The sequence below is a fragment of the Tamandua tetradactyla genome, chromosome 16 (genome assembly GCF_023851605.1).
Source record: "Tamandua tetradactyla isolate mTamTet1 chromosome 16, mTamTet1.pri, whole genome shotgun sequence".
NCBI lineage: Eukaryota > Metazoa > Chordata > Mammalia > Pilosa > Myrmecophagidae > Tamandua > Tamandua tetradactyla.
In genome coordinates this window covers 7,230,940-7,375,118 of record NC_135342.1, presented here as the reverse complement: position 1 = coordinate 7,375,118, position 144,179 = coordinate 7,230,940, and positions in this window count along the sequence as shown.

Here is a 144,179-nt window from a genome sequence, read left to right as displayed (position 1 = left end):
GCTAGGGGAGGTGGATTAGTAGGAAGGCTGGGGAGAAGAAATGGCCTACTGTACAGGATTTCGAATGGGCTGAGGCCTGTGGGCTCCTACAGGGCAGCATGAATGTGAGTTAGTGCCAAGGGAAGAAGCTCAGGCCAGGAAAGTTTTATCTCAACCGCTACTTTGGTCAGGTGGGTTTTGATGATCTCATGTGTCTGCTCTACCTTTCCCAATGATTATGGGTGGTAGGGGATGTCGAGCTTCCACACGATTCCCAGCGACTGTGTTACATGCTGAATGATGCAAGAGATGAAAACTGGCCTACTGTCAGACTGGATGGTGTTGGGTAGACCAAACTGTGGAATAATTCCTTGGAGTAGAAGGGAAGCAGCTGTTTCTGCAGTCTCCTTGGCAGTGGGGAAGGCTTTGATCCAACCTGAGAAGGTATCCACAAAGGTTAAGAGGTAGTGGAATTTTTTGTGAGTGGGCATGTGGGTGAAGTCTAGCTGCCAGTCTTGTCCAGGGAGGTGGCCCCATAACTGGTGAGTGGGTAGCCCTGGTCGAAGGGCACCTTGGAGTGTAGTTTTAGAGCAGGTAAGACAGGTCTTGTGTGCTCTCCTGATAACCTGTAGTAGAAGGGGGGAGGAGAAGAGTGGATAGAGAAAGCGGTGATGCGTCTTTGGCCCATTGTGCAGGGACTGGTGGATTTCAGTAATGAGAGGTAGTAGTTGGAACTGAGGGATAGCAATTTTTCCCTGGAGGAGGACCCACCCTTCCTGTGATATAGTGCCTCCCCTTTTTAATAGGTTTTCTTTTTCAGATTCAGTGTAGTGTGGCTGTGTTTTTGTTTGTAGGAAGATTATAGTAGAAGGTTGGGAGGGTGAGGTAGTAAGAGACTTGGCTACTGCATCAGCTTTAGCATTACCCCTTGATACTGGGGAAGTTTGTGTCTGATGTCCTCAGCAATGAATAATTGCTGCTGCTGCTGGGAGTTGCAGCACTGTGAGCAAATCTGAGATTTGGCTAGAATTTATTATGGGAGATCCTCTTGTGGTGATAAGGCCTCATTCTTTCCATATAGCTGAGTGACAGTGTGCAATAAGGAAGGCATATTTTGAGTCTGTGTAAATGTTTACCTTTTTCTCTTTTGAGAGGGTCATGGCATGGATGAGTGCAGTCGATTCTGCTTTCTGTGAGGTATATCCTATGGGGATTCTCTTGGCCTCTATTATTGCAGAGTCGGTAACAGTAGCATAGGCAGCTATTTGCTGTCCCTTGGCTGTGATGTTGGCACTGCCGTCTATATACAAGGTAAGGTCTGGATGGGGCAGAGGCTGATCTGAAATACATGTGTATGGTTTGGCTAGACTATCTAACACTTCTATGCAGGAGTGAGTAGGGGAGGATGCCATAGGCAGGCCCAGGAAGAGGGCTGAATTAAGTCATGGTGAGGTTAAAAGGCTTATGGCTGGGTGTTCTATGAAGAGGAGGTGAAATGTTTGGATGTGTGAGGGTCCTAGGTGGTCTAAGAATTTGTGTGCAAGTAGGTCAGCTAGCTGATGAGGTGAGAAGACAGAGATGGGTTGGCCAAGGGTGAGTTTAAGTGCCTCTTTGATAAGGTCTGCAGCCGCTGTAAGTGTGCATAGACAAAGTTGTCATCCCCTAACCGTGGCATCTAGTTGTTTGGACAAGTAGGTTACAGGTTGGTGCTTTGGTCCTAGGGGCTGTGCTAAGACCCCAATAGCTATTCCCTGTTTTTTGGTTGTAAAGAGGTGAAAGGGGCATTGGGGGTTCGGCAGAGACAATGGTGGAGCTGCTGTTAATGCCGCAATCAGAGAGCTGAATGCTTTCCGGACAATGGTTGGTTGAGAAAGTGGCCCGGTCGGCATTTCCCTTGCTGTGGCATAAAGGGGCTTGGCCTAGAGCACAAAGTTGGGGACCCATTGGTGGAAGAATCCCACAAATCCGAGGAAGGATAGGATTTCATTAGCCATGGTGGGTGGTTGTGGAGCCATAATGGCTTCGCAGCAGTTGACAGTGATTTGCTTGGTGGTAGACGTTATTGTTAGTCTTAGGTAAGAGACTGAGGCTTGGCTTATTTGGACTTTGGCAAGAGAAACCCAATACCCTTTTTTGCCTAAAAAGTTTAGAAAGGTAGCCATTTGTTGCTGAGAGTGGGATAGGGAGGAGCTACAGAGAAGGAGGTCATCCACATATTGTAAAAGAGCACTTGGTTGGAGTTTGCAGCTGAGTAAATCAGATGCAAGAGCCTGTCCAAAAAAAATATGGGGGCTGTCCCTGAATCCTTGGGGGAGGACTGTCCAAGTGAGTTTCTGGGACATGTTGGTGTGGGGATCTGTCCAAGTAAATGCAAATAGCAAAAATGAGTCTGGGTGTAACGGTATAGTGAAGAAGGCATCTTTGAGGTCTAGGACAGTGAAGTGAGTAGTTTGGGGGGAATCTGTGATAGTAGAGTGTAGGGATTGGGAACAATGGGGTGGAGGGGGACCACAGCTTTGTTAATGAGGCAGAGGTCTTGGACTAGATGGTAGTCCCCATTTGGTTTCTTTACTGGTAAAACGGGGGTGTTGCATGGAGAGTTGAATGGAATAAGAAGTTTGCGCTCCAATAGGCAGTCAATGATAGGTTTTAGTCCCAACCAGTGAGTTTCGGAGATTGTGAACTGGGGCCATGATGTAAAACAGGAAGACTGTTTGAGTTTAATAATAACTGGAGCATGATGTGTGGTTACTATAGGTTTTGAAGTGTCTCAGACCTTGGTGTCAACTATGTCTGATGGGAGCGGCAGAGAGAGAGCCTTTTCCAGGATGAGGGCTGCTAAAAAAAGTCCTGCCCCCGGGGAGGGGGAAGGAGGGCTAAATTGGACAGAGGCTCCCAATTTTTGGAGAATGTCTCACCTTAATAATGGAGTTGGGCATGAGGGCAAAAGGAGGAAGTAGTGAGAAAAGGGGGTTTGGTCAAGGCTGCATGACTGCAGCAGCATTTGCCACGGTCGGCAGGTTTTGCCATCAATGCCAATCACCGAGACCTGGGAGGGGCTGCTAAAACCAGAATAAGGCAAAACTGAGTAAGTGGCCCCCGTGTCCGCCAAAAAGAAAATGGACTTACCCACCACCTGTAGCATTGCCCTGGGCTTGGCAAGGGTGATAGGGGTCACTGGGTCTGGGCTGCATCAGTCATCAACCAGGCTGAGGAGTTCCAGCGCTGGTGCCTCGCCAGTTGGCTAGCTGACACTCTGCATTGAGGTCCCAAGGGTGAGCCAGTTTGCTGGTTTGGGCAGTTACTGCACCAGTGCCCGTGCCACTTGCATTCTGGGCATGGCTTGGTGGGTGGTCCGGGGTGTGGACACTGGCAGGACCCCCCTGGTCATATTTAAAACATGGTCCCAGCGGAGTGCTCCTTGCCATTTTTGGTGGACCCCTTCCTCCTGGTTGTTGAAGCTTTGCTGCCCTCCGGGCTGCTACTAGAGCCTGGGCTTGTAAATTTACTTCTTGGTGGAGGTAGGCCTGCCGGGTGGCTTCAGCCATGTCTTCCAGGCTATTAAAGACTTTAAAGGCCATGGTGACCAGGTCAGTGATGGGTGTTTAAGGGGCATTCTCAGCCTTTTAAAATTTCTTTTTAATGTCTGGGGCAGACTGGGTTATAAAGCGAGTGGCTAGGACTGAGGTTCCGATTCGAGATTCAGGGTCTAGCCTAGCGTGCTGAATCAGAGCTTCAGTAAGACAATTTAGAAAAACTGCAGGGTTTTCTGAGGGTTCTTGGGTAACTTCCTGGAGTTTATTATAATTAACAACTTTTTGGACTGCCTTTTCTAATCCTACTAATATACATTCAATCATTCGGTCCTGGCACTTGTAACCGGCCCCTCCCAACTGATAATCCCAGTTTGGTTCCTCCATGGGAACTTCAGTCTTACCAACCAGTATGTCAGGATTGGACAGGTGTAATTGATCTGCATGCTCATGGGAGGCAGCTACAATACAATTGCACTCATCGGGGGTGAGAGTAGAGAACAAGACTACATAAACATCATGCCAAGTAAGGTCGTAGGCCTGGGTTAGTTGGTGGAATTCTTTAATATATGCTGTAGGATTTGCAGAGTAAGATCCCAGGCGTTTTTCGATAGTCGCCAGATCAGAGAGGGAAGGGAACGTGAATGCGGACCATGCCCTCAGTTCTCGATACTTCACAAAGGGGACAGAGAAGTGCAGATGATGACGTTGGGGCAAAAGGTGGTGCTGCAGGGCTATGTGACAGAGAACAAGGGATGTTGAAGATGGCGCCAGAGGGTCATGTGATAGAGAACAGCAGGGCTTTGGAGGGTCATGTGATTGGGGAGGTGCCCGGACTGTGCTTTCAGCTTCCACGACTTTGCATAAGGAATTAAGGGGCACGGAGGGTGGCACCTGAGCAGAAGGTGGCACTGGAGGGTCATGTGACCAGGTATGTGAACTGACTGGAGAGGCCAGAGAGTTCGGGGTGTAGGGAGGGGGAGGGGGTTGAGCAGGAGGGGCTGGCAGAGAGGCCAGCTCTTCTGGCTCTTTGGAGAAAGCAGAAGCCAAGGGAGGGGGAGGAGTAGGGGAAGGAGCGGGTGAGGGTTGTTTCGCTACAAGGAGAACTTGAGCAGTATGGCAAGTAGCACATAAATTGGGCCGGGATCTCAGATGCCAGAAAGCCTGGACATATGGGACCTCCGACTGTTTGCGGGTCTGTTGGCAGAAAGTGTCCAGATCAGAGAGGACTTTGAAATCTAAGGCACCTTTGGGCGGCTAAGCTGACCTGTTTGGGAGGGGATACTGGGGCCAGGCTGCAGTAGACAGGAAGATAAGTGGTTTTGTTTTTATGGATATGTTCAATTTAGCCCGATTGAGAATTAAACATCTGAGTGGGGTTTTTGGGTCTGTGCAAGACTCCTGGTTGTCCATAGTTTAAGTCAAGTCCGGAAATAGTCAGACCAAGTCACAGCATCGACCGGACTATTGGAACAGGGTCCCCCTGGGGAACTGGCAGGGAGGAGTGAGAGTGAGGACGTCTCCACACCCCACGTCCCTGGAAATGGCAGGAGACTGAGAGGCCTTCCAGGTGTACCTGGAGGATGACTTGGTCAGAGAGGGGCTCCTGACATGGCCGCAATTACGGACAGGTCCCTCCAGAAGGCAGGGACAAGACCAAGGTATGGGGAAGGGATGACTCACTGACTTGGAAGGCACAGGACAGTACAAATCCACTTGGAAGGTACAGGACAGTAAAGTCTGCTCAGAGAACAGGCCAGCCAATGGGCGGTGGAGGGGTCCCAGGTCCATCTGGCACGGAGGTGTCAGTTCCCCCGGAGTGGATTTGAAACTCCTCCCAGATTTTCAGCACCAAAATGTTGTTTTTAAATGGTAGCTGACTGAAAAATCAGAGGAACTGAGTCCGAGTTTAAAAAAAGTTTATTGTCCTGGGGCGAGGTTCCCGGGTCCAGGTGCTCAGGGTGTGGGCTGGGGAAGTTGTGCCTCCCTGGGTGTGGTGGGGCTAGATATAGGCTAGTTAGTGGGGTGCTGATGATGCCTACGGGGCCTCCCGTGGTAGGTTAGGAATTTCACACACTTTAGGTCTGGGGGCATAGCTACAGACCTTGGAAGGGGGGCATAACTATGGGCCATGCCAGTGGGCATAGGTATGGGCTGTGTGCAGTGAGGGTCCTCTGTTTGTCAGGCTAGGTCCTGATTGGCTGAGTTTGAACAGCTGTATGACCGGATGTGCACTAGTTTTAGTTCAGGTGGGGGTCTTCCAGCCAGAGGCTACCAGAGGCCAGGCCTTACAACTGAATTATGTGTTACTTTGGGAAGACAGACATGCTTGTTCCAACTAGAGATACATATCACTCTCATATTTTATTGTTCCATCATGTCAATGTGGAATAGTTTATAATTCTCTTCCTAAACCTCTTCTGAGCTTAAGACTAGAGTCAGACTCTGAACTGTTAAATTTTGGGACTGCTTTCCCTGATAGTCCATGCTCTTAAGTGTATATTGTTGTTTTCAAATAAATGTAAATGTCTTTGATTTTGGTGAATTGTTTTTATAGTCAGGAGTTGTGTGAAATTCTGTTCTTCAGAGTCTCACACTTCGATTAGTTTTGCTTAGATTTACAAGTAGATAATTTTATCAATTGAACACTAATGAAAACCTCTAATAATTATTTTATTGCTCAAAAGACTGGCTGTGTCTGCCAGTACAGTGACAATGAGAATAAGGATTTTATGCCTCCTTCTGGGTTGACCTGCTTTTAAAGTTATGAATGTATTACCATTACTCATAAGATGTGCCTAAGACTTGAGCACAATTACCCTTTGATTTTCCTTATGAAATTTATGGTTCTTTCTCTATATGTAAGTTTTAAAATCTGCATATATTAAATGAGAATTGACTCATTAAATTGATTATGACAGTAATCACTATGCCAAACCTAAAACTTTACTGAATAATTGTAATGTAGGAAAATTTTTAGGTCTTGGGCCAATAAAGCAACAGAATAAATTTATGGTTGTTTCTGTTTTAATAGTGTATTGGGAATTGCTTTGACTTTTAAATCCGTGACTTTTAATGAAGGATTAATTGAGAGCCAAAACATTCATGAAATAAGAAGTACTTATGAGTGAAATGCTGTAAATCAAATATTTGTTTAGATTATCCCACCTCCTTCCCCCCTGGTCAATGGAGATGAAAGGAAAGAATGATACAAGATAGGCCAAATGCTGTCAGAGTTTCTCTCCTATTTATTTAATTTTGTGAATGGATAGAATTCCATTTTTAAAGCTTGAAAATAAATAAACATATCTTCCATGAATACGTTTCCAACAATTATTTATATGTCATTGTTAGTGTTGTTTTCTTGACAATGTGTGGTATTTTTTAAATATCTTCACTGACACCACTGATGATAAATTTTCCTCATGTGATAACCAGTGTTTTCAGACTTTGAGTTGACTCTCCTCTTAATGCAAGCCTTGGAGTTGACCTAAAATCACACCCTATGATTGGGGTTTTGATCTACACTTACATTTTGAGGGTAAGGTTTCCTTTACCTTATATTGGCTGAAATTATGGGAAACAAGATGATTAAAAATAGATGGGCAGTACCCCTCACATATAAAGGGAATGTTTCAGATTTGTGTTTACTATCTGACATGCTAATGGCCCTCATTCTCATTTCATGGTGGAGGATATTGCAGAAGAGCTGGAGGCTTTGGACTGTAGATGAGATTGGGATGAAACTCTGACATATTGCCTCTCCTGCCCACTGGCTCTGTTCTCCTGCCTTTTGATATCATGACTGGACCCTGCATATCTCTCACTTTGTCTGTATCTGGCATCCACTATGAGCAAAATGAAAAACTTTACAATCACAGATCAGTTGAGACTCTGAAGTGTGGGCAGCAGGGAAGACGTGGGCAGAGGAATATTTACAACCAATCAGAACAAGCCACACAAAGTTGTCTGAGAACCTAATAAAAAGCAGGTCCTTCAGGCCACTCTTCATTCTAATCCTGGACCAGGAAGAGAGAGGACCTTTCTGGTGGTCTCAAAGATCGGCATTGAAACTGGAGAGTGAACCCTCCTTGACCCTCCACTGAACAGCAACCTTTCCATCTTAGCTCCTTTAGGAAAAGCACTGAGATATGGAGGAAAAATTTTCTGATAGAGAAGACAAGAGAGTCTCATGCAGGGCAAGGGAGTGTTCCATTCAAAGACAAGGTAGGGCCTTGGAGTGCTCTTACAAAGTTGGAAGGAGGGATGTAGGCAAATATGCAGACTTGCACATGTTTGCTTGGGTTTATTTTGGGGGGGGAGGGATGGGACAATGATGTTATGGGCTTCAGGGTGCTTTAAGAAAGGTAAAAATCCTGTGGAATGCTATGTTCCTGCTTCAACTATCAGGAAGAATGAACAGCCTCCTTGAGAGAATGACCCAGAGATCTGGAACAGGAATTGGCTCAGAGCCTTGGTTCCCTGGAGAGTCCATTAAGGAATTATTTTAAGAAAAGCAGCCTCAAAATGAGAAATGGATTCATAGGGGTTTCAGTTAGAATATTATTCTTCTCCCACAAGAAGGTCCATGGCCTGAGGTGACTCAGAGTCCTTAGGCATTTAGCTTGGAGCTCACTGACAGCCAGGGGTTTGCTGAACCTGGACTCTGGAAAGAAGGTGGTTACTGAGGTTCATGTGCAACTATAGTGACTTGGCTGTACCAGATGAAACAGGTTTTTCTGCAGTGTTCACTTACAGGCATTCACCTACTCTTTCCTTTACCCACAGAATCTGAAGGGGCTCTCATGGAGTTAAATCCAGGAAGAGGAAGGCTCCAATGAGATATATCAAGCCTGGTTAGCCAGGTAGGAGCTTACTTTTAGGTGGTAAGGACTACAGGCAGGCAAGCAGATGTATCTATCCAGGGCAATGGTGGCTTCAGTGAGGTTTTAAAGATGTCAGAATCCAGGGAGCATGGGGGACTGAGAATGGGTCTTGTCACTTTCCAGAGTCTCTGGTACCAGGAAAGGCAGGGGATGTTTCTGGAATTTTGCAGAAAACTAGCTTATGGCAAGATAACTGAAAATGGAGTCAGGCCATTGACACATATGCTTTTCCTGCAGGGTCTTGGTCTGGTCACTCAACACAGCATGACTTTTGGAAGGAAGAAAAGAAAGGCCTCCAATTATGGATACTACAGCATGATCCAGAAGAGGCAGGATGCATGCCAGACTCAACATTCAAGGTCATCTACTGGGCACAGCACAGTGCCTGAATCCCAGACCCTAGGAAATCAGCTGCCACCTCTTAGGAAGAGGCTGGTATCCTTCCTGTGGGCCCTGTCTGAGGGCATTTATCAGGAAATTGTAGATTTATGGGCCCAGCCAGTACATTCCACACTGACCTGGGAGTAGCTCTCTTCACTCACATATTCCTGGGGTTCTCTGTGCTTTGCAGCACAAAAGTTCAATGCCATTGCCACCCAGGCAGCGTATGGTTTCCCAGCCGAAGCCTGACTCATCCCAGGCCAATTGTTCGATACTCAGGTTCCAGTGAAGGATAGAGATGTCATTGAGGTCTCTTCTGTGGGACAGGGGGTCCATTTCTTCCATAGAGAATCAGGAGCCAGCAACACCAGTGGATCTGACTAGGCTTCAGCAGAGATGCATGCAACCCTCATCCCCAGTCAACACAGCTCCTGCAGTGAGAAAACACTCTGTGCTTGCTCAAAAATACACAGATGTCCCAGGGAAGAGTTTAGACAAATTGCCTTAATAAATTACAGAACTCTAGAAAAGGGTCTCTTTAATTTAATACCAATAGTGGTCATTTGTCTAGGTTTCAAAATTTTATGTACACCAGAAAAGCCATGTTCGTTAGTCCTGATTGTAGGGATGGGACATTTTGATCAGATCATTTCCACAGAGAGGTGCTGAAAGGTTGCTAAGTTTTAATTAAATCTGGATGTGACTCCACCCATTCAGTGTGGTCTTGATTAGTTTAGTGGAGTCCTTCAGAGCACACATGGAGAAAGAGACAAGTCAGAGCTGACAGAAATGCAGATATTTGGATTGGATTGGAGAAAAAGAGATCGTTAGAGGGGAGGCCACTGGGACCATTACCTTGCCGCAAAAAAACCAGGAGCCATAAGGAAGCAGGCATGGCCATGTTCCCATGAGATGCTTGAAAAGCTGGAACCCAGAGTTTTGCCTGGCATAATGAAGTAAGGACCTCAGATGCCAGCCACATGGCTTCTCAGCTGATAGGGACATTCCAGAGAACATTCAGCCTTCCTTTGAGGTCAAACTGTCCTTTTCTGGGTGACTCAGTTTGGACAATTATAGGCCCTTAACTCTGTAAATGTGAAACTGGATAAAGTCCTTTAATAAAAGCTGTTCCATTTCTTACAAATTGTGTTCTAGCATCTTTAACAAACTAAAAGTCATGGTCTTATTTCTATGCTAATCTTATGGCATTTCTGACTATGTAACATCCATATCAAACTATGACATATCGGCTTAATTTGCATAGTATAGATTTCATCATTGTTTTTTTGTTCAAGTGGAAGAGTTTGAGAAATATGTATAGTGCTCCAACCATCATCAGAACTTAGGTATAAAGATTTTTCATGACCCCAAAGTTTTCCTCCTGTGTCTTTGAAATCACGATCTCTTCCCAACCTCATGTCCAAGGAAACTGATCTGATTTTGGACATCATAGGTTTCTGTTTTTCAGAATATCATATTAATTTAATTAATTGTGCAGGATGGACCTATTGATACTAGTTCATTTCACTACAAATGTTGCCTATGATATATACTCATGTGCTTAGAAAGACCACAGGGTAATTTTTTATATCTTAGTGGTATTTCATGGAAAGCATGTAGCATAGTTTTTGTATATATATCCTGAAAAATCCATGTTTTAGTATGGATCCAACCTTGTGGGAGATGCCCTCCTTTTAAACCCTTTGTCACATTATAGGTTGCCAATTGATTAGATTATCTCAACAAAGATGAGGCACGCTCACTTGTGGGAATCAACTTTTGATCAAATGAGATGAGATTAGACCCCATTCAGGTGTTTTGTGATTAGTTTATTAGAATCCTTCTAAAGTGAAAACATTTGGGGGAAACCTCAGATATGACCCAGCATACAGAAATGAAAGAAGACTCAGACCTGAGAGGCACTTCACAGGGGGGGCTTCAAGGTGTGAATGCTCAGAGAAATGAGACATGGATATTTGGAGGTGTTTGGAGCCCAGCATAAAGTGCCATGAGATGATAAGCAAGCCAGAGCCTGGAGAGAGGCAAGAGAAGCCAGGAGATGAAAGCCATCCCCGGAGAAGCAAAGTGAGGAACTTGCAGGGGAACAGAGCCTGAGAGTCATGGGGCCCAGGAGGAAGGGTCTAGAGTGACTTCTGAGCTGACAGACATGTTATCGATGCTTCAGCCTTGCTTGAATTAAGATCTCTGTCCTTGGATGCCTTAGTTTGGACATTTCCACTGGCTTCGAACTGTCACCTTGTAACTTATTAACATCTCCGTTTCCAAAGCCATCCCACTTCTGGTGTATTGTGTTCTGGCAGCTTACAAACTTAAAGTTTGTTTAAACATGCCTTGTTGTTAGACTGTGTCATTTAATGGTTTGGAGATTATCGTATATTGTGTCACCACCATCATCAAAGTAGGATTCAGACACATCCTGATTTGGAGGTGAAAAATTTTCATGATTCTTTTAATCATTTGAGACATTGTTAAAAACATGTATTGCAATAATACATTCCTGAAGTTAACTTTTACACACCATTTTAAATGAGGTCTTAGAGTCTTACACCCTCTTTTAAAGGTGTAAAATATAAAACATTTGATGACCAAGGATCTATCACATAATCCCACAATTCTCTTATTACAGAATATGCAACTTTAAGCCCTACATTTACAGGGAATAATGACACTGCTAAAGTGGTCTCTAATGGACCATCTGGACACTTTCCTTGTTCTCACTCCTGAGCTAGTGATCCTGGTAAAGATGGAAATCTTAGATTAAGAAGAAGAAGAATATGGACTATCCATTGTCACCTGTCCATAAACAGTTCTCACATTGGGGTGAGGGTAAAACAGGCAGATTAGATGAACTAATGCATCAAATAATTTGGAAATAAACTTAGGAAGCAGCTATGTCATAAAATACAAGTTGTTCTGGAAGCACATGGCTTTGAAATTATCTTGATTATGCTGAGCTTCTATCATTTTCTTCAATTTGTCTTTAATATACTATGAAACCTCTAACTGGTCTTAAAGGGCTCTTGTGCCATAAGGATAAGCATAGAAATAGGTACATGACTTTTAGTTTGTTAATGATGCTAGAATGCAACTTATAAGAAATGGAACACCTTTTATTAAAGGTCTTTATCCAATTACAAGTTTACAGATGTAAGGGCTTAAAAATGTCCGAACTGAGTCACACAGAAAAGGACATCTTGACTTCAAAGGAAGGCTGAATGGCCTCTGGAATTTCTCTGCCAGTTGCAAAGGCATGTGGCTGGCATTGAGGTGATTACTTCACTCCAACAGGCCAAACTCTGGTTTCCAGCATTCTGAGCATCTCATGGGAACATGGCTATGTCTGCTGCCCTTTAGCTCCCTAGTGGTCCCAGTGTCCTCACCTTTGACCACCTCTTAGTCTACAACCACTCCAAATGTCTGCATTTCTGCATTTCAGCTCTGACCTGTCTCTTTCTCCATGAGTACTCTGAAGGACTCCAGTAAACTAATCGAGACCCACCCTGAATAGATGGAGTCACATCTCCATTTAATCAAAGTTAACACCCTTTTGCACCTCTCTGTGGAAATGATCTGACATAAATGTCCCATCACAACAATCAGAAGTAAAGAACAGGGCTTTTCTGGTGAACATAAAATTTTGAAACCCAGAAAAATGAACATTAACAGTATTCAATTAAAGAATCTCTTTGTTAGGTTTATGTAATTTATTAAGACACTGTGTCTAAAGTTTTCCCTGGGACATCTGTATATTTTTGAGCAAGTGCAGAGTGTTGTTCTTACTGCAAGAACTGTGTCGACTGGGAATGAGGGTTGTATGCATCTGTGCTGATTCCTAGTCAGATCCACTGATGTTGCTGGCTCCTGATTCTCCATGGACAAATGGGCCCTTTGTCCCACAGAAGAGGCCTCAACTACATTTCCATGGTGCTTAGATACCGAGTATCTGGCAGTTGGGCTGAGATGAACCAGACTTCGGCAGGGAAACCATAGACTGGGTAGCCATGGCATTGAATTTCTGTGCTGCGAAGCACAGAGATTCCTGGAAATAGATGAGTGCAGAGAGCTGCTCCCAGGTCAGCGGGGAATGTACCGGCTGGGCCCACAACTCTACCATGTCCTGATAAGTGCCCTCATTCAGGGACCACACGTGGGATACCAGGCTCTTCCTAAGAGGTGGTGGTTGATCTCCTGGGGACTGGGATTCAGGTGCTGTCCTGTGCCCAGTGGATGACCTTGAGTGTCCAGCCAGGTATGCACCTTTGTTGTTCTGGATCTTGCTGCAGTCACCAGAATTGAGGGCCTTTCTTTTCTTACTTCCATAAGTCATGCTGTGTTCAGTGTCCAGAGAGGACACTATGAGAAAAGCATATGTGTGTTAATGGTCTGACTCCACTTTCAGTTATCTCACCCTGAGCAAGGATTTATCCAAAACCCCAGGAACACTACCCCTTTCCAGGTACAAGTGCTTCGGGAAAGAGGCAAGACCCATTCTTGGTCCCCAAAATCCCTGGATTCTGGCATCTTCAAAAACTCACTGAAGCCACCATTGCCCTAGGTAGACATATCTGCTTGCCTGCCTGTGCTCCTTGCCAACTTAAAGTAAGTTCCCACCTGGTTGCCCAGGCTTGATGTCCCTGGTAGGGGCTCTCCTTTTCCTGAATTTTGCTCCACGAGAGCTGCCCTCTGATTCTGTGGGTAAAGAGAGAGTAGATGAATGACTGTAAGTGAATACTCTAAAAACCTGTTTCATCTGGGACAGACAAGTCACTGTCATTGAAAATGAACATGAGTAACCACTTGTTATCCAGAGTCTGGGGTCAGCAAACCACTGGCTGTCAGTGAGCTCCCAGCTCACTGCCCAAGGATTCCAAGTTACCTCAGGCCATGTACCTCCTTGTGGGAGAAGAATAATATCCTAGCTGAAACCCCTATGCAGTCATTTCTCATTTTGAACCTCCTTTTCTTAAAACAATTTCTTAATGACTTCCAGGGAACCAAGGATCCAAGCTAATTCCTGTTCCAGATTTTTGGGTCTTTCTCTCAAGGAGACTGTTCATAATTCCTGGTAGTTGAAATGGGAGCATAACATTCCATGTGAGGATGCCCACCTTCCTCAAAGCACCCTGAAGACCCTAACATCATTGTCCCATCCTCCTCCCCCAAAATAAACCCAAGCAAACATGTGGGAGTCTGCATATTTGCCTGCCTCCCTCCTTCCAACTTTGTAAAAATGCCCCAAAGCCTTACCTTGTCTTTGGATGGGGCGCTCCCTTGGCCAGCATTAGACTGTCTTATCTTCTCTATTGGGTAATTTTCCCCCCATATCTAAGCTCTTTTCCTTAGCAGAGCTATGTTGGGAAGATGGCTGCTCTGTAGCCCTTTGGTGGAGGGTCAATGAGGTTTCACCTTCCAGTTTCCAAGCTGATCTTTGCCCCAATGGCAAGATCCTCTCTCTTCCTGGTCCAGGATCAGAGTGAAGGGTGGCCTGAAGTACCTACCTTTTATTATCTTCTCAGACAACTGGGTGTGGCTTGTTCTGATTGGTTTTTAAATTCCTCTGCCCATGTCCTCCCTAACCCCCACTCATTAATGCCCCAGCTGCTTTGTGATTGGAACATTTTTTTTTTGCTCATAGTGGACACCAGATGCAAACAAAGTCAGAGATATAAAGGGTGTGGTAATAATATCAAAAACCTGGAGAACAGAGCCAGTGGGCAAGAGAGGCAAAATGACAAATTCTCAACCCAATTTCATCTACAGTCCAAAGCCTACAGCTTTTCTGTAACTTCCTCCATCATGAAATGAGAATTGAGGGTCATCAGCATGTCATAAAGCAAAGATGCAAATCTCAAACATTTCCTCTATCTTAGTGGAGTACTGTGCATCTATTTGTAATCCTCTAGTCTCCCATAATTTCAGGCTATATAAGGTACAGGAAAACCAATCCTCAAAATGTAAGTGTAGATCAAAACCCCAAAAGTTGGGTGTGATTTAATGTCTACTCTAAGGCTTGGAATAAGAGGAGAGTCAACTCAAAGTCCAGAAATACTGGTTATCACATAAGGAGAATTAACCATCAATGGTGTAAATGAACATATTTCAAAAATACCACACATTGTCAAGAAACAACACTAGCAATGAAGTATAAATAATTCTTGGAAACATATTTGTTGTTGAGATATGTTTGTTTATTTTCAAACTTTAAAAATGGAATCCTAACCATTCACAAAATTAAAGAAATAGGAGAGAAACTCTGACAGCATTGGCCAGTCTTGTATAAGCCATTCCTGACATGCTCATTGGCCAGGGGTAATGGAGCTGAGATAATTTCATCAAATCCTTGATTTATGTCATTTCACTCACAAGTACTTCTTATCTCATGAATGTTTTGGCTCTCAGTTGATCCCTTATTAAAAATCATAGACTTGAAAGTCGAAACAATTCCCAATACAGTATTAAAACAGATAAAGCTATAAATTTTATTCTGTTGTTTCCTTGGCCCAAGACCTAAAAATTTTCCTACATTATCATTATTATTTAGTAAAGTTTTAGGTTTGGCATAGTGATTACTGTCATCATCAATTTAATTGGTCAATTCTCATTTAATAGATGCAGATTTTAAAATGGACACAGAGAAAGAACCATAAATTTCAAATGCCGCACAAAAGGATTATGGTATTCAAATCTTAAGCACACCTTATGAGTCATAGTAATACATTCATAACTTTAAAGACAGGTCAACCCAGAAGGAGACCTACAATCCCTTTTCTCATTGTCACTATAGCCAGTCTTCTGAGGAATAAAATAATTATTGGAGCTTATCATTAGTGTCTGATGATGTAATTATCTACATGTAAAAGTAAGCAAAACTAATCAAACCCAGTATTTTTAAGAATAGAATTCCACACAACTGCTGACTACAAAAAACAATGCACCAAAATCAAAGACATATACATTTATTTCAAAACAAATAATATACACTTAACTGGATGGAATATCAAGGAAAGCATTCCCAAAACTTAAGCAACTTTAGTCTGGCTCTATTTTTAAGCTCAGAAGAGGTTTAGGAAGAGAATTATAAACTATTCCACACTGACATGATGGAACATTTAAATAACTTGAGAGTGACATGTTTATCTAGTTGGAACAAAAATGTCTGTCTTCTCAAAGTAATGCATAATTCAGTCATATCCAATCAAATTATTTTTATAAATATGACAATGCAGTTGTAAAATTTTCAAAAAGATGCATGTAAAATAGCAAAGAGAAATTGGGGAAAAATTGCATGAATGAATACTACCAGATACAACACTCTATTCTAATAAACTTCAAAGAAGAAAATGGGAATGGCATAATGATGAATGCAAAAGGAAAAATAGCCCTTAGAGTGATGTTTTTACATGATAAATATGGAAATGTCCGAGGTAGCTTGACATGTCTGTAAGGTAATATTGAATTGTTCATTAAACATGGATACAGAGAATTTCAATTATATTCTACATCATATCATTTATATACAGCAATTTCACATATATCAAGAGGCAAGAATGAAACTGGCAGAGATGAGAACAGGCCGTCGAAGTTTAGAACTTTATATTAAGTCAAAGATGCATATTTCTTTAAGAATATAGAAATGTCAAGGAGGAGGGATGGTGCAATGGGGACTCGGTGGCAGATTTCTTCCCTGCCATGCTGGATGCCTGGGTGTGATTCCCAGAGCCTGCCCATACCAAAAACAAAATCCACAGATGAAAACAAATCTTGGAGCTCTGATAACATGAGCACTAGGAAATGCTGTCTGAAAATATACTTTAAGGATACAAGAAAAGGAAAAAATATATTTCCAATGTCTGTCTCCCAGACAGGAAATTCCATAGAGATAAAAATGAATTTCTACCCATCATGAATGAAGGAATGTCCCACAAATAAAGTAATAAAAGGAAAATGGGCAGGCAATTTGTAGACCAGTAACCTCACAATGTGAGGAGCAGGAACAACCTATTCCTGCTCGCAGGCCACAGGCTTGGGCTTTCTAATCTGAAGCATTCCCATAACTACAAGTTGAGCTACCTTCTCATGTTTCCTCCTGTCACTGATCTCATCCTCTGGGCCATTGGTCCTCAATTTAAGTACAGGCATGATTGTATTGAAAAACCCAAACCAGTAGCAGAAGTCTTCTGTTGGTCCACACTTCTCATTTCATCGGTGAAAATTCCTTGCAAATTTTTAATCTGATTCTATCCTGAGATATAGTATTAAACAATTAACATCTTAAGTAATGCTAAAAACCTTCCCAAAATAGCTATCTGCCATTTACTTAATTCCTGAGCAATGAACTGTGGAAGTTAAGGGAAGGAGAAAATGTTATCCACACCTGTCTTCAGAAACTGAGATTATGGAAATTGAACAAATCCATAGATTACAGTGGGGTTGCCAGTAAGATCCTGAAAGGGGCAGAGAAAATGGGAAACTACATTTTCAAATAAATTCGTGTGAATGAATAAAAATTAGTTGGCATTGAACTTTTCAGATGAGTTCCTTACTTTTTAATACAAATAACGGGCACCATTTTCTTCCTTTTACTTGTATCACTTTACAAATATTTCTTAGGTATGTGGTCTGATTCCATTTCTCAGGTCATAAAATATGATGAAGTTGAGTGTACTGAGGATTTGGAAAGAGCTCTATGCTGCATGGAAGGACTTCTCAGGGAAGCAGGGCCTCCAGTGAGATGCACCTACCTTACTGCCTGTTCCTCACACCCAGACCTCAGCATTACTTGCAACCTCCATGTGAGACTCTGTCAGCCTCCAGGGCATGCATGTAAGAAAGACCCCCTCCCAAACCCTCCGAATTGTCTTTGGAGATGTTATGTAGGAGTTTGTAATATTTTTCTATTAATTAGCAACTGGGAAAATTTTTTTTCAGAAATATCTTCATCTCCACAATCCTGCAGTCTCATTGCTGCTACAGGTGAAATGTTAATTACAGTTATGTGGGTAGGTGAGATCACAGAGCCATGAGCACTTATGTCATCATCATACTGCCCTTCTGACACTTGCCTGGCTCAATTGGCTGTCACCCTGAGCCCACTGGCTTGGGCCCAGAAAGGAGTAGGGTGAATATTTTGTACATCAGTCCAACGAGCCTCTGTAAAGAAAGAAGACATATGAGGAGTCTTTGAAAGCAAACCATATTGGAGACAAAGGAAATCTACTGGGGTTGGAACTGATCAGTGCCAAAGTCACAGGGACAGAAGAATCATTCCTGAGGCCTGGGCTGAGAAGGTATAGAGAGATGGGGGTCCCAGACCAGCACCAACCTCTGAGGGCTCCTAATCAGATTTGGTGTCATCCTCAGTAACAGTGATTCTTGGTGTGTAATACAAGAATAAGAGAACTCGACCTTGTAGATTCTTAAATGTGGCAATTCTGAAATATATCTACTATTGTGCCACCATTATCACACCATTATCACTAACAGAGACAAAATATTCATGATCACTAGAGAAGAGCATATAGCATATTCATGCATACAATACAATTTCAGATGAATCTCCAAGCATCATTTAATCCAGGGTAGAAACAGTTTAGGTGAATGGCAACTGCTGGGATGGAAATGTTTTCTCTGAGTGTACAAAGTACTTTTTGAAGACAGTAATTGTGTCTTCACTGAAAGCAAATGTAGTCTGTGAATTATGGGGAGACTGTTTTCCCTATTGAATTAGGGAAGAAGTATTTACGAAAAAGGAAAGTTAATAAATATGGGCTTCATAAAGCAGTTGTCATGCTCAAATCTTCCTTGTAACATGCTCTCTGTTTTAAAATATTCTAATATCAACCTTAAATACATCATTTCAATGTTAAAATGCACAAATTCCATGACTTGTATATTCAACTTTTCATATGTTGTCTTAAGGTTTTAATAGTATTCTCATCTCATTGCAAGTAATTTCAACTCACTTATTAGTAAACTGATTAATATGTGAATTGCAAAGTGTCACGTTTGGTTTCTTGCCTATGCTGCTACATTTTTTCTTTTTTTGCATTTTTCTTTTTTACATTTTAGAGTTTCAGGTCCTATAGTTTAGGGCACGATATTAGATTGTTGAACAATTCTGAGATAGAAACTGTCATATCTTTGCTCTTGGCATAAAAGCTAGTGAGTCTTTCTGATGCCATCCTAATATTGACATAATCTTGCTTTCTGAAATCTACTTTGTTTATGGGACAGGTTCCTGTAGTACTTTATACTGTAAGCAGGGCTTCTACAGTTTACTAGGATCTTTAAAGCTTTATCTATAATTAATTTGGCCTCTGGGTTGCATTTATATACAGTACTGGAAGTTTGCTACCACCAAAATGGTGAAGTATGATGTCACCAGTGTAAAGTCAAATTAGAAGGCATACAAATAGAACTCAACCTATATCTGTATTACTGCAAGAACATGGTTAACTAGTTTTGTTAATACAGCATGGGGACTAACTCCCATGACAGGTTCAGGTCTCCACTTTCCCCTTAGCCAGCATGTGAACGCAGACAAACCTCCCTGTGCCTAAGTTCTCATCATCTTTATAATAAAACAACAGTAAGGACTAGGGTGAATGGATAGTTAAGTGATACAATGCTTTCCAAAAACAATAGTAGTGACTACCACAAGGATTCCTGAAGAATAAGGGCATTATTACATGTACAGTCTTCATAGCAGTGATTCATTCATTAAAAATACTCTTTAGTTCAATTCCCAGTGCTGGCCCATGCCAAAAAAAAATAATCCTTAGATGTTAAACATTCAATGATCACAAAGCTGGTAATTAAAGACAAACTTTAAGTAATTCTTTCTTTCTGGGCACTAATGGAAAATGGAGCCAGCAAATGTACTTAGGAACTTTCAGATTAAGCTCTTCCCACCTGAGAAGGCATAGCCCATGTCTCCTATTCCTGTGCAGTGTCTTCTGACTCTGAAAATATAAATGACAGGGTCAGGTACATTTGCCTCTCTATATCCATGTGTTTGCTCTTCTTCATGCTGGTAAATATAGTTTTTCCTGTGTATGTGACCAGCAATTGGAGAACTAATACCATCAAAAAGAGAAAAGACTTAACGTACTGCTCTTCTGTAGTTCAAGGCAAAATCATGATCACTGCACATGCCTTGTGTTCCCTGCGTGCAGAATTGTAGGAAGGAACTGCAGTTCCAGGATTTGCCGGGACAGAGAATGTGTGACACTTCCCCATGGGACAGTCATGGACCTCATGTGAGACAATGCTCAATGGTTTGTTCTTAGATCTTGCCTAACTTGCCCACCTGGGGACTTTCTTTGATTGTTTTCCTCTTTTAAAAGATCTGCACATGCTTTGCCTGTAAGCTATCAGACTTTCAGACCACCTGTTACCTGGTTTGCTGTAGAAACATGGTGTGCTGGTTTGAAAGGATGTATGTACCCTAGAAAAGCCACGTTATAATTAAAATCCCATTTCATAAAGGTAGAATAATCCCTATTCAATACTGTATGTTTGAAACTGTAATCAGATCATCTACCTGGAGACGTGATATAATCAAGAGTGGTTGTTAAGCTGGTTTAGGTGATGACATGTCTGCACTCATTTGGGTGGGTCTTGATTAGTTTACTGGAATCCTATAGAAGAGAAAGCATTCTGGAGAATGGGAGAGATTCTGAGAGAGAATAATGATGTAGCCACAAGAAGGAGAGTACAGCAGCCAGTGACCATTGGAGATGAAGAAGCCTCCCATGGAGGCTCATAAAACAGAAAGCCAGGAGAGAAAGCTAGCAGATGATGCCATGTTCCCCACGTGCCTTTCCAGATGAGACTGAATCCCTGACTGGGCTCGCCATGTGCATTCTCACTTGAGAGAGAAACCCTGAACTTCACTGGCCTTCTTGAACCATGGTATCTATCCCTGGATACCTTCGATTAGAGGTTTTAATTGGAACTTTTTCTAATCTTAGAACTGTAAACAAACAACTTGTTAAATTCCCCATTTTTAAAGCTGTTCCATTTCTGGTATATTGCATATTGGCAGCTAGCAAACTAGAACACATGGTCAGGTATTCCACAGACCCCCACAGCCCTTCATCAATTAATGCACAAGGAGGCACTGACAGTAACTGGAGGGGGAAGAGATATCAAGGTGGGAGACCCTCCCTTGCAAATGGTCATGGATACTGGCTCAGGTAACTCAAACTCTCCCATGTCATCCTTTTAACCCCAGGGAAGGTGTCTCTGTGTGTGTGGAGAGTAGCTTCCAGCTGGGCTAATTATCGCAAAATTTCCTGTGAGTAAAACCTCAGAGTGGATTCTCTTCCCCCACTGGGCCTTAATGAACAAAAAAATGACATAAAATTAGTGTCTCATAAATAATGGCACATTAAATTTAATGAATTAGCATATGTAAAAATTCTGGTAAACAGAAGTCTGTTTATTTTGTTATGCCTTATGCTATATATGCTATTTCTAAACAATTTGATTCAATTATGTAACAATCTTTATAGAAGTATGGTTTACTGAGACATAATTTATATCATGGAAATTCACCCAGAGCATTTTTTACCTTTCTATTAGTTTTGACAAATGTATATAGTCATGTAACCACAACCAGTAGCTAGCTAGAGCTTTTTCAGTACTCCAAAGATTTCTGTTCTCTCTGAAATCAATACCCTCCCCTTATATCACAGTCTGGAAAACTTTGATAAGATTTTTTTTCTTCATGTCTTTAGTTTTTTCAGAAAGTCATATAAATACAATCATATAGTATATGATAAGTTGAAACTTATTTCTTTTACTCAGCAAAAAATACTTTTATATTCACCCATGGTGTTACATATATCATTATTTTCATTCTTTTTATTGCTGAGTAATGGACCCTTTGTATGGATATAGATTAGTTTATTTATCTATGATGGTTAAATTCACACATCAACTTGGCTATATTATGATGTCCAATTCTTCAGTCAAGCAAACACCTTTATTGTTATTGTGATATTTCAGACAGATTAAACCATTATTCTGTTAATTGCACCTACCACTGACTATGTCTACAATCAGACATGAGTCACCTTATACAATCAGTTGGAAAGCTAAAAATGAGAACTGATGATTGCAGCAGTCAGAAAGAGGAATTATTATGTCTGCTTCAAGCATCCAGCATCTCCTGGGGAATTCAACATCACTTTCATCAAGTTTCTAATTTGCAGACTGCACTACAGAATGCAAAATTATCAATCCTCATGGTGGTGTTGCTTTGTTTCTACAACTATCTCTCATCATTTTCACAGGCGTGTATCTCTATATCTCTCTGGGAATCCTGACTATGCTGACTAATACATCATCAGTCACTTAGATGTTTTCAGTTATTTTCACCTTTGTAAACTTCACTTTAGTGTTATAAGATTTCCATATAGGCCTTTTCTGGGTTAGGTAATTTTTTAAAAATTTTATTAGGTATAAACATTTAATGTACACTAAAAATTGCCTGCAAGTATTTACAAAATAGATTAGAATTTCAGATTCCATCTAAATCAGGTCACAGTATTTTAAAAATTCTTTGGATACAGAAACAAAACATTTGAGGCATACTGATATATAACGAAAATAATACACTTTCTGCCGTGAAAAACGTGTAGCTTTAAACCCCTGCCAAGTTGAGAGGATAGTGGTGCTGTTGGAGAAGTAGTCCCATGTTTTTCTGAGTAAGAAGAATGCCTCTGTGATGTTAGCAGACACAGACAAGTCCCAGATTGGAGAGTAAGATAGAGAGTTATTAAGGATTGTATGGGGTTCCCATCCTCAGTGTCAGAAGGAGAGACAGTAGTTCCTTGGTATGAATCTCCACACTGACCAGAGGACAGGGCAATCATCAGATTGCCTGCAATCATGTGATTGCCTGCTTTGTGAAATTTGAACAAAGTGACATGGGGTTGAGACACAGCTCAGCGTGGCTCACTGTGCATGCATTCAATTAAGGATGACAAGTTGGCCTACCAAGCCTCTAAACACTATATGTTTTCCTCATGGGCGTAACTTATAATGATGGGGCTGTTTATCTCACTGGGCATAACTTCTGAAAACACTGCTGTTTTCCTCGGTGTAAAACTTACTGTTTTACTGGTAGGGGAACATCTCTAGGGCCTGTGGGAAAGGGATGGGCTGGGGGATACTATAAAAGTTCATGTATTTTATACATAGGAACTTGCTGGGTTGTCTCTTACATGTTTTTAGCTCAGTGATTTTTTTGATAGAAAAACACCTTGGTTTAATTAGGAGGAGAAAAATAATGGGATGGCCTTTATAAATACCCCAGCAGCAGAACTCAAATTGGTGTAAGGGGTAATGGAAATACATGGCATAGACATATTAATAAGTATCTGTGTTGCTTACTGGAAGAGATAATTCATGATACCATTTGGATATTTTTATCCCACTTCAAGTTAAAGTGGAATTTTAAAGGGCAAAGGTATACAATTAATATTTTCCCAATGTAACTCTACATTTGCCTTATCCAGCATAAGGATATCCTTGAAAGCATGCAAAGTCATTATACTTGATAAATATTGATACATGCAAATAAGGAATGAATGAAAGAATAGAATGAAACTTATGGTACTGGATTAGAATCAGAGACATCAGGATGAAGGCATATAAAACCACAAATGCTTAGATCCAGAAATAATTATACAATTAATGTATATACACATTTCAAAGCTCTGTTGGCTTAGAGGGCATAATACCAGTGACAGCCACTAACAGTGAATACATTTAGAACTAGTAATTTATTTCTAATACCATTTTTTAATCAAAGGTTTCCTAGAGAAAAGGATGATTACACTTCTGGAACAGGAAAAATAAAAATCAGCCTGAAATATATTGTATTCTCAAAAATAAAGGAAGTACTCAAAAACCAAAGCATTGAGGTTATATCAAAGGATCCAGGTTCTATTGTCAAAGATTCCCAATGGATAAAGCAGAAAATTTTTGTAAAATAAAATATGGTATTATATTATAACTCAAAGGATAAAGCAAATGTAGATAAGTCCCACCTAAGGTCAATAAATAATTTAATAAATGAGCAATGGAGATTATGTCCACATAGGAAATCAAGTAATACATGTGTATATTACTTACCCAATAGGAAGTGTTCTTAAATCAATGACCATCAACCCTTGTCTTCCTAGACTCTCTTCTCCCTGGCTGAGTTTGGGCTGATCAGAGTGAATTCTTTCTAAAAATAGAATAAGGAAAGGGAAACATTAAATTTACAATAGAGAAGCCTGGCAAACCTTATGTCAACAAATTGGTGGGGTTTTCATCACTAGTTAAGAATTATACTAAATGCATGAAATCCCAGGTAAGATATTGCTGGAGAATGAATCATGTCCCCACACAAAGGCATGTTCAGGTCCTAATCTTTGATCCAGTGGATTTAAATCCATTTGTAAATAAGGCCTTTCAAGACTTCATGAATTAAAGCATGCTCAAATGTGGGTCTTAATCCAACAGGGCTGACATCCTAATAAGCACAGAAAATTGGATAATGAAAGAAGGGCCAAGAGGAGCAGCCAATGGAATCTGGAAGAAAAATAAGACATTTCCATGTGCATTATCATGTGATGGAAAAGCCAAGGGAACCAGAAGATTGATGGCCAGCCAAAGATTTTGAACCCCAGTTGGAAGCAAGTATTTCACCCTCTGAAACCATAAGCCAATACATTACTGTTGTTAAACCAACAATTTTACGGTATTTATTTTGTAGCCAGGAAAATAATATAGATATGATGTGATGAGATGAAATATTCTCCCTCAGAAAAACAAGAAATTCAGTCTAATCATGAGAAAACATGAGCCAAGCCCAAATTCAAGGATTTTCTAAAAGTTCCTGCAAGTATTTGATCAATCTGTGAAAGTCAAGTAAAGCAGGGAAAGACAGAGAAACTGTCATGGTGCATAGGACATTTGGGCTGCGTAATGGCAAAATAAAATATGGTATCCTAAATCGGATCCTGGGATGACAAGAAAAAGGACTTGTGTGTTAAAACTGGTGAAATCCAAATAAAGCCAGAAGTTTATTAAATAGTAATGTACAAATATTGGTTTCCTAATTTTGCCAGATATACCAGGGTAATGATATCATAGTCAATAGAGTTAGGAGTAAATGTATTCACTTTGTAAATTTTCTGCAAATCTAGAATTATTCCAAAATAATAAGTTTACCTTAAAGTTAGAATGTTCAATAATTTAAGTACTGCACAGGGAGTTTTACTAAAAGTATTTTCTATGTTTGCATTTATATCCAGGTTTTGTTTTTAAGGGTATCCATTTTTATTCCCTTGTCATTTTCAAAAGCAATAAAATTCTTCATTAAAAAAGCTTGATTCATGTCTTTCACTAGTCCTCTACTCCTTAAAGTCTGATGAAGACACCTCCATAAACTTGTTTCTTCAGATTGGAAGCATATCAGAACACCCTGAAGCTCTTTTATTTTCATTACAGCCATTTGTCCTTAAGCCATAAAACAAAGAAATCTGCCTTCTAAAATCCCAAATGTCTATTTATTTGTTGCTTCCCATCTTATATCCTTATATGTTTTCTTTCAGTGCACTTTTTCCATTGTTTAATGGATGATATTTGAATATGCTACTCTTTTGGCATAAGCATTGTGTTTGTTTCTTGAGGCTACTATAACAAAGGGTCAAAACTGGGTGCCTTAAGCAATAGAAATGTATTCCCTCACAGGTCTGGAGATGAGAAGTCTGCTATTAAGTTATGAGGAGGGCCATACTTCCTTGGAAGTCTCTAGGGAAGCAGATTTGCCTTTTCCCAGCTTCTGGTAGCTGTTGGCTCTCCTTCATGCATCACTCCAAACCCTGCCTCCATTGTCACATGGCATTCCCCCATGAGTCTCTGAATGAATTGCCCTGTCCCTACAAGGAAAGAGTCACATTGTATTAGGGCCTACCCTCATCCGGTATGATGTATTTTAACTTACTTATGCCTGCCAAGAACCTATTTCTACAAAACATTGCATTCACACATTCCAAGTGGACACAAACTTGGTGGGGGAGCATATTCAGCCCACTTCATGCATTATTATATTGCAAATGATCACCATATTTCTTAGTATGTAATATACGAAATTCTGATATTTGCCTCTAATTCTTTCAAAATATCAGCCTACTATTTCCTCCAGTTTTACTCCTGATAACTTATATTCTGATACATAGCCATGCCTCCTTATCCCCCTGTTTCTGAAAAGATTGTCCCATACGCTATTCCTGTTTTTATTGAACTGTTCTAAAAATACAATAAGGAATTGATTATTTGGAAAATTTAACAGTAGGATAAAATTTTACATATTCAAATACAATTCCAGTGCTTCCACATTACTTCAGGATTAACTATTTTATTACTGCATGGAGTCTGAATTTCTCCATTACCATTACTGATAAATATAATTACAATAAATAGTTTTATAATTATTATATCACACTTCAATTATCATTGCTTCTATTATTTAATATATGTCTTTGGGGTAAAATATCAGTCTATCTTATTCACTTGTCTCTGCAATGAGACTTCCTTATAATTGTGCTTAAGATTCAGTGAGAAATGAATTCATCAATGATTGAACATGGAGCAAAATAGACAACTTATATTTTTCTGATGAAGTGAAGGAATTGCGCATTCCTTCCACAGCAGACAGCAGAGCTTGTAGGCAATGGATTCATGGCTCTTGAGAATAAAGGAGCTGATTGTTGTGGAAAAGCCATTAACTACTGCAGAGATGTTCACCAGCCACAAATTGGAATTACCAAAAAAACCACATAAATAAATGATGAAGGAGAGGGCATACCATGATATAAAGCTGTCTACTAGGGGTAGAGTGCTCAGGGTGACTCTGTTCTCAAGGAAAGATGTTGTGGAGATATTTTTCCTATGAATGTGTTGGACTTGTTGCTTGTGCCTGTACAGGATAAAAACTTTGGACTGGCCAAGATCATGAGTCCCAAGCATAAACCATTATGGAAAGAATAATGCTGCATACAGTGATTTTGAAAGTTTATTACCAATTTGAGTAGGACAGGGTCCCAAATAATTTTTCTCTGTGATGTTTTTATTAGTCCATTTGCCACTTACATATGTGTGAAGTACCTAACAGAGAATATTGGTGGAGCCAGTGTGCTTTTGGGCTTTTAATTGAAGCTGTGCCCACTCTGAGTTCACAGGGTGGTTGTGATGGCCTGCATGCTACACAACAGGCAGCTTCTTTGAAGGAGCACAACTCTTGTCACTCTGTGTACATATAAAACAAGTTTGCATCCAAAATAATTGAGGAAATGTTTCATATCAAAAGCTGCTATTGTGTCTGGTATTCCTCTAGAGAGAATGATCAAAGAGTTGGCTAATTACAGGGACTTGATAATCAAATATGTTATATCAAATATGATAATCAAAAAGCAGGCCTTTAACCTACTTTCACTGAAGGAAAAGAAGATGTAATTGTACAAGAGTGAGAAGTTTCCCAGGACTCCAGTGACTCTCTGGAATAGAAAGATGGTTCCTATTTTCAAATCTATGGCAGCCATTCAATCATATTCTAGGACTTGCCATTCAAATTCATAAGCAGAAGTGTCTGCAAGTTCATGGAAACATGAGTTGTCAGCTACATTTTCACAAAAAAAGAAATCCAAACCTTTAATTTCTAATGTGTATTTTGCTTTTGTTAAAGGATTCCTGAAGTTTTATGTTTTCCTTTTATAGCAAATACAGTGTAATGATCACTTTTATATTTCCCACTTTATAGGTTAAAAACTAATATAACATTCCTTTTCATATTCAAGTAGGACTTAGCCATGAGTAGTCTAAACTATTCATCTAAATAGGGGTAGAATCAGGATTTGAAATTGCATGTCCTGTCTACAATGATCCTGGTGTTTAATATTCTGCTAAGCTAACAACTATACTAAAATATTCCTCAATATATCCAAATACATGCAACTTTGTCATATTTTAATTTATTTTATTTTAAAAGCTTAGCTGTGATCATTTTTCTAAGTATTCGCAAACCAATATCATCTATGAATGAAAATTCCAAACTTTTAATACAATGTAGATGCCTCAAATAATTTTCCATGACCCTATTGGATTTTTACTGTGATTAAATATTAGGATATAAACAGATATAATCATTTCCTTTTTTGCCAGGAATTAAACTACAAAATATCCATCATGAAAGTCATTGCACAAAATTTTGTTGTGCACTGAACATGGAACCTGAAACATAAAGAAGTAATTAAGTACTTTTGAAGTAGGGAGAATCTGAACACTGAGAAAGAAAGCACCTGAGCCTTTGAGAGTGGAGAAGTGGAAAAAAACTTTTATTGCCCTGGAAGACTCAGAGAACTGCTGTCCAAAGTCTGAGACCCAAGCATTCTTTGTCTTAAGAGTTTATAGTTTAGCAAGCAGAATAGGAGTTACTATGGGAACAGGCTGTAAGCACATCACATTTAAATTACAGAAAAGTAATTATATTCTGATTGCCACTTAGTTGCAATATTTTTGCAGGAACTAAGTAATTTAATGAGTTCTATCATACTCATTATCATTCATTATTTATTAAATTAGCATAACATGCTTATAGAAATAAACACAGTACTGAAGAGTTCTCTGCAATTTTGGCACACCATATTGAAGAATGGATCAATTGCAAAACTAAAAATGTGAAGCACCTTAACACTCAGATTTTAATACCACTTCGTTCAAACACAAAGAACATTTTTAATAAGGATTTCATGAAATTATATTAGGAGCAGTCAAATGTTGGTACAGGGTGCTGTGCACTGAATGGTGGGATCTGAAACATAAAGAAGTAATTAAGTACTCTTGGAGTAGGGAGATTCTGACACCACTGGTGTCTCCCCAAAACATGTCTCAGGAATTATCATCCTTATTGCTTGAAATTGGCATTTGAAAAATGTCAAGTCCAAAAGAATCCATTTTCCAGACATTATCAGGTACCCAGCCCCTTATAAATCTCTTACCCTTATGGTCTTTGCCTTTCATGTCAAGATAGAAAATACTCATATGACGGCTATCTATGACCATATCAGTGGCCCCAGCAATGGTCACAACAGCCAAGGCATGTGTGGGAGGGAGGAATACAGACTCTACATCTGGGTCAGGTATTCTCTTACCTCCCCTCCCCTCAGAACCACAATCATCATTTCACCTGTAACAACAATGACAGCCCATGCCTGGGGAGCTAAAAAAATTTCTTAAAATCTTTGACCTACATTTCTTCTTTTTGCATGGGCAGGCACCGGGAATCAAATCCAGGTCTCTGGCTTGGCAGGTGAGAATTCTGCCACTGAGCCACTGTTGCAATGCACTGACTTACATTTTAATAATAAAGTGTGTATTTAGCTTCTCCATAGAGACATCTGGAATTTTCTGGAGAGACTTTTTCTTTTTTAATATCCTTGGAGACAGACACGGTCTCACATTCAGGGAGCAGGAAATGCTGAGTTTTTGAGCCAGGAGAGACTGGCAGAAAAGTAGGGATAGCTCTAGCATTGGATTCTCTGCTTCCCAGATAAGATCTTCCACCCAAATTCTAACACTACTGTTCAGACCCTGGAGTGTGAAACTAAATTTTCTTTTAATTTATGGGAAGGGAAATGGAATCACATAAAAATATCTTGGAAGGATTTTTAATGTGTAATTGCAAAAAACAGAACATAGCAAAAACAGAAATTAGAAAATTTTTGCCTCATTTGTCTAATCAAGATGAAATGGAACATTTATAGGGAAAGATACTATATGGATATTGACTTCAGAAGATGTAGAGATATAAATAGATGAGAAGATTACAAGTACCTTGCAGATAAAAGCAACAGGTTCACATTGTTTATTAGGAAGACTCAGCAATCCCTTTAAATATAATATAAGTAGTACCATTCAATTCAATGTCTGGAATAGAAGTAAAAACTTAGAAATGAATTTTAAATAAAACAGAATACTTTCAACAGATTTAAAAGTAAATAGAATACTACAGAAAGACTGGCAATCTGCCTAATGATGGAAATATCTAAAACAAAATGTAGCAAAAAGACTGTAAACAACATTCAATCTGGTGAGCAAGTGCAGTTTATAACTGAATTAAATAGTGAATCAATTTTAGGAAATCCATTGATATAATTTAGCATATTTATAAAGATAGATGAAAATCAAGGGATAATATTTTAGTTACTAAAACATCTATTTAGCAGATCTTAATATATATTGAGGTCAAACAAAATGCTAAAAAGAAAGAATTGATGGAACTTTAAAATTATTGTTCATTTTATTAACTATAATTTAATTAAGATATTTACACACAAACAGAAGTTAAAAAGGGCCAGCAATTTCACATTGTTGATAATTAAGTTATATGCATCTTAGATGTGACTCATAAATTTAACCACTATGATTTTGTGGATGATTTAGCTACATATATAAACAATTTCTGCAGGAAAGAACCATTTGGCAGCAGTTGCAGGACTCCATATGTACTGTGAAAATAGAAAGATGCAGACTGAATAACTGATTCAAATTTACATAAAAACAAAGAATATTTGCAGTATCTTTCTATTTTTCAACAAATATTAATTAAGTGCCCATGTTCCAGGATGCATTTTAAATTGCAGTGAACACAGGGCCGAATTAGAGAGATGAGATTAATTCATTCAAAGCAATATGGCATGATGAGAAGCACAGACACAAATTCAAATCACTGATTTTTAATTGAGTGCTTCACTTATTTCTTTTCATCTTTGCTCAGATAAGCATTGTTATTAGCAATATGGGGCTAGGAATAATACTATGTCCTAGAGCCAACTCAGGTTTAAATAAACATATGCAAGACCCCACACACAAAGTCAGAATGTCATCAATGCTGTCCTTGTCTTATTTCTTATTGTGGTCATAATGCAAAGTGATGACATGCATTAGCTCTGCAACAGGTGGCTTGGGTTTGAGCACAGCTTCACCACACAGGGGCTGTGTGGCTTTAGGCAAAATATTTAACTACACTGTACATCATTGTCTTCATATGGAAATTTATTAAAGAGACACTTCTTTCCAAGTGTTTTTGTAAGGTGTAATGAACTAATACATAAAGAACTCATATGAATTTCAGACGTGTAATGAGAACTATTATATATAAAATAACAATATAAAATGTATCAACAGGTTTTATTATTGTTCAATGCTACTTGTCTTATAGTTATGGACAGATGTTAGTAAATAAATTAACTGAAGCAATAAACATAGCAATTAAATATATTATTGCTATAAATGCTTTGTGTAAAAAATAATATGACTGAAAGCTACTGGATGGTATAACATTTAATTGAATAGTCATGGTGGGTGATCTCCTTATTGATATCTACATCAATAAGGAGTCAGCAAGAATACCATGATGAGTAGTATTCCAGAAGGAAGAGCTAATGCAGGGTGAAGAGGCATCTTCCCTGAAGATGGGGAAAACTGGAGAGAGATAACACCAGTTATGTCATTGTATCCTAAGATGAGGACTGTGGAATTCACATTATAGGTGATGCAAAGATGTGAAGGAAAAATTCACTCTGTTTTCACTATGGGGAAAAGATTTCAGTGAAAGAATAGGGACGATGGAGACCTGTGAAGCAGATATTGCAATAATTAAGAGGTATATATTTCTTTTACTGTTGGAAATGAAGAGAAGACCAAAGCAATTGTGTGTGATTCTTTAAATATTATTTCTCAGTGAGTTTTTCCCAGGCCCATCTTTCTCACATTGAATCCCTTGTGCACCTACAGTAACCTTTCCATTTTCACTTCCACCTTCTCATCCATTCATATGTCCAAAGCAAAATGGTACTCTGTCGTGTCTTCCCATCAACATATTTGCCTCCACTGTAGTTGTCTCTAATAGTAGGAGTAAGACTTTTATCAAATTATTTAATTTATCAGGGATGTGGCTCCCTTCCTTAAAATATAAGAGTACATTGTGGCCACTTCCACCACCTGTGTGTCAAACCCCAGTATTAAGTGCAGTTCACGTTCTGCACACCCACCACATCTGAGGTAACATTGATCTTGCAGAGACAGCTGTTCCCTCCACTATTACTGTCCTAAGTCCTTAAGTTGGTTCCAGATGCCAAGGAGAGGCTGGCATCTGAATCATCCAGGCCATGGAGGTTGTTCTCAACCCCAGTTATTATCCTCAGTAAAGGGGACCAGGAGATGATCATGTACTCACTGGGACATGGGGACAGTGTTTTTCAGACTCTTTTCTGACAAGAAGTTGTAACTATACCCTGGAAACATAATTAGGAAGATGCTTTAAATCTGAAGCTCTACTATATTTTATCCAGGCTGCTGCTACCATGATGAGATGCTGTCCAGGAAGATAGCTAGATGGTGGAGGTTGAAGTACAGTACGGACCTGGAAAGGATTCAGGGGATGTGTGTTGGGTGGAAGATTGAGATCAACAATCGACACTGAGGAAGGTTTCTTATGGGACACTTGGGCTGACCTTTCAGTTACAGGTTGGGATGTCCCATGCAGTTTCTGATAGAAGTGACTAGCCCCAGGTCTTGTTTGTGAGTGTTCTGTGCAGGGTCTGGAAGGGAATAGGTCTCCTTTTCTTTAGAAGATGCTTGCATGTCTGGATGGGAATCTTGGAAGTCCTCTTGTCTGGGGCCTGGGTATAGAATTTGGGGTTCTGACCCATCTACATGTGCTAAACTTTATCCTGGTTTTGAGTTCAAACCCTGATGCTTGCCTTGGGTCTGAATGTTTATTCATGGCCCATCAAAGTATTGTTGAAGCAGACTGGGGAATATTTGAGTAGCACACATCAGGCCTACTTGGCATCAGTTGTAGGGTGCTAACTTGAGTGATTGCATGCTGGCTTGGGAGAGGCAAGGATATTCAATTCCTGTCACTTTGTTCATGAGATGAGATGAAGCCCAGTTCACATATTTGGAGGGAAAGCCCTACAGTTCACATGGATCCCATGTCTGGTCGTTTTTCACAAGGGGCTGTTTGGTAAAAATAGGTTCCAGTAGACATAATCGATATGACAACATAAACACTATGGAAAATGTCTCCTGGGAAATTCAACAAAAAGAAAAAAATTCTGAATTGCTCATTAATCTAGAGGATGATCTAGAATGTAGAAGGGCCCTACAAATGCTGAATTAAATAAATAGAACATCAGGTAGGAAATTTCTCCCCAAAATGGCTAGTCCTTTCCCCTCCTCCTCACTTGGTATCACACCCAGCTGGGAAGGCAAACCAACAGTGGCAGGAAACTGTACCAATGGGGTCACAGAAAATGAATTAGCTTACAGCACTGGGACAGAATATCACCTTTTGTGGACCCAGGGAACAGGAGAAAGCATTTCAAGGCCCAGGTCAGTGAGAGACAGTCTAATGAATCAAGGACTGATGATGTATTTCCAGCATTGAGTCTGAAAGTACTATCCTACCTCTGTGAGAAAAGGCAGTAGGAGACCTAATACTCACATAGGGGAAGGCTAAAGACTGGCACTGGGGGTGTACTCCACCACAAATAATGTGGAGAACACAGATCCATATTGAACCTCATTTTGACTGGGAAAGGAATGGAACAAGAAAATTTCAATTTCAGCAAGACCTGAAGAGATGTAACCAGAGCACTGTGGATCATTAGGTTTTCCTACAGTGCCACATACAGAACAAAAAGTGTAAGGGAATTGAAGGGCTTTTTTCAGAGGAAAAAAACCAGTTAAAATATGACTCATACTATGAAGAATGAATATATGGCTCAACCAAAGGAGCAAATGGACACCCCAACTGAGCTGCAGGATTTGAAACAACTAATTAATGATGTTCATAAAAATCTTTTAAATCAATTCAACAAGTTGAAGAAGAATATGGGAAAAGTGATGAAGAATATAAGGAAGACACAGAATGCCCATAGAGAAGAACTTGAAGGCTTGAAAAACAAATCAGAGAACTCATGGAAATGAAAGGTATGATAGAATTGTTCAAAACAAAATGGAGACATTGATATTGAAGTTCCTCTGGTAAAAGCCATTAAAAACATGGAGACATACAACTGCAGATTTGGTTAATAAGAAGAAAGTATCAGTGAACTAGAAGACAGGACATTTGAAATCCTTCACATAAAAGAACAGATAGGGAAAAGAATTCAGATATTTGAACAGGTCTCAGGCAAAGTGAATGGCAACATGAAACACAAACATATACATTATGGCTATCCCAGAAGGAAAAGAAAAGGAAAGGGGAAGAAACAATAATGGAGGATGTAAGCACTTAAAATTCCCCAATTCTTATGCCAGACATAAAAGTATAGGTCCAAGAATCACAGCATACCCCAAACAGAATAGATTCAAATAGAAATATGGTAAGAAACTTACTAATCATATTATCAAAAGACAAAAACAAGGAGGGAATTCTGAAAGCAGGAACAGGAAAGTAATCCATCACAAAAACGGAAGTGAAATAAGACTAAGTATTGTTCCCTCAGCAGAAACCATGGAGGTAAGAAGGCAGAGAAATGACATATTTAAAATATTGAAAGAGAAAAACTGTCAACCAAGAATTATATCCAGCAAGACAGTCTTTCAAACATGAGAGAGACTAGAAAATATTTGCTGAAAGACAAACACAGAGAGTTCATGAAGAAGAGAGCTGATCTAAGAGAAATGTTAAAGGGAGCACTGTAGATAGATAGGAAATGTCAGGAGACAGAGGTTTGGAGAAGAGTGTGGAAATGAAGATTAGTAGGAAGGGTAACTAATAGGGCTAAACGATATAGAAAAATAAAATATGACAGATCAAATCCAAAAGAAAATATGACTGAAGAATGTACAGCCTTCATGATAATAACATTAAATGTTAATGGCTTATACTCCCCAATCAAAAGACATAGACTGGCAGAATGTATCAAAAAAAACAGGATCCATTTATATGCTGTCTACCAGATACTCACTTAAAACACAAGGGAAAAATCAGGTTGAAAATGAAAGTGTACAAAAAAATTAATTTCATGCAATTAATAACCTGAAAAGAGAAGAACTAACTGTGTTAATATCTGACAAATTAGACTTCAAATGTAAAAAAAGTAAAAGAGACAAAGAGATGGGAAAACTCATCAAGAAGACATGACAGTCTTAAATATCTATGCACTGAGCCAGGGTGCATACATGCAGTGAACACTGGCAAAATCAAGGGAGTATGCACTTCTCCCATTGGAGAACTGTAGACTGCACCACTTTCATCAATAGATAAAACATCTAGTCAGATGATCAATAATGAATTAGAGATCTTGAATAATACTATAAATGAGCAAGACTTAACAGATATTTATAGAGCATTGCACTCTCCAAAAACCAGAATACACATTTTCTCAAGTACTCATGGATCATTCTCCAGAATAGAACACATGTTGAGGCACCGAGCAGGACTCAAAAAATTTCAGAAGATCAAAATCATTCCCAAAATTTTCTCATGTCATAAATAAATGAAACTGAAAATCAATAACAGGTGAAGGTGGTAAAATTCACAAATACTAGGAAGTTAAACCACACACTCTTGAACAACAGGTGGCCAAGATAGAAATTACAAGATAAATCAGCAAATATGTTGATTCAAATGAAAATTGGATCACAACATATCAAAATTTATGGGATTTTTGCAAAGAGAGTGCTGACAAGGAAATTTACTGTGTTAAACAATTGTTTTAAAAATTATGAAAGGGAAAAAATTGGGGAATTAACTGCCAGTCTGGAAGAACTAGAGCATGAAAGGAAAGCTATCTGTCATGGTTAGGGACAGGTGCCAACTTGGCCAAGTTGTGGTACCTGTTATCTGCTTGGGCAAGCGCTGGTCTGCCTGTTGCAATGAGGACATTTCACAGGATTAGGTCATGATCACATCAGCTACATCCCCAGCTGATTCCATTTGTAATCAGCCAAAGGGGAGTGCCTTCTGTAATTAGTAATGCTAAATGTAATCATGGGAAGCATTTTAAAGAGGACTCAGAGGAGACAGGATCCATTCCTGCTTTGACTGGTGAGCCTCTCTTGTGGACTTCATCCAGGCCATCCATCAGAGTCATCAGCTTCACAGTCTGCCCTGTGGATTTTGGACTCTGCGTTCCTACGGTAACATGAGACACTTTCATAAATTTTATATTTGCAAGTGTTCCCTGTTGATTCTGTTTCTCTAGAGAACCCTAACTCATACACTATCCCAGAAGCAAAGTCCAGGACCAGATGGCATCACATTTTAAATAATTTCAAACATTTAAAAAGAATTAAAACCAATCCTGCTCAAACTCTTCAAGAAAATTGAAGAAAAGGGAAAGGTACCTAACTCATCACCATTGTACTGGTTTGAAAGGATGTATGTGCCCTAGAAAAAACATGCTTAAATCAAAATCCCATTTCATAAAGGTAGAATAATCCCTATTCAATCGTGTATGTTTGAAACTGTAATCAGATCATCTTCCTGGAGATGTGATTTTATCAAGAATGTTATTAAGCAGGATTAGGTGATGACCTGTTTCTACCCATTTGGGTGGTCTTGATTAGTTTCTGAAGTCCTATAAATGAGGAAACATTTTGGAGAATGAGAGATTCAGAGAGAGCAGAGCAGAATGACTTAGCCATGATAAGTAGAGTCCACCAACCAGGCCAGTGACCCTTGGAGATGATGAAGGAAAATGCCTCCTGGGGAGCTTCATGAAACAGGAAGCCAGGAAGAAGCTAGCAGATGATGCTATGTTCACCACATGCCCTTCCAGATGAGAGAGAAACTCTGATTGTGTTCACCATGTGCCTTCTCACTTGAGAGAGAAACCCTGAACTTCATCATCTTTCTTGAACCAAGGTATCTTTCCCTGGATTCCTTTGACTGGACATTTTTATATACTTGATTTAATTGGGACATTTTCTTGGCCACAGAACTGAAACTAGCAACTGATTAAATTCCACTTTTAAAAAACCATTCCATTTCTGGTATATTGCATTTTGGCAGCTAGGAAACTAGAACAAATGTTCACATTGAAAGGTGTTGATAATGGGATGGTTTGCAGGGAAAACACAAGGAATGCGAGTAGAATCTATAGTTAAGAGTAATCTTGTAATATACTTCCATTGAATGTAACAAAGGCAATATACTAAAGCTAAATATCAAAAAGCAGGGGTTGCTTTCTACTTTTGCCATAAAACCAAACTCTTACTCTATCATCCCTGCCATCTTATCCTTGGTTCTTTTCCCACTCAATCCAGTTTCCTAATCCGCTTCCTTACTTGATCATCTTGCTCCCATTTTGCCTCCTAGGTCCCATTACATTCCCAATTCCATCTCAGCTTCCAAACCTCTATCTGTTCCTTGGGACACAAATAACCCTCAGTACCTGCCTAGCCCACCCTTTCCCCCTCTACCCTTAATATTTAATTCCATGTTGATATTAAGTCTCTCATGCCTTTTAGCCACCCCTGCTCTTCATCAGCCTTTGCTCATTATCTCAACATCTGCAGGATCCCATGCTTCCCCATGACCTAATGTCTTCAACATAAAAAACTTGAGTGTTCCCTTAAAGTCCTTGGGCACTTTTCCCACTCTTACCCTTAAGAGAGAGCACTTTAACCTATCTGGACCTTATCTCCTGACTTCTAACCCTCTGTTTGTCTTTCCACATCATCACTCACTATGCTTCTACATTTTAAGGTTCTCAGATTCTCCCTCTTCTCTGGCCCTCATTTTACCCAACTTTATCACTCTTGCACTGCAATTTGAACCCCACAACTTTTTCTCTTGGCACTAATGCTCACAGCACTTTTTTACATTTTAAACATTACAGTACCATCCTTGAGAACTGTTTGATGGGGGCAAGAGTTTAAAGGTTGAATTTATAAGAGAGACCTGAAAATATCACTATTCTCCCACATATGAATATGGTATTATTCTATACATGTTAATGCCACATGCAGACAGTGAATGTGAAACTGATGAGAGTAGGACTGTGTGAGGTTGTGGAAGTGTGAGTTAAAGTATATAAATGTATGTGTGAGATTACAGGTGGCTAGTGTGTAGATTTGTGTATGTTTGTGAGGAAATGTGTGTGTGAAGAAATATGCATGTGAATATATAAATGAGACATGTTTGAGGTATATATATTATATACATGTACTCACATAGGTGAATGTGTGACATGGTATCTGTGCTTGAGCATGCATAAGTATGTGCATCTGTGTGTAAGTGTGTAAATGAATGTGTGTGTGTGTTTTAAGAGTTGTTCATTATTAGGGCTCTAATTCCTGACTTGGGAACTGAGAAATATATGATAGCAGACCTGGGTAAAAGCAAGAGTTTTTGAAGATATAGCCAAAGGGTTAATTTGAATTCATATTTATTGATGACAAAAGCAGCCAGTACTGGAAATTCAGCCAAAAATAAGAATAGAGAAGTTTGTTGACTATACAGTGCTCTCCAACTGAGGAAGTAGCATTGGCTTATCTAATCATTAAGTGTATGCCTTATTAAAGTATCTGATCCTGGCATTTTTAATTCTGAGACTCTCATAACCTTGTCTCTTTCTATGGTTATTATTCTATTTATGCTTCCAGTCATTACTGAGCACTCAATTTGTTAAGGACATTTTTCCTACAAAACTTCGATATAATCTCAATTTCAAATTAGTTGCCATTGAATACTAGGCATCGTGTTCGAACTTTGACTTGATCTCTGAAATAACTTATGTTAACTTTTGTCATGTCATTATTTGTATAAAAAATACTGATTTTTCTCCTGGGTATCATTATACTTGCAAAAAACTGTTTCCTTTCTTACCCTAAACCAGCTGGCTTAATCTATTAATCTAAGTAACATTACTGTAAATGAATCTATTACTGGTTGAATAATATTCAAATCATATAAATACCTAAATTCCTTTAAGTCAAAATATTTTAATGCTTTGTCCAGTGTTTATATAAATTATGTATGTATAAACTAAATGTATCCCAAAATAAACATGGCTTATGTTGGGAGCTGATCAGATTCGAGGGCTGAATGCAATGGAAAAACAAACCTGTGGAGTCTGTTCTGTTGACCTGAGGTTGCCATTACATGTAACTGATGTTGCTATCACATGACCTTGGTAAGAAAACAGTTAAAATGTGCACCCTAGCTGGGAGGACTGGCTATCCTCCCACAAGGAGGTGTACTTTAATAAAGATATCTAGATCCTAGGAAGCTCCTCTGAGTCCCTAGCAGTTCCCAGAGAACCCAACTGAGCCCAGTCGTGTAAGCAAATTGGAATTTGGCCACTATTGTTGAAAATATCATAAAAACTGCATGCAATAAATTAAAAATTACCAAAAATGCACAGCCAATTGTAAAGAATCCTCATTTGTGCATTCCTTTTCAATCAATCCAATGGCTCCATTTTACAAAATCTGGTCATTTACTATGGATACATGTTGCTACTGACATTTACTCTGCTTTCATTTTTGCGACCTGCCACTTTAGGGATTCCTAATTATACGTTACAGAACCTGTTTGATATTTTACAAGGAGATTCTGATTTATTATGCAAGAGGCAGTTAACAGCTGTGGCTGAACAAAAATTATAATTAATTGAACAATGCATTCAAGAAAGACAGCTTGTTCAAATAGATCTAGAAAAGCCTGTTGATTTTATTATTTTCTTTACCTTGCAAACTTCCACAGACCTATTTTGGCAAGATGGTGTTTTTGAATGGATTTCTTTACCAAACAATCGACAAAAACCTTTAAATACATATCTATAAAAAATCATTTCTTTAATAGCCAAAGGTTGCCAATGATATTATCAATTGAGAGGTCATGATTCTAATCACATAGTGTCTGATCTCACAAAGGAAGAGATTCAAAGTCTATATCTTCAATACCTCATGACAAATATCATTAAATAATTTTAAAGAACAAAATTGATAATTGTTTGCCTATATCAAAACTTTTACAATTTCTAAAAAGAAGGCAATGAATGTTGCCAAAAATAATTCAGGCTTCCCACTAGATATTGCCATTACCATCTTTACTGATGATAGTAGTAATGGATAGGCTGCAGATGACACCCCAGGGGAAACAAAAGTTGGAAAATGCCACATACTTCAACCCATCACACTGAATTAGTAGCTGCAATTCAAGTATTGCAAAAATTTCCATAATCTCTTAATATTATTTCTGATTCTGAATATGTCTACCAAACAGTTACTTACATTGTGAGAGCTTCTTTGTTTGAAGGAGATGAATTGTCCCAAATGTTTCACATTTACTAGTTCAGAAGTTGAATTAATCCCTTTTTATCATGCATATAAGAGCTCATACTAATCTTCCGGGTCCTTTGTCATTACAAAATCAGCAAGCAGACGCTTTTGTGGGGGTAATTCAGGATCCCACAACATTTCAAAAATGACTCATATTAATAGCAAAGAGCTGTGAAAGAAATTCCCATCTTTATCTAAACAGCAAGCTCAGGACATTGTTCAGACTTGTCCAACATGTGGACCTTTATATGCACTCCCATTTGCATCAGGGGTTAATTCTTGAGGTCAAAAAGCAAATGAATTATGGCAAACGGATGTTATTCATATTTCACATTTTGGTAAAATGCAATATGTGCATGTTATCATAAACACCTTTTCTCATTTCATATGGACCACCACACAATCCATAGAATGTTTCTGCCATGTTTGATCACATTTACTTAATGCTTTTGTTGTTATGGGATGCCATTAATCTATTAAAACAGAAAATGGTCCTGATTATACGGTAAAGCAATTTTGTAAATTTTGTACTACTTTTCATATTACTCATATCACAGGAATTCCACATAATTCCTCTGGGCAAGGAACTATTGAAAGAGCAAACCAGATGCTACAGTCTATTTTCATGAAAAAAAAGGGGGAGATGATGATCAGGAAGATGATGTTGTGAAAATAATAACAGCAAAAATCAAACAGCAAAAGCATTGTTTACTTTAAATTTTTAAAAAATTTATGATAATTAATCACAGACTCATACAGAACAACATTTTAGTAATTTGGAAAAGAAAAGTGATACAACCCAAAGAGGACTGCATCTGCAGATGATCTCTTGGGAAAATGTTTAGGATGATTTATGGAAACCAAGCATGATAAAGGTGTCGGTATGGGAGTTGCTCTTGTCATTACAGATGATGGAATCTCAGTTTGGATTCTCTTGAAGAGAATAAAACCCAGACATGTCAACCCTGATGAAAACAGTTAAATGGATTATCTACATTATAGTTCATATAACTTTGATTGCTGAAGGACAGGGGCATAATTATACTTATTGGGCTTATATTCCTAACTCACTTCTGCTGCAGGCCCTAACATGGGCAGATGTAACTTTACCAATGTATCTGAATACTAGTTTAGGATTCCCCAGTCCAGTAGATTCATGGATTCCAAAACTACTTAAGGAAGATGGAAAAATGGTGTCAAATTTAACTGTTCCATTTTTAGAAAGCCCCATATGCATAGACAATGAATTACCATGTGTGACAATAAGTAATCGAACTACATGGTTTAAGATCAAGAATGATTCCCATAATTACCTATACATATATCCCTCTTTTAACTCTATGGAATCAAATGGTACTTGCCTATTAGGTGGGAGAGAAAGTTAGAATGGATGACAGCTATGTTATAGATTGAGCAGTTATCATAATTAATGATTCATATGGAATTGTAAGAGGTGTGGCACATGTGGGGCCTATCTCTAACTTGGAGATAACTGAGACTATATGGACAGGCAAGTTATATCAGAGTTTGATACATAGAGGATGATTTGTGCCAATTCCATGGAATGATAAATATAACATTAGTCAGAGAAATTTATGGAAAATCTTCCTATGACTGGGATGAATTTTTATAGAAAATTCCAGTAACTATAACTTCTTTTTAAATAGAAACAATAAACACTATATGCAAATATGTGCTAGAGATCTGTATGTGTTTGTTAAAGTTCATATGCAAATAAGAAATCAAACTTTTCATTGTGAGAATTGCTCTCTATTCACTTCTGTCCAAGCATTTATGTTGCATGAAAATGAGATGATTATAGCAGCAAGAAGAAGTATTTGGCTGCCAGTGCAGATGTCAAGATTTTGGCAATCCTCTCCAGAAACACAAATCCTGATCCATTTGGCAAAAGAATATCTGAAAAGGACTAAGAGACTAATTGGACTCATTATTGCAGCTGTCATTGGAATCATTGGAATTATCACGGTGGTTGTGGTCGCTGGGACTGCATTGCATCAAACTATAGAGACACAGCATTATGTTAGAGATGGCATAAAAAAGTCAGTAAACTGTGCCATAGTCAATCTCATATTGATGAGCAAATTAATAATAGACTATATGATATAGAGTCAGCATTGGTTCATGTTGGAGATCAAATGTATAATTTAAATTTTTTATGATTTTTAAAATGTAACTGGAATGAGAGCAATTTTTGCATTACCCCTTTAAGATATAATCGTTCTGAAATAGAATTGGAAAAGATAAAAAGGCATCTTTTGGGACATTCAGATAGTTTAAGTCTCGATGTCTTAGAATGACAAAAAATGATATTAGAATTATCTCTGAATAATTTACATATAGCCTATGGAGATGACGTTATAATATCACTTACCCAAGAGCTAAAAAATCTTAATCCTACTTACTGGTGGAAATCGTATCAGTTTTTGACTACTATAGGCTTAGGTTTGAGACAGTTTATATTCTTTCTCTCCCTCCTCAGCTGCTGTAAACAAGAAATGTTCAAAGTAGCAAGCCACACCACTAAGCAAAGCTGTGCTAATAGCGTGATTCTGGCAAAAGCCCTGGGCTCCCTCCTGAATCAAAGTCAGAGAGCTTGACTTGTAGCCAATTATGGGTAAGACCATTCCTTAAGAGCTTTATGGCTACCTAAGACAGGCACAGTCACCTCAGCTAGTAAAATAAAAAAGGGGAAATGTAGGAGCTAGGGTTAAAACAAGACCTGAGGAATTTGTTGGGAGCAGCTGGCTTCAGGGTCGTGGCAGCAGTAAAGTGTGAAAATTGTTATCTGCTTTATTAGAACAGTCTGAGAGGAAGAGAATGTTTACCCCAAATGGTTATGTTAAGTATGAAGGAAGAGAGCACTGAAAGATAAGCGCTCTGTTCCCTCAGGAAATGCATGCATGCCTTTTGTCACCCTGCAATACATAAGCAGGAACTGCTTAAGGATAAAGTTCACTGTTGTCTGTCATCACTGATATTCAAAACCCCAGATCCCATCTCTTTCTCATCATTCCTAAATATCCTTTGAGCTCTGCCTGTAGGAAGTAACAGCTTTTAAAAAGGAGAAGTTATTAAGTTGCAAGTTTACAGTTCTAAGGCCATAAAAATGTTCAAGTTAAGGCACCAACAAGAGGTAACCTTCATGAGAGTAAGGCTGATGGTGTCCAGAGTTTCTCTCTTCGTTGAGAGGGCACATGAGAACGTCTGCTAGCTTTATCTCCTGGTTTCCTATTTCATGAAGCTTCCCCAGGGGCTTTTTCCTTCATCATCTCCAAAGATCTCTGACTCTGCAGGTTCTGTTGGTTCTAGTGGCTCTGTCAGTTTTGATATCTCTAAATCTTTTTCCAAAATACTTCCCACTTAAAGGGCCCCAGTAAATAACCCCCATATGAATGGGTGAAGACAAATTTCATTGGGAACTGTCTGATCAAAAGTTACCACCGAGCCTTCTGTGGCTGTTTCTACGGAGGCTTGGTGCCTCTGGGCTCAGCACTGGGATTACACAGGTTGCAACTGCCCCAAAGGCAGAAACAGGCTTATTTCAGGGCTCTCTACCACCTGAACCTTCCCCACAAGAGGAGTGAAGCACATCTCAGGTGGAATCCTTCTCTCAAGGAATTCAGATCCCAGGACTTCGCAATTTGAAGCAATTAAAACCAGCCTATAAACTTTCCTCTGTCTCCACCATGCACACAGCAGGGAGAGCCTTCCAAAGTTAAAGGAGCCACAACATTGTTTGCTGGTGGGACCCACAGACACACAAGTGCCACATACTGGGCAGGATAAGAAAAACAGAGCCCAGAGACTTCACAGGAATGTCTTTCAACCTGCTGGGTCTCACACTCAGGGAAATCTGATTAAATGTCCAGACACCAGCAAAAAATAACAAATCACACCAGGAAAATTGAAGATATGGCCCAGTCAAAGGAACAAACCAATAGTTCAAATGAGACACCAGAGCTGAAGACAACTAATTCTGAAAATACGAATAGATATGGAAAACCACTTCAAAAACCAAATCAATAAATTGAGGGAGGACATGAAGAAGGCAAGGGATGAACAAAAAGAAGAAATGGAAAGTCTGAAAAAACAAATCACAGAAATTATGGGAATGAAAGATACAGTAGAAGAGATGAAAAAAATGGAAATCTACAATGGTAGATTTCAAGAGACAGAGGATAGAATTAGTGAACTGGAGGATGGAACATCTGAAATCCAAAAAGAAACAGAAACTATGCGGAAAATAATGGAAAAATTTGAGCAGGGGCTCAGGGAATTGAATGATAACATGAAGCGCACAAATATACAGTTGTGGGTGTCCCAGAAGGAGAAGAGAAGGGAAAAGGAGGAGAAAAACTAATGGAAGAAATTATCACTGAAAATTTCCCAACTCTTATGAAAGACCTAAAATTTCAAATCCAAGAAGTGCCTTGCACCCCAAAGAGAATAGATCCAAATAGGTGTTCTCCAAGATACTTACTAGTTAGAACATCAGAGGTCAAAGAGAAAGAGAGGATCTTGAAAGCAGCAAGAGAAAAACAATCCATCACATAAAAGGGAAACCCTATAAGACTATGTGTAGATTTCTCAGCACAAACCATGGTGGCAAGACGACAGTGGGATGATATATTTAAATTTCTAAAAAAGAAAAGCTGCCAACCAAGACTTCTATATCCAGCAAAATTGTTCTTCAAAAATGAGGGAGAAATTAAAACATTTTCAGACAAAAAATCACTGAGAGAATTTGTGACCAAGAGACTAGCTCTGCAAGAAATACTAAAGGGAGCACTAGAGTCAGGTACGAAAAGACAGAGAGAGGTGTGGAGAAAAGTGTAGAAAGAAGGAAAAGTAGATATGATATATATAATACAAAAGGCAAAATGTTAGAGGAAAGTATTACCCAAGCAGCAATAACACTAAATGTTAATGGACTGGATTCCCCAATCAAAAGATATAGACTGGCAGAATGAATTTAAAAACAGGATCCTTCTATATGTTGTCTACAGGAAACACATCTTAGACCCAAAGATAAACATAGGTTGAAAGTGAAAGGTTGGGAAAAAATATTTCATGCAAATAACAACAAGAAAAGAGCAGGAGTAGCTATACTAATATCCAACAAATTAGACTTCAAATGTAAAATAGTTAAAAGAGACAAACAATGATACTATCTACTAATAAAAGGAACAATTAAACAAGAAGACATAACAATCATAAATATTTATGCACCGAATCAGAATGCCCCAAAATACATGAGGAATACACTGCAAATACTGAAAAGGGAAATAGACACATCTACCATAATAGTTGGAGATTTCAATTCCCCACTCTCATCAATGGACAGAATATCTAGACAATGGACAATAAACATCTTTATTGATCTAGACAGAGGATCAATAAAGAAACAGATCATTTGAATATTACAATAAATGAGCAAGACTTAACAGACATCTATAGGACATTACACCCCACAACAGCAGGATACACCTTTTTCTCAAGTGCTCATGGACCATTCTCAAAGATAGACCATATGCTGGGTCACAAAGCAAGTCTCAACAAATTTAAAAAGATTGAAATCATACACAACACTTTCTCAGATCATAAAGGAATGAGGCTGGAAATCAATTATAGGCAGAGTGCCAGAAAATTCACAAATATGGGGTGACTCAACAACACACTCTTAAACAACCAGTGGGTCAAGGAATAAATTAAAATAGAAATCAGTAAATACCTCGAGGCGAATGATAATGAAAACACAACATACCAAAACTTATGGGATGCAGAAAAGGCAGTACTAAGAGGGAAATTTATTGCCCTAAATGCCTATATCAAAAAAGAAGAAAGGGCAAAAATTCGGGAATTAACTGTCCACTTGGAAGAACTTGAGAAAGAACAGCAAACTAACCCCAAAGCAAGCAAAAGGAAAGAAATAACAAAGATTAGAGCAGAAATAAATGAAATTGAGAACATGAAAACAATAGAGAAAATCAATAAGACCAGAAGTTAGTTCTATGAGAAAATCAATAAGATTGATGGGCCCTTAGCAAGATTGACAAAAAGAAGAGAGAGGATGCAAATAAATAAGATCAGAAATGGAAGAGGAGACATAACTACTGACCTCACAGTAATAAAGGAGGTAATAACAGGATACTATGAACAACTTTACGCTAATAAATACAAAATTTAGATGAAATGGACGGGTTCCTGGAAAGACATGAACAACCAACTTTGACTCAAGAAGACATGGATGACCTCAACAAACCAATCACAAGTAAAGAAATTGAATTAGCCAGTCATTCAAAAGCTTCCTAAAAAGAAAAGTCCAGGACCAGACGGCTTCACATGTGAATTCTATCAAACATTACAGAAAGAATTAGTACCAACTCTCCTCAAACTCTTCAAAAAAATCAAAGTGAAAGGAAAACTACCTAATTCATTGTATGAAGCCAACATCACCCTCATACCAAAACCAGGCAAAGATATTACAAAAAAAGAAAACTACAGGCCAATCTCTCTAATGAATATAGATGCAAAAATCCTCAATAAAATTCTAGCAAATCGTATCCAACAGCACATTAAAAGAATTATACATCATGACCAAGTAGGATTCATCCCAGGTATGCAAGGATGGTTCAACATAAGAAAATCAATTAATGTAATACACCATATCAACAAATCAAAGCAGAAAAATCACATGATCATCTCAATTGATGCAGAGAAGGCATTTGACAAGATTCAACATCCTTTCCTGTTGAAAACACTTCAAAAGATAGGAATACAAGGGAACGCTCTTAAAATGATAGAGGGAATATATGAAAAACCTACAGCTAATATCATCCTCAATGGGGAAAAATTGAAAACTTTCCCCCTAAGATCAGGAACAAGACAAGAATGTCCACTATCACCACTATTATTCAACATTGTGTTGGAGGTTCTAGCCAGAGCAATTAGACAAGAAAAAGAAATACAAGGCATCAAAATTGGAAAGGAAGAAGTAAAACTATCACTGTTTGCAGACGATATGATACTATACGTCGAAAACCCAGAAAAATCCACAACAAAACTACTAGAGCTAATAAATGAGTACAGCAAAGTAGCAGGTTACAAGATCAACATTCAAAAATCTGTAGCATTTCTATACACTATTAATGAACAAGCTGAGGGGGAAATCAAGAAACGAATCCCATTTACAATTGCAACTAAAAGAATGAAATACCTAGGAATAAATTTAACTAAAGAGACAAAAAACCTATATAAAGAAAACTACAAAAAACTGTTAAAAGAAATCACAGAAGACCTAAATAGATGGAAGGTCATACAGTGTTCATGGATTGGAAGACTAAATAGAGTTAAGATGTCAATCCTACCTAAATTGATTTACAGATTCAATGCAATACCAATCAAAATCCCAACAACTTATTTTTCAGAAATAGAAAAAGCAATAAGCAAATTTATCTGGAAGGGTAGGGTGCCCCGAATTTCTGAAAACATCTTGAGGAAAAAAAACGAAGCTGGAGGTCTTACAGTGCCTGACTTTAAGGCATATTGTGAAGCCACAGTGGTCAAAACAGCATGGTATTGCCATAAAGATAGATATATCGACCAATGGAATCAAATAGAGTGCTCAGATATAGACCCTCTCATCTATGGACATTTGATCTTTGATAAGGCAGTCAAGCCAACTCACCTGGGACAGAACAGTCTCTTCAATAAATGGTGCCTAGAGAACTGGATATCCATATGCAAAAGAATGAAAGAAGACCCTCATCTCTCACACCCTATACAAAAGTTAACTCAAAGTGGATCAAAGATCTAAACATTAGGTCTAAGACCATAAAACAGTTAGAGGAAAATGTAGGGAGATATCTTATGAATCTTACAATTGGAGGTGGTTTTATGGACCTTAAACCTAAAGCAAGAGCACTGAAGAAGGAAATAAATAAATGGGAACTCCTCAAAATTAAACACTTTTGTGCATCAAAAAACTTCATCAAGAAAATAGAAAGACAGCCTACACAATGGGAGACAATATTTGGAAATGACATATCAGATAAAGGTCTAGTATCCAGAATTTATAAAGAAATTGTTCAACTCAACAACAAAAAGACAGCCAACCCAATTACAAAATGTGAAATAGACTTGAACAGACACCTCTCAGAAGAGGAAATACAAATGGCCAAAAGGCACATGAAGAGATGCTCAATGTCCCTGGCCATTAGAGAAATGCAAATCAAAACCACAATGAGATATCATCTCACACCCACCAGAATGGCCATTATCAACAAAACAGAAACTGACAAGTGCTGGAGAGGATGCGGTGAAAGAGGGACACTTATCCACTGTTGGTGCGAATGTCAAATGGTGCAACCACTGTGGAAGGCAGTTTGGCGGTTCCTCAAAAAGCTGAATATAGAATTGCCATACGACCCAGCATACCATTGCTGGGAATCTACTCAAAGGAATTAAGGGCAAAAACTCAAACGGACATTTGCACACCAATGTTTATAGCAGCGTTATTTACAATTGCAAAGAGATGGAAACAGCCAAAATGTCCATCAACAGACGAGTGGCTAAACAAGCTGTGGTATATACATACAATGGAATATTATGCAGCTTTAAGACAGAATAAACTTATGAAGCATGTAATAACATGGTTGGACCTAGAGAGCATTATGCTGAGTAAGACTAGCCAAAAACTAAAGGACAAATACTTTATGGTCCCACTGATTTGAACCGACATTAGTGAATAATCTTGGAATATGTCATTGGTAACAGAGACCATCAGGAGATAGAAATAGGGTAAGATAATGGGTAATTGGAGCTGAAGGGATACAGACTGTGCAACAGGACTTGATACAAAAACTCAGAAATGGACAGCACAATACTACGTAATTGTAATGTAATTATGTTAAAACACTGAATGAAGCTGCATCTGAGGTATAATTTTATTTTATTTTATTTTATTTTTTAAATTTTATTTATTTTTATTTTTATTTTTTTCTCTCTATTAACATTTTATTTATTTTTCGGTTGTCTTTCTATTTCCTTTTCTGAATCGATGCAAATGTACTAAGAAATGATGATATGCATCTATTCGATGATATTAAGAATTACTGATTGAGATTATCCCCCTGGAACAGTAGCTTCAACAAAGGCTATTCTTCGCATCCAGAAACACATCAAACAGCAAAGGCAGAAGGCTGAGCAGTAGGGCCAGAACTAGAATGAAGCAGGCAAGGAGCTTAGGGTACAGAATTTAAGGCGGCCTTCACTCTCAGGTGCCGAGCCTGCCCTTGCATAACCCAGAGAGTGAGTCCAGCCTTAAAATTTGGCCCCAGGGGAGACTTCCTGGAAGATGGCGGCTTAGTAAGACGCGCGGATCTTAGTTTCTTCTCCAAGACACCTACTAGGGGAGTAGAAACGATACAGAAAGCGCCCAAAGCCACAACAGAGATAAAAAAGACAGCGTACCCCATCCTGGAATGGCTGGCTGGCTGAGAGAAGCAGCTCGGGTGAGATCGCCGAGGCGCGCGGGCCTTACCGGGCGGGGTGGCAAGCGGCCGGAGTTACTCCCTTCCCCCTTCCCCGGCCGGCTGGGAGAATTGGAGAGGCGGTCCCCTGAAACAAAGACGGCTGGCGCCCACACCACGCGCAGACCCCGGACCAACTGAGAGAATTGGATGGGAAACCCCCAGGCCGCGGAGAACGGTGACGGGTGGGGGAGGCCCCTTCCAAACCCGTGACTCCCGGGGAACGTGCACTCTCTTGGGCGGGCCGCTGCCGCTGGCGCCCTCCCGCCACGCTTGTTGCCCAGGGCCGACTAGGAAATTCGGACGGGCTCTTTCCCTGGCTGAGGCGACCAGCAACCCTCCCTGCGTTCGGACCCCGGGCCGGCTCAAGCCGTTTCGGCTAGCGAACCCCCAGGACGGCGAGAGTTTTCCAAAGTTTAAGGTCCCACAGCACCTTTTACTGGTGGGACCCGCAGACAAACGGGTGCCACGAGCGCCACCTACTGGGCAGGATAAGAAAAACAGAACCCAGAGATTTCACAGAAAAATATTACAACCTTGCTGGGTCCAACACCAAGAGAAATCTGAATAAATGCCCAGACGCCAGCAGCAGAAGATAACTGTCCACGCTCAAAAGATTGAGAATATGGCTCAGTCAAAGGAACAAACCAATAGCTCAAATGAGTCACAAGAGCTGAGACAACTAATGCTGAATATACGAACAGAAATGGAAAACCTCTTCAAAAATGAAATTGATAAATTGAGGGAGGACATGAAGAGGACATGGGCTGAACATAAAGAAGAAATAGAAAAACTGAAAAAACAAATCGCAGAACTTATGGAAGTGAAGGATAAAGTAGCAAACATAGAAAAAATAATGGATAGCTACAATGATAGATTTAAAGAGACAGAAGATAGAATTAGTGATTTGGAGGATGGAACATCTGAATTCCAAAAAGAAACAGAAACTATAGGGAAAAGAATGGAAAAATTTGAACAGGGTATCAGGGAACTCAAGGACAATATGAACCGCACAAATATACGTGTTGTGGGTGTCCCAGAAGGAGAAGAGAAGGGAAAAGGAGGAGAAAAACTAATGGAAGAAATTATCACTGAAAATTTCCCAACTCTTATGAAAGACCTAAAATTACAGATCCAAGAAGTGCAGCGCACCCCAAAGAGATTAGACCCAAATAGGCGTTCTCCAAGACACTTACTAGTTAGAATGTCAGAGGTCAAAGAGAAAGAGAAGATCTTGAAAGCAGCAAGAGAAAAACAATCCATTACATACAAGGGAAACCCAATAAGATTTTGTGTAGATTTCTCAGCAGAAACCATGGAAGCTAGAAGACAGTGGGATGATATATTTAAAATACTAAAAGAGAAAAACTGCCAACCAAGACTCCTATATCCAGCAAAATTGTCCTTCAAAAATGAGGGAGAAATTAAAACATTCTCAGACAAAAAGTCACTGAAAGAATTTGTGACCAAGAGACCAGCTCTGCAAGAAATACTAAAGGGAGCACTAGAGTCAGATACAAAAAGACAGAAGAGAGAGATATGGAAAAGAGTGTAGAAAGAAGGAAAATCAGATATGATATATATAATACAAAAGGCAAAATGTTAGAGGAAAATATTATCCAAACAGTAATAACACTAAATGTCAATGGACTGAATTCCCCAATCAAAAGACATAGACTGGCAGAATGGATTAAAAAACAGGATCCTTCTATATGCTGTCTACAGGAAACACATCTTAGACCCAAAGATAAACATAGGTTGAAAGTGAAAGGTTGGGAAAAGATATTTCATGCAAATAACAACCAGAAAAGAGCAGGAGTGGCTATACTAATATCCAACAAATTAGACTTCAAATGTAAAACAGTTAAAAGAGACAAAGAAGGACACTATATACTAATAAAAGGAACAGTTAACCAAGAAGACATAACAATCATAAATATTTATGCACCGAATCAGAATGCCCCAAAATACGTGAGGAATATACTGCAAACATTGAAAAGGGAAATAGACTCATATACCATAATAGTTGGAGACTTCAACTCACCACTCTCATCAAGGGACAGAACATCTAGACAGAGGATCAACAAAGAAATAGAGAATCTGAATATAACTATAAATGAACTAGACTTAATAGACATTTATAGGACATTACATCCCACAACAGCAGGATACACCTTTTTCTCAAGTGCTCATGGATCATTCTCAAAGATAGACCATATGCTGGGTCACAAAGCAAGTCTTAACAAATTTAAAAAGATTGAAATCTTACACAACACTTTCTCGGACCATAAAGGAATGATGTTGGAAATCAATAATAGTCAGAGTGCCAGAAAATTCACAAATACGTGGAGGCTCAACAACACACTCCTAAACAACGACTGGGTCAAAGAAGAAATTGCAAGGGAAATTAGCAAATACCTCGAGGCGAATGAAAATGAAAACACAACATATCAAAACTTATGGGACGCAGCAAAGGCAGTGCTAAGAGGGAAATTTATTGCTCTAAATGCCTATATCAGAAAAGAAGAAAAGGCAAAAATTCAGGAATTAACTATCCATTTGGAAGAACTGGAGAAAGAACAGCAAGCTAACCCCAAAGCAAGCAAAAGGAAAGAAATAACAAAGATTAGAGCACAAATAAATGAAATTGAAAACATGAAAACAATAGAGAATATCAATAAGGCCAGAAGTTGGTTCTATGAGAAAATCAATAAGATTGATGGGCCCTTAGCAAGATTGACAAAAAGAAGAAGAGAGAGGATGCAAATAAATAAGATCAGAAATGGAAGAGGAGACATAACTACTGACCTCACAGAAATAAAGGAGGTAATAACAGGATACTATGAACAACTTTACGCTAATAAATACAACAATTTAGAGGAAATGGACGGGTTCCTGGAAAGACATGAACAACCAACTTTGACTCAAGAAGACATAGATGACCTCAACAAACCAATCACAAGTAAAGAAATTGAATTAGTCATTCAAAAGCTTCCTAAAAAGAAAAGTCCAGGACCAGATGGCTTCACATGTGAATTCTACCAAACGTTCCAGAAAGAATTAGTACCAATTCTCTTCAAACTCTTCAAAAAAATCGAAGTGGAGGGAAAACTACCCAATTCATTCTATGAAGCCAACATCACCCTCATACCAAAACCAGGCAAAGATATTACAAAAAAAGAAAACTACAGACCAATCTCTCTAATGAATACAGATGCAAAAATCCTCAATAAAATTCTAGCAAATCGTATCCAACAGCACATTAAAAGAATTATACATCATGACCAAGTAGGATTCATCCCAGGTATGCAAGGATGGTTCAACATAAGAAAATCAATTAATGTAATACACCATATCAACAAATCAAAGCAGAAAAATCACATGATCATCTCAATTGATGCAGAGAAGGCATTCGACAAGATTCAACATCCTTTCCTGTTGAAAACACTTCAAAAGATAGGAATACAAGGGAACTTCCTTAAAATGATAGAGGGAATATATGAAAAACCCACAGCTAATATCATCCTCAATGGGGAAAAATTGAAAACTTTCCCCCTAAGATCAGGAACAAGACAAGGATGTCCACTATCACCACTATTATTCAACATTGTGTTGGAGGTTCTAGCCAGAGCAATTAGACAAGAAAAAGAAATACAAGGCATCAAAATTGGAAAGGAAGAAGTAAAACTATCACTGTTTGCAGACGATATGATACTATACATCGAAAACCCGGAAAAATCCACAACAAAACTACTAGAGCTAATAAATGAGTACAGCAAAGTAGCAGGTTACAAGATCAACATTCAAAAATCTGTAGCATTTCTATACACTAGTAAGGAACAAGCTGAGGGGGAAATCAAGAAACGAATCCCATTTACAATTGCAACTAAAAGAATAAAATACCTAGGAATAAATTTAACTAAAGAGACAAAAAACCTATATAAAGAAAACTACAAAAAACTGCTAAAAGAAATCACAGAAGACCTAAATAGATGGAAGGGCATACCGTGTTCATGGATTGGAAGACTAAATATAGTTAAGATGTCAATCCTACCTAAATTGATTTACAGATTCAATGCAATACCAATCAAAATCCCAACAACTTATTTTTCAGAAATAGAAAAACCAATAAGCAAATTTATCTGGAAGGGCAGGGTGCCCCGAATTGCTAAAAACATCTTGAGGAAAAAAAACGAAGCTGGAGGTCTTGCACTGCCTGACTTGAAGGCATATTATGAACCCACAGTGGTCAAAACAGCATGGTATTGGCATAAAGATAGATATATCGACCAATGGAATCGAATAGAGTGCTCAGATATAGACCCTCTCATCTATGGACATTTGATCTTTGATAAGGCAGTCAAGCCAACTCACCTGGGACAGAGCAGTCTCTTCAATAAATGGTGCCTAGAGAACTGGATATCCATATGCAAAAGAATGAAAGAAGACCCATCTCTCACACCCTATACAAAAGTTAACTCAAAATGGATCAAAGATCTAAACATTAGGTCTAAGACCATAAAACAGTTAGAGGAAAATGTTGGGAGATATCTTATGGATCTTACAACTGGAGGCGGTTTTATGGACCTTAAACCTAAAGCAAGAGCACTGAAGAAGGAAATAAATAAATGGGAACTCCTCAAAATTAAACACTTTTGTGCATCAAAGAACTTCATCAAGAAAGTAGAAAGACAGCCTTCACAATGGGAGACAATATTTGGAAATGATATATCAGATAAAGGTCTAGTATCCAGAATTTATAAAGAGATTGTTCATCTCAACAACAAAAAGACAGCCAACCCAATTACAAAATGGGAAAAAGACTAGAACAGACACCTCTCAGAAGAGGAAATACGGATGGCCAAGAGGCACATGAAGAGATGCTCAATGTCCCTGGCCATTAGAGAAATGCAAATCAAAACCACAATGAGATATCATCTCACACCCACCAGAATGGCCATTATCAACAAAACAGAAAATGACAAATGCTGGAGAGGATGCGGAGAAAGAGGCACACTTATCCACTGTTGGTGGGAATGTCAAAGGGTGCAACCACTGTGGAAGGCAGTTTGGCGGTTCCTCAAAAAGCTGAATATAGAACTGCCATACGACCCAGCAATACCATTGCTAGGTATCTACTCAAAGGACTTAAGGGCAAAGACACAAACGGACATTTGCACACCAATGTTTATAGCAGCATTATTTACAATTGCAAAGAGATGGAAACAGCCAAAATCTCCATCAACAGAAGAGTGGCTAAACAAACTGTGGTATATACATACGATGGAATATTATGCAGCTTTAAGACAAGATAAACTTATGAACCATGTAATAACATGGATGGACCTAGAGAATATTATGCTGAGTGAATCCAGCCAAAAACTAAAGGACAAATACTGTATGGTCCCACTGATGTGAACGGACATTCGAGAATAAACTTGAAATAGGTCATTGGTAACAGAGTTCAGCAGGAGTTAGAAACAGGGTAAGACAATGGGTAATTGAAGCTGAAGGGATACAGACTGTGCAACAGGACTAGATACAAAAACTCAAAAATGGACAGCACAATAATACCTAATTGTAAAGTAATCATGTTAAAACACTGAATGAAGCTGCATCTGAGCTATAGGTTTTTGTTTTGTTTTGTGTTGTTTTGTTTTGATTTTACTATTATTACTTTTATTTTTTTCTCTATATTAACATTCTATATCTTTTTCGGTTATGTTGCTAGTTCTTCTAAACCAATGCAAATGTACTAAGAAATGATGATCATGCATCTATGTGATGATGTTAAGAATTAATGATTGCATGTGTAGAATGGTATGATCTCTAAATGTTGGGTTAATTTCTTTTTTTCCGTTAATTAAAAAAAAAAAAAAAGAGAAGGGATAATTGGAGATGAAGGGATACAGACTGTACAACGGGACTGGATATAAAAACTCAGAAATGGACAGCACAATACTACCCAATTGTAATGCAATTATGTTAAAACACTGAATGAAGCTGCATGTGAGGTATAGGTTTTTTGTTTTTGTTTTTTTTGTTTTTTTTCTTTCTATTATTGTTTTAATTCTTATTCTGTTGTCTTTTTATTTCTTTTTCTAAATCGATGCAAATATACTAAGAAATGATGAATATGCAACTATGTGATGTTATTAAGAATTACTGATTGTACATGTAGATTGGAATGATTTCTAATTGTTTTGTTAATTCTTTTTTTAATTAATAAAAAAAAAATTAAAAAAAAAAAGAATTACTGATTGTATATGTAGAATGGAATGATTTCTAAATGTTGTGTTAGTTAATTTTTTTAATTAATAAAAAAAAGTTACCACCCACAGCTGGGTGGGCTATATCTCCATGGAAACAATCAGAAATATCCACCCAGCAATACTGAATGAGGATTAAAGGATATAACTTTTCTGGGGTACATAGTAGCTTCAAACCACAGCATCCATGCTTCTTCTTATAAAAGAGAAGAAATGGGGGACATAAGCATCTAAGGAGTAAATGTGTCATTTCTTGAGAGGCTACACACCTTGTAAGTAGCAACTAGTTGATACTGGATCTTTGATACCTGTGTCTCCCTAGCTGCTCTATTTAGATGGCTCATTTTTCTTCTCCATTTCCTTGTCCAGCTGCTTCACTGGTTCCAGTCCCAAAACTTATGCCACAAAATTATGGGTGTCTCCTCAATAGTTTTAATGCTTATTAACTTATGTACTGCACTTAGGTATAGTTCTGAATTTTTAATTCCATTGTCCTACCAGTCTAATAATGAAATAAGATATCTTAAAAGGCTATCCAACCTCATAACTTTTTCTTTAGTTGTTTCTTGTTTTTTCAGTTTCTTATTTAAGTGGTTTCTTATTTTTGTTTATTCTTCTATCAGATTTTTGACATAACATTCCTAGCTTGAAAAACTAACTAGTGTTAGATATATTGAGACCAAGGTAAAGTTATAAATGAGCTTAAAGAGAATTGAGCTTATTTATCAAAAAGTGTGATGAGGTTTCACATTTATTTAAGTCTATTTCATTATTTCAGCTATGTTCTACAGATTTCCTCATATATGCCTTACATATTTTTGTTATATTCATAGAACCATATTATATTTTATGTTATTTTAAATTATTCTTTCATAATTGCAGACCTCCACCAGATTTTAAATTAGGGTTTGTATATCCATGTTATATTCTATTTATGCATGAAATTAATTTTAGCAATCAGTTGTTCATTCAATTCATATTTGAAACATATGTTTGAAATTCATATTGATTTTCATACAAAAATTCAAGCAATTTTATATATATGTTTCCAATTCCTAAGGCACTTTGCCTTAGTTTACCTTTAATGTCATACTAAATATATCAAACCAGGTGATTGCATGTATTTTGATACTTTTTCTGAACTTAGTGGAAATCCCCCTAGCGCCTCACCATGAATAAGAAGACCTTAGTTTATGAGCTTAGGAATAATCCATCAACTCCTACCTTTGCAAGTAAACATTAATTCAATATCAGCAAATGTTGACTTCTGTCAAAAAGTATTTTTGTAACTAAGAACGTGGTCAAAGATTTATCTCTTCATATCTATAAATATCTTGAACTTCATCAATAGATTTCTAAATTTTTAAAGACTCTTTAATTTCACACAAACTGCAGCTAGTCATCCTATATTATTTTGATATAAACTTATTTTTCAGTCTGTTACATTTCATTTTAGATGTTTTCCATTCATAAGGATATGTAAATCTTTGTGTAGTATTGAATATGGAAAAACCTATTGGATGTTTTTTGTCAATATTCTATTTGATTTATGAGAAAGATGGTTTGGATATTGTATTCATCTTCAATGCTCTTAAATTAAATAAGAAGAATTTGTTTATCTGATTATTAAAGAAATGGTAGACTCTGCCTCTTGAACAATATGATCCTGGTGATTTTATTTGCAAGAGACTATTTTATAATCTTTATGTTTTCTTGGATGTTGTCCTGTTTAGAGTTCCCATCTCTACTGAAATTCTCATTGGTAAAATGCTTTCCTAGAAGATATTCATTTAATCTAGATTTCCTAATTCATTCATATTGAGGTTGTCAAATGTTTTCTTCTGTCCATTATTGATATCATGTTCTTCCATTTGCACTTAAATTTAAAGTTCCCCTCAGGTCCTTTATGTGGTTCCATTTTTCTACCCATAAATGGAATGCTGGTGATACTCAGGAGTTAGGATAGGGAACCTTTCAGGGAAGCAGAGAATCCAGTGAGATACAATTGCTTGCTACCACTTCACAACCCAGACACCTGCATTTCCTTCCCATTTCATGTGAGACCTGTCTGCCTTCAAGGTTGATGGTAAAAATGAGAAACTTATCTCAAACACTCCAGTGGTCTCTTTGGAAAAGTTCAAAGCAATCAGTAAAGTTTTCTTAGATTGAAAATAGGGTCAAAGTTATTCAGAAATATTCTTGATTCTCCAAGTGTGAACTGTCATCGCTGCTACAGGAGAAGTGATAATTTCAATTTTGTGGGGAGCTAAGGTCACATAATCATTAACTTGTATGTCAGGGTCTGGATGCCTCCCCCTCACAATTTCTTTAAATGCTGTGATCATTATTAGTATCACCATCCTGGCAGCATGAATGAGTCAATTAATATTTCCAGTTTTGCCTAAGATACAGGGTTTTTAAGAGAAGGAGGCATATTATGAATGTGTGTAAGGGTTCTTATCTGGAAAAGTAGTACTCTTGGTAGAAACTCATCTACTGCCAAAACCACATAGGATGGAGAAATGATGTCTGTGGCATGAGTTGAGATTTTGAGAGAGAGTGAGGAAGTCCCAGACTCCAGACCAGTTGTTGACTGTTACTGATACAATATACTGAAGTCTTCACTGATGGTGGCCTTTGTATTTAACCTAGGTGGTATCAATAGCTGAATTTTCAGCTGCTTAAAGATTATTACACAGAAATTAATCTACTATTCCATACAGTGAGCAAAATTCACCAAAACTTCTCAGGATTATTGTAGTTATTTCTGTAAAACTCTGTATATGTCATCATATGTATGAAGGAATTCATCTGAACTATCTAATTCTCACCAGAAACAGTATGAGTAGCAAATTTTTTCTTTTTTTTTTTTTTACATGGGCAGGCACTGGGAATCAAACCCAGGTCCTCTGGCATGGCAGGCGAGCATTCTTGCTTGCTGAGCCACTGTGGCCTGACTATGAGTAGCAATTTTTGAAGCATAATTATTTTCCTACAATATGGGTGCAATGTGCTTAATGCAGGTAATAAATATCTCTCTTGAAAATAGCTTGATCTGTTATCATCATAGGAATATTTTCCTTCCTGAATTAAAGGAAAAGTTTGTTTCATAGTTGATAGTTTCACACAGCAGATTAAATTATGGTACTCAGGAGATTTAAGATTCACATGCCTCATGCAGTGTTTTTTCTGGTTTCCAAGCATTTCAATGATAACCATAGGTTCCTAACCTATCAATGTATCCAGTACAAAGCATTTCGTATCTACAGATTCCATTTTACATGTTTTTTCACATAGATTTACATATCTCATGAATCCATTGTGCATTATAGTTTAGGCAGTTTTCATAAAATACCAAACATTTTATATGATCTACAGTGAGGATTACTTTAGTTTCTGACTTAAATTACTTATTATTTATTAGGGTTTCATGTCCCATTGTTCCAGGCACAATATGATTTCTTAAAATATTTCAGTGATGTACATTTGATCTTGGCAAAGAGCAAATTAATCTTTACTTGCTGTCTCAATATTTGTCCATATTCAACAAATAAAATTGCCATATGAAATTATTCTGTGTGCCTGTAATTTGAAACATCTGAATCATCACTCATAAGTCATATTGTTCATTTCTTCTCTTTAGCCAAAAATTGAAAATTTTCATCCCAAATTCATAACACTATATTAAAATATAACAAGGTGTAAATATATTTGAATTATTTAAGGATCACCACCAGGTAGCTATTATAGTATAGCACATTAATATCCACTAATATTATTACACCACTTTCCCCAGGACGTGGAGTCAGAGCTAGCTTGACATATCTGTAAGGAAATAATAGATTATCTGTAATAGATATCTGTAACAGATAGATAGATATTAATCTGTTAGATAGGTAGATGGATAGATAGATAGACAGATAGATAATAGAGAGATTATCTGCAACAGAATATCTGTAAGGAAATAATAGATTACACAATAAACATGGATGAAAAGAAGATGAATGATTTCCATAGAGAAGTGTCACATGCATAAAAGGTCAAGTATGAAATTTGAAAACATGAAAGCTGTCCATCAAATTCAAATAAATTATATATTGATTTTTATATGAATGAAGAATAATATAAAATCATAAAATAGAAAATAAGAATTTTTTAAATTATAATTAAATTTATAAATAACAAATATTTCAATTAATTAGTTTGTTCTAAGTTGGAAGCCCAACTTAAATCAAACTATAAAGTGTGAGGCTCTGAACAAAAATGGGAATTAAAATTATCTAGTTTGGAGTTCATCCCAGGAAACAAATGAAGAACACTGAAGGAACTAAGAGGGATCAGAGAAGAGAAATAATAGAGCATGCATTATGTTAAATTATACTTATTATTCTATTGAGTGAAAGAACTGGCATCACCTCATGCATAATGTTTATTTCAAATATTTTTTTCTCATGGTATTTCAGAGATGAGTTTTAACTTAATGTAATGGCTCTTGAATTAAGCTTATATGAGATTCAGATGGAGGGCCTGTAAAAGCATGGATATAAGGAGCCATCAACAATGTTTCTGATTGTGTAGTTCTGGACAAAAGAAGAATATTTCTGATTTCTTTTGAGTTTTCTACTTATGCCAGAGCTTCTCTTCCAGGGCCACACTTTGAAAACCAGTGTCTTTCTGCAAATTTATTTGGTGTTCTCCAGTATAAATATGGATCCAAAGGGAAAAATGAAGACAGGAAGGAGACTGACATCCAACTAAATTGGTTTCTGAGAGTGGAGAGCCCGTGTCTGGTTGGGTCAGGCAAGGGGCAGGCTGCTTTCTCCCATATCCCCAACTTTGATGCCTCTGTTCAGACTCTGGACCACACTGGCCAAAGAAAGATCCACTCAGATACTGTGATTGTGGCCTGGCATGGAACTGTCTGTTCTCTCTTCTCAGACACTGATTGCTTGGCTCTTATGACATACCCTGCTTGAGTCAGAAACTGTACCCACCACGGATTGTCCAGATCAGGAGGAGATACTGAGAAATGGGATGGAGAAGTCCACCCACCTCCCTTGTCTCCTTGATAAATTTCATATCAGTAAAATTTGGAAGGTGATGGCTCCTTGAATATGGGGTGTGGGATGACACTCAGACATGCAGGACAGGATAGGTTTTCATAACCCCCTCCTCACACACAAGAGAGCACTAGGGCTGGACCATTCCTAAACATCTGTATTTACAAAAAGCTATAGATCCAAAGACTCAACTGTGTGTACCAAAATGGTCTTTCCTCTCAAGTGAATACATTTTTTAAAAATTTCTGTCACTATGGATTAATTTAGCAATTGTATTATTTTCCAAGTTGCTAAGACAAATGCTACATGGTGAGTTGGCTTAACAAGAGGAATTTATTGGCTCATGGTTTCAGAGGCAGGAAGACTTGCTCTCTCTATGGGCCAGTAGCATTCTGGCCAGCCAGCAATCCTTGTGTTCCTGGATTATAATAGATTATCTGTAACAGATATCTATTAGATATTTTCTTATCATGTGGCAATGTGTTCTCCTTTCTTTCTGATTTCACTGACTTCCAAGTTTCAGACCTATGCCTTCTCCTTCTGTGTCCAATTTCCTTTGCCAATAAGGATTTCAGACATATTGGATTAAGATCCATCCTCATTCAGTTTGGTCACATCTTACCCAACCATAACATATTTTACAAATGGGTTCACACTCATAGAATTGGGGTGGAACCTGAGCATACCTTCTGTGGGAAACATCATTCAATCCCCCATAAGTTGCCTCAAGTTTCAGATAAATGGAATAAATATGCATAAAGTTTCTTGTACTTGGCTTCTTCCACTCAGTTAATGTTTTGTAGTATAGAGCTATGATGTTGCTTTATATCAGCAATTTGCATTCCTTTCTGTTGCTGACATCTCATTGTATGGATATATCACCTTTTGTTTGCCTGGTCACCCATTCAAGTATACTTGGATTGTATTAGGTTAAGGCTATTAAATATAAAGCTGCTGTGAGCATTTAGGTAGAGTATATGCTTAGGACACTTGGCTATAGTGCTCAATTCTTACCAGTGAAGTTGTTGATAGTTACATGATTAATTTTACATAAAAAATTGTGAAACTGTGTTCCAATATGGTTGTATCAGTTCATATACCCCAACAATGCGTGTGTGGTTCGGATGCATCACATCTTTACCAAGACATAATATTTTCCATCTTTTTACTTTTAATACTTGTCCCAGGTTAAAAGGATTTATGTACCCTAGAAAAGCCATGCTGTAATCCTAGTCAATTTTGTTGCATCAAACCTTTCTTCTAATCCCTATTCAGAACTATAGTTTGGAAACCTGATTAGGTTATCTCCACAGAGATGTGACTCACCCAGTTATGGGTACTGGTTCTGACTAGAGGGAGATGTGACTCCACCCATTCCAGGGTCTTGATTACTTTACCAGAATCCTTTAAAAGTGAAAGCATTTTGGAGAAAGTTTGGAAAGATAAGGGAATAACAGAGTCCCACAGTTAGGGACATTTTGGAGATGAAGAAGATTGCCCCCAGGTAGCTTCATGAAGCAAGAGTCCTGGAGAGGAAGCTAGTAGATGTCACCGTGTTTACCACATGAGTTTCCAGTTGAGAGAGAAACCCTGACCATCATCAGCCTTTCTTGAGTGAAGATAACACTTGTCTGGGCCTGAATTTGGATGTTTTTATTGACTTGCTTTGATTGGGACTTTTTCTTGGCCTTAGAACTGTAAACTAGCAACTTACTGAATTCTCCTGTTTAAAGGCCATTCTAGTTCTGGTACATCCCATTCCAGCAGCTAGCAAGCTAGATCACCACTCTAGCAATTGTATAGGGTAATATCACTGGAGAAATTTATATTTCTCAGGTGATACTGAAAATGTTTTAATGAAGTTAATGGACATTTGTATATTTTCTTTTGTGAAAAGTATCTGTTCAAACATTTTGTCCATTTGCAAAATTGTTTTGTTTGTCATGCTATTAAGTTGTATGATTTAGATATGTATTCAGAGGGAGAATCCTTTGTCTAATATGTTTAGTTCATTATATACTGCTGCCAGCCTGTGGTTTGATTTTTTCTCTTTCTTGAATGTTTTCAAAAAGCAGAAGTGTTTACTTGTGTTTCACAAATCTTAACCTACTCCAAAGTTGTGAAGATTGTTCTAGATTTTTCTACAGGCTTTTAGTCTTAGTTTCTATATTTGGGTCTATAAACTATTTCAAGCATTAGCTGTGCAGTAAGAGTTTAGGTTCATTTCTGTTTCCTCATGCAGATATCCAGTCATTTATGCATTAGTAGTTGAGGAAGAGATTATTTCCTCATCTGGTTACTTTGGCTGCTTTATAGAAAGTCAGAACTCTTGTTTCATTGGTGTGTATAGGTATGCATGTATGCATGTATGTATGTATGCATGCATGTATGTATGTATATATGTATGTATGTATGTATGTGTGTCCTCATAACAATGTTGCAGTCTGGATTGTTGTAGCATTATTGTAGCTAAAAGTTAGGTAATAGAAATGCTACTGCTTTATTTTACAAAATTTCTGATTATTCTAAGTTCTTTACTATTTTAATGTAGCTTTTAAAACCAACATGTCAATTTTGACCAAAAAAAAAAGCAGGAAGCTTTATTTCAATTGGATTGAGCCTATATATTAATTTTGGCAGAATTTCTATCTTAGCAATTTTGAGCCTACTAATCCATTAACACTATATGTCTTCATCCATTTAACTCTAATATTCTGAGAAATGATTTGTAATTTTCAATGTATGTCTTGATCAAAATTTATCCCAGTTTCATGTTTTTGATGCTACTGTAAACATTTTTGTAAATATAAATTTTCCTGCAAATAGTAATATAATTAACATTGTACCATGAAATGCTGTTAAATTCATATCGATTAGCCTTTCCATAAATTTCTTAGGATTTTCAATGTGCAGATTCATCATCCACAAATGAAGGCAGCCTTACATCTTAGATATCAAATTGTACACCTTTTATATTTTTGTGTTACCATATTTCACTGGCTATGACCTCCAGTACCAAGTTGAATAGAAATATAGAAAGTGGGCATCTTTGCTTTGTTTCTAATAATAATGAAGAGGCCACCATTCTGTCACCATTATTATGATGGCTATAAGTTTTCAGTAAATGTTCTTTATCAAGTTGAAGAAGTTCCCTGCTCTCTTAGTCTGCTGAAAATACTGATGTTGAAAGTATTAAAAGTTGTCAAACTCTTATCCTGCATCTGGTTTGTTAAACACATTTTTTTTCTTTGTTCAGTTAATTTGATGAGTTCAGTGGCTGATATTTTTTCAATTATGAATCAAACTTGCTATCCTCGTGTGAACACCAATTAGTCATGCAATATTGCCCCTTTTATGTATGTTAGTTTTGATTCACTAATATTTTGTGAAGTATTTTTGTGTCTATGTTCATGAGGGATATCATTCTATATACTTTTTCTTGCAATATATTTATTTGGTTTTGTGGTCAGAGTAATGCTGGCCTTATACAATTACTTGGAAAATGATCTTAATAGAATTCACATAGGATTTTCATTATTTCTAAGTTTTATGTCTGATGGAATTAACTTGTGAAACCATCTAGGCCAAAAATTACCTTTTTTTGAAAGAATTTTAATTATAAATTACAAATTCAATATTTTAAACATGTTGAATCAGATTGGCTAATTCTTCCTGTATCATTTTGAACATTAATGTCTTTAGGCAATTTATCCATTTGTATAATTTATCAAATTTATTGATATAAAGCTATTCATAATATTTCTTTATTATCCTATAAATATCTGTAAGATCTGTAGGGATAGCCCTTTTTGCCTAATGTTGATATCTTTGATAATTTGTTCCTATTTTATTTTTTTGTATCATTCTAAGTATAAAGTTGTAAATTTTGTTGATTCTTTCAATGAATTAGATTTTGATTTCAGTGATTTCTGCTATAGTTTGTCCATTTTCTTTTTCATTGATTGCCCATATTATCTCTCGAATGTTCTTCCCCTACATACTTTGGTTTTACTTAACTCTTTTTTATGTTATGGCAGAAGCTTAGACAATTGATTGTGGACCTCTTTTCCTTCCCTATATAAGAATTTAAAACTCCAAGTTTTTCTCTAAGCACAAATATAATTGCAGCCACTAATTTGGATTATTTAAAAAATTTCCTTCATTTTCCTTTTTTTCATTTCTTTTGTGACTTTTCATTTGCCAATGTGTTATTTTGAAGTGGAATATAAATATCAAACATCTAGGAGTTTTAATATATGTCTTATTATTATTAATTTCTTATATAATTCCCTTTAGTCTGAGGACATACTCTAGATAATTTCAGTACTTTGAAAATTATTGAGACTTGTTTTTATTTCAGCATATGTACTATCTTGTGAGTGTTTCATGTGCAATTGAAAGCATCAGTATTCTACTGTTGTTAGGCAGAATGTTCTATAAATGTCAGTTATGCCAAATTGGTTAATAGTGTCACTCTTCATGCTTATTCATTTACTGTTTATTTGTTATATAAATTTCTAAGAGAAAACCTTTGACATCACTAGAATTGTGAATATTTCTATTTCAACTTTTGGGTCTTAAATTAGTTCTCAATTGCTGTATATCAAATTACCACCAGCCCTGTCCACTTAAAATAGCAGGAATGTATTATCTAAAAGTTACTGTGCTTCAGGAATGCAGGAACAGTTTACTTGGGTGGTTCTTATTCATTGCCTCACAGAAGTTTGTGGTCAAAATGTTATCTAGAGACATAGTTATCTGAAGACTATGTTGAGCTTAGATATTTCACTTCTATGATGGGTGCTGGCAGGAGTTTCAGCTCCTTACTACATGTGTTTCACCATAGGGCTGCTAGAGTATCCTCATGACATGGTGCTGGCGTTCTGAGCCAGCTGCCTGCAAACCTTGGGTGCTTGGCTTTTCTATCATATGGCCATGCACATGGAGGCCTCTTCTGCTTTCTCTTACTCATCCTGTTGACTTCCAACTTCCTTCCCCTTGGCTTCTCAGGTAAATACATTTTAATAAATAGAATGTTTTTTAAACATTAAAGTGCAAAATTTAGAAGTCAAAACATATAAAATATGTCATTTACAGTAAGCTTAATCTCTTTGAAAATAACTGAAAAATGTTTTTTACAATGATTTTTATGACATAAATGGTAAAAAAAATCAGCCAAGACATTTTTGTCCTAACAGATTGTACTGAAACACTTCCAGACAGTTACAAACTCTCTTCAGACAGATTCTTACAAGTTGCAGATCCAAATGTTGAGCGCTTAATTCATATTTTCTTAACCTTAGTGACCATAACTCCTTTGTTCACCATATTTTCCCAGCATTTAAAGTAGAGTATTATATATTCTAAGCAGTTAATGAGTATTTGATGAAAGGAAGAAAGCTGTTACCAATATTCCTTCTCTTCTACCTAAGTATTGAAGCCATCATTTACTCCCTGACTGCTTATTTCTTTGAGACCTATGAAATCCTCTCCTTCTGCAAATGGACTTCTACCTACAGGACTTGGCCAAGATGAATGTGGCCAACATCAATCATCATATGCCAGTGTTTAACCATGTTATGGTCATGTTCATGTGTCAACTTGACCAGGTGGTGGTACCTGTTTGATTGGGCAAGGGCTGGCCTGGTTGTTGCAATGAAGACATTTCATAGAATTAGATCATGATCAGATCAACTGCATCCACAGGTGATTCCATTTGTAATCATTCAAAGGGGAGTGTCTTCTGCAATGAGTGATGCTTAATCTAATTACTGGAAGCCTTTTAAGGAGGATTCAGAAGAGACAGGCTCTATTCCTGCTTCAACTGGTGAGTCTCTCCTGTGTAGTTAATCCAGACCCTCCATTGGAATCATCAGCTTCACAGACTACCCTGCGGATTTTGAACTCTGCATTCCTGTGGTCACGTGAGACACTTTTATAAATTTTATTTTTGTGAGTGGTACCTGTTGATTCTGTTTCTCTAGAGAATTCTCACCAATACATCTTGGTTCCAGGAGTGGTTCTTAAGAAACAGAATCTTAAAAATGGGTGTTTATGAATGGTTTTCTACTCTGACTGGACTCAAAGGCACTAAGGACTCTGATTCCCATAATTAGAATGACCATGGAGTAAGTTGGCAAAAGAGATAGTCAAACTATCACCATTCAGTCTCCTAATGCTTTGATTGTATGAAGCCAGGCTCTGAGGGCTAAAGTTTTTGGCACCTTTACAGAGTTTTTTTGGAAATAAGGGATATGGAGACTGGCTGGGTGTTATTGGATACACTGGCTACATTAAGGAGTGAAAGAGATGGGCTTAAGGCTTCAAATGAGAAGCTTAAGTGCTGTCTGACAGATGTAGATATTTCTATGAGTATCCTGAAGGAAAATCTTATTTCCTATAGCCATCCACTTGAGACCTCTGAAATTTAGACTCAGAATTTTATTTTTAGAGTAGCAACTTTACAACAAAAACTGAAATCTCAATGTTGCATGGTGTCTGCCATTAAAGTGAGGACATTGATAGGAAAGTAGTGGGACTCTGAAAAATGAAATGGTGACATATGGATTGATCATGATATCAGGGGTCAGGTTGAAACCCTAGGTCATGCTGAGGCTTCTCTAGATAACCTTGTAATAGTTTTCCCTGAGGACAAAACTGCCCAATCTCCAGTCTGCATTGAGTAGTTGGCCACTCAACCTCTTTCTGAGGGGATTAGCCCTAGAGTGATTAATCCTGTTTCACTAGATGAAACTGCAAATTAAGTCCCTGAAGCAAATGGCTTGGAAGATATTTCCAATTTTTTTCATGACCCACTCCCACCACAACTCATGTCTTCCAGATCTATAAGTAGACTAAAGTCCCAAAAGGCCCCTAAAGTTGAAATGCAAAGTATCACCCATGAGGAGGTATGTTATACTCCAAAAGAACTGTGTGAGTTTTCCAATTTATATAGACAGAAATCAGGGGAATATGTGTGGCAATGGATTTTAAGGGTGTGGGATAATGGTAGGGGGAATATAAAGCTGAATCTGGCTGGATTTATTGAAATGAGCCTGTCAAGCAGAGATTCTGCACTGTGAGATGGACACAGTGGGTCCAGTGGGCCCCTGGACCCATTCGGTAGTTATTTCCCCAGCTCCAGAATGTATAATTGGGATAGACACACCCAGAAACTGGCAGAATTTCCACATTGGCTCTCTAACTCATGTATTGAGGGCTATTATGGTAGGGAAGGCCAACTGGAAGCCAGTAGAACTGCCCTTACTGAGTAAAATATTAAATCAGAAGCAATACTGGATTCCTGGAGGGATTGCAGAGATTACTGCCACTCTTAAGGACTTGAAGGATGCATGGGTGGTGATTTGGACTACATCTCCATTCAACTCTCCTATTTGACCAGTGCAGGAAACAGATGAGTCCCGGCGGATGACAGTGGATTATCATAAGCTCAACCAGGTGGTAACTCTAATTGTGTCTACTGTTCCATGTTGCTTCCTATGGAACAGAGTGTGAAGGATATTAAAGAATGATGACAAAGAGATAGGATCAAGGGGTCTGAAGATCAGTGATAACAGACAACAAACTACAGGCCACTTTACTCTCAACCAGATCCTGCTTATATACTTCAGGGTGACAAAAGGCAGGCATGCATGCATTTCCTGAGAAACAGAGTGCTTATCTTTCAGTGCTCTCTTCATTCATACTTAAGATAATCATTTGGAGTAAACACACTTTCTCTTCCTCCCAGACTGTTTTACATAATAACCTCCACAGTTTACTGCCTCCACCACCCTGATGCCAGTTGCTCCCAACAAATTCCTCAGGTCTTGTTTTAATCCTTGCTCCTACATTTCCCCTTTTTATTTTAAAGGATGAGGTGATTGTGCCTGTCTTTGGTTGCCCTTAAGGTCTGAAGGAAGGGTCTTACCTGTCATTGGCTACCAGTCAAGCTCTCTGATTTTGATTCTTGAGGGAGCCAAGTGCTTTTGCCAGAATCATACTGTTAGAGTGGCTCTGCTTAGTGCCATGGCTTGCTAATATAAACATTTGTTGCTTGATGCAACTGAGAAGGAAGAGAAAGAGTATAAACAGCCCCAAACATAAGCCTATAATAGTCAAAAAATGATGTGATTTCCACCAGTAAATAAGGTTAAGATTTTTTAGCTCTTGGGTAAGTGATAGTATAACATCATCTCCATAGGCTACATGTAAATTATCCTGAGATATTTCTAACACCTTTTTTTTGTAATCTAAGATATAGACTTAAATTATCCAAATGCCCCAAAAGATGCTTTTTTACCTTTTTCCATTCTATTTCAGATTAATTATATCTTAAATAGTAATACAAATTTTGCTGTCACTCCAGTCACATTTTAAATTCTGTAAAAAATTTAAATTATACATTTGATCTCCAATATGAAACATTGCTGTCTCTATATCATTAATCTATTATTGCTTTGCTCATCAGTATGAGGCTGACTATGCTACAGCTTGCAGGAATTTTTATGCCATTCTCTAACACAATGCTGTCTCTCTATAGTTTGATGCAATGCAGTTCCAGTGACCACAACTGCAGCGATAATTCCAATGATTCCACTAACAGCTGCAATAATAAGTCCAATTAGTCTCTCAGTCCTTTTCAGATATTCTTTTGCCAAATGGATCAGGATTTGTGTTTCTGGATAGGATTGCCAAGATCTTGACATCTGCACTGGCAGCCAAATACCTCTTCTTCTCCTTGCTGCTATAATCATCTCATTTTCCTGCAACATAAATGCTTATAGACAAGTGAATAGAGAATGATTCTCACATTAAAGTTTGATTTATTATATGCATATGACCTTTAACAAATACATATAGATCTTTAGTACATATTTGCATATAGTATTTATGGCTGCTATTTAAAGAGAAGGTATAGGTACTAGAATTCACTTAAAAATTGGTCTCAGTCCCAGGAAAATTTTCTATTAATTTCTGTGACTAATGTTGCATTTATCATCCAATGGATTTTGCAAAATTCATCCTCTATGTATTAAACTCTGATTTAGCTTGCCTGTCCATATAGTCTCAGTTATCTCCGAGTTAGAGATGGGAGGGCCCACAGGGGCCTCATCTCTTACAATTCCATAGGAATCATTAATTATGATAACTGCTTGATCCATATGACATAACTGCCATCCATTCCAACCTTCTTTGCCATCTAATAGGCACGTATCATTTAATCGCAGAGAGTTAAAAGAGGGATATACATATAAGTAATAATGAGAATCATTCTTAATCTTAAACCATGTAGTTTGATTACTTATTGTCATACATGGAAATTCATTACCTATGCATATGGGTCTTTCTAAAAATGGAAAAGTTAAATTTGACACCATTTCCCCTTCTTCCTTAAGTAGGTTTGGAAGCCTTGAATCTACTGGACCTGGGAATCCTAAACTAGTATTCAGATATATTGGGATAGTTGGATCTGCCCATGTTAGGGCCCACTGGAGAGGTGAATTAAGAATATAAACCCAATAAGTATAATTATGTCCCTGTCCTTCAGCAATTAAAGTTAAATGTCCTATAATGTATGTTATCCATTTAGTTATTTACATCAGAGTCAAAATGTATGGGTTTTATTCTTTTTGAGGGAAACCAAACCATTATCTGTAATGATAAGAGAAAATCCCCTACACAACACCTTTATCATTCCTGGTTTCCATAAATCATCCTTAACATCTTTCCAATAGATTGGCTGCAGCTGCAGTTCTGTTTGGGTTGTATCATTTTTCTTTTCCCAATTACTAAAATGTTGTTCTGTAGGAGTCTGTGATGAATTATCATAAATGTTTAAAAAATTTAAAGTAAACAGTGTTTTTGCTAATTGATCTTTTGCCGTACTTATTTTCATATCATCTTCCTGATCATCATCTCCCCTTTTTGTTTTATGAGCATAGACTTTTGTTTTGGTTTGTTCATTTGATAATTCCTTGCCCAGAGGGATTATGTGGGATTCCTGTGATATGAGTAATATGAAAAGTAGTATGAATTTTACAAAATTGCTTCTCTGTATAAGCAGGGCCATTGTCCGTTTTTATAGACTGAAGGCATCCCATACAGCAAAAGCATTAAGTAAATGTGATCAAACATGGCAGAAACATTCTCCAGGTTGTGCAGTAGCCCAGATGAAATGAGAAAAGATGTCTATAATAACATGTACATATTGCATTTTACCAAAATGTGATATATGAGTAACATCCATTTGCCATAATTCATTTGCTTTTTGACCTCAGGAATTAACCCCTGTTGCAAATGGGAATGCATTTAAAGGTTCACATGTTGGACAAGTCTGAACAATTTCCTGAGTTTACTGTTTAGATACAGACAGAAATTTTTTTGCAGTCCTTTGCTCTTAATATGAGTCAATTTTGAAATGTTGTGCAATCCTGAATTACCCCCACAAGAGTATCTACTTGCTGATTTTGTAATGACAAAGGACCTGGAAGATTACTATGAGTTTTTATATGCATGATAAAAAGGGGATTAATATGACTTTTGACTAATGTTTGTGAATGTAAAAACATTTGGGATAATTCATCTCTTTCAAATAAATAAGCTGTCTCAATGTGAGCAACTGTTTGGCAGACATATTCAGAATCAGAAACAATATTAAGAGATTGTGGAAAATTTTGCAATAGTTGAATTACAGCTGCAAATTCAGTGCACTGGTCTGAGGTATAAGGTGTTTTCCAACTTTTGTTTTCCCCTGGGGTGACATATGCAGCCTGCCCATTACTACTACCATCAGTAAAGATGGTAATGGCTCCATCTACCAGGGAAGCCCAAACAACTTTAGGCAAAATCCATTGTGTTCTTTTTAGAAATTGTAAAAGTTTTGATATAGGCAAATGGTTATCAAATTCTCCTTTAAAATTATTTATTGCTATTTGCTAAGAGGTATTGAAGATGAATAGACTTTGAACCTCTTCCTTTGTGAGATCACACACTATGTGATTAGGATCATGACCTCTTAATTGATAATATCTTTGCTGACCTTTGGCTATTAAAGAAATGATTTTTTCCAGATATGTATTTAAAGGTTTTTGTCGATTGTTTGGTAAAGAAATCCATTCTAAAACACCATCTTGCCAAAATATGTCTGTGGAAGATTGCAAGGTAAAGAAAATAATAAAATCAACAGGCTTTTCTAGATCTATTTAAACAAGCTGTCTTTCTTGAATGCGTTGTTCAATTATTGTAATTCTTGTTGAGCCACAGCTGTTAACTGCCTCTTGCATAATAAATCAGAACCTCCTTGTAAAATATCGAACAAGTTCTGCAACATATAATTAGGAATCCCTAAAGTGTCAGGTAGCAAAAATGAAAGCAGAGTAAATGTCAGTAGTAACATGTACCCATAGTAAATGACCAGATTTTGTAAAATGGAGCCATTGGATTGATTGAAAAGGAATGCACGAATGAGGATTCTTTACAATTGGCTGTGCATTTTTGGTAATTTTTAATTTATTGCATGCAGTTTTTATGATATTTTCAACAATAGTGGCCAAATTCCAATTTGCTTACATGACCGGGCCCAATTGGGTCTTCTGGGAACTGGCTAGCAACTCAGAGAAGCTTCCTAGGATCAAGATATCTTTATTAAAGTACACCTCCTTGTGAGGAGGATAGCCAGTCCTCCCAGCTAGGGTGCACATTTTAACTGTTTCTTACCAAGGTCATGTGATAGCAACATCAGTTACATGTAATGGCAACCTCAGGTCAACAGAACAGACTCCACAGGTTTGTTTTTCCATTGCATTCAGCCCTCGAATCTGATCTGCTCCCAACATAAGCCGTGTTTATTTTGGAATACTTTTAGTTTATACATATGTAGTTTATATAAACACTGGACAAAGCATTAAAATATTTCGGCTTAAAGTAATTTAGGTATTTATATGATTTGAACATTATTCAACCAGTAATAGATTCATTTACAGTAATGTTACTTAGATTAATAGATTAAGCCAGCTGGTTTAGGGCAAGAAAGGAAACAGTTTTTTTCCAGTATAATGATACCTAGGAGAAAAATCAGTATTTTTTATACAGATAACGACATGATAAAAGTTAACATAAGTTATTTTGATAACATACAGACTCTTTGCTTTTCACACTGATTATCTAGAAAAAGATTTTTTATATCTTTTCATTAAAACAGGATAAGAGTCCAAGAATATGTTGTCATTTTAAACTCATTACATTTTTCTTGACTTTGACCATAATTTCCATTTTTACAAACCCTCAGCAGTTATTATATTAGTTCAGGCTTTGTCCTACAATTTTCTCATTTTGTAACAGTTATTCATTTCATATTAGGATAAAACTCTTCTCTTTTTCCTATTAATAAAAATGCATCTTTTATATTTTTCATACCTGTCATTATTTTAAACAAATATTTTACCACATATAATTACCATCAAGATTAAATTTGTTAGAATAATGTTAAATACTTAAAATACTTAAGTTAATGAATATTTGAAGCATCAATATATAGTTTTTAACAAGAATTTTCAGTTTTAAAGTTCTTAAGATATAACTCTTTTTCAAATATGAATAGGAGCTAAACTCATGGTCAGTTTCCAAATTGCTGTTTGTCAAGGATCTAAGTTTACAAAAGGAGATGGGGATACCATTCCCATTCCTTGTCACAAGATTTTATTTGTAGCATTCGTATAAATTTCAGTAGAATAAGTATTTAGATTAAACCAAGGTAACTTAACAGAACACTTTGAGTCAGAACTACAATCCTGAATTTCACACCCCTTAGGGGACCCATCTGTTACAATTCCATAGGAACCATTAATGAGTACTAACTTTTGTTCAGTATGGCATTGTTCCCATTGAATATTTTCTGACAGGTGTATATGAATTTTTATATAAAGGCAGCTCATTAAGAATGAGCTCAGAAATTAATTTTTCTTTATCATGCTCTGCTAAAGGTATGGTAAAGAAGCAATCTTTTAAATCTATCATAATAATAGAGCAGTTTTTAGGAATTATAGAAACAGGAATATCTTCCCCTTTTTGTTGTGCTCACTGCAAAACCTTCATAAACAATTTCCATTACTTTTGATTTAAAACATTATAGCCTTGAGGCCGAAACCAATAACAATGCTTCTGTATGAAAGAAAGAGCTCTAATGACTCTGAAGTCTTCACTGAGACCCCTGTAGTTTCTAACAATGTTTTTAACACACAAACATACTCCTCCAGCCATCCATTGTGATTACCCGTTACCCGATGCTATAAGGAAAATGCTTACTTGCCAATATGACTCAAGTTCTCTTCTATCGGCTGGACAAACATCCCTCTAACAGAGACTTTTCCTTGGTTTCTCAATATTGTTTCAGTGTCTTCTTCTTCTTCATACTCCACATTAGGTGCCAGATGTTTCTTCCTATGGATCAGAGCTTGAAGGACATAAGGAATGATGAGAAAGAGATGGGATCAGGGGTCTGAAGATCAACAATAATAGACAACAGACTACAGACAACTTTATTCTAAAGCAGATCCTGCTTATATACTGCAGGGTGACAAAAGGCATGCATGCATTTCCTGAGGTAACAGAGTGCTTATCTCTCAGTGCTCTCTTCCTTCATACTTAACTGTTTGGGGTAAAAATACTCTTCCTCCCACACTGTTCTGCATAAAGCAGATAACAATCTCCACAGTTTACTGCTGTCACCACCCTGTCACCAGCTGCTCCCAACAAATTCCTCAGGTCTTGTTTTAACCCTTGCTCCTACAGAATCTGAATTTTTATTGAGGTATATCACATATGTATACTACATCCAAAGTATACAATTATTTTTGTTTGTTAATACTGCAGTAATGCAGTATATCAGAAATGGGTTGGCTTTTATAAAGGGAATTTAAGTTATAAGTTTGCAATTCTAACGCTATAAAATGTCCAAGCAAAGGCATGCAAAGAAAGATATCTTGACTCAAGAAAGGACAACCTAGTAAAGCATGTGGCTGGCTTCTGCTGGTCCTTTGGTTTCTGGTTTCAAACAGCTTCCTTGAAGATATTTTCTTATGCATCTCCAAACATCTGAGCTTCCTGTTGGCTCTGAAGCTTTTTGAAAAATGGTTCCCTCTTAATTGAATTCTGTAGGCAACCCCAGCATGAATGGGTAGAGACACATCTCCATGAAAACCACCTAACCAAAAGGTCCTGCCCAGAATTGGGTGGGTCACATTTCCATGGAAACAACTTAATAAAAAAATCCCAACTAACAAGATTAAATAAGGATGGAAAAATGTGGCTTTACTGGGGTATACAACAGTTTCAAATCAACACATTCCACCCTCTAGAAAGCCCCCCCCAGGACATGTTCTTTACATATGCAAAATACGTTTATTCCATTAAAATGCCACACAACATTAAACCATTTCAGTAACAATATAAATACAATACAAAGTTAAAGCCAGTACAAAATCACATCAAAGTCAGTTGCAGGCATGATCTGTCCTAAAGCAATTCCCCTCTGGCTCTAGACCTGTAAAACTCAGAACAAATTATCTGCAACCAAGATACAAAGGAGGAACAGTCATAGGATAAATGTTTCATTTCCATAGGGAGAAATGCAAAGGATCATAGGTAGGGGTCATGGTCATTGGACTCAAACAATTACAAAAAACCTGCATGTCAAACTCTGTTAGATTTGAAAGTCTGAGAGTCATTCATTTGGGGCTTTAGAAAGCAGTATTCACATACTTTCCAAGGGCCTATGCAGTGGTCCTGTTCTCTTCAAATGCTGGGGTGAGGGTTGCAACCTTGGGGAACATTGGGGAGACCACCTTTATTTTTGCTCCACCTTCTTCAAGAAAAGGCTCCCCAGCCAAAGCAGGAAGAGGGCCTGTCTCTTATGAATCCTCTTTAAAAGGCTTCCAGTGATTAGATTGAGTATCACTCATTCAGAAGACACTCCAATTAGCTGTTTACAAGTGGAATCAGCTGTGGATGCAGCTGATGTGATCGTGATCTAACTTTATGAAATGTCCTCATTGCAAAAGACAGGTCAGCACTTGCCCAACCAGATAAACAGCCAGGCTCTCTGACATCTCCGGGTCACAGGCACAACTTCCACAGAAATACATGGTGAAAACAAGGCTCCTCCAGCCCCCAAGGACTGTGATCCACCCTCTCTGAGGCGTGGGCACCAAAACTCTTCCTGAATATCAAGGCAGAAGTCCTGCCTTCTTCCTTCAGGGAAAACTCACCCTCTCCAAGTGCATGGGTGGGTCTACTCTCCCAGCCCTAGGTCTCTTGTCACAGACAGTATCACCACTTAGCTGTGCAAACATCATCACACTCAATTTTAGACAATTTTCACTGCTTCAAAGAGAAAAATAACAGTCAAAAATACTGTCATGATCAGGTTCATGTGCCAAATTGGCCAAATGGTGGTACCTGTTTATCTGGTTGGGCAAGTGCTGACCTGTCTTTTGCAATGAGGACATTTCATAAAGTTAGATCATGATCACATCAGCTGCATCCACAGCTGATTCCACTTGTAAACAGCTAATTGGAGTGTCTTCTGAATGAGTGATACTCAATCTAATCACTGGAAGCCTTTTAAAGAGGATTCATAAGAGACAGGCCCTCTTCCTGCTTTGGCTGGGGAGCCTTTTCTGTGGAGTTCATCCATACCCTCCACCAGAATTGTCGGCTTCACAGCCAGCCCTGAGGATTTTGGATTCTGCATTCCCGTGGTCACATGAAACAGTTTTATAAATTTTATATTTGTGAGTATTCCCTGTTGATTATGTTTCTCTAGAGAACCCTAACTAATATAAATCCAAAAATCCAAAACATCCATATCCCTTATCCCCCACTATTATTGACCCCTAGTATTGGTGTGGTACACCTGTAATTGTTGGTGAAAGAATATTAAGGTATTACAACTAAATATAGTCTGTAGTATGCAATGGGCAATTTCCCCCATATACCATTGCATTACTAACACTTTGTTTTTATCTCTAAGTATCAGGTTATATATATCATCACTCTGGACTTAACGTGTCTGTCTGCTCTAAAAGCTTGCAATCTATGGCCTTTGTTTTCTTATAAGCATTTTCCAAAGGTGACCACACAATTCTTACTCTCTGGTTTCTAGCTCATTTTGCTTCACCAAAGGTCCCACATGTTCATTCACATCATTGCATGCCTCACTACATTGTTCCTTTTTGTTGCAGCACAACCTTCATTCATAAGTATGCACCATCGTTCACCATTGTACTACTCAGCCAGTGCATCCTTCAATCACCTGCATTCACTGGGCATCATGTAGAGGTCCCAAAGTCCACAGCCCATCAACATTCTCAATCTTAGATAATTTCATTGTTCCCAAGAGACAGAAAACCAGTAAGCACACCCTCACCAAATAGGAGATCTAAATCTTCTCTTAACTCTTGTCTCTCACTGCACTGTTTACCTCTGCTGTTGCTGTGGTAGTGCTGAGGGTTTCCTTTTGAACATAACTCATAACATGCAATAGCAGTTTTCCCCCTGTACTCTGGACTTAAACACTCTTTGAACATGAATCATACCTTTGAAGTAGTTCTTACAAGAACTTATTCATATTTCTACTGTGAATCAGTGAGACACATATGTCTATACAACCCTTTTCAATCTTGTTCATCTTCAAAATGTTATTATTACTTCTAGACCCACTAAAGAAGCACCTTTACTCCTATCTATTCCCTTACACTGGAGTTCAACCTCATTAGCTGTCAGTTCATCCATCTCTAGCTTCTATGTATCTCTAAGTCCCCTGTATTCTGTATTATTAATCTCTGATTATACCTCATGCTGGTCATAAAAATGGAATCATACAGTATCTGTCCTTTTGCATCTGGCTAATTTCACTCAGCACTATGTCCTCAAAGCTCATCCATCTTGTCATGTGCTTCAGGACATCATTTTGTTTTACTGCAGCATAACAGTACATCATATGTATATAACACATTTTTTAAAATTCACTCATCTGTTGATAGGCATTGGTTTGTTTCCACATTTTGGTGATTGTGAATAATGCTGCTATGAACATCAGTGTGCAAATGTTTGTTTGTGCTATTGCTTTCAGCTCTCCTGGGTATATACCAAGTAGTGCTGCTGCTGGGTCATGGGTCAGCTTGATATTTTTTCCTAAGGAACTGCCAAACAGTCAATGAAAATGAAACTTTTTAAAATGTTATATGGTATAACATACATACAAAGCAAAGAAACAAAAAAGCAATTGTTTTCAAAGCACTCTTCAAACAGTGGTTACAGAATATATCCCAGAGTGTATCATGGGCAATCAACTTTTTTTTCCTTCTTTTTTGTGAACAGGTTGGGGTTAAAGTAATTCAGAACATAGTTGTAAGGAAGACAATGTCTATATTTTAGAACAACACATATTCTTTGAGACCAATGGAAAAAAAGGTTTATTTGGCCTGGAACTGAAATTTTCTGTAGTACATAATCTAATTCAACCTATCTGTATAGCTCATTTGAACAACTGAAACACAGTGACCATAGAAGGAGAAAAAGGTCCTTTAATCTTGTGTAGATTATGGTAATGCCTGGAAACATCCTAGAGTAGATTAACCAGATAATCAAAAAGTATTGGCAAAGTCCCCTGTGGGAGGGGGGAGAAAGACTATGAAACTATTAAACCTTACCATCAGGGAATCCCCTGATACTGTCAACCTTTAGTGACACCCAAATCAATAAGCCATGTCTTCGATCATGAGACTTACTCCTGTGAAGCTTATGTAGGCAGTATAAAAGCTTAGGCTACCCATAGGCATACCTTAGAGTTACTTTTGGAGGCCCTCTTTTGTTGCTCAGATGTGGCCTCAGTCTCTCAAAACCCAACTCTGCAAATGAAATCATTGCCTTCCCTACTACATGGAACATTACATCCAGGGGTGTAAGTCTCCCTGGCAACATGGGAGAGGACTCCCAGGGCTGAATCCAGACCTGGCACTGTGGAATCAACCATTCCATCCTGACCAAATTAATAAAGTATCAGTGGCAGAGTGTGTTCAAATAGAGTTAAGAGGCTACTCTGGAGGTTGTTCTTATGCAAGCTTCAGGTAGAACTTGCTACCTATCATAAGCTGCCAACCTCCAACCAGAACCATTCTAGCCAACCCTAAAGAACACCTCAGGTAGTTTATAAGAGAAACAGGGAGGTGGTTCCCTAGTGGGTCTATAAGTAAGATTACCATATTGAAGATGAAGAAGATTGGTTGGTTTGATATATCTAACATATAGCATCTTAATATTATATTGTTTCAAATCACGTCTATGGGTACACCCAGTAACTGTAAAGAATGTAGAATTTAGCATAATTTGACAGCAAATATGTTAACCTACAATAATTGATTAATGCTGCAGAAGACAGAAGACTCCTGGGTAGAGACAAAGCTCTTTAATAGACATGCCACAGCAGACAGCATGATTTTAACATGAGCATCACTTCCTTGGCCCTCTGAGTCCAGAGAGAAAGATGCAGAGAGTTGCATGTAGATACAGATCTTGCAATAATATTAAGTCACTGTTGACTAACACTGAACTTTGAAAACTCCAGTAAAGGCCACACCCTTTGCCTTGGCAGGGCACAACATTTTAATTTTAAGAAAGGAAACAAGTCTGTACGTTGTCCTAGAATGAGCCAGAATGTCTTTCTTCCAATTCTATGTTCTTTACAAATATCTTTGAGAATAGATTCTAGAATGAAATATGCCAATGCTTCTATGCAGAATAAATATTCTCCAGAGAGAATTTCATGTGCCTCCCAATGACATCTACTGACTTCTCTACTGTCTACTTTCTGGAGAATTCCCCATGACTACGTGATTTGTTAAGCTGGTTAGGGGCTGGGAACAATTGTAGAATATTTACCTCATGCACCATTTCATGAAGACTGTTATCACCAGGGTTCCAAGCAACATGATGAAGCCAACAGGTAATATAGACCTCTGCATTGTCCCTTAGAGTTTGGGACATAATTGATAAAGTAATGTCATCATTCATCAGGATCTACCTTATATAAACTCTAATGTGCTGTGAGCTGATGTATATAACAAATCTTTTAATATTTACATCCACAAATACCTCCATATTTGATACACAGTAGAATCCTTCCTGTGCTGAATAATTCATCAGTCAGTTGGACATTTGAGTTTTTCTCTCTTTTGTAAACAATGCTATAATGCTTACAAAATGTTATAAGTCATAAGCATTCTGTAAGGCCATTTCTGGGTGGGGTAAATTCGTTTTTATTTAAGATATCCTAAAAACTGTACATTTTGCAATCATTTACTCTATGTATTAGAACTTACCTTCCATCTAAATCATATCACAGAGTTTTACAAAATTCTTTAGATAACAAAAGCAAAGCATGTGAAGAACACAGTCATATCAGAGAATCCCAAAATTCTCTCATAGGGAAAAATCATAACTTTATATACCTGCCAAAATCAGATGATGGTGACACTATTGTACTTATTGTCCCATATGAACATTCTGGATCCACTCTTAATTGTTTATTGTTCAAAGACCTTTGCAGAGATAGACACCTTGGATTAAACAGGAGAAGAGAAACAATGGAATGATCTTTTTTTTCCTCTCTTGCAGGAGAACTCAGTTTGGGGTGAGGGGTAATGCAAATGTGTGACAAGGGTATATAAATTACTATCTGTATTGTTTGCTAGATGATTAAATTAATGATACCCATTGGATATTTTTATCCCACTTTAAATAAAACTGCAATTTAAATGGCAAAGTCAAAACAACATTTTCTATATGCAGCAACATAGGGATATCCTCAAAAGCATAAAAAATCACAATACTTGATAAATAGAAATAGTGCAAATAACAAATGGAGACAAGGATAGAATGAAACTTGTGGTTCTGGGTTAGAATCACAAACATCAAGATCAATGCATATACCTGAACAGATGCACCATAAGATCCAGAAATAATTACACAAATATTTGTAGATTCATATTTCCTGGCCTTATCTGTTTATAGGGCCTCAGATCATTGTTTCAACTACTAGAAATAGTACTTTCAGAACCCAGAACTTTATTTCTTTTATTCTTATCTAATTAAACATTCTTGTAGAAATGGTTGATTCCATATCAGGAGTAGGAAATATACAAGATGAGTCTGGAGCAACTTACAGTGTCAGAAATTAAAGAAATGCTCAAAAACTTGAAAGACTGGGATATATAAAGTGAATCAGGTGAAAAAATTTCCAGTGAACAAAGCAGGAAAAATTTGTGCAACAAAATAAATAATATCATATTGGATGATAACACAAAATATAAAATAAATGTAGACAAGGTGAAGAAATAATTTAATAAAGGAATAATGGAGATCTCTTCCTCATAAGAGATCAAGAAACATATGCATATATGTATATATTTATAACAGGAAGTAGACTTAATTCAAAACCTACCTATCTCAATTCCCCTGTCATTATTTTCCCTGCTTGAATTTGGCCTTATCAGAATAACTTCTTTCTAAAATATAGCGCATGGAAACATGGTAAATTTACAGTGCAGAAACCTGGCAAAACTTACCTTAACTAATTGATCTAGGTTATCATACCAGTTATAAATTAGGTCAGTTGCATGAAAACCCAGATATGACAAGTTGGGAAATGAATTATATCCTCATGAAAGTCATGTTCAGTTCACAACCCCGTCACTGGGTTTAAACTGACTTGTAAATAGGGTCTATGAAGAGAGTATGTTTTAAGTTGCGCCCCAACTAAATGAAGGTGAGCCTGAAGCCAATATGGCAGGAAATTGGACACAAAAAGAGAGGCCAGAGGAAGCCCCAAATGGAACATGGAAGTACAAGAAGATATTGCCATGTGATGGAGAAGTCAGGGCACCCCAAAGCTTAAGAGACAGCCTAAAGGCCCCATCCCCAGGAACAAGCAAACCATTCCTTCTCTGAAACTGGGAGTAAAAAATTTCTTATAGTTAAGCCAGTCAGTTCTGTGATATTTATTTGTGTTAGCAGCTGGGAAAGTAAAACAGATATGATGCAATGAGATGTAATATTCTCCCTAAAAAAAAAGTAATCCAACCTAATCATGAGAAAAACATGAGCCAAGCTAAAATTTAAGGAATTTCTACAAAGTACTGCCAGTATTTTATCAACCTCTGAAAGACAAGAAAACAGGGAAAGACTGAGAAACTGTCAGAACAAAGGACATTAGGGAAGCATGACACTGAAATGTAATGCGGTATCCTGAATTGGATCCGGTAATGACAAGAAAAGGCAGTAGTGTTAAAACTGGTGAAATCTAAATGAAACCTAAAGTTTATTTAATAGTAATGTACAAATATTGGCTTTCTAGGTTTCACAAATACCATGGTAATGTAAGATGTAGATATCAAACTCAACTGGGTGAGGTGTAAATAAATTTTCTTTGCATATTATCTGCAAGTCTAGAACAACAGAAAATAAAATTTGTTTGTCTTAAAATTGTAGTGATTCATAATTTAAGAAATTCATAGAGTTTTACTTTATATATACCTGTCATCAAGACTTAAAACAAAGCAAGCAACCTTCTAAAATCCCAAATCCCATTCAATTTTTTCTAGAACAAGAAATCTCTACTTACATGTTGCTTCACATCTTATGTCCTTTGTTCCCCTGCAGTACGTTTTTCCACTGTTTATGTAAAAATATTTTAATAAGCTAATCTTTCCACATAAGCATTGTATCAGCTCCCTAGGGCTACTATAACAAATTATGATAAACTGGATGCCTTAAAACAACAGAAATGTATTCCATCTCAGTTCTAGATGTGAGAAGTCTGACCTCCAGTATGGGAAAGACTATTCTTCCTTGGAAAGCTCTAGGGAAGTATGCTTCCTTGCCTCCTCCTGGCAATTGGTAGCTGTCAGTCATTTAGTATTTCTTGTTGCATCACTCCAACCATTGCCTTTGCTGTCACATGACATTCTCCCATAGGTCTGTAGGCAGATTTCCCTGTTCTACAAGGACACCAGTCTCATTAGGTTAAGCTTACCATAAGTCAATGCGATGAATCTTTACTTGATTATGTCTGCCAAGAACCACTCAGTGGCAACTTTAAGGTGGCAGCAATTCCCAAGAGATTATGAATGCAAACTTCTTTACTACCTTCACAGACTGGGCAGGGTATGTCCATTGTCAGCATCTGCCTCTTGAGTATCTTCCAGGCCATCATGATCAGTCCCAGGGACTCCAGGTGGACAGGGCTTAAAATGAATGCCTCCTCCATGTACATCAGCCTCATCATGGCCCATTGCTGGCTCCTCTTCATGTTGGTGAATATCATTATTCCTATGTATGTGACTGTCAAATAGATATGCTACCATAAACAAGAGAAAATATTTTTTGTGTTGCTTTTCTAAAGTTGTTGAGAAAACCACAACATCAGTATATGCTGCATTTATTTCATTCTATGATGTTCTGCTTGGGGCTCATGCTCTGGGCCAGCAGCTCCATGGTTTCCACCCTGCACAGGCACAAGCAGCGGGTCCAACACATTCACAGGAAAAGCTTTTCCCCTAGGCCCTCTCTTGTGTCCAGAGGTATCCAAACCATCTTTGTCCTGGTGAGTATTTTTTGTTTCAATTGCCTGCTACCCTCCAAATTTCATTATTTCCTCACTGTTTTTAACAATTCCAGCTGGTTGCTGATGAATATGATGGCACTATTCACTGTGTGTTATCCAAATTCAGCTGCATTGTTTTCATGGGATGAGACTCCAGTGTCTCCAGACTCTGCTTTGCCTGAGTAAGGAATACAATGTCTCCTAACCATCTAAATAATAAGTAAAGCATTTGTGTATTCACAGTGGTCATTTGTTTATGCAGCCCTCCCTAGAAACTTGAAAGCAAAATTATGAAACTATCAAAGTACAAGAGAGTGCTGAGCAGGATATTGTGATTTTCTGCCCCCAAATTAAGAATAAATAGAAATATTAACAGTAAATGAAATATTGAGTAATTATTATGGGATTACTTATAGAATTTAAATTTTAATATTACTTCCAGTGGAGTTATTTGGAGTCTATACAACAAAAAATCAGTAGGTTCTGAAACATTCTGGAGATTGTGGGGAAAACTTTTGGTGTGCAACTTTCAATCTGGTGTTAAACTTCTCCTCAAATTTACTATGCATGGAAAATTTGTCAAAGTTTCTTAAGAAAGGAGCATGGGAGAGAGTCATTCATAATTCTGAAGAAAAACCTGATCTCAGGTAATAATGAGGTAGTATGGTGTGAAACTGGACAACACCCTTGGATACAAGATTTAGGGATCATGCTATGAAGTTTGTACTTTGAATCCTTAGGGAGATTGCTGTCTTTTGAAGTATAACTATATGGAGATGTATTAACATATTTAAAGCATTCTCATGCAGAAATGACCAGAGCCAACTACAGTAAGATAAAGGATAATGCGAAAAATGTTTTCACTGATTAAAAATAATAAGTAAGTTAAGAATTATGATTACATAACAAGAATGGAATTATCATATGGTAATAATGTTTGTGTTTGTATGTGGATATGTTTCATCAATTAAAAAAACTACTTTGTTTAAAAAAATCAAAAAAACTGGTATTTATTGTATGGTCCTATTTCATTTGCCCTGTACCTTCCCTCAAGATATGAAGAATAAAACCATTTTTATCTTTCTGAAAGCAGTACCAAGTTTAGAGACATGACATAGTTTTTATAATAAATTTTATCATGCGAGTCTTAGGTTAACAGAAAATTGTGCAGAAACTACAAACTTCCATACACTCCTTCACCACTTCCAGTTTCCCCTATTATTAAAATTTTGCATATTGTGAAAATTTACTACAATTGAGTAACCAATATTGATGCATTGTTATTACCAAAAGTTCATAATTTACATAAGGGTTCATTCTTTACATTGTAATGTTCTATGTGTTTTGAACTAAGTGCAAATATACAATTATGGCATCATGCAGAATGTTTTCCCTAACCTGAAAATGACCTGTGCTCCCCCATTCATCCTGCTACCTGATCTTCTGACTGAACCTGACATTTTTAATATCTTTATAGTTTTCCCTCTTGCAAAATGTCACAAGGTTTGAATTATATATGGTATATAGGATTTTAACTGGTGTTCTTTTTTTTAAACAAAGAAGAGATTGGAGTCATTTTGGGGTCTTATGGGTAATTTTATCTTTTTATCATCTATTTTTCATAGAAAAAATATTTGAAATATTTAAGCCATCATTTCTGGGCCTTTCTTAATTTCCTTCAGAAAGAAACTACATGGGAAACATGTAACACCTTATTATACAATTAGATATGAAGAAGTGCAAGGAAAGATCAAAGGCAGCTCCCAAACCTCACTTGGGACTGATGGTTAGTACATTAAAAGATTCTGATAAATAACCAGATTGTAAACATTAAAGGCCCAACATTTTCTTCCAGAGAGTCAAACATGGTGGTAAATTTTACATCACCAATTTTGTAAAAGATCATGTCTATTTCAATAATGAAAATACACATTACCTAAACATCAAAATTAAGTTGATGAATAAAATGTCACTGTCTTAGTTTGCTTGGGCTGCAATGGGAAATACCAGAGAAATAGTTGACTTAAACTACAGGAATTGATTGGCTCTCAGATTTGGAGTCTACAAGTTTAAATCAGGGTATCCAACAGCCATGCATTCACTCCAAGTTGGTAGAATTCTGTTTCTGGCTTGGCACAATCCTTGGGGTCCCTTGGTGTGCATCTCTGACTCCATTCATGACTCAAATGACTTGGCAATCTATCACATTCTAGGTCTGAATTTCCTCTGCTTACTGGGCCTCGAGTCATATGGATTAAGGCCCATCCAGATTCTATTTGATCTCTTATTAATTGGATTTTCAAAGATTCTACTCACAAATGAATCCATGTATTAGTAAACAACTTCTCAAAAGTCCTTTTTGTAAATGGTTTCACACCCATAGAATAAGGATTAAGGCTTGAACATGTCTTTTGTATGGTGCATGATTCGATCCCTAACAGGAGAACTCTAAAAAAGTGTGAGAGCAGAACAAACAGTTCTTTATGCTTTATTTGGTTTTGTTTCCATTTCTAAACATACATATTAAGATAACTGTTTTTCAGGTGAAGGTTTCTGTCAGCCCAAGTCAGGCATTACATTGGCTGCTTTTCTCCTTTGTCTAAAACAGTCTTCTCTTCCATTGGTCTCTGAGAATGTACTTCATTATCTTCTGTAGAGTAGCTGTACATCAGGACTACAATCAGTGATGAGACAGCTGATATCACACATTGGTCCACCAATAGCAGTTTTAATCAATAGTAGTATTAAAAGTTTCTCAAGGTTTGCTTATATTTGATTTGTAATCTGGATGAAGCTTGCTTTGGGTTGCTAAAGCAGACATAATGCAATAGACCAGAAATGGATTGGCTTTTACAACAGGAATTTATTAACTTACAATTTACAATTCTTAGACTATGAAAATTTCCAACTCAAGGCATCAACAGAACAATAACTTTTACTGAGAGAAAGGCTTCTGGCAATTCAGGACAACTCTGGCATATGGGAAGGCACATGACAATGTCCGCTCATCCTTTTCTCCCAATTTTCTTTGGCTTCATATTCTCTGCTTCTCCACATGTCAGTCTTTCTTTGATTTTGCTCATCTGTAGGCTTCCAAAAAAGGATTCCTGTAAGAGCATAAAGACCCACCTTGAACTAGGCAGATCACATCTCAATTGAAGTAATCTAATTGAAAAGCCCCACCCACAATAGGTCTCCACCCTTAGGAACTGATTAAAAGAATATGAGCTTTTCTGTGGTACATAAAAGCTGCAAACTATCGCATTCTACCTTCTGGACACCAAAAAGACAAATACTTTCTATATGAAAAATTCCTTCATTCCATCACAATGTCATAAAAGCCTGAAAACACTTCAATAACAATATTAAGTATAAAGCCTCATCAAATCCATTACAGATGTGGTCTTCCCTGGGACAAAATTACCCTCTATTTAAAAACCGGTAAAACTTAGAACAAGTTTTCTGCTTCAAACAAAAGACAGGCAGTTAGAGAGTGATCATTTTTATTGCCATGGGGAGAACTTGAAAGGAAAAAAGAGCAGTTCTAAAATACATCGTTATAATTAAAGGTCTAAGAGTGATGTTTTATCCTCTGGGATTGATAGAGTTGCAGCCTCAAACATTGCAAGGGCTTGTGCAGTGACCCTACTCTTTGCAAACATTAGGGTTTAGGCTGTGATATTTTCAGACTTTGGATTGAGGGCCCTGCTGTCTGCTTCACCTCCATTGAGAAGTATGGGTTCGGGCCACGGTGGCTCAGCAGGCAAGAATGCTCACCTGCCATGCCAGAGGACCCGGGTTCATTTCCTGGTGCCTGCCCATGTTAAAAAAAAAAAAGAAGTATGGATTGGTGCCCCAACTCTAGACCCCAACCTCCTCAAGCACGGATGTAGTGAGATGCTTCTCCCCAACCTCTAGGACACAGGCTTAAACACCCTCAGAAGAGTGGGGGGACAGTCAGACTCTTCCCAATTTAGCCACACAAAAGCAAACCCCCTTGAAACAGTGGTGGGGGGTGGTCAAACTGTCATTAATCCCCAAGGAATGTCTTCCACCCTGCCGAAGCCTGGGGCAGCAGCAATTGCTTCCCTCAGAAGCAATGGAGAGGAAGACCTGTCTTTTGCAGGCTCTGAGGCAGACTCACACCTTCAATATAGATGGATGGGTCCACATGTTCTACCTGCCAAGACATCTTCACTCATGGCCTCAGCTTCCATTATTCTGTATTTGCAGTAAGTTTTTAATACCTTTTTAGCCCAGGCTGAAAGTGATTCTATTCATAGAAATCTTACCAAAAAACTTGTCAGTTTCACACACAGTATATATCTGTCCCAACCTTCAGAACTTCCCCATAACTTTTTTGGATAACTGCATTTCCAATCCTGACTCACACTGAATTATATAACTGGTTCCACATTCAGTTAAATCCTTGTATGGGACACTATTCTCTGGGGACTTGCTTTTGTAATTTCAGAATTTTCCAAATCATCATTTCCTAGTTTCATTGTGCCCAACAGTTTAGTTCTCAATTTATCCCTTTCCTCTTACATTTTACTTTAGGCTGCAACAAGTCAGGCTGCACTTTCCATGTTTAGTTTAGAAATCTTCCAGCTAAATATCCAAGCTCATCTCTTTCAAATTCTGTCTTCCATCTGACATAATGATTCAATTTTTGAAAATTCTCTGTCACATTAAAGCACCTTTGTCCAGTTTTAATTGACACAATCATCACTTCTGTTTCAGGCCTCATCAGAAGGGCCTTTAGCATCCATATTTATACCAACTGTCTCTTCAAAGCAATCTAAGCTTTTTCTCTCAAGCACCTCACAATACTTCCAGAATCACTTCCTTACCCAATTATAAATTCATTCCAGCATTTTTTTTTGTATTTGCAAATTATAGCACCCCGCTACTTTTTACAGAATCTTTCTGAGCTTTCTAAAGCTGATCAAATGTGATATACCAGAAAATGGGTAGGCTATTACAACGGGAATATATTTACTTACAATTTACTGGTCTTACACCATGGATATGTATAACTCAAAGCATCAACAGAATGATATCTGCTCCCTACAGAAAGTCTGCTGGCAATCTGACAAACCTCTGTCACATGTGAAGGCACATGGGGACATCTACTTGTCTTTCTCTTCCAGGTTTCATTGTCTTCAACTTCTCAGCTTCTCATTTTCCCTCATGTTTCTTTTTCCTAAATTTTGTCTCTCTCAACTAATCTGTGTGTTTTTTTTATCTTTAATCCTCTTAAAAAGGACTTCAGAAGGAGGATTAAAATCCATATTGACTGAGGTGAGTTACATCTCATTGAAATAAACTAAACAGAAAGTCCCGCTCACAATAGGTCTATGCCCACAGGAATTGATTAAAAGAATGTGATATTTCTAGGATAAATAATTGCTTCAAACTACCAAAAAAATCCCCCAGTCTAAATGACCAGACCACTCTCTAAGATCTGAAGAGTCCCTGACTTCTGCAAAAGTTTAATAAGCATGACCTCCAGCTTGTCCCACTAACAGTTATTTGCTGTCTTTAAACTGTGTGTCTCATGTCACATTTTTATTCTAAAAAGAGTGGTTTCTTCTCCAATTTCCACATTATCTCTGTCCAGGCAGTTCAATGCTACAGTAAAAGCAAAGTTTGGAAGCATTTCAACCTGATGTGGTGTTAAGTTCTGCCATATCTTAACTGAGTGACCCAATAAGATAGAGGATTTTTCTGAGCTGCTTTTTCCTCATCAGTAAATGCCTCCTTCTTATAAAGGGGATGAAAAGAAGAGACATGCATAGCTAATGAGCAGATATGTCATTTCTTGAGTCTACACACCTCATCAGCAGCATCTGGTCAATGCTGCATCTTTGGTGTCTGCTGCTCCATTTAGCTGGCCTAGTTTCCTTCTCCGTTTCCTGTTGCAGCTGTTCCACTGGCTCCAGACCCAAAGTTTATCACACAGAATCATGGATATCTTCTCAAGAAGCTTTATTGCTTATTAACTTATATTATTCACTTTGATGTATTTCTGAATTTTTATCTCCATGGGCCTATCAATCTAACTGCAAATCAACATATCTTATAAGGATAGCCAACGTCATATTTATTCCTACTTTAGGGTTTTCTTGGCTATTTCTTTTTGTTTACTGTTCTATGAATTTTTTGCAATAAGATTCCCAGCTCCAAAATCTAACTAATGCTAGTTATATTGAGACAAATGTAAAGTTACAAATTAGCTTGAGAGAATTCATCTCATTCTATTAAAAATGTGAGGTGGTTTTCCATTTATTTATGTCTATTTCATATATTTCAATGATATCCCATGGTTTCCTCATATATGCCTTACACATATTTGTTATATTCATAGGCCTATATTTTATTTTATCTTATTTTAGATTGTATTTTGTAATTACAGACCTCCTGTGAACATGATTCATGGATTTTTCTCTTTATAAATATGTTGAACTACATCAATGGATTTCCTAGTATTAAGTGACTCCTAAAATTCATACATAATTTGTGGCTAGCCACTATACTACTTTGATATATTATTTTTCAGTCTGTTACATTTCATTTCAGATATTTTTCATCTGTGCCAGTTTGAATCTTTTGTGTACCCCCAGAAGATCCATGTTCTTTAATCCTCATTCAATATTGCTGGGTGGGAATTTATTGATATTTTCCATGGAGATATGACCCACCCAATTGTGGAGGGTAGCTTTTGATTTGGTGGTTTCCACAGAGATTCATCTTCACCCATTCAAGGTCGGGCTGCTTCCTGGAACTCTTTGAGAGGGAACCATTTTGGAAAAACCTTGAAAGCACATGCAGCTATGGACCTTTGTAGATGATGAAGGAAAACACTCCTGGGGTTCCTTCATGAAACAAGAAACTTGGAGAGAAAGTTAGGAGATGTTGTCATGTTTGCCCTGTACCTTTCCAATTGAGAGAGAAACCTGGACATCATTGGCCTTCTTGAACCAAGTATCTTTCCCTGGATGGCTTAGATTATACATTTTCATAACCTTGCCCTAATTTGGATATTTTCATGTCCTTAGAATGGCAAACTTGCAATTTAATAAATTCTCCTCTTAAAAAGCCATTCCATTTCTGGTATTTTGCATTCTGGCAGCTTGCAAACTAGAATTCCATGAATAAGCATGCATGGACTCTTTCTCCATTATCGCATATGGAAAACCCTATGGGATGGTTTAGTGTTGGTATTGTATATGATTTATAAAAGTCACTTGATTTACAAAAACTCATTTGGGCATTGAATTCATCTTCAATACTCTTGAATTAAGTAAGAAGAATTGGTTTATCTCATAATTAAAGGAATAGTAGAATCTGCTTGTTTAATATGATCCCAGTGATTTTATTTGCAAAGTATTATATAAACTTCTGCCATTCCTGGACTTTGTTCCATTTATAATTTCCATCTCTACTGCAGTCATCGTTGGGTAAGCATATTTTCCTAAAATATTTATGGTCCATCTAAGTTACCTAGTTAATTCATATGGAGGTTGGCAAATATTTTCTCATATCAGTTATTGATGTCACATTCTTCCTTTCACACTCAATTTAAAATTCTTCTTTGATCCTTTTTGTGATTGCATTCTTCCACCCATTTGTGAAATGTTGGTGATACTCAAGAGTTAGGATAGAAGACCTCTCTATGTGTAGCAGAGAATCTAGTGAGACACAATTGCTCTCTACCAGCTCCTCAACTCAGATTCCAACATAACCACCAAACTTCAGGTGAGATTTGTCTGTCTTCAAAGGTGATGACAAATGAGTAATTTATCCCAAAGACTCCAATGGTCTTTTTGGAAAAGTGCACTCTTTAATCTTTTTATACCCTCTCTTCAATATTTTGTGTTTATTTGGCTCTACTTAATACCATAGTTGGTGGGTGTTGAACACCTCTGATCCAATCCCAGTGTGCTTACCAAGTCTCAGCTCCTTTTTTCTCATGAGACGTGGCCCTCTTCTAATCAGGTCCTTATTTGAATATTGAAGAAGAAACACACAAGTCCATCATATTTTCAGAATAGTATGAATTGATGTAGTCATCCTTCACAGAATCTTAATTAGCAAGCAGTAAAATTTCCTTAGATCAAAAATAGGGAAAAAGTTGTTGAGAAATATTCCTAATTCACTAAGCATGGGCTGTCATTGCTGCTACAGGTGTAGCTGTAATTGCAGTTCTGTGGGGAGGTGAGGTCACAGAATCACTATTTCATATATAAGGGTCTGACTGCCTCCCTCCCATATTTGTTTTGGTTGTTGTAACCATCGCTGGCAGCAGTAAGGGGTCAAGAGAATATTTCAGATTTTTTTTAAGAAATAGGACATATCAGGAGTGCATTTAAAGGTTCGTGTCTGTAAAAGTGACTACCTTAGGTGGAAACTCATCCAGTGCCTAAAGCACAGAGGATGGAGGAATGATGCCTGATGCAGGAGTTTGGATTTGGAGATTGAGAGGGGATCCCAGATGCTAGCACAACCACTGACTGCTGCTAATATAATGTAGTGAAGTCTTCACTGAAGGTGTATCTTTGTAGTTAATCTAAGAGGTTTCAAAATTTGAATGTTAATATGATTAAAGATCATACTTTGGAAATTAATCTACTATTTCACATGGTGAGCAAAATCATCAATAACTTCTCAGAATTATTGTAGTTATGTCTGTGATATTCAGTGGATATGATTGTAAGTATGATGGAGTTAATATCAATCATTCAAATCCTAGCAGAGATACTGTGAGTGAGTGGCAATTTTTGAAATATAATTACTTTCCTGCAATTTTGGAGCAATGTGCTTAATGCAGGCAATAAATATCTCTATGGAAAATACCTTTATCTATTACCATCTTGAGACTATTTTCCCTCTTGAATTGAAGTGAAAGTTGGTTTTATAGTTGAGAGTTTCACACAGCAGAATAAATTATGACAAGTTTTAAGTCTTACATGTTCATCAAATGGTTTCTCTCGTTTTCTAGCATTTCAATAATAAGGCACCCTACTCATCAATGTATCCAGTAGAAACATTTCATGTATACAGATTCAATTTTGCATATATTTCTCATATTTTAATATCTCTCACACATCTAATGTGAGTTACAGTTTAGATAGTTCTCCTAAAATACCAAGCATATCATTATATGATCTCTGCTGAGGATTAGTTTCTGAGGATTAGAACCTGTTGTTCCAGGTACAATGTGGCTTCTTAAATATTTCAGCAATGCACTTTTTTTCCTGGCAAAAAGGAAAAATGAATCTTTTGTTGCTGTCCTAATAGTTGTCCATATACATCAAATAAAAGTGCCATAGGAAGTTATTCAGTACATGTCTAGTTTGAAAGGATGGATGAACCCTAGAAAAGCAATGTTTTAATCCTAACCCCGTTTTGTAAAGGCAGCCTGATCTTCTAATTCCTGTTCATAATTGTATGTTTGAAACTGTAGTTAGATCATCTCCCTGGAGATGTGATTTAAGCAAGAGTGGTGTTATACTGGATTAGCTGGAGACATTTGTCCAACCATTTAGGTGGGTCTTGATTAGTTTCTGAAGTCCTATAAAAGAGGAAACATTTTGGAGAAAGAGAGATTCTGAGAGAGCAGAATGACATAGCCACTAGAAGCAGGGTCCAACAGCCAGTGACCTTTGAAAATGCAGAAAGAAAACACCTCCCAGGGAGCTTCATGAAACAGGAAGTCAAGAGAGGAAACTAGCAGATGATGCCATGTTTGCCATGTGCCTTTCCAGATGAGAGAGAAGCCCTGACTGTGTTCATCATGTGCCTTCTCACTTGAGAGAGAAACCCTGAACTTCATTGTCCTTCTTGAACCAAGATATCTTTCCCTGAATGCCTTTGATTGAGCATTTCTTTAGATTTGTTTTAATTGGGACATTTTCTTGGCCTTATAACTGTAAACAAGCAACTCATTAAATTCCCCTTTTTGAAAACCATTCCCTTTTTGGTATATTGCATTCCAGCAGTTAGCGAAATAGAACAGTACATCTGTAATTTACATTTCTGAATCTTCATTCATAAGTAATATTGTTCCCTACTTCAACTTAGCAAAAAATGGAATATTGTCAAAACAAAACTCATGAAATTATATTAAAATATGAAAAGGTACACATAAATAAATATTTGGATTATTTATATAACACAACCAGATATCTGTGATAATACAGCACTTTAATAGGCACTAACATTATTGCAACCAGGCTCCCGATGTTCAAATCCTGATGCTACTGCTATTTAGATGACATAATAATCTGCCCATGGTTAAATTATCTTTGCCTTTAACAGGAAAAAAACAGTGTTATTATAGATTATGAACAACAATTGTGTAGGATAAGTAAAACAATAAAAGTGACTCTTCTATTTTTAGTGCTGTATAAAGAAACATGGCCAACTTAGGGAATCTTTTTATAAAAGAAGATATATATTATAAATTAAGTCTCAGGGAAAGAATTTTGGCTTTTACTACCATGAAAATTGTAGACACAGCTCTTATTAGAATGTTAAGTATTCTGTTGGTAAATCCGAATATAGAGTCCTGGAAAAATGATGGAATAACTTCTTTATATTTAAAAATGGGGATTATGACCTTAGTGATATAATGCAGTGGATGCAGTTCAAGGCCCATGAATACTGTTCTCGGATACCTGACTGTAGCCAACTCCTTTGTTATTCTCTGTAGAGGAACTCCAGAGATGATGGCAGGTTGGTGATTAAAGCATTTCCTCAGAAGTTTTGGATCAATTTTTTTCATATATTCATGGAGTGATCAGGAGTGTGTTCATTGGCACCACCTGTCTCTTGGGTATCTTCCAGATCATCACCATCTGTTCCAGAAAATCCAGGTGAGCAGGACTGATAGTAAAACTCCCCAAGTATATTGGCCCAACAAACATCCTGTGCTGGACCTTGCACATGCTGGTAAATATAATTTATTTATGTTTATGTGACAACCAAATGGAGCAACAGCAACATCATACAGAAAAATACCTTGAGTCGCTTTTCTGTTCCACTTTATAGTGGAGTTACAGATTCATTGTATGTAACAGTAATATTCTCCTATGATGTTTTGTGTTTGGGACTTATGAATTGGACCAGTGGAATCATGGTTTTCACCAAATTTCATGGATTTCACACAAGTGTCAGGTCCAGCACATTCACAGAATTTATCTCTCCCAATTAGCCTTCCCAGAAACCAGAGCCAACCTAGCCCTGGGGAGCACCTTTTTTATCTTTTTATATTCTCTATTCAATATTTTCTGTTTATTTGGCTCCATTTAATATCCATAATTGGTGGATTATGAACATCTTTGCTCTGATCTCTATGTGCTTATCAACTCTCAGCCCCTTTGTTTTCATGAGACATGGCCCTCTTCTATCCAGGTTCTTATTTGAATATCGAAGAAGAAACACATAAGTCCATCATACTTTCAGAAGAGTATCAATTATCTGACTGTCTCAGGTGTAGTCATTGATGCACTCATCCTTCACAGAATCTTAAACATAGTAATGAGCAAGTCCCAATGTAGAGGGAGTACTGAACAAGACAGAGCCTGACATAATATTAAATGGTAAATAATAGTAAGAATATTAAGTGAGGTCTTAGTTATATTATATGCAAGCACTTAAATAACCAACCATATCTTAATTGAAAGTGCAGTAGAGAAATTCAGAGTCCATGTGATAATGAAACAGTACCAAAATAATGCAAAGACACAGGAAATCTCTTTTTGTTTGTGACCTTTAATCTGGATAGTTAAGTGATCTCCCAATTTAACTTGAAATGGACATCTACACATCCAGTGTTGGTAACATTGGAAATCTGTATTTTGTGCATGACCTCTGTTAGGTTGGGGGAACAGGGAAAGTCACCATGACTTGAGCTGTGAAAAACATGTCACCCCTTCTAGACATCACCTAACCCCCTTGCTTAAAAACTTCCTGCACCAGCACCCAGTGGTGAGCTCACAACTCCATACCTGGAGTTTTGTGAGCTTTGCCTTGGAGCACAGGAACAAACTCACTCACTCTAAGGTTTTTTGGTCTGCCTTTTCTCTCTTTTGGCTCCTAAACCTTACAACCTCCACATAAATCTACAAGTTCTCTAATAAAAATGATAGAAATCACTGGGAAACTTTACAAAATTTCTGTATATTTATATATAGACATGGTTATATACAAAATTATTCACTCATGAAGGATGATTTTCCTTAACTACTTAACACTGTGTCTTTTCCAGTCAATATTTGAAGATAAAAATTACTGGACACTATCATAAATTTCCTGATATTTTTAATTCTTTTGCAGGCAATGCAAGTAGTAATTAATATGCCCAGGCCATGTGCTTGTATTTCTACTAACCTGCAGCTGAGTAGTCTTATCATTGGACAAGTGATGTTGGACATTCTCTTATTCATCTCTTCATTAATTGAAGATTTTTCTGCCTGCCATGATTGCTGAATCAGGAGTGAGATTAGGCAAAATATCCACACAGTTCTTATGGAATTAATTCATCCCTTCACTATTCTATAGACTTGGCAGATGTTTAAAGCTGAAATTTTCTCTAATAGGAGTATATAAGGGTTTCATAATATAACAATAGACCTGACAAATTTGTTTTAGTATCTTCTAAAGAATATTGTAAAATACTGTGTCATTGTTTCAGGTGGAAAATAAATTTTAATTTAAAGAATAAACTCATGAAAACAGCAAAACACAATTTCCAGTATAAATTTAACATGTACACTTAAAAATAAATTTTAAACTACCAATAAATACATATATTGACTTTATAGCACTATAATATATTCTCCAAAATTAAAATGACTCAAATGTTGGAGAGATATTTAAACAAGCTATAGTACATCTATGAAATGGAATACCAGTCAGCAATAAAATGGAAGAAACTATTGTCATAAACAACATCATATGCATTATGTTGAGATCAGTTTCCAAAAATTAATAAACCTCACGATTCTATTTATATGGCATTCTGCCAAAAAAGATATCAGGACAGAAATTCAACTAGTGCTTCCTCAGGCTTGAAGTTGGAGAAGGTATTCATTTCAAGAAGGCATGAAAAAAAATCGTTTTGGTGATTAAAAATCGCTATATCTGGTTTCAGGTTGTAGTTACATGATGGTATGCATTTATTAAAATGTGTAAAAATTTCTGCTGAAAAAGCATGGATTTTATTTTTATTACTGTATACCCTAACAGTCCACACCTAAATAAAACATATTATGTATAATAATACATAACTACATTGGAAGTAAATGATCTAGAATTAGAATAGTCACACATTTTATTTTATTATCCTAGGCTGCTAAAAACAATACCATGAAATGGATTGGCTTAACATTGGGAATTTATTTGTTTATGGTTGAGACTGGGAAAAATGTCCAAATGAAGTTATCATTAAAGCAATACTTTCTTTGCAAAGACTTGTCAGCAATCCTTGGTTCCTCTGCCATATGAAAAGGCACATAGCAGAGTAAGGTGCTCTTGTCATTCTCTTCTGGGTTTTACTGATTTTAGCTTCTTGTATCTGCTGCTTTTACTCTCTGCTTACATTTCATTCTCTTAAAGATAACTGTATTAAGATTAAGGCCCATCCTGGATGAGCTAGGTCATACCTTAACTGAAGTAGCCTCATCAAATTGCTTCACTTACAGTAGGTTTATACCCACAGGATTGATTTAAATTTAAGAACATATTTTTGAGATACATAGAGCTTCACACCACCACATACATAGACAAGGAAAGTAAACAGACTACTCAACAGAAATTTTACATGTTACAGTCTATTAAATTCAAGACACTATAGTTTGTAACACACAATATTATTTTAAGTGTATTTATATTAGTCAAAGTCCAGTAAGGGTACAAAACCCACTCTGGACATGTTCCTCAGAGGGGATGTTGAAGGATCAGAGAGATTATCTCCAGCTGGAAACTGTTTCCACTTCCAGAGATGGAGGCAAAAGGCAATGAGGTGAACTTACTGGGGCTCACAAACCAGAGCCACTAGCAACTAAGACAATCAGCAGGAAAGAAGACAGAGAGGTCAACAAGGAAGGGATAAATCACTCCCTGAATGGGACATGGACTTCCACTCTTCTTCAGAAGGAGGCCCAAACTTCCCTCATTTCTCTGCTGGGTCTTGGGGACTAGGCAGCAGTAGGAAGACAATCCAGTCTTCTGTATGACACCCAGGATGCCTTAGTGACCTTGATGCAGGAAGTGTGTGGTGCTGGGTGACCCTGGATTGTTGCTTCCAGATCATTGAGGGATATACCTACTGCATCCTCACAGGCCATGCTTTTTAAATGGAACGACATGGACTGCAGATCAGTTTGGAAGCTTTAAAGATGTGTCAGTGTTGTTCTTCTAGGACAGATCAGACATGCTTAGGGTTCCCAGCATGCATGCCCTTGTAGGCATGAATTCTCTTCTCATGATAGCTGCCGCTACTGCTGGCTTCAGAAGCCTTTCCTTTCTTCTTTCCCAAGAATGTTCTGTGTCATGTGCAGTACAGGACTCTAAAGGGGAAAATGGTGCATGAGAGATCTGCCTCTCATTGTTCAGCATATCACATTCCCAGGATCTCCACTGCATGTTCCTGGGGAGCCTGACCATCTCTTTCTCCAGCTGACTAGAGTCTCGGAATGTAGATAAAACAGTGCTCACTCATGGGCCCATCAATCCCTCCTGAACTATGAGTTTTCAAAGAGCTCTCAGCCTCCAAGCTTTACACTTCCTGTCCATTCCCTGAACAAATTACCTCCTAACCTGTCTATTACCCTCATGTTTAAAAAAAGCCATATTCTACCAGTTATATCAAAGGGACTGCTCTTGAAATGGCCTTTCATCTTCCTAGAGATCTCTCAAATCAAGCTGTGTTCTCATTCAATGGGAAAAAAGAGAGTGTGGGTGATCCATGGTCTCTAGTCCATCCCAGACATACTTGGAGACAAGACTGAAACAAATTTTGGTACTCAGGTAAACACCCTTCTTCTCACCCAAGGGAGACTGGCTTATCTCATGTGTTTTTCATCCTTGCTACAGAATAGTAAATCTTACTTGATCCAGCATTGCAAATACTTCTAGATTTTTTCTTAGTTTCCTTGGAATCTCCTCCTCATCTACCTTGGATTCTCATGCAATGGGAGGTGAGCTTAAAAGATCATCCACCCCCTAACTGCCAGGCACATTTGACTCTCTGGTCAATTCTTGACCTATGCGTGGGTTACTCTCCCTGCTAAGTCAGATCTGACCATGCCTAGCACAAACAATAGAAATATACCTCCAGGTCATTGTTGCCAATTGTCTTAACAACTTCTGGAAACTATGAGCTATTTGTCACACTCCCCTTCCCAAACAGAACTAAACCTAGACACTGGCCCCACCATCCCTTCTAGCCTTTGAAGTGTCAACTGGAATACTTGCCTCACCTTTATCCAGTACATGCACTCTGGGAAACAATGCCCAGTGGTCTGAAGCGTCTGATCAAGGGATGGCAGGGCTGTGGCACTGTCCTCCATGCATACACAACTGAAGAATGGAGTAAGGTGAAACAAGGCTTAGGAGTCAGGGCTGGTCTCCCTGAGAGTCCTCCCAAATTCCTCGTGCTGACCTGTATGAGAGACCTGTGGACACTGCAGAGAAGAAAAGGGACCAAAAAAAGTAATGGGGAAAATAAGAGGGAACCAATTTGGGGAATAAGATATTTTGCCAATTATCTACCCACAGAGAGAATGTGTGATTACAGAAGTGCAAAATCACCATGTCTAAGGACCCCCTAACATAATCCACAAGTACTCAAATCAATGAGATCTGAGACCCATGTTCCCCGGGGTGAGTGATAGCAGAGACAGAGTGTAATGTTCAAATCTATAAATGAAAAAAGAGGAAGTATTTTCATAAAGATGCTCATTTTAAGTGTTCACAAAACATTGCAGACTGAACCTAAAGTTAAGAACAGTGGTTATTGGAGGTATTAGAATAAAAATTTGAGGAACACAGATTCAGGTAGGTATATAAATTGTGTCCCTTTTTTGGCTTATTCAAACAAGCATTTTAAAAAGTTAATAAAGAAGAATACTATTAAGGTGTTTAAGAATTATGAGCGGTAAGCTTTCTAGGCTTTCCAAATGCTCTTTAAGTTTGGTGGTTTAATAGTTCTTTATCTTGTAATTGGAACCTGCTGGTTGGATGGGATAAAATTTCCTGGAAATATTGCTGCCTATAGTTTTGCTTGGTTTGACAGTTTATGATAACTAGCTGTGAACTGCATAAGAGCCACTTCCTGAGTGGCATCCTGACTTCATATTAAACTTCTTTAGCCTTAGTATGTCTAATTTTCTTAAATTTATTTTTTAAGTCAAAATCTTTCCCTGAAAGCTTTGCTGATCAACACTTGGTATAAACTCTCTGTACTAAGGGAGGCTCTTCCTTGGAGTGAAGTCCCATGTCAGGGGGAACCAGGTAGTAAATTCATTTGCTCTGATTTGTTTAGAGAGGGTCAATATTTGAGCATCGATGCATTTCTCAAAAAGTGACTCAGACAGTAGTTAAAACCTGGATAATTTTATCATGATGGAAATGTGTTTTGAAGAGCAAAATTTAAGATTACATGTTCTTTTTTTGGCATTTGATTTGCTGGAGAAAGGTAACTGCCACTGATATTTTAGCAATGAGATCATAGGAAATATTAGTACATTCCTTTCTACAAGTCTCTGAGACAGTACTCTTTAGTCGAAGATGAAGTGTTCTTAAATGTAGCTGATTTCCAGGGTTCTCAGGCAAACATCAGATTAAAACAACAATTAATTCATGGAAGTTTAAGACAGAGAAGGCAAATAATGACTAAGTTTAATTTTTATTGTCTTTTTTGTATGTTGTATGGTGGCATCACATTTCATTCTCTTTCTATGTGAGTATCCTGTTATTGAGCACATTTGTTGAATTTTCTGTTTGTTTGTGTTGGTTTCTTTGTTTGTTTGGGAAGTGCATGGGCCAGGAATTTAACCAGGGTCTCCTGCAGGGCAGTTGAGAATTCTACCATTGAACTATCCTTGCACCCACACTCACTGTCTTTTAAAGGCAAAAGGTCTATCAGCAGAGCTATATGATGATACTATGAACTATTAATTTAACACTTTGGATGATTATATGGTTTGTGAATAAATAATAGCTCAAAATTGCATTAAAAAGGAAGGAGAACTGTCTAGTGAGAGTTCATTATGAAATAATACAAGTTAGAAAGAAATTTGTCTTTTTCTATGGCATATAACACTTTTAAGGATGACTGTAATTATTCCAGATAATATTATACTTGTTGCCTAATGAGACATATCAGTTCTAGGATAACTTAATAAACATTGAGGACAATGACAAATCTCTAGGAACTTTATAAATATTTTGGAAAAAATATATATACACATATATGCATATATATATATACATAAACAATAGAAATAACATTTTATTCATACAAATCCAATCGTCAAAGTTTAGAAAATCACTGTCAATTTGACATTTCACATGAAATTTATAACTTATCAAATAAACTTATTTTTGTTTCTAAAAGATGTTATTCAACATTTGACATATTAAGGCAAAATGTCAAAAGTTAACAAGAGGGTTGGACATGGGTAAATAGGATCACAGTTTACTGGGAAACAGTACATGGCTTTCTTTAAACAAAATAAAGATAATAAAACTAAATTAAAGGTATAACTAGATGGCAAAAATGCCTTTTTTTTTCAAAAGTTAGAAGAATTGTCTCTTTTAAACAAACAAGGCCATGATAAAGTCAACAAAATATAGAAGTTATTCCATATAAGCACAGATTCTGCTTTTCACATTTTTTTGAATACACATTCCTAACCTCTTGTGAAAGACAAATCAACAATCCAAGAATATTTTGTCATTTTAATATAGAGGAAAACAAATTGTAGTTTTTCATCAGTACTCTATGATACTAAGACTTAAAAATCTCTTAGATAAATGCATCAAATATTACCTAATGGCGACTGCAAGAAGTAAAATTCCTTTGACACAAACATTCTATAATTTTATACATCCATCCAGTTATTGCATTGCATTTGTCCTTTTCTTATTCTGTGACAACTAGAATTATATTTGTCACTTTTTAAAGCATATTACTTTAGGACACATCTATTCTCCTTTTCTTTACTAAAACCACCTTACATATTTTAGTGAGCAAAAAGTTCTTGGAAACTGCCTATAAGCTGGCACCTTACAAAACACAATTACTGTCAAAATGAAATTTGTCAGAATAAAGGCTTAACTCGGTTAAATGAAAACTTATATATATACATTCTACCATTTTTAATATCAAGTAGTTATAATACTAGCATAGTTGATCAGGAAACCTATATATGTAAAGAAGTTCATCACCAAAAATGCATGCCTTTTTATACTTAACACTGATAACTCAGTAGACACAGTAACTTTACTTTTAAATTACCAGTTTTAAATTAGTATATAAACATAGGCCTTGCATTTTAAAACATTCAGCCATGATTCAGAACAGAGAAAGACAAAATATAGAGATAAAAGCTCACTAGTATATATAAAAAGAGTTGATTCTCTGTCTTTTGCCCTTTTTATTTATTTATTTATTTAATCGGGTCTGTTTATGTTTCTGGTAAAGAGACTCTTTTAGAGTCCTTATGTCTTTTAGAAGCTTTTGAATATTGATCAATGAATGCAACCACTTCTTGGGGAAGTCTGGGAACCAGCATTTTTCAAGTGCACTCACTCAAATGCATAAGCTTGTTTAAACTAAAATATTCCCAACATAGCCACTGAAGCTCCAAGCTTTCATTACTCTAAAATACCACCCCTTTCCTTTTTAAAGGAAGCACAGTAGGATCTTGTTTTAAATTTTGATTCTGTTTGCCAAGTGCTTGCTTTTCTTTCTTTAAAAATGAGCAATCTTATTTCCAACACCTTGTTGCTTCAAATATAGATAGGTATTGTCCTTTATATCAGTTCTCTTGGAGCTCCCTCTATTTTTCTATTGATTGTCATTAGACTGATCATTGGGAAATCTTAAGGTTTTTATTTCCACTTCTGGATCTGCCATAATTGTAAGCCATAATTTTAGTTGACTTTTAAATTTTATCTGGATCAAGAATTCTTTCTCAAGGTTTTATGTCCCTTCAAGTGTTTCAGCAAAAGATGAAAGACTGTAATGAGCACCAGTGTTCTGAGATATAAGCTCCTTACAATCTCAGATGGATTCATCCATTTTTTGGTCATAAGATTGGATTCTTTTTTCAAATGTTTTTATTGATAATCTTAACACACAAATGTTACATACATGGTGTACAATGAGTGGCTCACAATCTCATCACATAGTGGTGTTTTCATCACTATCATTATTTTTAGAACATTTATATCACCCCAGAAATTGAAAAAGAAAAAAAATCATACACACCATAGCCTTTACCCCTCCCTCTTAATGACCCCTGGTATTTCCATCTACCCAATTATTTTAATCTTTGCTCCCCCTATTATTTATTTTTTATCCATATTTTCACTCATCTGTTCCTAACTAGATAAAAGAAGTATGAAAACACAAGAATTTCACAATCACGCAGTCACATTATTAAAGTTTTATCATTATACAATCATCTTCAAAAATCAAGGCTACTGGAACACAGCCCAACAGTTTCAGGTACTTCCCTCTAGCACACCAATGCACCAAAAACTAAAGAGGAATATCTAAATAATGTGTATGAATGACCTTCAAGACACCCTCTTGAATCTGTTTGAAATCTCTCAGCCACTGAAGCGTAATTTTGTTTCATTTCTCTGTTCCCCATTTTGATAAGAATGCTTTCTTAACCCCTTGATGTTTGGTCACAGCTGATCTTTGGATTTCTCTCACACACTGCCAAGGAGGTTTATACCCCTGGGAGTCATGTTCCACATAGTGGGGAGAGGGCAAGGAGTTCACTTGCCACGTTAGCTTAGAGAGAGAGGTCACGTCTGAGCAACAAAAGATGTCCTCTGGAAGTAACTCATAGGCCTAGTTTTAAGTAGGTTTACCCTCTTCTTTATAGGAATAAGTTTCATAGGGGTGAACCCCAAGATTGAAGGCTCAGCCTATTGATTTGATTGTTTTCATTGCTTGTAAGAATATCAGAGATTCTCCAGTGGGGAAGTTGAATATTTTCTCTTTTCTTCCCAGTACTCCAAGGGGACCTTGTAATTACTTGTTTAATCACTGGACAAATTACTCTGAGATATTTTGAGGCATTATACTAACCCAGACCAAAAAAAAAGGCTCACATCCTACTCAAGATTCCACGTACTTATGGCGCGCAACTAAACTGACCATACCAGTTAAATTAAGAAATGCACTACCTAAAATATAAATTTTGCACCAAATAAATATATCTCCTTTGGCTTCACACAGATGTTGAAGTTTAAAATTTGGGCATTATCATCCTTTACCCTGTATTCTGATTTACCTTATTCCTATCCATATAAGATTCATTCATATCTCTATTAAACATCTGATCACTGTTTCAACTTTTTAAACAGTTTCTGAATGGGGTACTGCTGGCTTTCATAGCTTCAGAGCTCTAATTCTGAGTCTCAGATGTCACATTAGTACTTGAAGTATCTAGGAATGACCAGATTATAAACAAACAGCTCAGTATCTCAGAATTTAGTAATAACAGTTACAACTCCTGAATATGTGTGACTGCTGTAAGACCTTACAATCTAGGACCCTTTATAATAACTTTCAATCTGATAACCCATACTCTCGACTTCAGTTCACTGTTTTATTATTATAGTTAGTCCATATGAGTGAGACATGATAATATTTGTCTTTTTGCTTCTGATAATTCATTAAGCATACAGTCCTTAAGGTTCTTCACATATTTACATGCCTCCCAAATTCATTCCTTCTTGCAGCTGCTTAATAGTCCATTGTATGTATGCACCATAGTTCCCCCTTCCATTCCTTAGTCATTGTAGTTTATGCCACTTCCATCCATTGTGGATTGTGATCACTGCTGCCATAGACACCAGTGTGCAAATGTACATTTGGGTCCCCAGACTCACTTCCTCCATTTATATACTGAGCAACAGGGTATCAGGATCATAGAGCAACCTCACCTCTAGCTTCCTTTGGAATCACTACTCTGCCCTCCAAGGGGCTGCACCTCTCCAGTTCCCTTCTGATAGGGAACAGGCTCATCTTTTTCTGTGAGTTTTCTATAGCACTTATTTCCCTCTGTATATTTTCAAAGTTTTATTCACAAATCATGCAATCTAACCTATATGTTTAGACATGCCTTCACCACCATAATCTATCTGAAGACATTTCTTTTTCTTCCACAAAGAATCTATACCCATTCCCTATGCCTCCCTTCTGTTGACATTTAGTTTTGACATAATGCTTTTCAGTGGAAGCATATTAAAGTGTTACTGTTGATTATAGAACCTAGCTTGCATTGATTGTACTTTTTCCCAAATACCATCTATTTCCAACACCTTGCAATAGTGACATTCATTTAGTCTCCTCCATGCAAAAACATTTTTATTATTTCTACATTTAATCACCATATTTGTTCCCTCTAGGCACTCCTAAATTACATCATCACAGTCTTAATTCTCAATCTTTCTTCTGGTTTCATCCATGACTCCAATCTTTCTCCCTCTATCATAGTCACATTCAGCTTCATTCAATATTTATATCATTGTACTACAATCAGGTAGCATTGTGCTACCCATTTCTCAATTTTTACAATCAGTCCTGTTGCACAATTTGTATTCCTTCAGCACCAAATGCCCAACCTCTATCCTATTCCTATCTCCTGAAAAACTATTTTCTTAACTTCAAATATCCACGTTCACTCATTAATGTTAGTTCATATTAGTGAAACAATGCAGTATTTGTCCTTTTGTTTCTGGCTAATTTCACTGAGTGTAATGTTCTCAGTTTTCATCCACATTGTCACGTGCTTTGAGATTTCATTCTGTATTACAGCAGTGTAATATTCCATCATTAGTATATACCACAGCTTGCTTAACCACTCATCCATTGATGGATATTTGGACTGTTCCATCTCTAATTACTCATACATAATGATATTATAAACATTGATGTGCAAACGTCTTTGTCCTCGGGTCCTTGAGTATATACCTAGCAATGGGATGCTCGATTTATGGTGATTCTATACTTAACTTCCTGAGGAACCACCAGAGAGATTGTATTAGTTTACACTGCCACCAGCAAAGGATAAGTGTACCTGTTTTTCCACATCTTCTCCAGCCCTTCCTTTGTTTTTTTTTTTTTATATATATTGGTCATTGTAGTAGATGCCAGATGGTTTCTCATCGTGGTTTTGATTTGCATTTCTATAACAGACAATGAAGGTGAACATCTTTTCATTTGCCTTTTAGCCATTTGTATTTCCTCTTCTGAGAAGTGTCTTTTCATGTTTTTTGCTCATTTTTAATTGTTTTTTGGTCTTTTTGTTTGAATAATAAACAAAAACAAAAAGTTGAAGAATCACTTTATATATTCTGAATACTGAACTCGCACCCCTCTCTACTCATCAATACCACTGGAAAATATGTGGGGTAATCTCAGAAAACATACTTGAGAAATGAGTGAGTCTGCTCCAGAGAGAGGAAGGGAGCATGTAGTTTTGGAAATCGGTGCATCTTGGGCACCATTTGCTAAAGGCAATGATTGGGAGACTGAACCATGGCAGGGAGGAAGCACAGACACCTAGGGAAGCTGGGCAGACACTTGGCAAAAAAGACCCCAATGCAATCAATTTAGGTAAGTGGACATGTATGTAGACATGCCTTTCAGGGCCAATTTCTGGAATTTAGTTTAGCAATGTTAGAAAGGTACAACATTGCTTTGGTCACTATTTGGGTTATATTTTTAATTTTTTTTCCCATCACAATTGGCTTTTTTTTTACTGTTTTTGTGAAAAGCAACAATATATTAAAAAGGAATAAAATTCAAGGCACATCAAAACAGTTACTTGTAGAACATATTTCTAAGTTTGGTATAGGTGATAATTACTCAATTTTAGATATTTACTTCTCACTGCTCCAAGATACTGGAAATTAAAAGAAATATCATCATGATGATTCAGCAATCATACTCATTTATTAAACCTTAACTTCTCTGTATAATTCACCATAACCTTTGATGTTTCTCCAACTCTTTTTGGCTATTTGAGCTATGCCCATTCAAACTTTTTCATATTCAAATATGCTGTTGATAATATGGAATAAGGGGATGGAACTAGTTGATGATCTGGAGAGACTGGTCCCTCTGCACCAGGAGGTTGTGGTTTTCTGGAAAGTTAACTTAGTGCATGGAAGCTTTGTGTTATATAAAATAAAACCCCAGGTGTTCTTTAGGATTGGCAAAAATCAGTTTGTTGGGCAAGCTATTATAGGTAGCAATGTCTAACTGAAACTTGCTTAAAAGTAACCTCCAGTGTAGCCTTTCAACTCTAATACACTCTCAGCCACAGATAACTTATTTGTACACTTCTTTACTCCCTTTTCATCAGGTTGGCAATGTTGATCCCAGGGTGCCATGGCCAGGCTCATCCCTGGGATTCATCTCCCATGTTGCCAGGGAGACCTTCACTTCAGGAAGTCATGTCCCATGTAGGCAGTAGGGCAAAGATTTCACTTGCAGGGTTGGGCTTCAAAAAAAGAGATTCCACATCTGAACAACAAAACAGCTTCTCTGGAAGCAACTCTTAGGCATATGTATAAGTAGGCTAAGCATCTCTACTACATACATAAACTTCACAAGGGCAAGCCTAAAGATCAACAGCTTGACCTATTGATTTGGGTGTCCCTAATGTTTGACACAGTTTCAAGAGTTTCCCCAGTGGTAAAGTTCAATAGTTTCATATTTTTCTTCCATTCCTCAAGGGACTTTGCCAATATTTTCAATTATCTGCTTAATATATTCTAGATTTATGTGGAAATTACATTTACTCTACAAGATTAAAGGCCCTCGTTCTTATTTTTGACTTCCTGTGTTTGAATTGTTTAAGTGACTATTCAGACCAGTTGAGTTAGATTATGTATTACAGAAAATTTAGGTTCTGGACAAAATAGACCTTTCTTCCTTTGATCTGAAAGAATAGATGAGGCTCTAAAATACAGACAATGTCTTTCTTACCCTGTGTTATGATTTAATTTAATCCTGATCTAATTAAACTCATTCTTATTTCTACATACCAGCTTATATATACATAGAACAGCCCCTCAAACTTCAGGAATAACAATTACTGCTCCAGACTAAATGTGACTACTATAAGAGCTTATAATCTAGGCCACTGTTTTCTTAGGAGTATTTTCTAAATAGGATCATACAATATGTGTTCTTTGGTTTCTGGCTTATTTTGCCTTACCAAATATCCCACAGGTTCATTTTGAATGTTGCATGCTTTAGGTTTTCTTTCCTCTCTGTAGCAGCAAATTATTTGATCCTATTTATACACATTGTTTGCAATCTACTTCTTAGTCAGTGCATCCTTCAGTCACCTCCATTCGTTAGGCATCATATATAATGTCTAAAGTCCACAGTCCAACAATGCTGTCAACATTAGATCATTTCATTGTTTCTAAGAAAAAGAAAACCAATAAACACACCCTCACCAAATAGAAAATCCAAACCTCCACTTGACTCTTGTCCCTCCCCTTATTATTCAGTATTTACCCCTTCTGTTGCTGTGGTACCATTGATGTTTTCTTGCTAAACATAGCCCAAAGCATGCTATACCCTATAACCCAGCATATACACTTTGTACAAGATAAATACCTTTGCAGTTGTTCTTGCAAGAGTGTATTTACATTTTCAGTATTAATCAGTGTGGCACATTGGTCTATACAACCCCTTTCAATCATGTGCACATACAATATGGTAACATTACAATACGTCCACTAGTGAACTGCCTTCACTTTTCTCTATTGCCTAACATATAAGTTCAACCTCATTAGCTAAACAGGTTACATTTTCATTACTAGAAATTATCTTTCTTATTTCAACCAAATTCAGAGACAATGACTATGTAATGGTATTTAGCTAACGGCTTCATCTGTGGCTCAGAGACAGGTAAAAGTTTCTAAGGAAATAGTCACAGCTCATCTGCAAATTAAGACAATGTGAACCACACTGTGTTTTTACAGTGGCCAGGAATGAAGTTCAGAGGAGTGTTTAGGGTGCATCTGAATAAGACCATCTGAGGTGCTGTAACTTTGCATCCCTGTCCCCGAAAGGTCCAGAAGAGAATCCTTTATCTCAAGTCAGGGAGGGAAGAGATTTAGAAACCCAGGCAGAGAGTTCAACATGTGTTCCCCGCATTTAGTCAGGGGAGGGTTGAATTCAGGTATATTATCCTCCTAATTCTAAAGGATAAGTGGGCATCAGAAGGACCCCCTGGATGCAGAATAGTTGGAAGAAATTGGATTTGCCAGGACAGATAATGTGCAACTCTTTCCCATGGGCCATCCAAGGATCACATGTGAGATACAGCTCAATGGTTTGGTCTCAGATCCTTCCAGGATTCCCACCTGAGACAATCTTTGGTCCATTTTCTCCCTCAAAAGTTATCATCACTTGCTATAACATCTGAAGCTTACAGTACACCTCCCACCTGCTCATCTGCGGGCACATGGGCAGGCATTTCACACACTCCCAAGATGACAGGCTTTTGGGCATTTAATGCACAAGGAGGGACTGGTAGGGACTGGGATGGCAGAAGATTCAGATTGTAGGTGTGCCCCCTGCTGATGCCCTTGGCTATTTTACTAGGTATCTCAACTGTCCCCCATCTATGTTATCCCTTTAGCCCTAGGAGGTGCGTGTGTGTGTTTGTGTGTGGAGAGCATCTTACAGCTGACATAATTTCTGCCTTGCTTCGACATTCCCTGTCACAGTGAAACACAAAGAGTGGATTGTTTTCCCTCACTGGATTTTGACTAACAGAAAGGTAAGTAAAATAAGTATGTCTCTAAAATAATGGTACCTTAAATTTAAGGACATGTAAAAATTCAGGTAAAGATAAGCTTATTCACTTTTATCCTGTACTATGCAAAATGCCCTATTTCTATACATTTTTAAAATTATAGAACAGCCTTTATAGAAGTATGGTTCATGGAGATATAATTTATAACATGTAAAATTCACACATTTTAGATGTTCAATTTTGAGATTTGACAAATATATATAGTTATGTAATCAATGCCAATATGTAAGTATAGAGCTTTTTCAGTACTCCAAAGATTTCTGTTCTCTTTGAAATCAATAACTTCACCTCAAATCATACCTTGGAAAACTTTGATAGGATTTATTTCTCTATAGCTTTATTTTTCAGAATGTCATATAAATAACATTTTGAAACATTTTTCTTTCACTCAGCTTAATATATTAGATATTCAACTTTTGTCAGTTTGTAAATATTATGGACTCCAGAAACTCATGTTTTAATCCTGACCGAATAATGTTGGGACAGCCATTTCTTTTAATACTGTTTCAATATTGTAGGGTGGAAATATTTAATTGGATTATCTCCATGGATATGTGATGCACCCAATTGTGGGTGTGGCCTTTTGAATGATGGAGATGTTATTCCACCCATTCAAAGGGTTTTGATTAGTTTAGTAGGGTCTTTTAAGGGTGTAAACATTCTGGGGAAACATCGAATGCAGTCTCTTGGAGCACAGTTGCCTCAGAGCCAATAGAGATGTTTGGAAATGCTCTGAGTGCTAACAGAGGAAACAGATGCCTAGACAGGAACTATTGGAGATAGGCAAACATTTCCATGTGCCTTCCCATGAGATGCTAAGCCAGTTAGAGCCCAGAATTATGTTCCAGAGAACCTAAGTGGAGGCCCACAGGTGTTTAGAGAGGAAGCCACTGACATCAGAAACTGGAAACAACAGAACTGGGAACAAGGACTGGAGATGCCAGTCACATATCTTCCCAGCTGACAAAAGTATTCTGGACAGTATCAGCCTCTCTTGAGTGAAGGTAGCATCTTGTTGGTACCTTACTTTGGACATTTTCACAGCCTTAAAATTGTTGCTTAAAATTCTAAATGCCCTTTTATTCGCATGGGTGGGTGCTGTCAATGGACACATCCCTTCCCATTCTGTGAACATAGAAAAGACTTTTGCATCCATAATAACTGGGGAATTGTACCCACCTCAATGCATTCATTGTCTTGGGGTCCCATCTGGAGTATAAACCTAAAGAATTGGCTATAGAGGAGACTTCCTGGAAGATGGCGGCTTAGTAAGACGCGCGGATCTTAGTTTCTTCTCCAGGACACCTACTAGGGGAGTAGAAACGATACAGAAAGCGCCCAAAGCCACAACAGAGATAAAAAAGACAGCGTACCCCATCCTGGAACGGCTGGCTGGCTGAGAGAAGCAGCTTGGGTGAGATCGCCGAGGCGCGCGGGCCTTACCGGGCGGGGTGGCAAGCGGCCGGAGTTACTCCCTTCCCCCTTCCCGGACCAACTGAGAGAATTGGATCGGAAACCCCCAGGCCGCGGAGAACGGTGACCCCGTGACTCCCGGGGAACGTGCACTCTCTCGGGCGGGCCGCTGCCGCTGGCGCCCTCCCGCCACGCTTGTTGCCCAGGGCCGACTAGGAAATTCGGAAGGGCTCTTTCCCTGGCTGCGGCGACCAGCAACCCTCCCTGCGTTCGGACACCCTCCCTGCGTTCGGACCCCGGGCCGGCTCAAGCCGCTTCAGCTAGCGAACCCCCAGGACGGCAAGAGTTTTCCAAAGTTTAAGGTCCCACAGCACCTTTTACTGGTGGGACCCGCAGACAAACGTGTGCCACGAGCGCCACCTACTGGGCAGGATAAGAAAAACAGAACCCAGAGATTTCACAGAAAAATATTACAACCTTGCTGGGTCCAACACCAAGAGAAATCTGAATAAATGCCCAGACGTCAGCAGCAGAAGATAACTGTCCACGCTCAAAAGATTGAGAATATGGCTCAGTCAAAGGAACAAACCAATAGCTCAAATGAGACACAAGAGCTGAGACAACTAATGCTGAATATACGAACAGAAATGGAAAACCTCTTCAAAAATGAAATCGATAAATTGAGGGAGGACATGAAGAGGACATGGGCTGAACATAAAGAAGAAATAGAAAAACTGAAAAAACAAATCGCAGAACTTATGGAAGTGAAGGATAAAGTAGCAAACATAGAAAAAATAATGGATAGCTACAATGATAGATTTAAAGAGACAGAAGATAGAATTAGTGATTTGGAGGATGGAACATCTGAATTCCAAAAAGAAACAGAAACTATAGGGAAAAGAATGGAAAAATTTGAGCAGGGGATCAGGGAACTCAAGGACAATATGAACCGCACAAATATACGTGTTGTGGGTGTCCCAGAAGGAGAAGAGAAGGGAAAAGGAGGAGAAAAACTAATGGAAGAAATTATCACTGAAAATTTCCCAACTCTTATGAAAGACCTAAAATTACAGATCCAAGAAGTGCAGCGCACCCCAAAGAGATTAGACCCAAATAGGCGTTCTCCAAGACACTTACTAGTTAGAATGTCAGAGGTCAAAGAGAAAGAGAGGATCTTGAAAGCAGCAAGAGAAAAACAATCCATCACATACAAGGGAAACCCAATAAGACTATGTGTAGATTTCTCAGCAGAAACCATGGAAGCTAGAAGACAGTGGGATGATATATTTAAGTTACTAAAAGAGAAAAACTGCCAACCAAGACTCCTATATCCAGCAAAATTGTCCTTCAAAAATGAGGGAGAAATTAAAACATTCTCAGACAAAAAGTCACTGAAAGAATTTCTGACCAAGAGACCAGCTCTGCAAGAAATACTAAAGGGAGCACTAGAGTCAGATACAAAAAGACAGAAGAGAGAGATATGGAAAAGAGTGTAGAAAGAAGGAAAATCAGATATGATATATATAATACAAAAGGCAAAATGTTAGAGGAAAATATTATCCAAACAGTAATAACACTAAATGTCAATGGACTGAATTCCCCAATCAAAAGACATAGATTGGCAGAATGGATTAAAAAACAAGATCCTTCGATATGCTGTCTACAGGAAACACATCTTAGACCCAAAGATAAACATAGGTTGAAAGTGAAAGGTTGGGAAAAGATATTTCATGCAAATAACAACCAGAAAAGAGCAGGAGTGGCTATACTAATATCCAACAAATTAGACTTCAAATGTAAAACAGTTAAAAGAGACAAAGAAGGACACTATATACTGATAAAAGGAACAATTAAACAAGAAGACATAACAATCATAAATATTTACGCACCGAATCAGAATGCCCCAAAATACGTGAGGAATATACTGCAAACACTGAAAAGGGAAATAGACTCATATACCATAATAGTTGGAGACTTCAACTCACCACTCTCATCAAGGGACAGAACATCTAGACAGAGGATCAACAAAGAAATAGAGAATCTGAATATTACTATAAATGAACTAGACTTAATAGACATTTATAGGACATTACATTCCACTACAGCAGGATACACCTTTTTCTCAAGTGCTCATGGATCATTCTCAAAGATAGACCATATGCTGGGTCACAAAGCAAGTCTTAACAAATTTAAAAAGATTGAAATCTTACACAACACTTTCTCGGACCATAAAGGAATGATGTTGGAAATCAATAATAGGCAGAGTGCCAGAAAATTCACAAATACGTGGAGGCTCAACAACACACTCCTAAACAACGACTGGGTCAAAGAAGAAATTGCAAGAGAAATTAGCAAATACCTTGAGGCGAATGAAAATGAAAACACAACATATCAAAACTTATGGGACGCAGCAAAGGCAGTGCTAAGAGGGAAATTTATTGCTCTAAATGCCTATATCAGAAAAGAAGAAAAGGCAAAAATTCAGGAATTAACTATCCATTTGGAAGAACTGGAGAAAGAACAGCAAGCTAACCCCAAAGCAAGCAAAAAGAAAGAAATAACAAAGATTAGAGCACAAATGAATGAAATTGAAAACATGAAAACAATAGAGAAAATCAATAAGGCCAGAAGTTGGTTCTATGAGAAAATCAATACGATTGATGGGCCCTTATCAAGATTGACAAAAAGAAGAAGAGAGAGGATGCAAATAAATAAGATCAGAAATGGAAGAGGAGACATAACTACTGACCTCACAGAAATAAAGGAGGTAATAACAGGATACTATGAACAACTTTACGCTAATAAATACAACAATTTAGAGGAAATGGACGGGTTCCTGGAAAGACATGAACAACCAACTTTGACTCAAGAAGACATAGATGACCTCAACAAACCAATCACAAGTAAAGAAATTGAATTAGTCATTCAAAAGCTTCCTAAAAAAAAAGTCCAGGACCAGATGGCTTCACATGTGAATTCTACCAAACGTTCCAGAAAGAATTAGTACCAATTCTCTTCAAACTCTTCAAAAAAATCGAAGTGGAGGGAAAACTACCTAATTCATTCTATGAAGCCAACATCACCCTCATACCAAAACCAGGCAAAGATATTACAAAAAAAGAAAACTACAGACCAATCTCTCTAATGAATACAGATGCAAAAATCCTCAATAAAATTCTAGCAAATCGTATCCAACAACACATTAAAAGAATTATACATCATGACCAAGTAGGATTCATCCCAGGTATGCAAGGATGGTTCAACATAAGAAAATCAATTAATGTAATACACCATATCAACAAATCAAAGCAGAAAAATCACATGATCATCTCAATTGATGCAGAGAAGGCATTCGACAAGATTCAACATCCTTTCCTGTTGAAAACACTTCAAAAGATAGGAATACAAGGGAACTTCCTTAAAATAATAGAGGAAATACATGAAAAACCCACAGCTAATATCATCCTCAATGGGGAAAAATTGAAAACTTTCCCCCTAAGATCAGGAACAAGACAAGGATGTCCACTATCACCACTATTATTCAACATTGTGTTGGAGGTTCTAGCCAGAGCAATTAGACAAGAAAAAGAAATACAAGGCATCAAATTGGAAAGGAAGAAGCAAAACTATCACTGTTTGCAGACGATATGATGCTATACGTCGAAAACCCGGAAAAATCCACAACAAAACTACTAGAGCTAATAAATGAGTACAGCAAAGTAGCAGGTTACAAGATCAACATTCAAAAATCTGTAGCATTTCTATACACTAGTAATGAACAAGCTGAGGGGGAAATCAAGAAACGAATCCCATTTACAATTGCAACTAAAAGAATAAAATACCTAGGAATAAATTTAACTAAAGAGACAAAAAACCTATATAAAGAAAACTACAAAAAATTGCTAAAAGAAATCACAGAAGACCTAAATAGATGGAAGGGCATACCGTGTTCATGGATTGGAAGACTAAATATAGTTAAGATGTCAATCCTACCTAAATTGATTTACAGATTCAATGCAATACCAATCAAAATCCCAACAACTTATTTTTCAGAAATAGAAAAACCAATAAGCAAATTTATCTGGAAGGGCAGGGTGCCCCGAATTGCTAAAAACATCTTGAGGAAAAAAAACGAAGCTGGAGGTCTCGCGCTGCCTGACTTTAAGGCATATTATGAAGCCACAGTGGTCAAAACAGCATGGTATTGGCATAAAGATAGATATATCGACCAATGGAATCGAATAGAGTGCTCAGATATAGACCCTCTCATCTATGGACATTTGATCTTTGATAAGGCAGTCAAGCCAACTCACCTGGGACAGAGCAGTCTCTTCAATAAATGGTGCCTAGAGAACTGGATATCCATATGCAAAAGAATGAAAGAAGACCCATCTCTTACACCCTATACAAAAGTTAACTCAAAATGGATCAAAGATCTAAACATTAGGTCTAAGACCATAAAACAGTTAGAGGAAAATGTTGGGAGATATCTTATGGATCTTACAATTGGAGGCAGTTTTATGGACCTTAAACCTAAAGCAAGAGCACTGAAGAAGGAAATAAATAAATGGGAACTCCTCAAAATTAAACACTTTTGTGCATCAAAGAACTTCATCAAGAAAGTAGAAAGACAGCCTTCACAATGGGAGACAATATTTGGAAATGATATATCAGATAAAGGTCTAGTATCCAGAATTTATAAAGAGATTGTTCATCTCAACAACAAAAAGACAGCCAACCCAATTACAAAATGGGAAAAAGACTTGAACAGACACCTCTCAGAAGAGGAAATATGGATGACCAAGAGGCACATGAAGAGATGCTCAATGTCCCTGGCCATTAGAGAAATGCAAATCAAAACCACAATGAGATATCATCTCACACCCACCAGAATGGCCATTATCAACAAAACAGAAAATGACAAGTGCTGGAGAGGATGCGGAGAAAGAGGCACACTTATCCACTGTTGGTGGGAATGTCAAAGGGTGCAACCACTGTGGAAGGCAGTTTGGCGGTTCCTCAAAAAGCTGAATATAGAATTGCCATACGACCCAGCAATACCATTGCTAGGTATCTACTCAAAGGACTTAAGGGCAAAGACACAAACGGACATTTGCACACCAATGTTTATAGCAGCATTATTTACAATTGCAAAGAGATGGAAACAGCCAAAATCTCCATCAACAGAAGAGTGGCTAAACAAACTGTGGTATATACATACAATGGAATATTATGCAGCTTTAAGACAAGATAAACTTATGAACCATGTAATAACATGGATGGACCTAGAGAATATTATGCTGAGTGAATCCAGCCAAAAACTAAAGGACAAATACTGTATGGTCCCACTGATGTGAACGGACATTCGAGAATAAACTTGAAATATGTCATTGGTAACAGAGTTCAGCAGGAGTTAGAAACAGGGTAAGACAATGGGTAATTGAAGCTGAAGGGATACAGACTGTGCAACAGGACTAGATACAAAAACTCAAAAATGGACAGCACAATAATACCTAATTGTAAAGTAATCATGTTAAAACACTGAATGAAGCTGCATCTGAGCTATAGGTTTTTGTTTTGTTTTGTTTTGTTTTGTTTTGATTTTACTATTATTACTTTTATTTTTTTCTCTATATTAACATTCTATATCTTTTTCGGTTATGTTGCTAGTTCTTCTAAACCAATGCAAATGTACTAAGAAATGATGATCATGCATCTATGTGATGATGTTAAGAATTAATGATTGCATGTGTAGAATGGTATGATCTCTAAATGTTGGGTTAATTTCTTTTTTTCCGTTAATTAAAAAAAAAAAAGAGAAAGGATAATTGGAGATGAAGGGATACAGACTGTACAACGGGACTGGATATAAAAACTCAGAAATGGACAGCACAATACTACCCAATTGTAATGCAATTATGTTAAAACACTGAATGAAGCTGCATGTGAGGTATAGGTTTTTTGTTTTTGTTTTTGTTTTTTTTTTCTTTCTATTATTGTTTTAATTCTTATTCTGTTGTCTTTTTATTTCTTTTTCTAAATCGATGCAAATGTACTAAGAAATGATGAATATGCAACTATGTGATGTTATTAAGAATTACTGATTGTACATGTAGATTGGAATGATTTCTAATTGTTTTGTTAATTCTTTTTTTAATTAATAAAAAAAAAAGAAAAAAAAAAGAATTGGCTATAATCAGGTGCTTGAGAAACAAGTCTGTCTTCATTAACTTGCACCAAGCAAATGAAGGAAGAGATAATGATAGAGAAGAGGGAAATTCCCCACACCTCCAACTATTGTCTGGAATAAGAAGACCATCCCTATTGCCAAATCCCTGGGGGACATTCTGCAAGTTCATAGTGATTGATATTTAATGATTGATATTTAATTGATGATCCTGCAAGGAAATAGGAAGTGTGTGCTATCACTATATTGTCCCCTGAAATCCAGCATTCTCTGCTTACTTTCATTCTCCCTTAGAATTTTTAAGTGTGTTTTTTTATTAAGATAAAAGTTCTGTGTATAATATTTAAAAGCAAATCAGAATGTAGAAATCTATGCTAAGAATGCCATACCTGAATTAACTTCTCTATTCTTCATAAATCCATAAGCCAGACATTATAAAAAGCATATTAGAAAGATGAGGAAAACATATAAAGTTTAAGGGATTTGCAAAAATTTCTGCTTGCATGTAAATTGTTGAATTGAACCTTGTAGGTTTGCTGTGAAAACAGTGCCTTTAATGATCATGCTATGGCAGCAGAGCTAGTAGGTATGTTCTTACAATACACAGATTTATATTTAGCTTTGATTTTAAACCTTTTCATTGGATTTTATCTTGGTGATATATAATTTTAGAATTTTGTTTGCAGCAATTTTTCATTTACATGTAAAATTATTGTCTAAAAGTCAATATTGTCCATAAATAAAGATGTAGAGTGCTTAATAGCATGGAGATGCTAAGTAAATGTAGACTGTAGAAAGATAATGTAAGAACCATCCCCATTAGCCAGTAGGGCTTTTTCAATGAAACAATGTCTCTTTGTTACCATAGCAGCAGAAAAACTCATCTGCATTCATGTCAGGAAGAAAAGTACAATGTCAACTATCAAAGGAATCATGGAAAAATCTCATGTCTTCTCCTATACTGAGTCCCATGAAACACTATCATGAGATAAAAGATTGGAGGGTATAAGCTAAGTTACTGCTTAGGTGTATTTTAATGCTTTACTTAATTAAGACTATCAGCTATGCAATGTGATTTCTGAAAGATTTTAAATGAAGACATATGTAAAATAGTATAAGTAAAATTTAAAATATTGTACACATCATAAATCAAGGGAGTACATTTTGGATTGCTATTAGAATGTTTTTAAACCAGAGATTGATCAGAAAATATATATGAATCTGGCTGCTGTTTTGTGAAACCAAAAATTATAAAATTCTATTTTTTCCTTTAATTCTGCTTCCATGACTTCAAGGGGAAAAACAGACTAAACAACACAACCGACTCTGGACGTTTTCAGTAGAGACTTGATTACTGTCTCCACAAAGCTTATCGCTTTTCCAGAGTTAGAGAACAATTTGCATCCCAGCAGTTTCAATTCACATCCTGTTTCTGCACAGGATGAGATGATTCTCATAGATTTATTCTTGTACTTATTGCAAGTTTGGAGCTATTAAAGGTGCACCTTTTATAATCATGAGAATTGTTATAATTGAGTCCTATTGGGGTGACTGGACAGCAAGTGAATTCTGAACTATAGCTGATTTGAATAAATTTTTCAAAATGACCACATTTTCTTTAAAAAGATTTTTAGTCACCTAAATTAATCACCCACAAACCCTATCAGTGAGGATTACATTAAATCTCATTAGGGGTCATCAAGAACTGGTGTCTGGTCTGGGACCCCATCCCTCTACCTCAGCCCATCCACAAGATTGTGCTGTCCTTCTTGTGTGGCTTTGGCACTGGACCCAATTCAAACTTTGAAGGATCCTCTCTGCTATAGTCACTTCTGCAGACTCTCACTCTTTCTCCTTCTGATACACACTCTGTTTCAGACTGAAATAGTAAGCAATCACCAATTACTTCCACCTGTGAGCACAGTGGGCTCCATGTGATGGTCATGATAACCAGTGCATGTGTGGGAGGGAGGCACCAGATCCTGAGTTATGGGCTTGAGATTCTGTGATCTCACCTCCCCACAGAACTGCAATTATCATTTACCTACTGTGGTCTTGACAGGCTTGGGCGCAAAGAATATTTCTTAAAACATTTTTCTCAATTGCTAATAATGAAAACTAATGACAACTTTCTAGTTAGCACCACCAAAGAGACCACCAGAAAGTTTTTTCCAGAGTCTTCTATTTCAAGAGTCCTCAGTGTAGGCAGTGTCTTCCATGCAAGGGATAGATAAGGCCAATTTCATACATGTGAGGGACTTGCAGCAATGTGGGCATGTCTCTGGGGGTGGGCTATCTCCCTAAGACAGTGTACTACCTCAATGTGAGTGTTTTAGAAATCTTTAGACCACTGGGCCACACAACCATTTAAATAATTACACAGGATATGGAATCAAAGTACCTGAGAATAATTTTCAGAAATCCAAGTCAAATTAAGAAAATGCTAGCAAACAATCCCTTAAAAAACTGTATTAAAATTCCATCTTTAAAAAATAAAAATTCCTTTTGCAGTGTTTTCTTTCAACTCATTTTGTGAATTTATTTTATTCCTCTGTCTCCTATCATGTGAAATATGTTAAGGCCACATGAATCAAATCAATGTTTTCAGACTCGTGTGGCACCAATAAACCCCAAGAAAGAGTAGATAGACAGTAATGATGTATAAATGGAAGAAACACAGGAACTTCAAGTTTGAATTTTATGTAAAGAAATGGAATTATACAAGATGATTAACTCAAGTCTACACATCATGTAAAGGCAAGAAATCTATTCCTATCCTACAAATAGTGACCAATAATTTTAGGAACATAATATTGAAAGGTTCTAATACATGAAGTGTTTGAGAGAAAGGAAAGTAGATGAATTGATTTTAAGTGAGCATGCTTTATTGGCTGTGCTCCCAGGCAGAGCTTACTGAACCCAAGATGGAGTGAGGTGAGTCCGTGCACGGGCTTTGGCACATGCAGTTTTTAAGCACAGGGGTTAGGTGATGACATGAAAGGGGCAGCACATTAAGCAAAGGATCATTATACAAGTGGGTTGAGCAGCAGATGGTCAGATGTCCATTGAGCAATGAGTGAACAGATGTCTGCTGTGTAAAAGTGACATCATGATTCCAGCCATAGAGCCCTCCCTTATTCCCCCAACCTAACATTCCAGCCTTTTTGTGATAGTAGGGCACTGAGATCTTTCTAGCTACTTCCTGCTATAGTTGGGCAGCATGGGGCTATGGGCTGAAATTGTTAGGGTTCGGAGAGAGAAGAGGCTGGCTGCAGGAATTTGGTAAGATTAGCTGATGGTGATGTTGATGCAGAAGCATTTGGTTGACCGCTACTTGGGATAGTTCTCTTATACGACCCTGGAGGAAAATAAGGAGGCAAGGAGCTATGAGAAAAAAGAGACAAATTAAGATAACCAGACCTAGCAGTGGGAGAAGTCATGCTGCTAGTGGAGAGGAGAACCAGTTTAGGGCAGAGGAAGTTTCCTGTTTCCTGTGATAGAAATCCTCCTTTAGCTTGTTTAGGGTTTGAACGTTTTGCTCAACCAGACCCGATTCATTGATGTAATAGCAACATTCTTCTTGGAGGAATATACACGTCTTCCTTTTTCAGCTGTCAGCAGGTCTAAGGCCCATAGATTTTGAGCAGTTACCTGAGATAGTAAAGTGAGTTGGCATTGCAGAGATGAGAGAGATTCGGCTGTTGATTCTAGAGCTATGTGTAGTCAAGTTTCAAAGTTTTGAGAGGTTAGAATATTGTGTCCTATTACCACTCCTGCTGTGGCTGAGGCTGTGACCAAGGCAGTTAGGCTGGTGCCTACTAGGATAGGAAGAAAGGCAGCTCTTTTTCAGCATGAGGGGGATAATAACCAAGCTAGCTCAGACTCCCCATAGAGGGTTAGTTGAGGAACAATACTTACCAGGAAGCACGGTCCTGAGGCATTGGGGTTAAGGCACTTGATAAGAGTTTCATTACACCAGAAATATTTCCCTTCTGGGGCATGGGTGGTGTTGTGAATAGTGACATTGGTTTGGCATTGGTTCTGAAGTTTGGCTTGTTCTACAGTTATGTGTGTGAGGTAGCAGGTTTTTATGAGGTTGGGAAGGTTTTCAGACTCAGGTTCCCATAAGGCGACACTTTTTAGGGTGGTGTGGCAGGAATTTGGGCTGTGTTGGTGTATTTGGGTGAGGTTTATAGGGATGGCTGCCAAGAGTGGCCTATTTAGTGATGCACACAGGAAACAGCAAGATATTTCAGGAAATATTTGCGTTTGGTTGAGGAATTGTAAGGTTTGTTGGAGGATTTGAAGCCATGTATGTGAGGTTGTTGTGGCAGAGGTTTGGGAAAGGTGATTGGAGAGGCTTTGCTCAGCTTGTGAAATATCGATAGACACCTGGGTAAAAGTAGTGTTAATGAGGACATATTTGCAGTGTATTTCAATGGTGCCTATAGGGTATTAGGACCAGCCATTGTGGTATAGTTTGCCTTGGACTCCTGCTACTCATTTCATGTCCCAGAGATCTACAATATTTATGTTAAATTGCTGGGAACTGATGTAAAAGGTACCCTTATGCGGTGTTTCATTGTGAGCATCGTGTATCCTGCATGACCAATAGGGGCATCCCTCGTATATGTTGTTATAGTTGTTCTGGTTACAATAGTTTTTGGTTTGGGCATAAGGAAAGCAGGCATATGGCCTTGGGCCCTTTTCAACTGATTTTGAAGTAATAGGAATGGTTATAGGTTGACTGTAATCTGTTAATGGGCAGTCTGCTGTGCCAATTATGTGAGTGGTTGCTTTTCCATTTTGGCTAAAGGTTTCCCTGATTGGGAATTCCCAGACATATGATTTGTTTTCAGTGGGAGATAGGAGGGTGGGAAGTATAAGTGATACAGACCCAAGTGGGCCCCAGAGGCTGGCAAGCGTAGGAGGGCTCATCCTGCTTATATAATTTGACCCGAGATAGGTGGTGCCAAGAAGACTCCCCCAATAGTTTTACCACTGTAGGAGTGGTAAGGTCCACCGTGTGTGGGCCAGTACACTGTGGTTGGAGTGGTCTGGGGTGCAGCTGTTTGAGGAGTATCTTGTTCCCCAGTTGAAGATTGTGGGGGGAATTGGCAGGATCAGTCTCCCCTGGTTGCAGCAAGAATCAGTCAGCATGTTCCCATAGTAATTGCCTGATTAAAGAGAGATATGGCAGGTAAGAGCTTAAAGGAGGAAGCTGCACTGGCAGCTGGCGATGAAGTAAAAATGGGCACCCATACATAAGCTTGAAAGGACTTAGTAAAGTAGATGCCCATGGAGTAGTGGGTAATTGGGTGAGGGCTAGAGGAAAGAGGTCAACCCAGGATTTCTGTAGCTCAGTGGCCAAATTGGTTAGTTGAGTTTTGATAAGACTGTTGGCTCATTCTACCTTACCAGAAGATTGAGGTCGTTAAGGAACATGTAGCTTCCATTTTAATCCCAAGGCCGATGAGGTTTGTTGAACCACCTGAGAAATAAAAGCTGGGCCATTATTGGATTGCATGGAGGTAGGTAGTCCAAAATGGGGAATGATTTGTTTTAGAAGGATGTCTGTCACCACGTCAGCAATTTCCCATGTAGTAGGGAAAGCTTCTATCCAACCTGTTAGTGTCAACCATAGTTAGGAGGTACCGTAATTTCTTATGGGTGGGCATGTGTGTGAAATAGAGTTGCCAGTCCTGTCCGGGAAAGTGGCCCCTTAGCTGGTGAGTTGGGAAAGTAGGGCACAACCCTCCCTGCAGACTTGTTATTTGGCAAGAGGGACAAAAAGGACAAACCAACATTATGAGGTCAGTCAGGGATGGGTGGTGGAATAAAGGCTGGAGGAACTTTGTGAGGGCTCTGGGTCCGATATGTAGTGATGAGTGTATTTGAGAAAGAATATCATGAACCTGCTCAACTGGGAGAGCCACCTTGTTACGCAGGAAGATCCAGCCCTCCAGTGTTGCAGAGCCTCCTTGTGTGAGGATGTCTGCATGTTCCCTGGAAGAGTAGACAGGTTGGAGGGAAGGAATAGTAAAGAAAAGAATTGGTGCAAGTAGGTCTGAAGTTGAGGGTTCTTTGGTTAGTTCCCGTGTGACTGCATCAGCCCAGCTGTTTCCATGGTTGACATCAGAGTCATCTTTTTGGTGTCCCTTGCAGTGGATGATGGCCACTTGCGAGAGCAGCAGAAGGGCTTGAAGGAGGCGTTGGATTAATTTAGCATTAATTACTGGTGAGCCCTTTGTGGTAAGAAATCCTTGCTCCCTCCAGATAGCTGAGTGGCAATGTGTTATTTAAAAAGCATATTTAGAATCTGTGTAAATATTAGCTGACTTGTGTTTAGCTAAGTATAAAGCTCTGGTTAGAGCAATTAGCTCAGCTTTTTGGGATGTGGTTCCCTCTGGGAGTCCTATGGCCTCAAATATTTCAGAAGGAGTGACTATAGCATATCAAGCTCTGTGCCTCCCCTACTGGTCTATAATTGAACTGCTGTCTATGAAAAGGGTAAGATCCGCCTCTGGCAGTGGTGTGTCTGAAAGAACCTGGCGTGGGGAGGCAAGCCCCTCCATGATTTTGATGCAAAGATGGGTGGGTTGGGATAAGGGGATTGACAGGGCTTTTGAGGGGGGAGAGTGGCACGGTTGAGACTAGGTGAGGTAGAGAGAGCAATGTCTGGGTTTTCCAGGAATAGTAAATGAAATTCTTGGACACGAGGAGGAGTGAGCAGAGACAGAGACTTACGGGATAAAAGGTCTTGCAGATGGTGGGGGGACAGAACTTGGAGGCTTTTACCCAAGCTGAGTTTCAGAGCTTCCCGGGTTAGGGTGGCTGCTGCAGCTAAAGCCTGGAGACAGGGAAGCCAGCTGCAGGCAGTAGGGTCCATCTTTTTTGAAAGGTAAGCTATTGGAGTATAGGTTGGTCCCAGAGGTTGGGTTAGAACCCCTACCACCATTCCCTGCTTTTCACCAGTAGATAGAATAAATGATTTGTCAGGATTTGGGAAGGCAAGAGGAGGTGACTGAAGTAAGGCATCACAGAGGACCAAGAAGGCTTTGGATATGGTGGAGGGGTGGTTCAGCGGACCTGCAGGTGTTGCTTTGGCTGCATCATAGAGGGGCTTTGCTAGAACAGAAAAATTAGGGATCCAGTGCTGGAAAAATCCCACAAAACCTAGAAAGGATAAAATCTGTTCAGCATTTTATGGAGGCTGGAGTTTGGGGAGCACTTGCTGCCTGTAAAGTGTGAGATGTCAAGAGAGATGGGAGTAAGGAGGAGGCTTAGATAAGTAACAGTGGAACAGGAAAGTTGGGCCTTGGTTTGTGAAACCCGGTATCCTTTCTCTGTCAAGAAATTTAGTAGAGTGGCTGTGGCATCTGTGGAGGCATCTTCAGAAGGGCTGCAAATTAATGTCATCTACCTTTTGGAGAATAACAGTGGGAGTTAGATTGCATTGTGTTAGGTCTTTGGCTAAGGCTTGGCAAAAGATGTGGGGGCTATCGTGAAACCCCTGAGGTAATACTGTTCATGTAAGTTGCTGGGCAGCTAAAGAGTCCAGGTCTTCCCAGGTAAAGTGAATAGATTGTAACAGGCAGGGTCCAGAGGTATAGTAAAAAAAGGCATATTTGAGGTCTAGGACCATGTAGTGAGTAGTGTGAGGAGGTATGTGTGAGAGAAGAGTATATGGGTTAGGAACCACTGGGTGGATAGGAATGACATCTTCATTAATTAGTCTAAGGTCCTGGACTAAATGGTAAGAACCATCCAGCTTTTTAATAGGTAAAATAGGAGCACAACATGATGAATTAGTAGGTATAAGGAGTCCTTTCCCTTTGAACCGGTTGATGATGGGTTGCAGTCCCCTTCAACAGGTTATGGAAATGGGGAATTATGGCCATGAGGGGAATGAGGATGGATACTTTAGTCATACGAGAACTGGCTCATGATGGGAAGCTATTATGGGGTGGAGGTGTCCCACACTTTTGGGTCGACTAGGTGGGGTGGTAGGGGGTGAGTGAGAAGGATAGGGTCCTGGGCAGAGGCAGAGGCCTCACATAGAGGCAGTAGTAGATTTGCAGGAGGAATTTTTATCCAGTGTATTGATACCCCTAACTTGGCAAGATAATCCCATCCCAGTAGTGGGCTAGGGCAAGAAGGCATTACTAAGAAAGAATATGTAATAGGATGTCCCTCTATTAAACACGTGAGTGGCTTAGTGGTTAAGGGGTGAGAAGGATGGTGAACTATGCCTGTAACCATGACCCAGGAAGGACAGAGTTGACCTAAATAGGAGGGGAGGATGGAAAAGTTAGCCCCTGTGTCCACTAAAAATGATGTGGACTTACCCGCTACCTTGATTGTTACCCTGGGCTCTGTGAGGGTGATCAGGATGGCTGATGCTGGGCGTCAGAGTAAAGAGTCCTTGAGCGGGTATGAGAGCTTGTAGGTGAGGAGGGCAAGGCTGTTCAGGACAGTGGGGGACTGGATGGAGATGGAAGGGGAGGATAAGATGGCAGCGGGAGTGCTGCCAGGGCAGTGGAAAGTGAGGATGGGGACAGATAAGATGGCAGCGAGAGTGCAGGCAGAAAAGGAGAAGTATAAGATGGCAGCTGGAGTGCCATTGAGATAGGTGGGGAAAGTGAGAGATAAGATGGTGGGTGAGGTGCGACTGGAGCAGAAGGAGGAGGTAAGGGACAAAATGGTGGCTGAGGCACCGCTGGAGAAGAAGAGGGTAAGGGGCAAGATGGCATCTGAGGCGCCATTGGAGGAAAAGAATGTAAGGGGCAAGATGGCATCTGAGGTGCCGCTGGAGGAGAAGAAGAGGGTAAGGGGCAAGATGGAATCTGAGGTGCCGCTGGAAGAGAAGAAGGTAAGGGGCAAGATGGCATCTGAGGTGCCCCTGGAGAAGAAGAAGGTAAGGGGCAAGATGGTGACTGAAGTGCTGCCAGAGAGAGGGAGAGATAGAGTGAGGGAGGAAGGGATTGTGCGTAAGGATTTTGCAGACTGTGGTCAATTGAAAAAGGATGAGTCAGGGGGTTCAGAAAAGGAGAAAGTCTTGTCAGAGAAGAGGGAGGGTTTGAGAGTTTCCTTGGCTAGGAGAACCTGAGCCATGGAGAAAGGATTACAAAGAGAGGGATGGGAGCACAGGAAAAGAAAAGTCTGGACATAAGGAATTTCAGCCCACTTGTCATTCTTTTGGCAGAAATTCTGGAGGTCATTAAGGACCTTAAAATCAAAAGATCCCCCCTCAGGCCAATGAGAACCATTATCCAATTGATATTGTGGCCAAGCCTTTCTACAAAAGTAAGAAAGGCATTTCGGCCGAATGTCTTGAAGCAAATTCAGTATGGATAAGTTTGCCAGTAGGCAACTTAGAGGAGTAAAGGGTTGGGTTTTAGAAGATTTATTACCCATGCTGATAGGTCTCACAGAACAAAGGAATGGCTCTAAGAACAAAGAACTGGCCCAGGGGCGTTAGCATCCCAATGCTCTGAAAGAGTCCTTAAAGCTCTTATGAGCCAGTTTAAAGTCCTGTTCAGGTCTTGGACCCGAATTTGGGAGGTAAAAAGAAGGAGAGCATCCCCACAACTTTCCAAGGCCCAGAAAAAGAGTATGAGGTTTGCAGGCATCCCTGTTCACCTCAGGCCTTGGGAGAGAACCTAATGTGAATTCACGATTTTTGGAGAGTAATTTACTGACAAGCTCTCTCCTTCTCAGAATGGCAAGAGCCAGCAGCTGGGCTAAGAGGGGAGGGACTTACCCAATCAGTAATGGATGTAGCAACAGATCAAAGGATCCCTGGTCTCTGGCTATGTGGAAGAAGAGCGAGAGGAAGTCGGGTTGCCCCTGGCTGGGCGGGCAGCACCTGTGCTCCTCTCCCAAGTTTTGGCACCAAGATGAAAGGTCTTAAGATATGAAGAATTTGAGAGAAAGGAAAGTAGATGAAGTTATTTTAAGTGAGCATGATTTATTGGCTGCACTCCCGGGCACAGCTCACTGAACCCAAGATATAGTGAGGTGAGTCTGGGCGTGGGCTTTGGCGCATGCAGTTTTTAACTTTTTTTTTTTACATTTACATGGGAAGTCACCTGGAATCGAACCTGGGTCCTCTGACATGGAAGGCAAGCATTCTTGCCTGCTGAGCCACCGTGGCCCACCCTGCATGCAGTTTTTAAGGGCAGGGGTTAGGTGATGACATGAAAGGAGTGGCACATAAAGCAAAGGATCATTATACAAATGGGTTGAGCAGCAGGTGGTCAGATGTCCATTGAGCAATGAGTGAACAGATGTCTGCTGTGTAAAAGACTTGGTTGTAATGGTCTACCTCTCGTTCAGAAGTGACATCATGATTCCAGCCATAGAGCCCTCCCTATTCCCCCGACCTAACAAATATGTTTATTTCACCTTAAAATCATATAAATTTCTCCCCTCCTTTACATTGTCATCATCAATTTCTTTTACCTCCATTAATCCAAAGATAGCTAGATTCTGTTTCTCCAAACTTTTAGAGTAAGTAATTTAGGAGTTTTTCATGGGTTCAATGGAAAGCTATTAGATGTTTTATTTCATTGTTGTTTTTAAATCAGCAGAGCACCTTTATTACATTTAAGCTTTAGGAGAATCTTTAAAATCAATTTCATTAAGATCAAGTGCTAAGAGGACAAGAGGACCATGGGAAAAATCCTAACTGGTGAGATGATTAGACTTTCAAAACATGAAATTAAAATGTTTCTAATGGAATGTATTGATCTGTTTGGGTAAAAATGCACATACTTATATATTTTGGATTAAGGGATTTATTACCATTTTTCAGAAGAAGAAACACTTTAAAGATGTAAACCCATTCCACCACACATGTTAGGGTCACTTTATTAGTTTGTTAAGAGGCTAGTTGCAATGTACCAGAAATAGAGCAGCTTTAATAAAGGGGATTTGTTCAGTTGTAAGTGTACAGTTGTATGCCCATAAAAATGTCCAAACTAAGGTATCTAGGTGAAGATGTCTTAATTCAAGAAAAGCTGATTTGTCTGGGATATCTCTGTCAGCTGGGAAGCTATGGCTGGCAATCACTGTCCTTGTTCCTGGTCTACTTCCTATCAGCTTCTGATGCCAGTAATCTTTTCTCTAAGCATCTGCAGGCATTCATTTAGCTGCTTCAGAACAAAATTCTGGATTTCATCTCTTAGATTATTATCTGTCAATGCTGGAGATTTCTTCTCTTCATATTCTGCCTATTTCTGAGTCTCTGCTTTGCACCCAGGCTACTTCTGTCTCAATTTCCAAATGTCATCTGTAATAGTATGAACCTCTGAAGTTTTTCCAAAGTGTTTCTCCTTTTAAAGAACTCCAGTAAACTAATGAAGACCTAACTGTAATGGGTGGAATCACATGTTCATCCAGCCAAAAGGCCACACCCACAATTGGGGAAGCCACATCTCCAGTGATATAATCTAACCAAAAGTTTCTTCCCTACAGTATTGAATCAGATTAAAAGAAACAACTGCCCCCACAAGAATAGACAAGGATTAAGACATATCTTCTCTGGGATACATAAGACATTCAAACAGGCAAAGTCACAGCAATTGTACCACTCATAGAAGCTCAAATGGAAGATAATTTTCTCAAATACAGAAGAGACAGAGCAAAGTCAACTTCATTAGTGGACATCTGTTTGCCATAGCCAGCAGGTTTCAAACCATGAGTGATGGATGAGGAACCTTGGTTCATGTGCTGAAGCAGTGAAAAAGCCCTGTTCCCTCTCCACCAAGGACAGAAGCGAGCTCTGCTGCCTTCACCACCTACTGGGCTGTGAGTTGGATGTCATAAAACAGGCCCACCAGAGTAACTGTGCCTCCGGTGAATGTTTCCATATACTGGGGACAAAAGGGGAAGGAATGGACTGGGAGTCCCTTTATTTACTAGGGGTTTGCACTTTATGTCAGGACACTGACACACATGGCCCTGAGACACATTGTACTTGAGGGTCCCAGGGTAAAGTAGCAGGCCATACTAGGACTGCCCACTACTGAAGTTATGTAATTAAAGATTGTCTCAATTTGAAATGGGTTGTATCAGTGAAAGACTGGAAAGACATAACTGGAGGACCAGAGAAGTAATCCTAATGGCAACTTCATTCTGATTGCCCATGAAGTAGGATGGAGAAGGCAAAGACCAGAGAAGTAATCCTAATGGCAACTTTATCCTGACAGCCTATGAAGTGGGATGGAGAAGTCATTGCTTCTGGGTGCCATCACTGGGGTTGGGGGTAGGCCTGATGGGGAGGTCTGTGTACTTCTGAATCTGGTCACTAGATTTTCCTAGAGATGAATGGTGTTTCCTTCACTTCCAGCTTCCAGATTCTATATAAGTTTCTGTGCTTAGCAAATTATAATTAGATTCATGATTGGAAGGTCCTTCTGGAAAATATGGTTCTCTGCATTAGAATGGAGTGCTGGTTAGCAGGGATTGGAAAAAGATAGTGTGGCTCTCATCTTTTTTGAAATGATGGGGGCAAATTAGAATTGGGATCCAAAGGTTTTATTCAGTTATCCAGGTCAAACAGCTGTCATTAGAGTTTTTTCACACCAGATGTGATTGAAAGAAAAAAAAAATCTCTGCTTTCCCTCAGGCAGAAAATATTGCACTTCCAAATATATACATGGCTAGAATGTGATCCACATGTAAAAAATATTTTAATTGAGGCAACCATATTCTAAAGAATTTGTATATTTTGATCAAAGCCTCAATGCTATTATTAGGCAGAAGTAGCCTGGAGGCAGATAGTACAATTTTGGTTTGCACCTAAGATGAGGAGGTGAAAATGGGAAGGAAGTTGAGGAGTGTGAGTAACAGTTGCAGTTTTAGACATATGGTCCTGGGAAGAACTCATTGAGAAGGAAACTTTTTTTTTATTTTAAACACTTTTCATTGTGAAATATAACATACATACAAAAAATCAATAAATTTCAAAGTACATGTTAACAAATAGTTATAGAACAGATTTCAAAGTTTGGTATGGGTTACAGTTCCACAATTATAGGTTTTTCCTTCTAGCCGCTCCGAAACACTGGAGATTGAAACTAATATCAATATAGTGATTCAGCATTCATACTCATTCGTTCAGTCCTATATTCTCTGTCAGTACTCTTCCTTCTCCTTTGGTCCTTCTCCTAATCATTGGGAGTATTTGCAGATGCACCTTGTAACCTTTTCATGTTGTTTAGGGACCATCTGGATCTTGTAGGTTTCTGGAAATTAACCATAGCACATGGAACATTTGTAAAATCTCAGATAATGCCTTAGATGTGCTTTAGGGTTGGTGAGAATGATTTTTCTTGGGGTTGGAAAACCATAATAAGTAGTAATATGTAGCTAAAGCCAGCATGAGAGTAGTTCCAAAGCAGCCTCTCAATTCCATTTGAACTCTCTCAGCTGCTGATACCCTATTTGTTATGATTTCTCCCTTTTTTTCAGGAAGACATAGTCAAGCCCTTGGTGACAGTGCCAAGTTCTTCCCTGGGAGTCATATCTCACAGTACCATGGAGATTTTCACCCTTGGATGTCATTTGTCACCTAGAGGGGAGCATAATGACTTCACTTGCAGCATCGGACCTTAAATTTTAGACAGATGTTCCCTATAAGAACTCACTCAGAAGATAACTTTTCAATAATCACCTGATGGAGAACATCTGAGAAGTTCTGCAAAAAATGGAAATGAAGAGTAAAATTTAAACTGGAGTATGAACTGTTCCATCCATAAACTATAAATTTGAATCATTCCACTAACTCAACATCCCCACATTTTTTTCATTAGAGTTCTCCCATTTAATAACCCTGGTAAATAACGAACTTGTTTAACCCTCAGTTCAGTACATCATTCATATCTCAATTTTTCAGCCTCAATATATCAACTGGATCAAGTCTCTTAATGTCAACTAAAATGAATCTCCTAATCTCTTCTATCTAATCACCCATATTTCTGCTTAACTTTCCAACTATAATTCTCAGACTTGCTTATTTACCATTTGCAGTCCCACTTAACACTGTAATCCCAGTTCACTTAGGTCAAACTTTTATGCTGCTACTCCAGGGAGCATAGGCTAATAAGAAGAAACATTGACATGTTATCCCCATATCCAGTGACCACTTTCTCACCATAGCTCTTATGATCCTCAGTAGCTTTCAGCAAAGTGGAGAACATTCTTTTTTACATACATTTTGAGTTATTTTCATGTCTGTGGACTGGCAGATTCTTGGCTTCCTACTGCATCATTGGTGACCATTGCTCATTCTCCTGTTTGATTTTCCTCTTCTGCTTGAATCATAAATGGGTTCTGGACCCACCAACATTGTTCTACAAGTCAGTGGATTTATACACCATCTTTAATCAATGACTCTCTTATCTTTATCTGTCACCTGATCTTCTGTGAAATCAAAGTTCATTTCTCTAAATGGTCACATTACATCTCCACATGGAGGTCCAGAGGCATCCCAAAATTATTATATCCATTGCAGAATATTTCAATGAGCAAATCCCACACTTATTGAACCCCCAGATATGACAACCCTGCCCATAATTCCTATTTTGTTCACATGCTACACATTTATTATCTGCTTTCCTCATTCCTTCCTTCTTATCCTCCAGCAGGTAGATAGTCTACCTCTAAATTTTGTTGAGTTGACCTTCTTTCCATGTCCAGTGGAGAAGCAATATATACCTTTCATCTGAATTGCTGCAATAGTTACTTCAAAGGTATCTGCCTTCTCTACTCCTTCCTTAAAATCTATTCCCTTAGAGAAAACGCAGTCAATTTTTCCTTCAGTTCTTTGCATCACACAGAAAGTAAATTGTCTAGTCTTCATATCTGAGAGGTATGACTGGACTCATTATTTCTCCATCTTTCATCTTGTTCACCAAACTCCAGACCCATGTTCTGGATTCTGTTCTTCTAACTCTGTGGGAAAAAGCCTCTTTACACTGCATTAGCTCTTCCTTCTAAAATAATACATAACTTAGACTTCTTGCTGACTCTTATTGATATACAGAACACAGATCACCTTTTATGACCATTCAATTAAAGGTTATGACATCCTGTAGATTTGAGTCATATTGTTTTATTTTACAATAGCAATCTTGATTTTACTTGGTTGGTTTATTTCCTCAGTTAATTTATTCATAATCATCTGTCTATATCTAAAAGAAATTATATTAATGTATAATAATAAAACCTGCTAATACAATTGTAGTTCTTACTACATGCCTGAAGTTGATATGAGCTCCTTATGTGTTAACTCATTGCACACATAATGTTATCTTATGTGTGTAATGATATCATGTGTTCCAAATATTGGAAGGAAGTATCTCTCCAATAAAAGTTTCCCTCTGAAGACACTGATGTACAACAGTGAAGTTAAGTACCTTGCCCAAAGCCACACAGCTCCTGTGTGGTGAGTCTGAACTCAAACCCAGCTCCCTATTTCAGAGTCCGTGCTCTTGATCAATGGGCATTATGACCACAATAATTGATAAGACATAGAGAGCATTTATCATGTCCAGATATAGTACATGGGGCCTTGGATATGTACCTTTAAACCTGAGATGGTCCTTGAATGTAAGGTTGCTACTGCCCCATTATTGCTGATGAGTATGGTCATTTATTGATTAGTTCAAAAGATGCAAATGGAAGAGCTCAATTCAAAATCAGAGATTCATCTCTCTTAAGTGCATTCTGTTTCTTGCATTTTAGAATAGAAACTTGGACAGGGAAAATTAATTAATAATTGCTGAAAGATAGATGCTGCAAAGTCTTTCTTTTTATGTAAATTTGAACCAGGGATTCATTCTCTGTTTATTTTATCAGCACCTGTGGAGAGTATCAGTACCTGCCATCTGCCTTTGTTCTTGCAGAACATCATCCACAACATCCTGATATTTAAATTCATGAGTCATTCATAAGCAGTGTATAATTTTCATTTCAGCATCAGTTCGCTGGTCAGGGTTTGATGGATGATATTGACTTTAACATTTTCCTGGTAGGCCAGCGTGGAATCTGTGCAACCTTTTTAATACATCTTTTTATACATAAATTAGTGCCTAAGGCCAGAAGAAACATCAGTACAGAAATGTGCAGAAAGCCACTTGATTATATAAGTAGACCCTGATGGTTGATGAGATTATTTAATCAGATTGGGTCCAAATCCTAACAAGCAATATTGTGATATATATAACCTGTTGACCTCATTCTGTTGCTTGGAATCCTGGTGATAATGGTCTCCATCAAATGGAGCATGAAGTAGGTATTATGGAGTTGTTCCCAGTCCCTCATACATCTTAATAAATTATGCATTATTGGGGAAATTTTCTAGAAGACGGATATCGTAGAAATGGGTTGGTATCAATGGGAGACAGTTGTTCATGGGATTTTCTCTTGTATTTATCTCTTCTGGGACAGGCATTGGCATATTTCCTTCTGCACAAACATTGGCATGTTTATTTAAAGGATGTTGTACAGAAAATAGAATTGGAAGACAGAAATAAAGGTTCACTAAGGGACAGATTACAGACTTGTTTGCTTTTCTATTGATAGATGTACTGTTTTTGGCGAGGGTAAATGGTAAGGCAGGCATGCTAACAGTCCACTTGAGAAGACTGGCTTTTCCTAAGTTCCGAGTAAGTTGACTGAGACATTGCTCAATGCAGGAACTGTATCTATGTGCAATTCTCTGCATCTTTCTCCTTGGACTTGGAGGGCAAAGAAAATTAAGTTTATGTTAACCTCATGCTGACTGCTGTGTCATGCTTAATAAAGACCTTTTATTCTGACACAGGAATCTTGTGTCTTCAGGCAGCAATGACAAACTACTGTAGGTTAACATTTTTGCCTTTAGATGCTGTTAAATTCTCTAGTCTTTAAAATTCCTGGGAGTGCCAAAGGCATGATTTGAAACAACTTGATATTAATTTGAGTTTGATACATTGTTCCAACCAGTAACTTTAAGACTTTTATTACATTAAAGAGAAGACAATTGTCATCCAGTCAACACATCTAGATGAGTGTAATGTGTAGTTTGGAGAAGGGGCTTAGTATAGACAATTGTATTATAACAATGTAAGAAAATATAAAATATTGAGGTAGGGATCAGTAATACAGAGAAGAGTAGGATCAACAGAGCTTGGCATAGAATGGATGGAGGGAGGTATACCAACAGCCTTCATGCCAAGAGCAGCTCAGAAGGAACATGGAAGAAAATTACTTAATGAGAGATTATTACATCATTTGACATGGGGAAGTTTGTGTTTTGCATTTCTTTCTTTCCCTTTCACTCTCTTTCTCTATTCCTCTCTCTTTCTCTCTAGATTTATATTCCTGCACTATTTATAATCGCTACAAACTGAAAACTATTCACATGTGCATGTAATAAAATGATTAAATACATTGTTAGAGTGTCACATAGTGGACTCCTATACACCAATGCCAATGGATGAGCTAAAAATTGTGCCTTCATAAAGAAAAATTCTCAAGCAACTTGTGGAATGAAAAAAGCCAAATCAAAAATGGTCAATCTCTGTGATTTCATTCATAAAATGTATAAATGGGTGAAAGTGATCTGTGCTATTAAATGTCCTCATAATGGTTTCCCTTGGTGGTATAAGAGGGAACGCATGAGTAGTTTTTCATCTGACAATATCCTGTTCTATGAACAAGGTTCTATATCTATGATTGATTTTGTTAAATCACACTAGGCTATGCATTAAATTCCATGCATCTGTCTTAGATTTTTTTTTAATATTTATTTCCAAATGTTAAAAGTCAGGAAATTGGAGTAGATTAATATTAATGCTTTCTTCTGTAATAAAAATGAAACTTAAAGCTATTAAAAAATTGCATGGTAATTAATTAATTGATTAATTATGGTGAGATAAAACTCTTATTCTTTTTAATTCTTTTTTAACTTTTTTATTCTATAGTATAACATATATACAAAGCAAGGTAATAAAAAGTAATGGTTTTCAAAGCACTATTCAATAAGCAGCTACAGGACAGATTCCAGAGTTTGTCATGGGCTACCATATGATCCTCTCAGATTTTTTTTAATTCTAGTTGCTCAAGAAAATAGGAGGTTAGAAGGCTTAAATATTTTTAACACCTCAATTAACATTTTTCTTTCTTTTTTTGTGAAAAATAGCATATATACAAAAGCAAGAAGTTTAACAGCACAGCACCACAATTAGTTGTAGAACATATTTCAGGATTTGACATGGGTTACAATTTCACAACTTTAGGTTTTGACTTCTAGCTGCTCTAAGATACTGGAGACTAAAAGAGATATCAACTTAATGACTCAGCAATTATATTCATTTGTTAAATCATATCTTCTCTGTGTAACTCCACCATCACTTTTGATCTTTCTATCCCTCTCTTTAGGGGTGTTTGGGATATGGACATTCTAACTTTTTCTGTTAGAAAGAGACTGTCAGTAATATGGGAAGGGAGATGGAACTGATGTTCTGGAGAGGATGGACTCTCTAAGTCTCAGGAATTTTCGGGTCCAGGGACCCATTGGAAGTTGTAGGTTTTCGGAAAGTTACACTAGTGCATGGAACCCTTGTGGAATCTTATATACTGCTCCAGGTATTCTTCAGGATTAGCTGGAGTGATCCTGGTTGGGGATTGCAAGTTATGATAGGTAGCAATGTCTAACTGAAGCTTGCAGAAGTGTGACTCCAGAGTAGATTATTGACCCTATTTGAACTCTCTCTGCCACTGATACTTTATTAGTTATACTTCTGTTCCCCCTTTTGGTCAGGAAGGAATTGTTGATCCCACTATGCCAGGGATGGATTCTTCTCTGGAAGTGATCTCCCATGAAGCCAAGGAGACTTTCACCCCTGGATGTCAAGCCCAATGTAGGGGAGAAGGCAATGATTTCACTAGAGAGAATGAGACCACATCTGAGCAACAAAAGCGGGCCTCCAGAAGTAATTCTTAGGCATGACTATAGGTAGTCTAACCTCCTGTTAACTCTTGGCCCTCCCCAATTATTTACTTCTAATGTTGCTTAACAGTATTAAATAAATTAATGTGGTAATTAATTAATTGGTTAATTATGGTGAGAGAATTCATTTATTATTAATAAAAATGATCAAAAGTGTTTTGGGACAAGAAGAATCTCTCCACCTCATAACTACAGCAGGCACAGAGACACATTTCTGCACCATAACCTGCTCAAAGCATCTGATCTGGTCAAGGGTCGCATCACCAATTTTAATAAGATGTTGAGTAAAGGTACTCTGTGAAATAAGAAATTGTGTATAAAGATGCATATCATTTTCAAATCTCCTTTCTCTTGACAGTAGTTGGAAATGTTATCTGAAGATAAATAAATATAAGCCTTAATATAAAATTTTGTAAAACATCTTTAATCTCTTTTAAAAAACCTTATTCCAAAATGTGATATTATTTGCTATTAGGTACATTGGTAACTAATTTATCTATCATAGAAAATCTGTAAATACCTGGAATGTTTCAAACAAGGTGTTTCCATTTCCCTCTTGTACTCATACCTACAGATCTATTACAAAATTCAAACTCTTTATGAAAAGCAAAGTTGTTTCCTGATTCTTCTTTTCCATCACTGTGATTCTGTTGAAGCAACCCATAAGAACCATTAGATTGTGTTTTTAAAGGATGCTGTAATTTCTAGTTTAAAAAACCCTGCAGTATAAAAGTTCCAAATCAGAGAGTAAAATTTAGAATTCATTTTTAAAAAACTTATAAAGCACAGAAGTTAATAGAAATAATTTACAAAGTAGATGAACAGTAAAAAATAACACACACAAATTGGTATATCTAACCCCAAAAATCTATTAATCTCCCCATTAAATATACGTAGAATATTTCTTCCTATTTGGGTAGCATCATTGGCTGACTATATTTAATAATTTTTCAACATACATAACAAACCTTTAGATTAAAATAGAAAAAATGAACAATATGTCATGCATAATTTAAACAATTAAACAACTATCATGACCATCTAAATGTCAAATAAAAAAGAAAATTAGGTTAAATAAAATTGTTACTGTAATTATTATCATTACATTTCTTAATATAATATTTCCAATGCAGTTGTTTTATGGGAAAAATTATCTCCCTGTTTATGCACAAACATATACACATACAAAATACACATGTACACGCACATATCTGTGTATGCGCATATATATGCATTGACAAATATAGGTACATGTGTACCTATATTTGTCAGTATACCACATGTGCATATATATGCATTGACAAATATAGGTACATGTGTACATGTATGTGTGTGTGTCTGTGTGTGTGTATATACAGTCCCATTTGTGCACATTGCTGTGTGATCTAATAGGTGAAAACATATTTCTATGTGCTTTAAGTGAAAGGCCACTGGAAAGTGGTGGAACAGTAGGGAGAAGCTGAGAACCTCAGTATTTGGAGGATAAAGGATGAAGTGGGCAGAGAAAATCAAAGGGTTTAAAGTCATCAGGTAAAGTCACAATTGATGTAAAATACACTGTCATGTTTAAGTATAAGAATGGGCCAGTGTCCAAGGGATTTAAGGGAACTGCTGGCTTTTAATGCTGAAGATGTTAGGTCATGGGAAAGCAGGGGATAATGCAGATGTTGAGATAATGGGCAAAGTTTGGTAAAAAGTAGGAGTGCTTATAATGCATAAAAGACTTAATATCTGTGAGTAATTAAGTAAAATGGTGGCTAGAGGGGAAAAACAAAAGGGTAGGGAGGTCTTGAGCATTATTACTGGCACAAGGCAAAGGTGGAGTGCTGGAAGGGAAGATGGAATTGTGAAAAGTAGTGGGCAGGCCCTGGGAGGCAAAACGAGAACAGGATGATGAAAGCAGCTGGTTAAGAAACTGGGTATGAGTGAGATAAATGGACCAGGAAAAAGTAACAAGAATTTTAGGGTTAGGTGATGAATGGGGATCATTAGGAAGCTGTGGATGCTTGATGGTTGGGGACTAGGGAACTTGAAGGTGAGAAGCAGAGAGGTCTGAAAAATGGTACAACCTCAGTGGAATGGGGAAAATGGGGAAAGTGGAGGGATGGAAGGCATAAAGTCCACTGGATGAAGGAGGAGTCCAATGATAGAAGTCAAGAAGACTCAGATGAATGTAGGGCAGAGTAGAAGAAGCCTAGGAAATATCTAATGGCCACTGGGGTGGTGGGGGAGTTGGTGGAGGTCACTGAGAGAGATAAAGAGACTATAGAAGGTCAGGTTGGAGGGTAGAATGATGATTGCCTCACAAATCACTCCAGATTCAACTTATGAGGCAAAAAACTTGCTTAGAATAAAAACTCATGAAAACCTCCTCAAACTATACATGGAGTAGAGGACTGTGAGTAGGTTGAGAGTAATATTAATAGATATCTTTGCTATGACTCTTGGGGTTAAACACTGGGATATGGTCATTGATGTTGGCTACATTCATCTCAGCCAAGTCCTGTAGTTAGAAGCCTATTATAGAACATGAGGACTTCATAGATGTCAAGGAAATGGCAAGTCAAAGAGTAGATGCTAGCTTCAATATTTAGGTATAAGGGAAGGAGTATTAGCAACAACTTTCATCCTTGCAGCAAATATTCATTAACTGCTTAGAACATTAAGTACAATATTGTGAACAAGGGTATTATACTCATTAAGTTTAAGAAAACATTGGTAAAACACTCACCAACTATCTGCATCTTGTAAGCAGTTCCAGCATGAGGAGAGTTTTAGACATACGGAAATGTTTCAGTGTAAACTCTTACGGCAATAATCTCTTGTTCTGATATATTTTGAGTATTTGGGCTATTAAAAATCATTGTAAAATAACAATTTTCAGTTATATTCAAAGAAAATAAAGTTACTATAAATGACACATAGTATATGTATTTTTTTGAGGGTGTACATGGTCCAGGAATTGAATCTGGGTGTCATGCATGTAAGGCAAGCATTCTAGCACTGAGTCACCCATGCACCCTGTATATGTATTGTGACTTCTACAGTTTGCAGTTCAAATTTTAAAAAAACCTTTTGTTCATTGAAATGTATTTACCATAGAGAAAAGACCATCTTGAGTCTTCAGAATTGTAGGATATTTTAAATACAGAGGCTTAGGAACACACCAGTCATACAGCTCTCCTGTGTGTGAAAAGGGATTCATGAGAAACATGAGATTCTATGCCAGTCTGGCATGTTTGAGCACCATTCCACTCCCCATGTCCTCAGAGCTACCACCTTGCACCTCTCTCTCATATGAAGCCCTCATGGTGACTGTTCACCTCAAGTGCTTTCTGAAAAGGAGATAGGGAGATTAGAGAAGAAAGAACTGACAATACCATCCCAGGCTGCATTCACAGCCCCTGAGCAGATGCTTTTCTGACCACAGTGGCCCTGAGTGTGAACACAGCCATCAAAACAGGGGTATGAGAGAAGTCCAGCCCCATCCTTGCCGAACACAACTGGACATGGGCTCACAACATCCACAAATGTATAAGTACTAATGCTAGCCACTTACCTGACTTCATATTCCGCCCGTGATCCACATTCACAAATAGAAGAACCAATAAATCTATCAAAAGATGATCATTCTCAAAGTATGACCATGAATCTGGAGCTCTAGCATCATAAAGGAAAACTCAAAGGAATACGGATTCTTCCTCCCTGGTCCAGACTTCCACAATCAGAAACCCTGTTGATGGACATTTAGATTCATTCTTTTAAAAGGCCTCTAGGTGAATCCCATATAAGCTTCATTTGAGAGCTTTTATATTAAATTTTAACTGATCCTGAAATGCCATGAGAAAAAATATATACTAGGAAAGATCATGATGTTTGAGGTGAAGTTAATTCTTTTTTCTTGAAAACCGCAAATTATTTTTACAAATAAAAATAATCTGACCCATTACACACACTCTATAAAATCCAAGGGAAAAGGGCAGTGTAACGGTGGCTTAGGGGCAGAATTCTCACCTGCAATGCCAGAGACCTGGGTTCGATTCCCAGAGGCTGCATGTGACCCTGCAAAAAAAAATAATAATTCAAGGAAGAAATCAAAGTTTGAAACTCTGATAACATGAGCACTAGGAAATGCTATCTGAAAATATACTTTAAGAATTCAAGAAAAGTTAAAAAAATATATCCAGTGTCCATCTCCCAGACAGGAAATATCTACAGTAGAGATAGAAATGAATTTCTACCCATCATGAATGAAAGAATGACCCACAAGTAAAGTAATAAAAGGAAAATGGTCAGGGAATTTGTAGATCAGTAAACTCACACAGTGAGTAATGTCCTAAGTTATACCTAGTGTTTTTCATAATAATGTAGAGCCAATCCAGTTGTCACCATTTCACTTACTTACAATTATTAAAAACATTGACCACATACTTGGTCTGTGATGTGGGGAACTGAACACCTCCTCTCCAGTCTTCATGGATGTGGATTTAAACCTCTTCAGAGAAAACTATGCTTACAAGTCCTCAATTTAAAGCTATGAAAATTACGCACATGAACTGACGTCAATATTTACTGTTCATAAAAATGACATTACCTGAGTCTATTCATGGAAGCATTGACAGTGTTTGAAAATAAATATAAATAATAAAACATTGTCATCAGATCAGGCATTAAATGCAAACAGTCAAAAATCCAGTGTAGCTACATGAGCAAAAATTTGATGATATTGAATTAACTCAAAGTACATGTATCAAGGAGATTTTCAAGAAAGCTATTTGCTTGGAAAATACTCTGTACTTGTGTAGAAGTACATTAATTGGGTACAGAATAATAGCTAATTTAAAAGTCTGTGTAGATGTTCCCTTAAGGAAAATGCTTGGGAATGAGAAACAACAAGGTGTGGATGAGTTTTTCAGCTGTGCACACTGATGATAAAATAGCGGTGCAGAGGAAAATTAAACCCCGAAGAAATTATCACAGCAAACCTTGGACTAACAGAAGATGATTTGATCACACACAATAGTGCTGTCTTGATTACATTAGCATGAATAAGACATTGCCTTTAGGCAGCAAAAAAGTCCACCTGGAGAGGGAGTTTTCCACCCACCTCATCCTTTCCGGATCTTACTCACAACCCCATTGTGATCAATGGATTTGTCCAGTTTCCACAATCTCGACTTCTAAAGACAGGTGTGGAGAATATTTTCCCTTTCCCTTGAGTTCCAGATTTCATTGTCCAGGAATTAAGCAAATGGCAGATAGCTATTTTGGGAAGGTTTTTAGCATTACTTAACTTGTTAATTGTTTGATACTATTTGTCAGCATAGAATCAGATTCAAAATTGGCAGGGAATTTGCACCAATGAATTGAGGAGTGAGGATGAAAAGGAGAGTTATTCTACTGATTTGTTTTTTTCAATACAATCTTGCCTCTACTTAAATTGAGGACCAATGGGCCAGAGGATGAGATCAGTGACAGGAAGAAACATGAGAAAGTGGCTCAAATGGCAGTTTTTATGGGAATGCTTCAGATTAGGAAGCATAGGCCTGTAGCTTGTGAACAGGAATAGGTTGTCAGGAAAATCTCCTCAAATTGAGAATGCACTCATCTCATGTGCACAACAAGTTAAATTGGAACATTTAATATTTATAAGAGACCTTTAAGAACAGTTAGAGGCTGCATAATATATTAAAGACAAATTGAAGAAAATGATAGACTCTCAGCATGATCAGGATATTTCCTAGCCTGTGTACTCATAGAACAACTTGTATTCTATGACATAGCTGCTTCCTAAGTTTATTTCCAAGGTATTCAATGCATTAGTTCATCTAATTTGTCTGTACTACCCTCACCCCAATCTGAGAATTGTTTATGGACAGGTCACAATGGACATTCCCTACTATTCTCCTTCTTAATCCAAGATTTCCATCTTTACCAGGATCAATAGCTCAAGAGTGGGTACAGGGAAAGGATCCAGATGGTTCATAAGAGACCACATTAGCAGTGTCAGTATTTCTGGTCATGGGGAGGCTTAAAGTTGCAACATTCTCTAATAGTAGAATTGAGGGATTACATGATCTATCATTGGTCAGCAAATGCATTACATTTTACACTTTTAAAAGAGGGTGCAAAACTCTAAGACCTCATTTATGATAGTGTGCAAATGTTAACTTCAGAAATATATTATTGCAATATATATTTTCATAATATTTCAAATAATAAAAAACAATCATGAACATTTTTCATCTCCAAACAAGGAAGTGTCTGAACCCTACTTTGGTGATGGTGGTGGCACAATATACTATAATCTCCAAAGCATTAAATGACACAGGATAACAACAAGATATGTTCAAATAAACTTTTAGTTTCTACGCTGCCAGAATGCAATATACCAGAAGTGGAATGGCCTTTGAAAGGGGGATGCTAATAAGTTACAAGGTGACAGTTATAAGCCAGTGGAAATGTCCAAACTAAGGCATGCAGTGACAGACACCTTAAGTCAAGCAAGGCTGATGCATCAACAACACCTCTGTAAGCTCAGAGTTCCTTCCTCCTGGGCTCCATGACTATCAGGCTCTGTTCCCCTGAAAGTTCCTCAATTTGCTTCTCCAGGGCTGGATTTCATCTCTTGGCTTCTCCTGCCTCTCTCCAGCTTCTGGCTTGCTTAACATCTCATGACACTTTCTGCTGGGCTCCAACCACCTCCAAACATCCATACCTCCCTTCTCTATGGGTCCACATCTGTCAGCTCTACTGTGAAGTGTCACTCAGCTCTGGAGTCTTCTGTCATTTCTCTATGCTGTGCCATTTGAGGTTTCCCCCAAATGCTTTCACTTTAAAAGGATTCCTATAAACTAATCACAAAACACCTGAAATGGGGTCTAATCTAATCTCATCTAATCAAAAGTTAATCCCACACAATTGGGTGTGCCTTATCTCAGTGGAGATAAGCTAATCAATTAACAACCTGTAGTGCAGACAGGGTTTAAAAGGAAGGGCTGCTCCCACAAGGTCTGATCCATACTAAAACAGGGCTTTTCCATGGAACATATTTTCAAACCAGCACAAAACTATGCAATATGCTTTCAATGAAATACCACTAAATTATAAAGAATAACCCAATGATCTATATGAGAACATGCACCTATATCATAGGTAACATTTGGAGTGAAATGAACTAGTATCAGTAAGTCTTTCCTGCACAATTAAATTAACATGACATTGTGAAAAACAGAAACCTATGTTGTCAGAAATCAGATCAGTTTTCCTGGATATGAGGTTGGGAGGAGATAGTGATTTCCAAGAGACAGGAGGAAAATCTTTGCGGTCATGAAAAACCTCTATATCTAGAGTGTGATGATGGCTATAGCACTATATGAATTTCTCAAACTCTTAGAAATGAACGCAAAAACAATTATGAAATCTACATTATGTAAATTAAGCTGATATGTCATAGTTTGACATCATTGTTACGTTGTCAGAAATGCCATAAGGATGACCATAGAAATAGGTCAATGACATTTAGTTTGTTAAAGATGCTTGAATGCAATTTGTAGGAAGTTGAATGGCTTTTATTTAAGGTCTTTATCCAGCTACAAGTTTATAGATGTAAAGTCTTAAAAATATCCAATCTAAGTCACCCCAGAAAGAACAGCTTGTCTTCAAAGGAAGGCCGAATAGCCTTTGGAATTTCTCTATCAGCTGGGAAGGCATGTGTCTGGCATCTGAGGTCCTTACTTCACTCCTCCAGCCAAAACTCGGTATTCCAACTTTCTGAG